Raw genomic sequence first — 144,179 nt, forward strand, 5'->3', positions numbered from 1 at the left:
ACTCCTGGGGGTCACTTCTCCAGTGAAAGTCCGGTCCTTCAGGTCCTGGGGGCTGCGGGTGCAGGGTCTCTCCCAGGCGTCGGGACTTAGGATTCAAAGAGTCGCGGTCAGGGGAAGCCTCGGGATTCCCTCTGCAGGCGGCGCTGTGGGGGCTCAGGGGGGACAGGTTTTGGTACTCACAGTATCAGAGTAGTCCTGGGGTCCCTCCTGAGGTGTTGGATCTCCACCAGCCGAGTCGGGGTCGCCGGGTGCAGTGTTGCAAGTCTCACGCTTCTTGCGGGGAGCTTGCAGGGTTCTTTCAAGGCTGCTGGAAACAAAGTTGCAGCCTTTCTTGGAGCAGGTCCGCTGTCCTCGGGAGTTTCTTGTCTTTTCGAAGCAGGGGCAGTCCTCAGAGGATGTCGAGGTCGCTGGTCCCTTTGGAAGGCGTCGCTGGAGCAGGATCTTTGGAAGGCAGGAGACAGGCCGGTGAGTTTCTGGAGCCAAGGCAGTTGTCGTCTTCTGGTCTTCCTCTGCAGGGGTTTTCAGCTAGGCAGTCCTTCTTCTTGTAGTTGCAGGAATCTAATTTTCTAGGGTTCAGGGTAGCCCTTAAATACTAAATTTAAGGGCGTGTTTAGGTCTGGGGGGTTAGTAGCCAATGGCTACTAGCCCTGAGGGTGGGTACACCCTCTTTGTGCCTCCTCCCAAGGGGAGGGGGTCACAATCCTAACCCTATTGGGGGAATCCTCCATCTGCAAGATGGAGGATTTCTAAAAGTTAGAGTCACCTCAGCTCAGGACACCTTAGGGACTGTCCTGACTGGCCAGTGACTCCTCCTTGTTATTCTCATTATTTTCTCCGGCCTTGCCGCCAAAAGTGGGGGCCGGGCCGGAGGGGGCGGGCAACTCCACTAGCTGGAGTGTCCTGCGGTGCTGTGACAAAGGGGTGAGCCTTTGAGGCTCACCGCCAGGTGTTACAGCTCCTGCCTGGGGGAGGTGTTAGCATCTCCACCCAGTGCAGGCTTTGTTACTGGCCTCAGAGTGACAAAGGCACTCTCCCCATGGGGCCAGCAACATGTCTCTAGTGTGGCAGGCTGCTGGAACTAGTCAGCCTACACAGATAGTCGGTTAAGTTTCAGGGGGCACCTCTAAGGTGCCCTCTGGGGTGTATTTTGCAATAAAATGTACACTGGCATCAGTGTGCATTTATTGTGCTGAGAAGTTTGATACCAAACTTTCCAGTTTTCAGTGTAGCCCTTATGGTGCTGTGGAGTTCGTGTTTGACAAACTCCCAGACCATATACTCTTATGGCTACCCTGCACTTACAATGTCTAAGGTTTTGTTTAGACACTGTAGGGGTACCATGCTCATGCACTGGTACCCTCACCTATGGTATAGTGCACCCTGCCTTAGGGCTGTAAGGCCTGCTAGAGGGGTGTCTTACCTATACTGCATAGGCAGTGAGAGACTGGCATGGCACCCTGAGGGGAGTGCCATGTCGACTTACTCGTTTTGTCCTCACTAGCACACACAAGCTGGCAAGCAGTGTGTCTGTGCTGAGTGAGAGGTCTCCAGGGTGGCATAAGACATGCTGCAGCCCTTAGAGACCTTCCTTGGCATCAGGGCCCTTGGTACTAGAAGTACCAGTTATAAGGGACTTATCTGGATGCCAGGGTCTGCCAATTGTGGATACAAAAGTACAGGTTTAGGGAAAGAACACTGGTGCTGGGGCCTGGTTAGCAGGCCTCAGCACACTTTCAATTGTAAACATAGCATCAGCAAAGGCAAAAAGTCAGGGGGCAACCATGCCAAGGAGGCATTTCCTTACACAACCCCCCCCCAAACGAAAGAGGATGAGACTAACCTTTCCCAAGAGAGTCTTCATTTTCTAAGTGGAAGAACCTGGAAAGGCCATCTGCATTGGCATGGGCAGTCCCAGGTCTGTGTTCCACTATAAAGTCCATTCCCTGTAGGGAGATGGACCACCTCAACAGTTTAGGATTTTCACCTTTCATTTGCATCAGCCATTTGAGAGGTCTGTGGTTAGTTTGAACTAGGAAGTGAGTCCCAAAGAGGTATGGTCTCAGCTTCTTCAGGGACCAAACCACAGCAAAGGCCTCCCTCTCAATGGCACTCCAACGCTGCTCCCTGGGGAGTAACCTCCTGCTAATGAAAGCAACAGGCTGGTCAAGGCCATCATCATTTGTTTGGGACAAAACTGCCCCTATCCCATGTTCAGAGGCATCAGTCTGCACAATGAACTGCTTAGAATAATCTGGAGCTTTTAGAACTGGTGCTGAGCACATTGCTTGTTTCAGGGTGTCAAAGGCCTGTTGGCATTCCACAGTCCAGTTCACTTTCTTGGGCATTTTCTTGGAGGTGAGTTCAGTGAGGGCTGTCACCATGGATCCATATCCCTTCACAAACCTCCTGTAATACCCAGTCAAGCCAAGGAATGCCCTGACTTGAGTCTGGGTTTTTGGAGCTACCCAGTCCAGAATAGTCTGGATCTTGGGTTGGAGTGGCTGAACTTGGCCTCCACCTACAAGGTGGCCCAAGTAAACCACAGTTCCCTGCCCTATCTGGCATTTGGATGCCTTGATAGAGAGGCCTGCAGATTGCAGAGCCTTCAAAACCTTCTTCAGGTGGACCAGGTGATCCTGCCAGGTGGAGCTAAAGACAGCAATATCATCAAGATAAGCTGTGCTAAAGGACTCCAAGCCAGCAAGGACTTGATTCACCAACCTTTGGAAGGTGGCAGGGGCATTCTTTAAACCAAAGGGCATAACAGTAAACTGATAATGCCCATCAGGTGTGGAGAATGCTGTTTTCTCTTTTGCTCCAGGTGCCATTTTTATTTGCCAGTACCCTGCTGTCAAGTCAAAGGTACTTAAGAATTTGGCAGCACCTAATTTATCTATGAGCTCATCAGCTCTAGGAATTGGATGAGCATCTGTCTTGGTGACAGAATTGAGCCCCCTGTAGTCCACACAAAACCTCATCTCTTTCTTTCCATCTTTGGTGTGAGGTTTGGGGACTAAGACCACTGGGCTAGCCCAGGGGCTGTCAGAGCGCTCAATTACTCCCAATTCCAGCATCTTGTGGACTTCCACCTTGATGCTTTCCTTAACATGGTCAGATTGTCTAAAGATTTTGTTCTTGACAGGCATGCTGTCTCCTGTGTCCACATCATGGGTACACAGGTGTGTCTGACCAGGGGTTAAGGAGAAGAGTTCAGGAAACTGTTGTAGGACTCTCCTACAATCAGCTTGCTGTTGGCCAGAGAGGGTGTCTGAGTAGATCACTCCATCTACTGAGCCATCTGTTGGGTCTGATGACAGAAGATCAGGGAGAGGTTCACTCTCTGCCTCCTGATCCTCATCTGTTACCATCAACAGATTTACATCAGCCCTGTCATGGAAGAGCTTAAGGCGGTTCACATGGATCACCCTCTTGGGGCTCCTGCTTGTGCCCAGGTCCACCAGGTAGGTGACCTGACTCTTCCTTTCTAGCACTGGGTAAGGGCCACTCCATTTGTCCTGGAGTGCCCTGGGAGCCACAGACTCCAGAACCCAAACTTTCTGCCCTGGTTGGAACTCAACCAGTGCAGCCTTTTGGTCATACCAAAACTTCTGGAGTTGTTGGCTGGCCTCAAGGTTTTTGGTTGCCTTTTCCATGTACTCTGCCATTCTAGAGCGAAGGCCAAGTACATAGTCCACTATGTCTTGTTTAGGCTCATGAAGAGGTCTCTCCCAGCCTTCTTTAACAAGAGCAAGTGGTCCCCTTACAGGATGACCAAACAGAAGTTCAAAGGGAGAGAATCCTACTCCCTTCTGTGGCACCTCTCTGTAAGCGAAAAGCAGACATGGCAAGAGGACATCCCATCTCCTTTTGAGCTTTTCTGGGAGCCCCATGATCATGCCTTTTAATGTCTTGTTGAATCTCTCAACTAAGCCATTAGTTTGTGGATGGTATGGTGTAGTGAATTTGTAAGTCACTCCACACTCATTCCACATGTGTTTTAGGTATGCTGACATGAAGTTGGTACCTCTGTCAGACACCACCTCCTTAGGGAAACCCACTCTGGTAAAGATACCAATGAGGGCCTTGGCTACTGCAGGGGCAGTAGTCGACCTAAGGGGAATAGCTTCAGGATACCTGGTAGCATGATCCACTACTACCAGGATATACATATTTCCTGAGGCTGTGGGAGGTTCCAGTGGACCAACTATGTCCACACCCACTCTTTCAAAGGGGACCCCCACCACTGGAAGTGGAATGAGGGGGGCCGTTGGGTGCCCACCTGTCTTACCACTGGCTTGACAGGTGGGGCAGGAGAGGCAAAACTCCTTAACCATGTTGGACATATTGGGCCAGTAGAAGTGGTTGACTAGCCTCTCCCACGTCTTGGTTTGTCCCAAATGTCCAGCAAGGGGAATGTCATGGGCCAATGTTAGGATGAACTCTCTGAACAGCTGAGGCACTACCACTCTCCTAGTGGCACCAGGTTTGGGGTCTCTGGCCTCAGTGTACAGGAGTCCATCTTCCCAATAGACCCTATGTGTTCCATTTTTCTTGCCCTTGGACTCTTCAGCAGCTTGCTGCCTAAGGCCTTCAAGAGAGGGACAGGTTTCTTGTCCCTTACACAGCTCCTCCCTTGAGGGTCCCCCTGGGCCTAAGAGCTCAACCTGATAAGGTTCAAGCTCCAAAGGCTCAGTTCCCTCAGAGGGCAGAACTTCTTCCTGAGAAGAGAGGTTCCCTTTCTTTTGCTGTGTTGCAGTTGGTTTCCCAACTGACTTTCCTTTCCTCTTGGTAGGCTGGGCCATTCTTCCAGACTCCAGCTCTACTTGTTCACCCTGTGCCTTGCACTGTGCTCTTGTTTTCACACACACCAGTTCAGGGATACCCAGCATTGCTGCATGGGTTTTTAGTTCTACCTCAGCCCATGCTGAGGACTCCAGGTCATTTCCAAGCAGACAGTCCACTGGGATATTTGAGGAGACCACCACCTGTTTCAGGCCATTGACCCCTCCCCATTCTAAAGTAACCATTGCCATGGGATGTATTTTTCTCTGATTGTCAGCGTTGGTGACTGTGTAAGTTTTTCCAGTCAGGTATTGGCCAGGGGAAACCAGTTTCTCTGTCACCATGGTGACACTGGCACCTGTATCCCTCAGGCCCTCTATTCTAGTCCCATTAATTAAGAGTTGCTGTCTGTATTTTTGCATGTTAGGCGGCCAGACAGCTAGTGTGGCTAAATCCACCCCACCCTCAGAAACTAGAGTAGCTTCAGTGTGGACCCTGATTTGCTCTGGGCACACTGTTGATCCCACTTGGAGACTAGCCATACCAGTGTTACCTGGATGGGGGTTTGGAGTGGAACCTTTCTTGGGACAGGCCTTGTCTCCAGTTTGGTGTCCATGCTGTTTACAGCTATGACACCAGGCCTTTTTGGGATCAAAGTTTTTACCCTTGTACCCATTGTTTTGTGAAGAGGCTCTGGGCCCACCCTCCTGTGCAGGTTTTTGGGGGCCTGTAGAAGACTCTTTACTATTTTTAGTTTTGGTTGTCTCATCACCCTTCCCCTGGGGAGTCTTTGTGACCCCTTTCTTTTGGTCACCCCCTGTTGAAGTCTTGGACACCCTTGTCTTGACCCAATGGTCCGCCTTCTTTCCCAATTCTTGGGGAGAAATTGGTCCTAGGTCTACCAGATGCTGATGCAGTTTATCATTGAAACAATTACTCAATAGGTGTTCTTTCACAAATAAATTGTACAGCCCATCATAATTACTTACACCACTGCCTTGAATCCAACCATCTAGTGTTTTTACTGAGTAGTCTACAAAGTCAACCCAGGTCTGGCTCGAGGATTTTTGAGCCCCCCTGAATCTAATCCTATACTCCTCAGTGGAGAATCCAAAGCCCTCAATCAGGGTACCCTTCATGAGGTCATAAGATTCTGCATCTTGTCCAGAGAGTGTGAGGAGTCTATCCCTACACTTTCCTGTGAACATTTCCCAAAGGAGAGCACCCCAGTGAGATCTGTTCACTTTTCTGGTTACACAAGCCCTCTCAAAAGCTGTGAACCATTTGGTGATGTCATCACCATCTTCATATTTAGTTACAATCCCTTTAGGGATTTTCAACATGTCAGGAGAATCTCTGACCCTATTTATGTTGCTGCCACCATTGATGGGTCCTAGGCCCATCTCTTGTCTTTCCCTCTCTATGGCTAGGATCTGTCTTTCCAAAGCCAATCTTTTGGCCATCCTGGCTAACTGGATGTCCTCTTCACTGGGGTTATCCTCAGTGATTTCAGAGGTGTTGGTCTCTCCTGTGAGGGAACCAGCATCTCTGACTATTATTTTTGGAGTCAGGGTTTGAGGGACCCTGTTCTCCCTAGATAGGACTGGTAGGGGGGAATTTTCCTCCAAGTCACTATCTTCTTCCTCTGAGTTGCCACCCTCAGAGGGGTTGGCCTTTTCAAACTCTGCCAAAAGCTCCTGGAGCTGTATTTTGGTAGGTTTGGGGCCCATTGTTATTTTCTTTATTTTACAGAGTGACCTTAGCTCCCTCATCTTAAGATGGAGGTAAGGTGTGGTGTCGAGTTCCACCACAGTCACATCTGTGCTAGACATTTTGCTTCTAAAAGTTGGAATACTTTTTAAGAATCTACAACTGGTTCTAGAATCTAATTCAAACTTTTACAAACTTTTAAACTCTAAAAGAAATGCTAAACAGGATCTAACACAAGGCCCTAGCAGGTCTTTTAAGAATTTAGAAAACTTTTCAAATTGCAAAAATCAATTTCTAATGACAATTTTGGAATTTGTCGTGTGATCAGGTATTGGCTGAGTAGTCCAGCAAATGCAAAGTCTTGTACCCCACCGCTGATCCACCAATGTAGGAAGTTGGCTCTGTATGTGCTATTTCAAAGTAAGGAATAGCATGCACAGAGTCCAAGGGTTCCCCTTAGAGGTAAAATAGTGGTAAAAAGAGATAATACTAATGCTCTATTTTGTGGTAGTGTGGTCGAGCAGTAGGCTTATCCAAGGAGTAGTGTTAAGCATTTGTTGTACATACACATAGACAATAAATGAGGTACACACACTCAGAGACAAATCCAGCCAATAGGTTTTGTTATAGAAAAATATATTTTCTTAGTTTATTTTAAGAACCACAAGTTCCAATTCTACATGTAATATCTCATTTGAAAGGTATTGCAGGTAAGTACTTTAGGAACTTTAAATCATAAAAATTGCATGTATACTTTAGGAACTTTAAATCATAAAAATTGCATGTATACTTTACAAGTTATTGACAAATAGCTGTTTTAAAAGTGGACACTTAGTGCAATTTTCACAGTTCCTGGGGGAGGTAAGTTTTTGTTAGTTTTACCAGGTAAGTAAGACACTTACAGGGTTCAGTTCTTGGTCCAAGGTAGCCCACCGTTGGAGGTTCAGAGCAACCCCAAAGTCACCACACCAGCAGCTCAGGGCCGGTCAGGTGCAGAGTTCAAAGTGGTGCCCAAAACATATAGGCTAGAATGGAGAGAAGGGGGTGCCCCGGTTCCGGTCTGCTTGCAGGTAAGTACCCGCGTCTTCGGAGGGCAGACCAGGGGGGTTTTGTAGGGCACCGGGGGGGACACAAGCCCACACAGAAATTTCACCCTCAGCGGCGCGGGGCGGCCGGGTGCAGTGTAGAAACAAGCGTCGGGTTCGCAATGTTAGTCTATGAGAGATCTCGGGATCTCTTCAGCGCTGCAGGCAGGCAAGGGGGGGGTTCCTCGGGGAAACCTCCACTTGGGCAAGGGAGAGGGACTCCTGGGGGTCACTTCTCCAGTGAAAGTCCGGTCCTTCAGGTCCTGGGGGCTGCGGGTGCAGGGTCTCTCCCAGGCGTCGGGACTTAGGATTCAAAGAGTCGCGGTCAGGGGAAGCCTCGGGATTCCCTCTGCAGGCGGCGCTGTGGGGGCTCAGGGGGGACAGGTTTTGGTACTCACAGTATCAGAGTAGTCCTGGGGTCCCTCCTGAGGTGTTGGATCTCCACCAGCCGAGTCGGGGTCGCCGGGTGCAGTGTTGCAAGTCTCACGCTTCTTGCGGGGAGCTTGCAGGGTTCTTTCAAGGCTGCTGGAAACAAAGTTGCAGCCTTTCTTGGAGCAGGTCCGCTGTCCTCGGGAGTTTCTTGTCTTTTCGAAGCAGGGGCAGTCCTCAGAGGATGTCGAGGTCGCTGGTCCCTTTGGAAGGCGTCGCTGGAGCAGGATCTTTGGAAGGCAGGAGACAGGCCGGTGAGTTTCTGGAGCCAAGGCAGTTGTCGTCTTCTGGTCTTCCTCTGCAGGGGTTTTCAGCTAGGCAGTCCTTCTTCTTGTAGTTGCAGGAATCTAATTTTCTAGGGTTCAGGGTAGCCCTTAAATACTAAATTTAAGGGCGTGTTTAGGTCTGGGGGGTTAGTAGCCAATGGCTACTAGCCCTGAGGGTGGGTACACCCTCTTTGTGCCTCCTCCCAAGGGGAGGGGGTCACAATCCTAACCCTATTGGGGGAATCCTCCATCTGCAAGATGGAGGATTTCTAAAAGTTAGAGTCACCTCAGCTCAGGACACCTTAGGGGCTGTCCTGACTGGCCAGTGACTCCTCCTTGTTATTCTCATTATTTTCTCCGGCCTTGCCGCCAAAAGTGGGGGCCGGGCCGGAGGGGGCGGGCAACTCCACTAGCTGGAGTGTCCTGCGGTGCTGTGACAAAGGGGTGAGCCTTTGAGGCTCACCGCCAGGTGTTACAGCTCCTGCCTGGGGGAGGTGTTAGCATCTCCACCCAGTGCAGGCTTTGTTACTGGCCTCAGAGTGACAAAGGCACTCTCCCCATGGGGCCAGCAACATGTCTCTAGTGTGGCAGGCTGCTGGAACTAGTCAGCCTACACAGATAGTCGGTTAAGTTTCAGGGGGCACCTCTAAGGTGCCCTCTGGGGTGTATTTTGCAATAAAATGTACACTGGCATCAGTGTGCATTTATTGTGCTGAGAAGTTTGATACCAAACTTTCCAGTTTTCAGTGTAGCCCTTATGGTGCTGTGGAGTTCGTGTTTGACAAACTCCCAGACCATATACTCTTATGGCTACCCTGCACTTACAATGTCTAAGGTTTTGTTTAGACACTGTAGGGGTACCATGCTCATGCACTGGTACCCTCACCTATGGTATAGTGCACCCTGCCTTAGGGCTGTAAGGCCTGCTAGAGGGGTGTCTTTTCTATACTGCATAGGCAGTGAGAGACTGGCATGGCACCCTGAGGGGAGTGCCATGTCGACTTACTCGTTTTGTCCTCACTAGCACACACAAGCTGGCAAGCAGTGTGTCTGTGCTGAGTGAGAGGTCTCCAGGGTGGCATAAGACATGCTGCAGCCCTTAGAGACCTTCCTTGGCATCAGGGCCCTTGGTACTAGAAGTACCAGTTATAAGGGACTTATCTGGATGCCAGGGTCTGCCAATTGTGGATACAAAAGTACAGGTTTAGGGAAAGAACACTGGTGCTGGGGCCTGGTTAGCAGGCCTCAGCACACTTTCAATTGTAAACATAGCATCAGCAAAGGCAAAAAGTCAGGGGGCAACCATGCCAAGGAGGCATTTCCTTACAGTACTGTTATCCTTAAACCAGCAATCTTGCTCAGAGCAAGAGTCCAAACTACGACAAGGCGCCGCTAACGATGGTGTTTAGGCACTAATTTACGGATACCCTGACTATCACTGTCTCACAGACAACAGGTACCCTAAGTACCATTATACGGAGACGTCCGTGGTCTTTGGGAAGAATCCTCCTCAGCTGAAGAGGTAACACCTAATTAAGCTGTAGGTTGTTCGAGCTCGAACTCATAAAAAGGAAAATACTTCCCCCATCTGGTGTTCTGTTTCTCTAAACAACTATGGCTAATACCATAGATATTCCTGCAAATGCTAGACATGCACTTACACAACATTTATTAGCGCATTGCCTTACAGACGAGGGCGGGGATGTTACTCTGATAATAGAAGCAACTGAAGCATACCAAACAGAAACGTTTTACTGTTGGGTCAACTTTCCTGAGGTTGACCAAAGAACGCACACATTTCACACATATGAAGTTGCGAATGTACCTGTACGGTACGAAGCATACCAGTATCATGAAATATCGCTCACATATCAAGAGCATCAGAACTGGTTTTAAGGCGCCCTACCACATGTACTACGAAGAGTGAGGTTAGGTCCCTTAAGTAATGAGGGACCTACCTGTCCTATGTTCGCCACATATACACCTCACCCGGGCATACAGAATATGCCGATAGCAGATTTACGAGTTTTATATAATGAATTAGTGGCATTATATATACAATTGGTTCAGTTCCTAATGCGTACATTGAACACAACAGCAGCGCGTCCAGCACCGCCAGTAGCTGGTGGTTATCAATTGGCTACTGGGATTAATCCAGAAACAGTACATACTATTATGGGTAAAGTGCCCACGGAACGGGAAAAAATACCGTTCTGGATAGCCCAGAAAACTAATCAGCTGGAAGCTGTGTTTCTCCATACGGGACCACAGGAAAAACATAGATTGTTCACAATGTGCTTGCCGTTTGGGATGGTTCCCTCGGTGGATGACTTTGCCACATGGGGTACGGTCTTCGCTGCCGTTTATACCACCACACATGGTACCCCGACACTTGCCAATTTACCGGAAGTGTTCAAACAAATAAAAAAATTAGCATGGGGCTGCACCAGCCCTGGATCTGGGGATGAAATTAATGCGTAACTTTGACGCCGTCTCCTCAATAATACTGAGTAATATTAAAGGGGAAGCGGTGGCACTGGCAATACCCCAGCATCTCCGGGAAACTCCAAATTTGGAACAAGAGAGACAGCTACCGAAAATAATTTCCGATACCTATACTAGTATAGGACGGGATAGTTTGGGAGCCAAACCTAAAAAATTGGAGTTACAATGTACCACCCATAAGGAGGGTACGAAGCAGGCACAAGAGGGCTCTGAAAAGCGCTGGGACAAACAAAAAGATTTCAAAGAAAGAAGAAATAAGAGAGCTGATTCTCCACACCCGGAGAACTCCGAAAGGAGGTATAATCTCAGAAATAGGGAGAACATTAGAACTCCGGACAGATATACTGATTCACGTCCCTCTCGTTCCTTTCAGGACGCACCGGATAGACCTAGCGAGAGAGGGGGCAGTCAAGATCGACGTCCGGAATACGTGAAAGAAAAGAAAGACTCACCACAGTCTACCATTACAAAAGAAGAAAAGACTCCTCAGCAAAAGCCACAGTTTAAAAAGAAGAAGGTGGAAGCACTGACAGTTAAAAATGCCAGTAATATTGAGAACGCTGTTGAGGAACAAGAGGTGGGCAATGACTCTGTTAGACAACGCGGCAGAGGTCACGATATGTCGCCAGAGTCTGAAAGATCATCTGGATGCGACAGCAACTAGCAATTACATTGCGGTTGAAACAGCGGATGGCCGCGTTCTTCCCCCGATAGGGTTTATGATTTAACAATTCAGATAGAGGGAGACGTGAAACGCACTATTAGTGTGATATTTTGGGATGAACTTACTAGTGATATCCTATTGGCCGAAAGAGACTGGCCACCTGAACACGTCCGCGAGCTCCCGCATGGGGAAAATGTAATTTTGCCTTCTTTCTCCGATCTTGTTCCGGAAGCAGCAAAAGAAGCCTATGCTGCTGAATGGGCTTTAGCGCAGGCACCTGCACTATACCTTAATCATGTAGGTTGGGACAAGGAGTCTCCGTGTCATATTATTCCCGTTAGGTCTACACCCCAACCGCAGCCACAATACCCTGTTAAACACGAAGCAAAAGCTCCGGTGAAGGAGATACTATAACAACTTGAGTACCAGGGAGTAATTGAGCCCTGAACGTCTGCGATGAATAACCCATTATTCCCCGTTGCAAAGCCAGATCATTCATATAGAATAGTGGTTGATTATAGACACTTAAATAGTCATACGTGCACATATGCTATACAAAACTCACACAGCACAGCACTGATAAACAATATAGTGTGTAAAAAATATAAAACTACATTGGATATATCTAATGGATTTTTCTGCCAGAATTTAGCCCATGAAAGTAGGGACCTAAGTGCATTTTCATTTGGCTCCCAGAAACGCTTTTGTCGTTTACCTCAAGGCTATAAAAATAGCCCAGGCCTGTTTTCAGCCCGTGTAACATCAATTTTGCACGAGATTGATTCCGATGCATTGTCCTATGTGGATGATATCTATCTCACTGACGACGCCCTCGACATTCATCTTGCGAGGGTCGATCGGATCATTTTAGGGTTTGCAGACCTAGGTTATAAATTTAATTTTAAGAAAAGCAAGATAGCCTTTCTTAGTGTGTTGTTCCTGGGATATGAGCTATCAAACGAAGGGAAGAGCCTGGCCCCACACTTTCTAGAAAAGTGTGCTCAACTACAGCCTCCCAACACACTTAAGAAATTACAGTCATTACTGGGTTTCTTCAATTTTGGCAGAACATACATTCCAGATTATGCAGAACGCATCAAGCCACTTTATGACTTAATTCAGCCCAATTATTCTAGCAGACGATGGACGATTGAACACACACACATCCTTAGAGACATGCAACGGGACATGCTAGAAGCGAAACACTTACACACATGTGACAATAAAACAAATTTGGTCATCAGAATAATTGCTGGTGCCCTTGGATTTACTTATGTCACCTTTAATGAGGATGACACAGTGCTGATAGCATATAAATCACATTTATATTCAAATGCTGAAAAATGTTTTGCACCTACAGAAAAGATTCTGACAACAGTTCAGATGGCCGTCATAAAGGAGAGGCCACTTGCACAGGGGAAACGCATTATTGTTGTCTCCCTGGTGCCGGCCTTAGAGGCTGTCACTAAAGCTAGCGTTCCGAACGCTAAGGCATTACATCCACGCTGGATTCAATGGGCAACGTCTCTGACCGCCACTGATATTGATTATGTATTCGATCCAAGACTTCAGACACAAGAATTTCTCCAGTATGAACAGGAGTACCCCGCTCCTCTAAATATTTTGCCACTGGACAGTTATAATACTATCATTTATACTGACGGATCGGCACAACCGGCTGTAGGTACTAAACATCAATACTCTGCAGCTTGCGCAGCCGTGTGTGGAGTGATGGAAGATAGTTTTCCACCTTCACAATACCTACTCGCAGACCTTAGGGGACTGCACAGCCCAGTTGGCTGAGCTTAAAGCTCTTGTTCTAGCGCTCGAACATACAGAGGCAGGAAGCCAGACTTTGATAGTCTGTGATCATATTACTGCGTCCAGTCATACAATGAATACCTCAATCATTGGAAACTGAACGGGTTTAGGGATTCTAAAGGGAACACCATTAAACACAAAATATTGTGGGGAAGGGTGGCTGATCTTAAGGATAAGCTACCATGTGTCCATGTAGTTCATACATTAGGACACCAACGTGTAGGAAAACACGTTGCCGGTAATGCGTTGGCTGATGAAGCAGCCAAAGCATCAGTAGCTACGGCTTCTGTGGCTGCAGTGACTCTTTCTCGGACGAGATTGGATAATGAAATACTGATTGCCGTTAAAGCTTTGGCTGCAGGCAAGACCCTTCCGAAAGGATACCCTACAAACTATACTTACCATATCAGTGCACAGAATGTTGCTTATACAACGATTCCTGGGGTTGGAGATCGAGTGATCCCCAATGAAGACCAGAGATTAGAGCTGATTACAGCCGCACATGAGGGTGTCGCTTCTGCACATGCTGGTATACAGGCCACAATAACAATTCTACAGCAACAATACTGGTGGCCTGGTCTATGCAGACGAACTAAGCAGTATGTCCTTTGCTGTGACATTTGCCAGCAGATTAAGGGCTCTAATATCAAACGCCCTCCGCAGACATCCCTCTTAGTGTCAGACAAGCCACTTCATTGTGTGTACCTAGACCATTGTGGTCCCTTACATCCTGATGGTGCATACAAATACATTTTAGTGGCTGTGGATTCCTGTTCTAGTTTCCTGTGGGTATGGACATCCATCTACATAGTAGGATGAACGTCACTACTGACTATGCAACTATGTCGACTGCTGTTCCAGACACTTCCTCGACCATGGGGAGGGCGGAAAATGAACTTTTGTTGGTTCCGGTCACATCTTCAGTGACCACCTCGCTTCATGATTTGGCTGTATTTTACACAAACACTTCCACGACTAATGATGTTGTCTATCAAGAGCCTCCACGTGCGGTGGATCAGAATGTTCCCGCTCCTGTGTTTGCAGAGACTACCTCTGGCTATTTCGTTGACGTTGATGATTTTTCTTCGGATTCATCCTCTACAGTGATTGACAACATTTCAAAAAGTAGTAAGCTGTATCGATGGCTTAAGAAGAACTATTTGATCTACCCATGGAACTATTTATGGTTCTGTTTGACATTTATTGCATTATTTTTATGGATTGGTTTAGTGACTGTTTTCTTTTTGCTTATAAATGGTCACCATATTCCTGATCGCTCCTCAGTGGAGCCTGTTGATGAAATTTTAACGCAATATCATTCTTCACATAAGGTCCGGAGAGATTTGTCCCCTGTAAATATTACAGCAATAACAATTACTGATGGGATTGTGTGGGACAAAGTTCCATTCGATATATACGGGCCTACAGAGATTATTCAAATACCATACGTGTTCAAAATTTCAATGTCTGATGTTATTACACCTAATGTTGTCTCTGATGATTGGGATGTCCAAACAGTTGATTCCATGCTAACTGAAATGAAGGACTATTCCGCTTTTGAAAGTGATGATGTATACGATTATACAATGAATTATGGGGAAATGTTCTGCTATAACAATTGGGGACATCACTACCTACACTGTGCCACTAGATATAGGCCTCTCTTGAACTACAAACAGTGGGAACACTGTTCGACACCAGAGGTGGGGAGTCCAAAGTATTATAGAGATAAATGTACATACTTTTCTGGGCATGATCCAAAAAAAACAGAGTCGTATTATTTTAAAATACCTCCGGCAAAAATTAGGAAAATGTTGCTAACAGATACAAAACTGATTTATTCAGATCCCTTTGTTTCCCAGCTCTCGATTGAGGGTTACAAATATTGGAAGAACACTATTGACTTGAAAAGTGTATGGGGAACACAAGATTGGCAGATACAGGGTAGGGAGGCTTTGTTTCGAGCAAGCCTGATTCCTGTGCAAATGATTTTCTTAAATGATACTATTGAGCAGACATCCTGTCTGGGGTTAGCAAAAATTAAAGATCTAAACACGCCCAGTATCCCTACTCCGACAAAATTTTGAGATTGGCAACACTTCCTTAATATCACAGAGGACAGGCTAGATGCAATGGTTAAGGCTGGTACCTATAATTCTTCACTTTCCAGTCCCGGCGGGTGGTTGGTATGGCCCACCGATACAAATGAGTGTCAAAGGCGTTTCTTGAACTTTTCAGTTTTTTTTTTCAATATATAGGCCTGACCCTCGCTTTCTATCAGGTCAACATACAGGTATAGTTACAACATACAGTGTGGGTAAGCTGTGCCAGCAATGGGTGCAAACAAACACGTTAACAGCGGTTAAGAAACACCTGAATACTCTTTCCGACAGTATAGACTTACAGGATTTTCTGCTAGGTCCTAGAAAACAGCGCTCAAAACGATTTTTATATGCTATGTACAATGAAATTTGGAAACTTTCCCAGATTGAGGCTGCTGCGCGTTTAAGGCAACTAGATAAGGAAAATTTGGAAAAAACATTAGCTGTTGTCGACAATGGCATGAACACACTGTCCAACAGGATTTATTCACCATCAAATATAGTGTCGTCTGCTATTGATATCACTCAGACTGACTTATCCCGGTTATATCATGGGCAAACACAGCTACGTTCCATCATGCAGCTGGGTTGGACATTGCAGACACTGAAAAGTGGCCACATTCCATGGAGGTATATTAATGGGAGTGAATTCTTCACTGCTTTTATTTTTTCCAGGGAACAAGAGACAATGGCTAAAAGGGAGGCTACTTTCACCCTGCTTCAAGTAGAGAAGTTCACAGTAGCAGAGAGTCCTTCAACTATCTGGCTCCTACACGGCATTATTAATTTACTGATTTCGACCTTTCGTTTCTCTAGCTGCCTGAAACATCTTGCAGTGGGACGATATGAGCAGCTAGGAGATAGCTTTATTAAGGAAGAGTGGGAGTTGCCCTTTGATTATAGATGTCTGAACGGTGAAAGGGAGGTCTTTCTTAGCAGAAGTGAATGTGAGACTGCCGTTCGTCATTCTATGATATGCAAACAGGTGTCTCTTCACGGTCTTTGCAATGCGGGGGTCGATAATTTGGCCTGTTTTCTGAAGGGTGCTCCCGTTCCCTTGATTCGTCCATTGTTTCATGTACTTTCCAATGGAAGTTATGTGGTACTGAACGATCAAAGCAGTTGCGGCATGCAACCTGGAATTGCCTATGCAATCTCGGTCACGAAGGTCGTTACGTGTTGTGGACATGTTTTGTTTCCCCCCACACGAGAGATAAAAGTATCGGACATGTGGCCCCACATAGATACTATTAATGTGAACTATGACAAGCTGATTAGGCTATTGTTTCAGAAACAGGTCACCTTGACATCCGCAAAAGAGACGTATGCTCTCCAGACTGCGAGATCATCAGCCGAGATACAATCCCTTTTAAATACCAATTTCCCCAAACACTTTGGAGAGCTGGTATCCAGAATATTCAATGCTTCAAGCACCACTGGGATTGTTCATTTCTTTAAGGCTGTCGGGTCTGGTTTTGTGTCCATCTTCCAGACTGTCTTCGGAGTCATCCCGTCAGCCATCCATTCTCTCTTTTCAAATGTGTTTGGTGGCTTTCCAATTATTTTGGCTTTAGTTGGCAGACTACTACTGCTATTTCTTCTGATTCGCAGTGGTTGTTTCTTTCCAGCAACACAGAGCAATGGAGCCGCTCTCGCCAACTCCACTGTGCCGTGAGCGCATGGTTTGGATCTTCGGTGCACCTTTGTTGGTGGAACTGGAGCTTGACTGGTCGTTGTCATTTCGGCCACTTCTCTGGTGTGTACAACCAGTCTTCCGCTGCATATGGTGTCTCTTTGAACATCTGCCTATGGTCTGTCTTGCTGTTGCACCGACATCTCCTGTGGATCACGAACTGCTGATGTCCCCGATGAGGGTTCATACACGGTCATGCCCCTTGAGAATGCTGTTGCACGCTGTACTTGTCATAGTTGACATTAACATCTCTGTATGTATTTTTAAAGAGATTTGTTTTAACATATTTTTTAACACATATAAATGCTTTTTTGGCTTATTTTAGCATTTAGCTTTTAGTTCAGGAGCAATTTTTTAGCATTTGGGTTCCTGTACCTTCACCATACCTGTTACGGCAATGGGGAGGGTGTAGTGAATCCTAGTTCGTTTTAATGGGATAGCAGGAGTTAGCTTAGCCTCTGGCTTGTAGACTCGTGCCCCCGTCACCTAATGACTTTTAACCTACTTAGCTTGCTCTGTCTTAGCCCATTTAATTATTTATTTCTTCTAAGATGGCTGCCTTGTTCATAGTTAGGCCACTTGTTATGAGTTACATTATCAGTGTCACCGCGCCAAGGCGTCAAGATCAAGCACCAAAGACAAACAAACAGTAGGTGTTCACACTTAGGGATTTTCCCTCTCTATACTTTCGAGGGATTGTTGATATTAATTGCCGACCCAAGCATGCCTGTTATCTATTGTTTAGGAATACACTTACGTCAGGGGACCTTGTAGATCTGTATAAATACATCACTCTTTAGACAGATAATCAGAGGGATTCCGACCAGAGGGCATCGCCACCATCGCTGATACCGAAGCAGCAATCGTCTTGACGCTGACCCAGTCTTCGTGTCCCTACGGAGTCTGAGATAGAGACCTCATTCCAAGGTAACGAGGGTTGGGGGCTCCTCTCATGGACACGGCTTTGGCAGATTAGGTTTAGCAAACCCAGCTCTCCTTTAGGTAGGAGGTTAGGCCTATTCACATGAGGGTAATAGGGAATATTCCATTTTATATATCTTTTTCATGTATTGCAAAATGGTGGGGTTCTTCATAACAATGACTCTCTTCTTCACAATACTGTTACTTGCTATATTCAATATCCTAATCATTGCAGTCCATGCAACTTATCGCAAATTGCAGTTGTGTTAAATAAAAAGCTATTATAACTTTACTGCATCTGTGTCATTGCCTGTGTTTGTATGAGACATAATATATCTGTGAGAAAAGGGTAATCTCCGTTTAACCACGACATACCCTGAGATATCTTATTTTGAGTCCATGCGTAAACGACTGCCATAAATCACCTTTTACTATTGTGTTTCTGGTGAGGTACTGCTAGTGAGACGGTAAAGTTGGGACAACAGTTGCGACTTGTTGTAGGAAAGACTCAGTCGCCTACAAACAAAAGTACTGTTATCCTTAAACCAGCAGTCTTGCTCAGAGCAAGAGTCCAAACTACGACAGTTCTATCGTCTGCTTGATGTGGAATTGTGAAACTACTTTTGGAAGGAATTTTGTATTTGTACTTAACACAATTTTTTATTGATGAATCTGAAGTTTGGTTCTTCCAAAGTTAAAGTTTGAAGCTCACTGACACGTCTAAGGGAAGTGATAACAACTAAAAAATATACTTTCCATGAGAGGAAGTATAGAGAACTGGAGTGCAGTGGCCCAAAGGTGGAGCCATAAGCCTTGTGAGTACAATGTTAAGATTCCAAGATGGAGCGGAGGAATTCTTGGTGGAATGATTCTTTTGAGTCCTTCTATCAATGCTTTGCTAACTGGAATTCTAAACAAAGAAATACGCTGTCTATTTTGAAGATATGCAACTATAGCTACTAAATGTAAACAAATGGATGTGTAAGCTAGATTTGCTTTTTGTAAACGGAGCAAATAACATACAATGTCTTGTACTGTTGGCTTGACAGGGTCAATGTTTTGTGTTTGACAATAGCAAACAAAACGTTTCTATGTTGCCGCATAACATTGTCTAGTTGTGGGTTTACATGCTTGTTTAAGAATATCCATACATACCTGTGGTAATTGTCAATAAACAAATTCTATGACCTCAGGAGCCATATCGCTAGGTTGAGGGACCTGGGATTCGGATGTCTTATTTGACACTGTCTTTGTGTCAGAAGGTCTGGTCTGTTGGGAAGCTTTTAATGTGGAACGACAGAGAGATCTTAACATGTTGTGAACCATAGTTGACGTGCCCATGTAGGGGCCACCAGGATCATGTTCAGGAAAGACTGTTGTAGCTTCCGGACCAGAAAAGACATGAGTGGGAGTGGGGGAAAAGCTTAAGCTAATATCCCTGACCAACTCATCCATAGAGCATTGCCTTTGGATTGAGGGTGTGGGTACCTGGAGGCAAAGTTTTGGCATTTTTTTGTTTTGATATGTGGCAAATAGGTCTATTTGAGGTGATCTTCACGTTTGGAAGTGCTGGTAAAGGACTTGTAGGTGCAGTTCCCACTCGTGGATTTGTTGCTGCATCCCGCTGAGCAGGTCTGCAAAGTGATTGTCTGTCCCTAGGAGATACTGTGCCACTATGTGAATGTGGTGACGAATTTCCAATTTCCATATTGTTTGTGCAAGATGGGACAGTTGATGAAATTGTGTCCTCCCGTTTTGAAGGTAGTACATGGCAATCATGTTGTCTGTATGTACCAACAATATCTTGTGTTGCAACTGTGGAAGAAACGCTTTCATTGCTAGGAATACTGCTTGCAGTTCCAGGTAATTGATGTGGAAAGACAGTTGAGTGCTGTCCCATATCCCCTGAACTGTGAGGTTGAGAATGAGCTGCCCAACCGGTGTTTGAGGCGTCTGTTGTGAGAGTGATCTGAGGCACAGGGTCTAAAAAGGGCCACCCTTTCATAAGGTTTGTGGTGTTCCACCTATGCAGAGAACGATAAGTATTGCGGTCCAACGACACTAGATCTTCCATCTGACCCTGTGCCTGAGACCATTGAGATGAGAGAGACATTGTTGAAGAGGACACTAATGAAGTCTGGCATGAGGTATGATGGCAATACACAATGCCATCATCCCTAACAGTTTCATAACAGTTCTTATTGTGTATGCTTAGTTCTCTGTTAATGTAGCATTCATTGTTTGAAAAGCCTGAACTCGGGCTGAGCTGGGAAACGCTAGTCCTAATTGTGTGTTGAGGGTAGCTCCTAGATAGGGCTGCATCTGGAGAGGGTGCAGATGAGATTTGAGGTAATTTATGGTGAACCCCAGAGAGTGTAGGAAACAAATTGTGATTTGAGTGTGGCTTTCACACTTTGAGAATGATTTCGCTTTGATGAGCCAAACGTCCAAATAAGGGAACACATCGATTTGTTGTCTTCTGAGATGTGCTGCAACTACTGCAAGGCATTTTGTTAATACTTTGGGAGTGGTTGTGACTCCGAATGGTAATACCTTGAATCGGTAATGTTTTCCTGCAACTATCAATCTTAGGTATTTGCAGTGTGCTGGATGAATGGGAATGTGAAAGTAATCATCCTTTAGGTCTAACGCTGTCATGAAGTCACCTTGTTGTAGAAGGAGAATAACATCCTGAAGAGTGACCATTCGGAAGTGTTCTGATAGGATGTAGTGGTTTAAGGGTCTGAGCTCCAATATTTGTCTAAGAGACCCCTCTTTTTTGGGTATTACGAAACACAGGGAGTAAACTCCTGCTCCCTGGTATTGTAAAGGTATTGGTTTTATAGCCCCTTTGTTAAGAAGAGAATGTACTTCCTCTATGAGAAGAGTGAGATGGTCTTGTGAGAGTTTGTGAGTCCGAGGGGGTGGAGTGGAAGTGAGCTTCAGACAGTAACCAGTTTGGATAATTTGAAGTACTCATTGATCTGTGGTAGTTTGAGACCATTGAGGGTAAAAGTGTTATAACCCTCCCCCCTACAGAAGTGGTGTGAGTTGGTAGGTTTTGGTGGGAGTCATTGCTTAGTGGTGGATGAGGAGCCTCTAGATGTAGATGGCTTTTCTATTCCCTTGTTACTGTTGCCTCTATAGGAACCTCTAAAATAACTTCTGGTGTATTGAGAGGTGGGCTTTCTTTGAGTGGAAGACTGTTCCTGAAATGATGACCGAAAGCCCCTTGTGTGTGCTGGCTTGGAGTGCTCCCATAGCTTTGGCAGTTTGATTGTCTTTATTTAATTTTCAAGTGTGTTCAAGTGTGGTATCCACTTGTGAACAAAAGAAATGCTTTTTATCAAAGGGCATGTTCAAAACTGCCTGTTATATCTCTTGTTTAAAGTCTGAGCATCTTAGTTAGGCATGCGCCTAATGATGATGGTGTTAACACTGCGTGCTGCTGTATCAGCAGCACTGAGCGCACATCTAATGGAATTGTTCGAAATTGTTTGTCCCTCAGATACAATTTCTATCCCCCATTTACAATGTTCCACAGGGAGGTACTGTTAAAGCTCCTCCATGGCATCCCAGGGAGCTCTGTCATACCGGGATAACAATGCTTATGCATCAGCAATCAGCCAGTGGTTGGCTGCTTGAACTGCCACTCTTTTGCCTGCAACATCTAGTTGTTTTTTGCTTTCTTTATCAGGCGGTAGTGTGTTTCCTGTTGATTGGCTATTAGCCCTTTTGCGAGCAGTAGAGGCAACAATAGAGTCTGGAGGGATTTGTGCTTTTATAAAATAAAAGGTCAGTAGATGCAGTCTTGTATTTTTTATCCACCCTGGGAGTGATAACCCTTGATCTGACAGGCTCACTCATTAAATATTTTGTCCGTGTACCTGAGCATGTCTGGAAGCATTGGAAGGAATTATGTGTTGCGCCAAGGGTGTCAAATAAAAAATCCTCTTCTATTGGATCTGTGTATGTAAGTACACTGTGATATGCTGCTGCCCTAGCTATAACCTTTTGATATGAGGTGGAATCCTCAGACGGTGAAGGTCTAGCTGAGTACAGATCGGGATCATTAGGTGTAATAGGATCTGGATCATATGCATCCTATGGGTCTTGATCATCTAATATATCCCCTAAATAATGAACCCCACCAGGTGTTGAATTAGGTGGTGCGAACCCCAAAGGATGGAGAGATGTTGGTGGAGGAGTATGTTGTGGAGAAGTAGGCGGAGGTGGACAGGGTTGAGTAATAAAAGGAGTCTTTTCTTTCATAGTCTTTTTTGGAGGCGGAGAGGAATCAAGAGCCTCTTGGAAAGTCAGTTTCTTCTTTGAAGGGGGAGGAAGTGACGTTATAATATGCCCTGTTCCCTCTTGAATTTGAAGTTGGCGCTGACAAGCGTCAATAGCTTCAAAAATTGGTTCCACCGGTGAAGGGGTGGTGGTTAGACTGTCCAGGATTGCTGATTGTCTTTTTTGAGATTTTCGGTTTCAAAGTCTTCCATGCCTGGGATATTTTCGGTGCCGAAACTGTGGATGGGAGTTTTTTCTTTTTTGGTGCTGAAGTCGTTGGTACCAATGTAGTCGGCAGCAAAGCACCATGCATCTTCGGTCGTGTCGGAGCCAAAGTACAGGTGCTGGAAGTTGATGCTCTAGATTTCTCTTTGACTTTTTTCGGTACCGAGCCAGAAGGCGCGGCATCCACGGCTGGAAGGCAGTGGCGGACCAGTGACCTCTTCTGAGGGGTCTTTTTACTCACGGTTTGCGCCAACTGCAACGGTTGACTCTCTATGTTCGATTCTACATTAGAGTCTGAGTCTTGAATGGAGAAGGCCTCTTCCTGCTCCAACTCTTCTTGTGCATGCTTATCGCCAAAGATGTCAGGTGTGTCATTTGGAGTTCGAGACACTGGTCCCATCCGACGAGCTCTTTGATCTCTAAGTGTCTTTTTGATTGAAAGGACCAGCACGCTTCGCAGGTCTGCTCGTTGTGGTCGAGGAAAGACACAAAGTACACACCTGGTGGTGGTTGCTGTGTGGAAATTTTGAGTGGCATCAAGGGCAAAACCAAAATGGAGTCTATTCCATTAGTGCCGCATAATTAGATGTCACGTGGAAGATGTAGGCCTGAAGAGGGCCGAGAGGCCCATGTCTGCCCTGAAGGGCTGAAATTCGATTCCGGTTGCAAAATGGAACCAAAAGATAAAGTATGAAAGAATAGGCGATCGAAACAATGTCGACAATGATAGAAAGACAGAAAGAATACCGTTGTGGACTGTATCGAGCTGAGAACTCGAAGCGAGAGGAACACACATTCAAACCTGATGGCAGAGAGAAACAATCTAACAAATGACTCGATGCCCATGCGCAGTATTACTAAGAGGAGGAGTCACTCGATCCCGTGACTCGAAAAGCTTCTTCGAAGAAAAACAAGTTGTACTAACACTAGATGGCAAGCTTATGTACAGCATGTGTATCTAGGGCTACACATGCCATCAAACATATATTTCCTACTTAATAATATACAGCTCCCTGCCATAGTGCTCTTTATGTCCTTTCTTAGTGGAGACTTCCATATATTGTTTAGCGCAATTGTGGCTTTGCCATTAGTTTGAATGCCAAACTCAAACTAGCAGTGTAAACACTGTTCTTCTAGTCTGCATTGGCAGAATGGAAGCCATTTTGTACTTTGTCACACACAGGATGGCACAAACAGTGCTGCAGCCCTGGGTGGACACTCTGCCTTCCATGCCCTTGGTACCCTGGATCTATATACTAGGCACTTATAAGTAAGTCAGACTTGCCAAATGTGTATAGCCAATTTAACATACACTTTGTAAAGGCTTAGAACACTGGCACTGAAGTCTGGTTAGAGCACCTCAGTGCACTCTGAGTCGAAAGCATCTAGTAGTCCAAATTGGGGAAAAAGGTGGAGGTGGGGGGGAAGAGCTGCAAAAAGCCTGTTTCCTAACAATTCTAAAGTATAGTTTACCACCATTTCATCCCACTGGAGTTAACAATATACATTTTACACCTCATGGCACAATGTTTGTAAGGTTTTAAGACAAGCTATTTCTATTTGATGATATTTTAGTAAAGATATTATGACATGCTACTTGGAGCAACGTAACAGGCAAGTGACCTTCCACAATTCTGCTGTTAGAGCAGGTTTTGGGGAGTCTGGCCTGTGAGGGAGAAGTGTCAGGTTGGAAATATTCTGTCTTTCCAAAGGCGCATCACCAACCAATGCACACAGGGTCGAAATGGAACAACAATGTACTCTTTTATGCCTAAATGACATACACATCAACACACAACCTTTACATATGCCCACACGGGATGAAGGAAAGCAAACCAATTTATGGGTCTACTATGAAGTCACTAACATCACTTCCACTTACAACATAGTTTAGGTTAAAGAGGCAGTAGCAACTGGATGAGGAATACTCATACTCCCACTGAAGCACTGCATGGACTGTAAACAGCAAGACAAAAGATGGCGCTCTTCTAATGGATTTGCATGATTGCTAGGTTCACTAGAGGAAAATGAAGGGCTAGCTAGAGAAAAAATGGACAAGGCAGGAATACACAGCTTTTCTAAACTGTGCAACAGATTTTCATCCAAGTGTCTTTATTCTTTATATTGACACAGTATTGTGACAAGTGGGAAGAGATGCAGAATGCCAAGTATATAGGTCTTTAGGGATGGTTTGTCAGCAGCAAGATGCCTGGAATAGCCTTTTGGGAGGGAGTAGCCCTACTGAGCTATCCCCGAAAGAATGAAAAGATGAAAACAGTTGCATTTTAATCCCTGTATTTGTCACAAAAAAAGCCGCAATAAATGCAATTAATTGTGTGCCCACAATTTCCATGTTATTGCTTATATTTTTAAATCAAATCTGCAATATCCGGGGAGGGGGCTACCTTAATTGTCAACTCTAAATATTAAGATAACCCAAACACAATTTTGGCAGCAATTCTTTCCCCACCCCAGCCCGAGCGCTGCAATGATGAAATCGTTAATAAAGAACAAAATAGGTTTACAATCGTCGTTGGAATTTCTTTATTATCGCTTAAAAAGGGTCACATTTTTTAATTGTTTTCTCTCCATGATGAGTTTATCCATAATGTTTTCTAGACCTTCATAAAATGTTGGCCTCAGAAGTTGTCCGCCTATCATGCTATCAAACCTCCTTGCTTCTCATGGTGTTTCCTAGCTAGCTAGACATCACAGGTCAGCTGCCTAAAAACCATGATTAGTTTATCAGATGAGACTCTATTGCTTAGGGAATGACGCTTCCATTCACGACGCTCATTTGTCACTCTTTCACTTGTTCTCCCCTTTCACTCCCTTGGTCCACACTTCCTGTTGCTTTGTCCATAATTTGGGCCTGAATTACAAACTGCACAAAGCACTATTCACAAAACTTTTTCGGTATTCACAAACTGCACTTTTGTAGTAACTTACACATTCATAGTAAGTCCCTACCTCCAATATTTTCTATTGGAGCTTGTTGCAGTACAGCCAGTGATTGGCCATCTGTCGTGCTGAATTTACTACAAAAGTGAGAATTAACTGCAAAAGTGAAAATTGCCACACAAGTGCAGTTTGTAAACAGCAACCAATAAGTAGTAAACATACTCAAATGTGTAAACTTACTCTAAAGTGTGAGTTACCGTTATGAATTAGGCCCAGCATGTTTTCAGATTGTTATAATACATGACAAAGCGCTAGACAAAAATCCAACACAGTCTCGCACATGACATGAAGACCAGCCTACGGATGCATGACAGTAACCACCAAGCCTAAAACATTGGTTGCCACCATGTCACACTGCAAAATATTTGGCAAAGATTGACATAGATGCAATGTTTGACCTCCTAAGAGTCTGAATCAACGACTAACAGCTCAGTCTGAATTAAATTTGCGCCAGTAACAGCTGTCTTGTGCAGCTTTTTAAATTTGCATGCTTCATTCTGATTTGGCCATACATATTTTTAATGTGAATACAAAAACTACTACTTTGTGTACCCTTTCTTCATTCCTTCATTTATGATAGTTAAAGTTAGTTTTCTTGTATGTACACCTGAAAGCCTTTATTATGGAGCGATGGAAGTATTTTAAACTTTGAACTAAAATCCACCTCTAAACTTCACCTCTTATTGTAATTTTTTCTAGACCCTCTGGCCTACATATCAGCAAATACTTGTGCAAACTCCGACGCCGATGAGTTAACAATTACTCTTAATTATGTTATTGCTTTGCTTCTCATCACTGATTGTGTTCTTGAACCCAGAACCAATTTCTTGTTAATATTCAGTTTTTCCAGTGGAGGCGCCAGCAGTGAAACATTGTTCCAGTTTTGCAGGACCTGCTTGAACCCAAACATAAGGATTTGATATACCGACACCCCAGAACCTCTGGGAGACCTGCAGGGAGGGTGATTTAGATACAAAGGGGGTCATTCCGACCCTGGCGGTCCGAGGAAGCACCGCCAACAGGCTGGCGGTGCTTCAGGGGCAATTCTGACCGCGGCGGTAAAGCCGCGGTCAGAAAAGGGGAACCGGCGGTTTCCCGCCGGTTTTCCCCTGCCCCAGAGAATCCTCCACGGCGGCGCTGCAAGCAGCGCCGCCATGGGTATTCCGACCCCCTTCCCGCCATCCTGGTCCTGGCGGGAATGGGTGTCGTGGGGCCCCTGCACTGCCCATGCCACAGGCATGGGCAGTGCAGGGGCCCCCTAACAGGGCCCCATAATGATTTTCAGTGTCTGCCTAGCAGACACTGAAAATCGCGACGGGTGCCACTGCACCCGTCGCACACCAGCAACTCCGCCGGCTCCATTCGGAGCCGGCTTCATCGTTGCTGGGGCTTTCCCGCTGGGCGGGCGGGCGGCCTTTTGGCGGTCGCCCGCCCGCCCAGCGGGAAAGTCAGAATGACCGCCGCGGTCATTTGACCGCGGTGCGGTCTTCCGGCGGTCTCCGCCCGCCGGGCGCCGCCCGCCGGGGTCGGAATGACCCCCAAAGTTTTGTAGGGCTGCTAATACCCAGTCGGTGCGGGGGAATCCCAGTCATGCTTGTCTTCCCTAAACTCATCTTACTGGCAACACTCCTCACAGGGTCATCTCCACCAATTCAAGCCTGGACCTCCAGGCGCTAAGCCACATGACGCGGTGGAGCATGTGACTGAACTAGTTCTAGGAAATAAACAATACGGCACAAGGTAAGCCCTGAGCACGCTAGATAGCTCAGTAAAAGTGTGAATAAAGCTCTGGAGAACACAATCACACCAGGTAACATTTTGCTTCCCCTGTCCATTCTCCTGTTGTTCATACCCATTCCCATGAATCCCAGTATTCGGCCTCAGGCTAACAATGGGCATTATGAGATTCCACTTGGAGTGGCTCACAGGTTATACCAGAAATCCATGCCAGACACTGAAATGTTAAAGACTGTGGTGCATTACCTAGCTCATGGATAAACACACAGAAACAAAGCTAATGGTGAAGCATATCATGAAAGTTGAAAGATGATGTATTAACGAAGTGCACTAATGGATGTAACACCAAAACCTGTGGGTTTTTTTTTAAAAAGGGAGCACTCTGGGGATATGAGATATTTAGATAATTTTATTTACACTGTTTGTCATGTCAGGAAATATACAAATGTAACTCTAAAGAGCATTCCCACACATTGGGTATGCGTCTGTGAACGTGCAAGCATGTGTCTGCACACACCAGTTGCATTCCAAGTTTATCAGCCCATCTCCAGTTTCTGGGCAGGCTTGTCCTAACTTCCCTTCTATGTTTTATGAGTGATTTTGCCATACATTAGGTCCTTCTCGGAAGGCGCTATGCAGAGATAATTTGTGGATTCCTGTGGTTAGAAGCCCATCCTCCTTCAAGGAGGCTGTTCCTGGAACGCCGTATCAAAGTCCATACTCAGGAACCCAGAGTTCACTCTTACAACCTGTACCTCAGGGGGCAGTCACATGTCCCCCTTCAAGGGTCAATACGGAAGGCCAACAGTTTCTCAGAGTGCTGGTTGTTGAGGGTACGCAGGTCAGGAAGCCGAAGTAAGAGTTTTGGGAAGAGTGTGGAATCATTGGGATGTTTCTTGTTCACTAGCATTCTCAAGGCCCTTATGAGGGTCTCTTGTAGAGTCTCCACTGCATCCACATCCGAGATCCCTGAGCGATCTGCAAAGAAAGAAAAAGAGAGAGAACATATGTTCAAATCCAAGCTCATTACAACCTAATCAAACCCCAGCAAAGAGCTGGAGAAGACAGAGTGAGCATCGTTCACTGGTTTGGAACCCAATAACGGTGCACAACAGTGCCTCGCTACCCTAAAGATGATGTTAAGCTAGATTTAAATGAAGAGAGCAAGACTTTAAATGCAATTTGAGCAGGCAGGTTTAACTCTCAACACACTGCGCCATCCATCACTCACACTGGACATCAGTACTCTCAAAGGACAACTCCCTGGGTTTGAAAATGCATCAAATATATTTACGATGAAAGAGGTGGAACGAGTCCACTAACAGGCACAAACCTTGCTCTGTACCCACCTGCGGACACGAGGACCACAGCCATAAAGAGTGCCATCTCTTGGGCATCCAAACCCAGAGAACTCATCTTTTCACTGAACTCAGACATGGAATCAAGTAGCGAGCCCATCCCAACAGAGCGCAAGCTGCCCACTGCGTATGACTGCCCACTCATAAAGGTAACCGCCTTGTCCTTGAAAAGCGTAGAGAAGCGGACCATCAGCACCTGCAAGAGGAAAGTGTGCACAACTCATTAGTTGTCAGCTGTCCCACCCACAGAACTTGAATACTGCCAATGCTGCAGGCATGATGCACAAAGACTGTTTTTACACTCTATAAATAGCCAAGTTTGTCCATATTTTATTTCCTGTGGTTAGCATCTACACTTCTGAATTTTAACTTTAAGCCATTGTTTTCTCCTGTGCTTATATGTGGGATAACCTCTTACAGAGACAGCTATGGGAGCAAGAAAAACCTTGACAGACAGAACACAAAAAGCAGGATAACTTGTCAAGCCCACTCCCCTCACACAACAAGACCCTCTCCAAGCATAAGAGAAAATGAATGTGTTCACTTATACAGCCCTTTTAAACCTATCTCAAACCACTCCATCGATATATTAACACAAGACACGAAGAGACAGGAAAGTTCTGAAAAGACAAACATAAAAAAAATGGCACAAACAGCACCAAGGACAGACTCCCGGTCAACCAGAGAGATACACGACTACCAGGGAGACAGAACCTGGTAGATATAGAGAACAAACCTACCAACGTACAGCACACAGTCACAGAAAAATAAAAATGGAACTGTGAAAAAGATAGAAAATAATCATCAGAAGTTAAGAGGCAAAAAGAGAAAAGGAGAATTCGAAAAAGCACAGGGTACCAGTGACTGAAAAGGGGTGGGGAGAAAGCCATAAAGAACTGATAGAGGATGAAGGAGGAAAGTATGAAAAGGTATGAGAGTTGAGAAGGAATAGAGAACGATGCAGAAAGGTGCGCGGTAGGCAGTTTTTGAAGAAAAACGCCTGCAAGATACACAAATAAACAAAAATAGTGACTTAAAGAGACAATAATATATCGTGTCTGAGAGTGCAGTAACAGACATACACGCTAGGGCAGCATTGAGAAAAAGAGGCTGGCAGACACACAGAAACCAAGACTTACATAGATGTCAGCAATAAAGGTCAGTCTGCGAAATATACACATGGCACAGAGAGAAACACTAACAAACAAAATACCAAAAAAGAGGCAGAGTGAACTAAGCAAGGAAATGAAGCAAGTGGTACATTAAGAAAAACATTTGCATGGGGGGGATCAATTATGTGGATCAATTATGTTCTAACTGGAAAAAATACTTCACTCCAATTTAATAGAAAAATAATGCCAACCATTAAATTCTATCAAGATTACGGATTTCACCCATGAAGGGGAAGAAAACGCAGCATGATGGAATCACACAAGTAAGTGGCAAGGGATGGGCTCCTTCCTTCCTGCATTTTCTGCAGAATCCTTGACTAAGGATAGGGGTCAGTAATGAGCATCACAGCAAGCCCCACCTTAAGCTCTCAAAGTTTCCAGCTCCATTTGATGAGTGTTAGGCCTGGCATCTCTTGGTGTGTTTTCCCTGTCGTTTTGCCTTCTGACCTCCTGTTTTGATGGTATGCTGGACTTTGTTTTTGCTGATTTACTGTCTCTGCGCAATTTACCACTGCAGATAAGTGCTAAAGTGCAATTGTTGCCTTTGTAAATTGTATTGGTGATTGGTTTATCTCTGACGGGCATATTTCATTTACTAACAAGTCACTAGTAAAGTGCTATATGTGTACCCAGGGCCTTTAAATCAATTGCCACTAGTGGGCCTGCAGCATTGATTGTGCACCCACATGAGTTGTTGTGTAAACATGCCTCAGACCTGCCACTCCACTGTCTGTGTGTGCAGTCTTGCACTGCCAATTCCACCTGGCAAGTGTATTCATTTGCCCGGCCTTTTACCACACTTAAGGTACCTCTAAGGTAGGCCCTAGGTAGCCCCATGGGCAGGGTGCAGTGTATTTAAAAGGTAGGACATGTACTGGTGTGTTTTACATGTCCTAATAGTGAAATACTGCCAAATTCGGCTTTCTCTATTGTAAGGTCTATCTCTCCCATAGGCTAACATGGGGACTGTCTTTAAATGTTTTTTAGATTGTCTGTTTGAAAATGACACTTTTAGAAAGAGGGCATTTTATTGCTTAACCATTCTGTGCCTCTGCCTGCCTGGGGAATCCACGTCTGGGTCAGACCAACAGCTGGGCTGTTTGTAAATTCCCTCTAGACAGTGGCCCAAACCTGGGGTTTAGCCTGGTTATCCTAATGTGTCCCCAGGGCTAGAGTGGAGAGGGAGGAGTTGACACCTGCACCTCAAAGGGCTGTGCCTGTCCTCACACAATGCATTCTCCGGACCCCTGAAGTGTGTCTGGGCCCAGGACTGGGCGAGGCAGGATCTTGTGAACAACAGAGGCCTTCCTCTGAAGTTTGCATACTTCAAAGGCTGGAACTGGTATACGTAGTGGACCCAAAACCCCAGAATTTTAGAACACTTCTGGATCAAGAGGAACCTCTGCAAAGGAGAAGAGCTGAGGAGATGGAGGAGGAGTACTTCCTGCAGCTGGCCTGAACTGCTGGATTCGTTCTTCATGACGCCATGATAGCTCCACTGGTGTGGTGTCCTTCTGTAGTGTTTTTACTGTATTACTGTGTGTTACGTGCAAGTGCTTTAAACATTCCTTCTGAGATAAGCCTGACTACTCGTGCCAATCTACCAAAGGGGTGAGCAGGGGTTATCTGAGCTGGGTATCTCCCTCATCCTGACTAGAGTGAGGGTCCCTACTTGGACAGGATGCAAACCAACTGCCAACTAGAAACCTATTTCTAAAACTAGTTGTCAGCTGTGAGGTTAGGACTTGGATTTGCATTTGACCTACAGTGACTGGTGTACACTGCTACCATACCACAGACCAGTATGTACCACATATAGGTTTCGGTTTTGGATTTTTCCTTTGATCTATTTTTGGTCTTGAGTTCGAGTTGAACTTCCTACTACATCATGTCTCAGTCAAAAGCATCATCAGTTACATCCCTGTATTTGTTTTTTGAGGAGGATAGGTTGGAAACCTACACCGTGAATGAACTGAAGTCAGTTTGCAAAAGCCTCAAAGTCTAAGTCAGAGGCCTCACCAGGAAAGAGGAGCTACAAGAGGCTATGAGGGTCTGGGTAGCAGCCAGGAATGCCAGTGAGCATTCTGAGGATACAACTGGTAGACTAAGAAGCCAAATCCAAGGGAAGATGTGCTGGGGGTGTAGGAGCTGCTAGGGGTTGAAGGTACCCTCCGGGCCAGGCAGCAGTGGTGGTTCAAAGGGCCTGACTCCAGAGGACCTGGAAGACAGGAGAGAAACCAAAAGATATCAGTTAGATTTGGAGAGGCTAAAAATGGAGAAGAAGAGGATGCTCTTAGATCATGATCTCAGAGTAAAGGAGCTGGACCACAGGATTAGATTCAGCTGCGATGGTGGCAGCAATACCTCAGTGCACTCAGATAGGATAGTTCACATTCCCAAGAATGTAGGAAGGGTGTACAAGAAGGGGGATGAAATCCAGAGGTTGTTTCAGGGATATGAGGCATCTATCTCCATGAATGGGGTCCCTGAGAAGAACTGGGAGCAGGATTGTGGATTCACTTCACAGAGGATGTAAGGAACACTTTGTTAGCTTTGGGTAAAGAGTATAACCTTACCTATTATGACATGAAGGAGGCCCTTCTCACCAGGTATGGTCTCACTCACTAACAAGCACAGGGATCAGTTTAGAGGGAGTGAAAAAAACATGATTCACAAACCTAAATATAGAATGTGTGGCTTCTTTTTGCAAGGCACTGGATGGTTGGGTGAAGGGCAGTAATGTCACAGATTTTCATGGGCTGTACAACTTAATTGCATGGAAGCACTTGTCTAGTCTGTGTTTTGAAGAGCTGTGCCAGCACTTGACTGATAGTAAGCTGACTTACCCAAGGAAGCTTGCTATGGAGGCGGACTTCTGAGTAAGTACCAGGGCCCACATGAAGGTGTATGGGGGAGACTCCACCAAAGGTGGGGAGGGTGCCCAGCAACAGAGTGGGGGGGACAAGGGTAAACAAAAGGTGTTCTCCAATGCACCCAAAGTTAGTGCTTTTCTTGTGACCAGGTGGGTCACATGAAGGGGAATCCCAAATGTCCCAAGTGGACACACCCACTGGTGGGCAGACTAAGGGGTTGGCTAGTGTAGCAATTGGGGAGGAGCAGGTCCCAGGTGGTTGTGGGGAGCCAACTGAGATGACCTTTGCCTCAATAGGGGAAAGTGAGATGGTCCAGAGAAACTTAATGCCTGATAACACTAAAAAACACAGGGAGTGAGTGACCATCAATGGGCGGAGAGTAGAGGTTCTTAGAGATATTGGTGCCAGTGTGATCACGATCCGGCGTCACCTGGTGTCTGGAGAGCAGATAGTCCTGGTGTATTCCACCAAGTAATTTCAGTCGACAACTCAGAGCGCCAGGGTAAGGTGGTGCAGGTTCCCTTTGAGTGGGAGCGGTCTCAGGTTCCTTGAGGGTAGCTTTGAGTCTCACCATGCCTGTTGACTGTGCTGAGCAACGACCTGGAGACTTCCGCTTGGAAGGAGGTGGTGCTCTGTTGGGGTTGCCAGAGTGGGTATGTGTGACGACTCAGTCAATGGCAACCAGTCAGGGTGACCAGAAGGATCTGGAGCCTGAAACAATGGCCCAGGTGCCTGCCAAAAGAAAGGGAAAGGGGCACGGGAAACCTGCCCCTGAAGTTCCAACAGTGCGGGAGAAGGCTGACGTCAAGGGGGACACCTCTGCACCTACAGGGGAACAAGTGGACGAACTGAGAGACCTACCTGAGCTGACCCATTGGCAGCAACAAGGGGGTCCTACCAGGGAGGAGTTCTGTGCACAATAGAAGGTGTGCTCTACTCTCGTGGGTCTTAGGCAGCAGGCCGAGGATTGGGCTGCTGGCACTGAGCCAAAGAATTACCTGATCTATTGGGAGAATGGTCTCCTGTATAGCGAGCCTAAGCTGCTGAGCCTGGAGCAGCCCATGCGCTGGTAGTACCCCAACGCTTCAGAGCCTTCCTACTGGGTTTGGCTCACAATGTGCCTATGGCAGGGCATTTGGGGCAGGGCAAGACCTTTGACAGGATTATCTCCCACTTTTACTGGCCCCAAATGAGAAGAATACAGATGCTTTCTGTAGGACCTGCCAGACTTGCCAAGCGAGTGTCAAAAGTGGAAGAAAATGTAAAGCTTCCCTCCAACCCTTTCCTGTCGTGAGCAACTCTTTCAAGCGGGTGGGCTCTGACATAGTAGGGCCACTGGACCACAAGACAGCCCTGGGCAACAGGTTCATCCCCGTCTTGGTGGACTATGTCACTCTGTACCCTGAACCTATCTCTCCGAGGACAGTGCTGGCGCTCGTTGTGGCCCAGACACAGATGTCGATCTTTACCCGTGTTGGTATACCTAAAGAGGTGGTATCTGTCCTGGGTACCAAGTTTATGTCCATGTACACAAATGCCATGTGAAAGGAATGTGGAGTCAACTACAAGTTCACCATTCCTCACCACCCACAAAGTAACGGGTTGGTTGAGAGATTTAACCCAACCCTGAAAGGCATGATTGGGGGTCTGTCAGACTCCATGAGATGTAAGTGGGACGCCCTCTTGCCATGCCTTCTCTTTGTCTATCGGGAAGTACCTTCTGTGGCCTTAGCCCCTTTGAGCTGTTGTATGGGCATCTGGTCAGAAGACCTTTAAGTCTGGTGAAAGAAGGCTGGGAGCAAGCTCCTAGGAAGTTACTCCAGAATGTAGTAAGGTACATGCTGACCTCCAGAAACCAAACTGGCTGCTTCAGAAAGCACGCTCAAGAGAACCTAGAGGCAAGCCAGGAGGACGTGAAACGCTGGTACGACCAGAATACCATTCTGGTTGAGTTTCAGCCTGGTCAGAAAGTGTGGGATATGGCCTCAGTGGAGCCTTGTGCTCTAATGGACAATTGGACAGGGCAATTTGAGGTAAAGGAGCACAAGAGTGATGTCACCTACTGGGTGGACTTGAGGACTCCAAGGAACCCCTTGAAGGTCCTCCAAGTGAACCGCCTCAAACCCCACTTTGAGAGGTCTGAGTTAACCATGTTCCTGGCTAAAGATGATGGCGTGGAGGAGGAGAGTGAACCTCTCCCTGACCATCTGTCTGCCGGGGAGCAGCATGGGTCAGTAGGAGGTGTGGTCCTCTCCCCTTCACTGACTCTAGAGCAGCAGACTGACTGTCGCCAGGTACTGGGACAATTTTCAACTCTGTTCTCACTCGCTCCAGGTGTCACCCATTTATGCACGCATAATGTGGACACTGGGAACAGCCTGCCTGTGAAACACAAAGTTTACAGGTTGGCTGGCAGAGTGAAGGCCAGCATCAAGGATCAGGTATCCAAGATGTTGGCTTAGGGGTGATTGAGCACTCCAGCAGCCCTTGGTCCAGCTCAGTGGTTTTGGTACCTAAGGCTGCTGCACCTGGTGCCACACCAGAACTTCAAATCTGTGAAGACTACTGTGGACTCAATGTTGTCACCAAGACTGACGCCCACTCCATCCCCAGAGCTGATGAGCTTATTGATCGGATGGGGGCTGCCAAGTTCCTTAGCTTGTTTGAATTAACATCTTGGTACTGGCAGATTGCCTTAACCGATGGGGCCAAGGAGAGGTCAGCGTTCTCCACCCCAGAGGGGCACTTCCAGTTCTGAATCATGCCCATTGGGTTGAAGAACGGCCCAGCCACCTTCCAGAGGCTGGTCAATCAGGTCATGGCTGGGCTTGAAAACTTCAGTGCCGCCTACTTTGACGACATTGCTGTTTACAGCTCCAGTTGGAAGGACCACTTGCAACACCTCTGGGAAGTGTTGAAGGCGCTGCAAGCCGCAGGCCTCACTATCAAGACCAGTAAGTGCCACATACGGTAGGGGTCAGTGGTGTACTTGGGACACCAGGTAGGAAGAGGCCGGGTGGCGCCCCTACAACCCAAGATTAATGCCATTCGGGCTTCGGCGCCCGCTAGGACCCAGACAGAGGTGAGAGCCTTCTTAGGCCTCACAGGATACTACAGGAGATTTGTCAAGGGGTGTGGCACCATTGTTCCCCCTTGACAGAGCTGACTTCCAAGAAGCAGCCTAGACAGGAGATCTGGACTGAGGCACGCCAAACTGCGTTTGACACCCTGAGGGAGACCATGTGCACAGCGCCCGTGCTGCTGGCCCCTGACTTCTCCAAGGAGTTTGTGGTACAGACAGATGCTTCATAGCATGGTTTGGGAGCGAGCTGTAGTTTCACAGCTGAAAGAAGAGGGTCTAGGCCAGCCAGTGGCCTTCCTTAGCAGTACGCTACTCCCCCGGGAACAGAAGTTGAGTGCAACTGAAAGGGAAGCTTTTGCTGTGGTCTGGGCACTGAAGAAGCTAAGACCACACTTGTTTGGGTCTCACTTCCAGATTCAGACTGACCACAGGCCCCTCAGATGGTTAACGCAGATGAGGGGTGAGAACCCAGAACTGTTGAGGTGGTCCATTTCCCTACAGGGGATGAACTTTACGGTGGAACACTGCCTCGGCACAGAGCATGCCAATGCTGATGGGTCTGTCCAGGTTTTTCACCTTAGTGAGGAAAACTCTCAAGGGGTTGGATAGTCCCCCCCTACACTCAGCTGAAGGGGAAACATGTTAGACCGGGCATGTTTTGGCGTGTTTCCCTGGTTTTTATGTCTTCTGACCTCCTGTTTTGATGGTATGCTGGACTTTATTTTTGCTCATTTATTGTCTCTGCTCACTTTACCACTGTGGATCAGTGCTAAAGGGCAAGTGCTGCCTGTGTAAATTGTATTTGTGATTGGTTTATCCCTGATTGGCATATCTGATTTACTAATAAGTCCCTAGTAAAGTGCACTATGTGTGCCCAGGGCCTGTAAATCAAATGATACTAGTGGCCTGCATCATTGATTGTGCCACCCACATGAGTAGCCCTGTAAACATGCCTCGGACCTCCCACTGGAGTGTCTGTGTGCACACTCTTGCACTGCCAATTCGACCTGGCAAGTGTACCCACTTGCCATGCCCAAACCTTCCCTTTTACTACATGTAAGGCACCACTAAGGTAGGCCCTAGGTAGCCTATGGGCAGAGTGCAGTGTATTTTGCAGGTGTACTGGTGTGTTTTACATATCCTGATAGTGAAATACTGCCAAATTTGGTTTTCACTATTGTAAGGCCTATCTCTCCTATAGGTTAACATGGGGACTGCCTTTAAATGCATTTAAGTGCAGTTTCTCATTCATTCTTGCTTAATTATTCTGTGCCTCTGCCTACATGTGGAATCCACGTCTGGGTCAGACTGACAGTTGGGCTGTTTGTGAATTCCCCTTTAGACAGTAACACAAAGGTAGCTGGGGTGTAGGCTGCATATCCTGATTAGTCTCCTGGGCTAGAGTGGGGAGGAGGGAGTTGACTCCTGCATCTGAAAGGGCTGTTCCTGTCTTCACACAATGCAGTTTCCGGGCCCCTGGAGTGTGTCCGAGACCAGGCCTAGGGCAAGGCAGGATCTTGTGAATAACAGAGATCTTCCTTTGAAGTTTGCCTACTTCAAAGGCCAGAACTGGTATAAGTAGTGGACCCAAAACAGCAGACATTTAGAACACTTTTGGATCTAGAGGAACCCCTGTCAAGGAGAAGAGCTGAGGGAGGAGTAGTCGCCCTTTGTTGTGAGTGCTTTGTTGGGTTGGCCTGCAGTCTCTTCAGCCTTAAAGAGGGCAAAGACTTGAATTTGCTGTGTATCCTGCTTGTGAAGTTTCTCCAAGGGATTGGAGTAGAGCTCGTCTCCTGTTGGAAGTCTGAGGTAAATCAAAGACTTTAGCTTCATCTGCCTACAGCACTGGGAACTGTGTATTTTGTTTTGCAACAGAACAACTGTGATACTGTCAACGATGCCACTGTCTGCCCCGTGACCTGACGACGTCACAAGGAGCCATGCCCCACGTCGCACCACCTTCCTGGTTTCACCGCCACCTGACGCCATCACCAAGCCACTACTTGCACCGTGACCTGTAGGCCCTGCACTCCTAATCGCCTTGCTCACACTGCAGCCTTGGCAACCCAGACAATGACACTTCACGATGACACCGACACCACTGCCTACATCGTGGCCTGAGGACACCGCTCAGGAGGTAAACGATGCACCATACCGTCCCACACCGCAGCCCTGGTCCACCCACGCCAGCGACTCCACCGTCATCAACAGATATTGCTGCCTGCACCGTGACCTGGAGACACCGCATGTCGCACTGCCCTGCTTCACACCGCAGCCCAGGTGTCACGGTCGGCTGTCACCGAGCCACTGACTGCACAGTGATCTGTGGGCACCGCATGTTGCATCGTCCTGCTTCGCACCGCAGCCCCGACACCATCAATGCCAGCGCCCCTCACTTTGTCATCAGCCCTGGGTTCGAACTGCAACATGTGTGACTCCAAGGGCCCGACAATCCCCACACTGACCTCTGGAACCGTCACCCGCGACGACGCCCTCTGGACCTCATCGTGAGGATCACAATACCCTTCACTTCCAAGGTATTGTTTGTAGGTCTTACCGAAACCGTAGCTGGCCTGCGGCGCCGCGGCCAGCCTGAACTATTAGCTTTGATGTCACAATGCCATGATAGCCCCAGACAGAGTTCGCGACTTCAATGAACTGTATTTTTAAGTTAATTCTTGCAAAATTCATATCTTTATAATTGTATGCTGGATTTTTTTTGTTTTGGTCTTGTTTTGCAAAGATAAATATTGGCTATTTTTCGAAAACTGGTGTTGTGTCCTTTTGTAGTGTTTTAATTGTATTACTGTGTGTTATGTGCAAATGCTTTGCACATTACTTCTGGGATAAGCCTGACTGCTTGTACCAAGCTACCAAGGGGGTGAGCAGCGGTTATCTGAATTGGGTATCTCCCTTATTTTGACTAGAGTGATGGTCCCTACTTGGACAGGGTGCAAACTGACTGCTAACTAGAGACTCCATTTCTAACAATGAGCCAGGAAAAAGATCTAAGGAGTGAGGGAGAGGTGACCAAAAAGATATCCTTGTCTTCTCCTACATACAGTATCAAATGGCCCCAGATTCAGGCACTTAGTAATGCAGATCACTGGTCCCCCCTCTCAAGCGCACAAAGGAAGATAATGCACACCTGCAACGCACATAATTCCTATGCCTATTGGTTGTTCTCTACCACGCATTGGTGGACTTCTCAGTCACAAGGCGTGGCTGGTACACCAACATCTTATGCTTGCGCGTCATATCTCTCACACTGTGACCCCACCAAATCGCTCTTAGGCACAGCAGCAAAAAATGTTAAGAGAAGAACCGTAGTCCTTATGCATTAAAGCAAAACACTAACTATACAGGTCCGAGGACAAGCTCTTCAGTTCATAGTACTCCTAGAGGTAGCATGTTCCCCATCCACAAATGAGCTTGGCCACATATAAGTAAAGCTAGAACCCGGTGCAATACACAGGCACGGAGAGAGGTAGGTATGTGTAGCTAAGAAAGGTCATGCAGAGAGACAATAAAATTCAGTGCGCTAATGGCATAACTAGATATCTAAATTTTGCAAAAGCTTAGCTGTTTACAAAACGTCTTTGAATGTTTTCGAGACAGAAAGATAAAGGGAAAGAAAAAATGAAGACGCAAAAACGGCACTGGTTCTCTGCTGTATAGAGTCTAAAAGCTCGGTCGGCTTTCTGGTCTGGGCAGTGTCAAGGTTTACTGTATATCTCTTGACAGCCTTCGTTGTCACACTGCTAGACACTTAGCAGCTTTTTCTGCCATCTCAGTAGTCACCTAGCCTGATGCATAGTTTTTGACCATCACTTTTAAAGGTGTGCGTGTTTCATGTCAAAATCTCTGGATCCCTGTCTTCTTGCTGCTGCTTATTCGGCACAGTGGATAAGAAAATTAGTTTGATTCATGCTGCACTGCTTTAGAATCATTCCTCCCCCACAACCAAGAGGTTGCATGCCTGCCCCTTCTTCTACAGTCTGGTAACAGTCGCAGATGACATACTGAAGCACACATATACACAGAGCGACGACACAGGACAGCACTCACAAAGGACAGACACACCAAGACATCAATATGAATATTTATAATGCAGTGCTGACCTGGAAGGTGCCTGCCTTCAGCAGCATGACCTGGTCCTGCTGGCACAGCGCCTGGAAGCCCGGGATACTCTTGGCAAACTCCACCACCTCCTTGACGGCTGGGGTGAAGCACTGTGAAAATTCCTCCCAGATCTCCTGGCTGGTCTTCGAGCTGCTGCAATAGGGACTAGAGTTCAGCGGGCACGCCTAGGACACAAACACAGAGGAGCATTAGGATCCACAGGAACTCCTGCAAGGCTCACCTCTACAATCAGCCAATATCTCTTCTGGACTTAGGAACATGCAGCCCAACCTGAGACCTTCCGTAGCAGAGCAATCATTGTGAGCAGTGCTTCACACCGAGAAGGCAGCTCTCTTGCTGAATCTTCCCCTACAGGGAGTGCAGAATTATTAGGCAAATGAGTATTTTGACCACATCATCCTCTTTATGCATGTTGTCGTACTCCAAGCTGTATAGGCTCGAAAGCCTACTACCAATTAAGCATATTAGGTGAAGTGCATCTCTGTAATGAGAAGGGGTGTGGTCTAATGACATCAACACCCTATATCAGGTGTGCATAATTATTAGGAAACTTCCTTTCCTTTGGCAAAATGGGTCAAAAGAAGGACTTGACAGGCTCAGAAAAGTCAAAAATAGTGAGATATCTTGCAGAGGGATGCAGCACTCTTAAAATTGCAAAGCTTCTGAAGCGTGATCATCGAACAATCAAGCGTTTCATTCAAAATAGTCAACAGGGTCGCAAGAAGCGTGTGGAAAAACCAAGGCGCAAAATAACTGCCCATGAACTGAGAAAAGTCAAGCGTGCAGCTGCCACGATGCCACTTGCCACCAGTTTGGCCATATTTCAGAGCTGCAACATCACTGGAGTGCCCAAAAGCACAAGGTGTGCAATACTCAGAGACATGGCCAAGGTAAGAAAGGCTGAAAGACGACCACCACTGAACAAGACACACAAGCTGAAACGTCAAGACTGGGCCAAGAAATATCTCAAGACTGATTTTTCTAAGGTTTTATGGACTGATGAAATGAGAGTGAGTCTTGATGGGCCAGATGGATGGGCCCGTGGCTGGATTGGTAAAGGGCAGAGAGCTCCAGTCCGACTCAGACGCCAGCAAGGTGGAGGTGGAGTACTGGTTTGGGCTGGTATCATCAAAGATGAGCTTGTGGGGCCTTTTCGGGTTGAGGATGGAGTCATGCTCAACTCCCAGTCCTACTGCCAGTTCCTGGAAGACACCTTCTTCAAGCAGTGGTACAGGAAGAAGTCTGCATCCTTCAAGAAAAACATGGTTTTCATGCAGGACAATGCTCCATCACACGCGTCCAAGTACTCCACAGCGTGGCTGGCAAGAAAGGGTATAAAAGAAGGAAATCTAATGACATGGCCTCCTTGTTCACCTGATCTGAACCCCATTGAGAACCTGTGGTCCATCATCAAATGTGAGATTTACAAGGAGGGAAAACAGTACACCTCTCTGAACAGTGTCTGGGAGGCTGTGGTTGCTGCTGCACGCAATGTTGATGGTGAACAGATCAAAACACTGACAGAATCCATGGATGGCAGGCTTTTGAGTGTCCTTGCAAAGAAAGGTGGCTGTATTGGTCACTGATTTGTTTTTGTTTTTGAATGTCAGAAATGTATATTTGTGAATGTTGAGATGTTATATTGGTTTCACTGGTAATGAAAAATAATTGAAATGGGTATATATTTTTTTTGTTAAGTTGCCTAATAATTATGCACAGTGATAGTCACCTGCACACACAGATATCCCCCTAACATAGCTAAAACTAAAAACAAACTAAAAACTACTTCCAAAAATATTCAGTTTTGATATTAATGAGTTTTTTGGGTTCATTGAGAACATGGTTGTTGTTCAATAATAAAATTAATCCTCAAAAATACAACTTGCCTAATAATTCTGCACTCCCTGTATAGGGATCAGAGGGTGCTGATTCGGGGACTGTGGCCTTGCACCACTAGGGGTTAGGATGTTACATTTCTCGGAGGGAATGCATGCAGGTCACCAACAGTACAATTTGACATCCAGGGCTGTAGTGGGATACATCTGCTGTACGGAGAGGGAAAGTTAGGACCGGCACTGTATGGAGATGGTGGGGCTTTCACAAGAGCATAAGTGGCACTAATAACTAGTGGCAAGGCTGGGCCACAGCCCTCAAAGCGGCGGCTTTCTATGCAGATGTATCCCTGAACACAGCAGAAGGGCAAAAAAAAGAGATATAAGATAATATGCAAATATTTCAGACAAAAGAAGCACATCAAAATCCTGAAATAGTGGCACGGTTCACTCTGAAATTGACTAAGGAACAGGTTTTGAAGGTTTTATTTCTTGAACCGGCCAATTGCATGTGGTCAAAAGGATCTGCTTCCTTCATGAATCTGATTATGGAAGCTTGTTTATACTCGATATAGTTCCATATCCTGATATGGTTTGCTGGCCTTTTTCAAAGATTGAGAACTTCAGAGTCAAAAATATCATAACTTCAAGATTACCACAAGACAGTAAACAAAAAACACGTAATACCTCAAAGCACCAACTAGGGCAGATACAACAGGTATCGTTGCACCTACATTGCACCCAAATATGAACACACATGTCTTTAAGGACTTCTCCTGCACCCACAGATAAACAAAGCCGGTCTAAGGTCACACGCATCTCCAATAGATAAACACAGTAAGTCTCAGAGCACGTCCTCTATTTCATACTTACGATGCCTTTGTTGGTGATGGGTCTCCAGGGACAAGACCTCTGACTTGATGATTCTGCAACACTACTCTTGAATGGTGGATAGCAGCCAGAATTTTGGTGGAAGCCCCCATGGTGTGTTTGGTAGACATCTGTGCCAAAAACCTGTTGGCCATTATTTACAAAACCTGGCGAGTCCTGTGGGCAAACATAGCCAGAGAGACGGAGTGCAGCCTGGTTGTATGTCTCAAAGCCTGGCCAGTTGCTAAGCTGGTGATCCGCAGGCTGTGGTGAGGAGTAGCTGTCAGCCTTGCAGCATTTGGCCATGTGGTCCTGGTTGGTCACAAAGATGTCCCGGTAGGCACGAGAGACCGCCCCAATGGCTTCCTCTGCCTGAGAGTCAGGACTTGGGGGGGTGTCAGGTCCCAGGTCTATGTCGATGGGTGACTCTTTGAGGCTGGTCATGTAGCTTTGCATCTCATCCAGAAGCCTCTGTTTTTCACGCTTGGGTATGCGCCCAAATCGCACAGCTGCAGAGAGCAGAGAAAGAATGAGTTAAAAGGTACTGCATGGAGAAAAACTGTGCTAAGACCACAGCAATGCACAACATATCCCTGTAGCCCACTGCTGAGTACAATACCAGTTGTTGAAGGCCCTGCACCCATGTTAACAGCCCGAGCCCAAGCTGCAGGTGAAGGCCTATAACAAGGAAGAGCCTGAGGCAGAAGGGCTGTAAGTCTATTAGAATATTTCACCTACTGGGGGAAAAATGTTCTAAATTAAAAAGGGACAAACATTGGAATGCTGGACCAGAAGGCTTAACCCTGCCATTGCTAGCCCAAGCCACTTCACGGTCTTCAAAGGAGCTCCCAACATTTTAATCTTGACACTGCAGTACCTATTCACCATAAAAAGACAAGTATATTTGTGTGGTTTAATATTTCTACACAAAAGTGTATAAAATGGATTTTAGGACGACATTGCCAGAGTGATGAGTTGTTAACTTCTAGGCATGAATCATTCAATTCCAAGAAAAACTCTAATTTCAGTATTTTCACTTTAATGTGGCTACATTTTCAACATTTCGTGAATATTATTGTAATGTGTGTAACAAATATATAATCTATTTCTATCGACTTCCCGAGATCTATGTTTACAATTTGCACTAAGGAGATAAATAGCCTATTTTAGGGCTTGCTTAAGAATACTGGGGGGCCCACCTTTAAAGTCCAGTTATTAAATGCACAAACTTTTGTGGTACTGAATGTGTGTGACGCGCCACCCAAGACCCAATATTCTCTGGGACAGCACCTTTCACTTTGCTTGATTTCATAAAGATTCATTAATAATGTCATACTGCTTTCGAAGCAATTCACTAGGTGTATTTTGGATGGATTTCCTGGCTATGTTTACTTTTGCACATGGACCCAAATGTGCTTAAGGATACATAGTCTTTCCTTTCCACAAGACTTCTGTTGAGAGTCCACTTCCCCTGCAATACCAGCTGTCTACAACAATACTTTTAGACTAGTGAACTAGGTGAGATGTGCCACTAAACCTCTCTATTTTGTCATAAATACGTTGAGAGATGATATCCTCCAATTCTCCTGCAAGACTGGGTGTCTGAGCTATCAAGCGACCTCATGTCACGTTCTCATGTCACATAGGACACATTCACATGGTTTTGTAGCCAACAGCACTTAGCATTTCAGTGCATTCAGCTTTGCATTTCCCGTTACAGATATGGCCTAAACTTTCCTGCATGAAAAGTGCTGTGGAAACCATCTGAGCTACGGCAATGTCTTGAAAATCAGTCATTTTAGGGCAGGGTACTTTGTAAAATGTGATTTTATAAATCTTGCATTGATTGTTGTTTGCTATAAAATAGATGAGAGGATGGTATTTTTAAGCTTCCAATCACTTTTAGACATTGCTTGAGGTCTTTGCTACCTCGTACGGTGGTACAGGAAACCTGTATAAAATCTTGACCCCACACTGCCTCCTGTTTCTTGTGGAAAGCACTCTACACCCACAATGGGAGCACCAGATGGCCTCAGTATAATATATCTCTATAAACAAGACACACTTCTGCAGTTTGTATTTCATTCACATGACATACCACATTGTTTCCCTCTTTGAAGAGGCTAGTACAAAGATTTAGGCAGACCCAGGAAGGGAAACTGATTCCAAGAAGATAATGGAATTTGGGGGCAAGACCATACATACTTCAACTTTCCCTTTTTAGGTTTATTGTGTAATGGGCACTGTGCCATGAATAGTGAACATATTGTATTCAACACAAGCTCTAAGGCGCACTGGTTTACCATTCAGCCACTGGCATCTTTATCTCAAAAACACGTAGCCCCTTGAAACAGTGTCAATCACATTTTGTAACAGCCTACAGGAAGATTTTAGAGCCAATTCTTTCCTTTGGCAGTTTGGGTGTGCCATTCCACTCTACTGGAATGTTCTAAGGACTATATTACTTTAAAAGTACACTTTAATCATACAATTGATTATTTAACTCATCCATACATTGTATACACCAAGCAATCAGTTTTTAATTGTTTTGCTATGCAGCTGGTATTTTTGCTGCGTGTATCAGCACTCTAATGCTGTTGGTTTTGCCTAGGCTTGTTCCATTACTGTGAGTGCATATAGGCCAAGAGGCACCTGGGGTCTAGCAAACATGTCGAGAAAGTAGCGAGTGGAATGGGTAACCTCCAAGCGAATCACAAACTGACATAGGTTGAGGCACTGTAACACGGGGGAATATGAAGACTACAAGATCACTGGTTGCGCAGACTCACTTCACAAGCAGCATTAACAAAACCGCAAACTGTGATATACAGTATGTATGAGCTACTGATCCACGGTGAAGTTATCTGAATGTATTTCTGTAATATTTTGTCAAAACTGAAAATCAAGTTTTAAAAAGAGTGTTATAACTAGTAAAAGATTAATTAAGCTTCACCCAGTCGACCCCAATGTGGTGCTGGCCAGAGCGTCAGTGCACAGTTTCAGAGATGAAATCCTTTTCCAGAAAGCTAAATACGTCTCTACTGAACACACTGGAAATAAATATGTCTGCTCGCAAAAAATGAGTCAATAATTATTTGAAGGGTCAAGCGGAATCCTCCTTCTTTGCGTTTATTAAGTGTGAGAAAAAATGAAGGCACAGCATACCATAAGAGTCCAAGCTTCGGTTGAATGTGAAAACATTGAGAGAAAAAACAGCCTTTCTTAAGATCTGACTTGATTTTAACGACCTCCCCTAGTTTATGAAGCAATTTTTCATGGGTTTACTCTGGTCACAACTAGAATATGCTGATACCCATTGCTCTTCCGCCCTTTAGGAGGCCCCCACAAACCGTGAGTCCTGCTGGCCCGACATCTGCTCTGCCTGGCGATGCAGGAAGGAAGAGGTTCTAGAGTTTGACATACGCGGCCGCAAGCCAGCAAGTGTTACTGAAAGTTACTCCATCTGGCGCCCTGGAGCTGATAACCCACAAACCGCCCCTACCCGTCTGGGACAGGAAGCCCCAGATGACAGTGAAGCTAGGTGAATAAAGTGTAAGGACCATGTACGGGGCTTAAAGGAGCAGACGAGGGCTGTATATCGCACAGTGGCTGCTGTAAAATAGGCTATTTACTTCTTTAAAAAGCAACTGATGGTGACAGTGAGAACAGATGGGGTTACTACATGTGAGCGTTTCTGTGCACATATTTCTGACTCAAGTCTGTATGCCCTTGGCAGGCTCGGTCTGTGGGCTTTAAGCTCATTGCTAGTGTGGATCGACCCTACATGAGTGATATGGTTGTGTTTCAAGGCCAGACACGCTTGAGGTCAGATATCTTCTATGCGAGCGCTCAATAGGCAGGACTTTAAGCGGGCCAGGTTACTGAGTGTCTCAGACACAATAGTAATTTAAAATGGACACTGAAACGAGAGCCTTTCGGGCCCTGTATCCATGTCTTATCTTTTCATGCAAAACCACTGATTGATATCTAAACAATGGGTTTAAACATGTTTAAGGTAACCCAGTTGTTCCTGCTCATATTTCACAAGCTTCGCTCAATCTTGCATTCCATGAGTGTTTTTTTTTTCCAGGATGTTGTGTTACATTTTGCTTTTCAGGCAGCATATTCCTCTTGTATAGTGCATAATTTGAATTGAGTCGCATCCAGGTGTTTATAAATGGCACAAATGACTTGTGGCAGAGGGCAGTGCGAGTTTATCTCAGTGCCTGTCAGGTGCACAAAGGGGTTCAGAATATGTGGTCATCAAATCCTTGGCCTCTCTCCAAAGCGCAAAGACCAATGGTCACGGGTGCCAGCTGATTTGTAGCTGTAACTCTATATAAATGCGTGGGTAGAATGGCACACTACGCAAATTTTAGTGTATATGTTTAATCCACGCCCTTAATTACATAGGTACTGCTACTTTCAGAAACCCTGACAATAGGTATTAGCTGCTGGTGGGAGGGTGTCAGGTGTTTGGTATGAGCACATGCAAAGTTCAGTGTAATGTTTTCAACGATGGTCGATTCATCTAGAGTGTAGTGAAAGTATACACAGATATGAGTGCTATAGGTAGGGACTAGGCAAATAATTATAGAGCACATTCTACCTGCTGTGATACCAAGCCCTGCTGCTGTTGCTACTGCTTTGTCTACGTACTGAACTACTTCGCCAACGGCAGACCTATCTTCAGCTGCTGCACCACCTTCCACTGTGGACCACCTTTCCCTCTGCACTGCCTTTCACTGTGGATCACTTTCCACTGTAGACCACCTTCCACTCTGCACCATCTTCCACTGTGGACCACCTTCCACTCTGCATCACTTTCCACTCTGCACCACTTTCCACTCTGCACCACCTTCCACTCTGCACCGCATTCTGGTATTAATACTTACCGTCGCGGGACATTCCAACAGCCAGGCATTTCTTGAAGCGGCAGTGCTGGCAGCGGTTGCGGTTCATGCGCATGATCATGCAGTTCTCATTTTTTACACATGTCTTGTAATGAATGTTTTGTTGGATGCTGCGCCGAAAGAAGCCCTACAGAGTGGATGAGGCAGAAGGAAGTTTGCACTGGTTACTATGAACAAAGTGATCATCATCCCCACAGTCCAGCAACCACGGCACTGCCAGCACAAAGCCACTAGAGGTGGGAGCACACAAGAGATTAACTGCAACCATCAAGCACTGTCCAAGCAGAGCCACTGGAGGAAAGGAATCCTGAGATAATTGTAACCCAAAATCTATTGCCCACCGACCTCCAGATCACGGGGTTGCATCCCTATGGGATGGCATCCAACATGCACTGTCGACGTGGCATTAGAGGTTGGGGCTTGGCGGCCTAGTCCAACTGTGCACAAAAGCCATAAAAGAGGGATCAGAACCTCACCACTGGAGACCAACAGGCATTGCCAACACAGCCAGAGGAGGGACATGGCAACCACAGGATAACTGCGTTCCAACGACAGCTCGTACAGATCAGTACAACAGAACAACTGCAGCCCTAGATCACTGCCCACACACTCACAGGAGGAGCATCAAAATCCTAGGATAACTTCAGCCTAATAACTGCAAGCATTGGCTGCACGCTACTGGGGCAGCATTGGAACCCCAGAAAAACTCTGGTCAAAGAAGCATTTCTCGCAGACACAGAAATGGAATCAGAACCACAGAACAACTGCAGCTCAACAAGCATTGCCCGCATGACCATAGGAGTGATATGAGTATTCCAGAACAATTTCAGCCCTGCAAAGGGATGGGGATCTCACCCCAACTGGGGCCCAGATCATGGGATGCGCAGAGGTGAAGTTACTGGCATGGAAACCTAGAGTCCTGGGTCCTAATCTCGACTTTTGACTTTACAGAAAATTTGTGTTATTCTAAGCAAATCACGCCATCTGAGATTGCCTCAAACTAAAAATGTGTATAAAGCAAATAAGCATTAACACCACTGTACAGTACACTGTCTAGTACGGTACGCAATACATTTAAAACCACCCACCTACGCCTCCTCATATCCTGTTTTCGGTAATTTGGTCCCTGTTAACATTGCATATGTTGCCCATTGGGTGGAGGGCCTCTGCAGGTCGTACTGTGCCTTCAGTGCATGTGGCTGATATTCACACATTCATCCTCTAAACCGGCGGTTCTTAACCTTTTGACTTCTATGGACCCCCAGTGACTCATTACCGGAATCTGGCGACCCCCCTCCCCCACTGAGTCATTATTGGAAACCAAGGACTGCTAGCCGAAGCAATTTCGATGATTTTAACCTTAAAACAATGCACAAAGATATAGAAACAAGAATCTACTAAACAAATGCCCAAATATTTTTAGTTCACAATCACACATAGAAAAGATTTCAATTTTTCCATTTTGCTTTTTTTAATTTGTATATAACATGAGTACTTGCAAACATTATCCCAAGGGTTAAAAAGCTTGGTCTGTGATATGACCAAGGGGCGCATTGATGCCAGCAGTATGGGGGGGGGGTGGGGTTTCTATGGGGCTGTTCGCATGTAGGAAAAGCGAAAAATCAACATCTATTGGCTGAATGGCACTATGTGAAACCAGAAAACCTGGGATTAGGCCCAGCTTCCCCGCTTAACCAAATTGTGTGATCCTAGCCAATTATTTTATTTCAGTTTCCTTTTTTTTCATTATCACACATGAGAGGACCTTGAAATACAGTACTTAAGGATGTGTGCTGTAAAACTTTCTCTTGTGTTTGATTTCATAAACTATGTTTTTCATCTATAATAGGAACCCAAAGAGTGCACATAACCACCAACGTGTCTTTTAGTTCAGTATTGGCATTTTTGTCAGTGTGTGGCGGGATAGAAAGGGGGTTGGGAAGAATGAATGTTTCTAAATCCTTGTTTGAAAATTGTCAGTTTAAAAAAATAATTATCAGTGCACTGATAATCTTATGTACTAAAGTGAAATGGATCTGCCTGTAAATGAAATACACTTTTGAATTCTGAAGATTCTTCATCATTTTTACACTTTTGCTGAAAGGTGTGTTTAAAAATTAGGTTGTTCCTAAAGTTATGCAGTGCAAAACACCCTAGTTACTTTCCTTCGTTAATTTCAATTAAGGTTTAAACAAATGCTTGCACGTTTATCTAACTTTTTTGATGTTAGTACTAAGCTGAGTAAACAGCAGGCCAGTGCAGCTGCGTACCAGAGGGCTGCATCTAAAGGTCAGGAGCATTCACGGCGCACGGCACGGGAAAGGGGCAGGGCGACGTGTTGCGGAGAGGGACAAAACAAAGGAAAACATTCAATAAAAAAAAAAAAAAAAATTACCTGACTCCCCGCTGCCGCGCCGGTCTTCTGGCTCCACTTGCAGGCACAGGTTCCCAGCGTGCCCTGCGGCAATCCTAACATTGCTCTCATGCTGCTGGCAGCATGAAAGCAGTCTTAGGATTGGCCGGAGCGCCCTGACATTGTGCACCCAGGCACAGCGGTAGCCTGGGCCTGCTGTCTCCAATCCGGTTGGAGAGCTCAGTGCGTATGTGTGTTTGGCCGGCCACACGCACACTGAGGGGAGCGTCCCTGTCATCCCCCATGGCCCGCCCCTGTAAAAATAAAACAATAATAAACATTGTTTATTATCGTTTTATTTTTAAAGGTTTGCAGCTGCTGGCGGGATGGGGGAGTGACGGTCCTCCAACTTAGTGGAGGAGCCGCTGCTGGTAAAACAGTTGCCACCCCCTGAGTAGGCCTCATGAACTCCCAGGGGTCCTTGGACCACAGGTTAAGAACCTCTGCTCCTAACTGAAAGCCCTATGTGCTTAATCCCACCACTCCCAATTCTATCTGTTTAATGGAGAGCACCCCTTCATTAGTCTCCATACCCCTGCCATCCACATAGCCACCGCATTTGGAGAAACCCTTACTCACTGAGTATGACTACTCAAGAATATCACTCACCTTGCAGCCTTCACAGGCATGCACCCCGTAATGGAAGCCCGATGCAATATCACCACAGACCTTGCACAGTAAGACCATCCCACCGGCCTCTGGAAAGAAAGATAGAACATCATTATTCCAAGAACCTGGCAGCGTAACAGCACCTCATCCAGCTTCACAAACTAGAAGCCACTCTTACTCAGTTAACCTTTTTTTAAAACCACGGTAGGATCAACACAAAATATTTAGAGCCACAATCTAGTGTTCCGGAGATCATTAGTCCACTCTACTACCCAAAGCCAACCCCAACCCAAAGTCTCACGGTTCTCCTTTCACTCAGTGGATTTCAATACTTTGTGGTGTTCCCTAAACCCTGTACCTCCCTCTGCCACAATAAATTCCACTTTCTTAGGCCAGCATTGACCTTTCGCTCTGGTGACTTTCCCTGCCTCTCGCTGTCTGCCAGGTTCTCTGCCAGACACCGTTGGGTTCCCGCCTTAGGCTTAAACCTTCCAAATCATTTTATTCAAGACGGTATATCAGTAACAAAGAAATTCATATGGTTATTGATCAGCCCTCTTTTTCATAATCTCAAAATATGCACACAACAGGATTTCAAATCGTCATCGTGCCGGAGTGTGCCACCTTCAAATCTGTTACAAGTCCAATTACCACCAGGCCCCTCTAGTCCTTGTCCCATTCATCACTATGTGGAGATAACTATCTCCACGACAGAAAAAAAGAACATGAGGAATGCTGGGGCATCCCCTCACCATCCCCTCCCTCTGGTAGCACATAATTTGTACTTAACCAGCATTCTGCCTGTTCTTTTTTCTGTCTTCCGTAATGACGAGGACGTGAGGAGGTTGTCCATGCTGGGCTTGAATGACTGGTTGTTCCAGATAAGCTGCCTTCCAGTCTGCTGGGCTTGCGCTGCTGTTTGCCTAGCTGTGGCCACTGGGCGGGCCTTGTTTCTGATGTGCGTTCTGGTGTTTTGCACATCTCCCGGTCAGCTAGGAGCCGTGCGGAGGAAGCAATAAGCCAGGGGCTTGCCTGACTTCCTCCGTGAATACAGTTGTTGCTGAGCATGAGCGGGAGGTGCACTTTTTGACTCACCTACTGGCGTTTTGCTGCTACTCCGGAGCGGTGACCCTGGGGTGAGTACCGCAAGGCGGCCTGTGTTTTTTCTTACTCTGTGGATACAGTTGTGGTGGCAGTCGCAGCCTGGTTACCTGTGCCCAGCGGCCGGCAATGGTCAAGTCGGTGGCTCGGCCTTTTTACACGTTAAGTCTACTGGCTGACTTGTCCGTGGCGGGGCAGTTATGGTCACAGACCCTCAGGATGAGAGGTGCAGGTTCTGTTTATGGTGTGACAGTAGTGGTGCCTCACCTTTACTATCTCTACAAGACTTAATCATGACGTAGAGGTTCCTCACACTGTGAAGCAAAGGTTCTTTTCCAGGTGTCTCTGTAGAAGTGCCCCACCTTTACCTCCAATTGATAAGAATATTCATATATTGGCATCACGCTTGCTTCTACTGAGGTTACTGGCTTCTCATTCATGATACTCTGTTGACTAATGGTGGTGTGGCACGGTTTCGCTTTATCTGACTTTTGGTAGTGACCCATGGCCTTGTGGTCACGTTCTCAGGCCCTCACATGGACGGTTGTGGGTTCTGTTCCACGTATGTCGGTAGATGTTCCCCTCTTCTGCCTCGCAGGCTGCTGTCTTTCACTCTCAGACAAGTGTAGCGCTGCCATTTTCTCCGATCACCAGTATTGTTTCGTTCTGTGTTTTGCAGTGTTTACTGCAATGCAAATCCAGTCATGGCCTGTTCCAGTTCTCTGTCCCTCACAGTGCGGGGTGGGGGTTCTGTTCAGCCCATGTTTGCTCTTATTTACCTCCTTTTTTTCCCTCAGGCATCGGAAGTTGCCCCCTGGTGTAGTAGAACAATGCCACTGTTACTAGCAAGGTGGGGTGTGGGTTCTTTTCCAGGTAGGTCCATAGTCATTTCTCTCCTTTTGCGAATTGGCCTTCTCTGTGGCTACTGGGCGTGGTCCCGGACTCTCCCTCTGCGATGGAAGCATTCTATTTCAGATCAGTCTTTAGTAGTTCCCCACTTTTCTGATTATGGCTAGGTCCTGGGGCTCTTCTGGACCATTTGTTCTTGTGGAGCCTTCAGCTTTGCCTCCGGAGCAGCACCTGATGTAGTCTGCTCTTGTCAGTTTAGGGGGGTCAGTCCTGGTTAGTGCAGGCATGCACTGTGATTGCCATGGGCTGTTGGTTTCCCACTGCTTCTTTAGGAGTCCCCTGCAGCCTCATGGCCAAGGTCCCAGACTCTTCTGCTGTGAGTTGGGGTTTCTACCCCAGGTGTGTTTTGGACAATTGGCTCTTTTGAAGCATTACTCCATCCCTTTCCTATACCCGTCCTTTCTCCTGGAGGGATGTGCTCTGTGGGAATTTATGGCCAGCTCTGTTGTGGCCAGTCTGGTGGGGCGTACTTCTGGGTCTTCAATATGGGTATGACCATTGTCATTTGTGTCTCTCCTCCCAGTCTGCTTCCCAGGCTGCGCTTGGTCTATGTTCTGGATCAGTGTCCTGTTCACAGGGGTAGCGTGCTGTCGCCTGAGTGCCCGCCCCAGGTACGGGTTTCCTGCCTATTTGTTGGGACACATACGGGGGAAGGTTGTCCTGGGTTGCTCCCCAGCCTGGATATAGTCTCTTTCAGGCGTGGTGATCTTGTTCCCTTCCTCCACATCTGGGATGCATCCTGCTCCCTGCCCGTCCTTCCTGGGTCGTTTGATGGCCCTTCCGCATGGTGTTCTTCCATTCTGTAGAACTCCTACTGTTCGGGTGTTGCCCGCTTTGGTATGGAATCTGATATTCTACCCCATTCTTTCTGGGGTCTCGGATGTCATGGGTTTTTTGCCTGGTGGGCAGTTTTGACGGCTCTGCTTGTTTGCCTGCCATGGCTCTTTCGGGATGAGAGTCTTACATGTTTTCTTCCCCGGGTGCTGCAAGGCTCTTCCATGTGGGGCTGGTTTGCAGGGTGCATGCTACTGGGTATCCCTGTATTAGTCTCCGCTCGCCGCAACATGTATTCCCAGGGGTGGTGACTCCGATGGTGTTTCTCCTTCTTCAGGAGTGTTTCTTGTCTCCTTCTTTGGCCGACTGGCTCCTTTGTGACCTGACTCATGTGGTCCTTTGGCAGCCTCTTCAGTTTGTGTGTAGGTCTTAGGCCTGGTGCCTGTTGGTACCTTTTTCCAGATCTGCCTTTTGTTTGGTCCGGCTTTTCCATGGTTCCCCACACGGGGTTTGGGCCTCCTTTTTCATGCTCTGGCTCTGGGGATTCTTGGCCAGAGTACTGTTGCGGACGCTGTTTTTTCGGCTGTTGGCACGCTTCATCTTCGTCTTCGCCCCTTGCGGCTTCTTCTGTTATCTTCATGAGATCCTCGCTCAGGGCATTTCATCTTGGTGTTCCTGGTGTCTCGGAAGACCTTGAGGGTCTTGTTGTGCCAATGAAGGCTTTTCTGTTGCAGGGAGTCCCTTGCTTCCAGACCTACCCTGGCTTCCTGCTACAGTTGTCTGTTCCTTGGACTGGGGAGCCACCTTCAGGGCCTCAGCCTTTTGGGCCCGCTGATCCTTTCAGCTGGGCCATCTCTTGGGTGCCGTTTGGAGGTGAGGGTTGTGCTTTCTGACGGGTTTTGTCCCTCTATGGTGGTTTACCGTCTGGTGGTACGCTGTGCCTACTGGGTGATGGTGGTTTTTTTTGGACATTCGTTTTTTTTTTATTTCCTGGTCCCTCTCTCTTGTTCTTTTCCTCTGTTCATCAATGTGGGAGGGGGCGGTTGGTGTTGTCTCTCTCTCTCTCGGCAGTGCAGTTGCCAGGAGTTGACAGGGGGATGCCCCTGCCGGGTGTTTCCTTCTTCCAGGTACTGTTTTTTTCTCAGTGACCATGCTCCTGATGGTGTACGGGTGTTGTGGTATTCCCTTACTCACTCTACTTGCTTCATGTCTCCAGGGTCTGCTTCCCCTCCTTGTGCCTCGTATCCATAGGAGGGTTTGTTGGGGGCTCTATGGGTGCCCTGGCCCTGGGTTCTGTTGTTCTACTTACTTCTGGTGGCGTTGTTGCCCATTTTCTGCCTCACTTCCGGTTTGAGCCCCGGGTGGTACTTCGCAGTTCCTTTGGCTCCAGAGACTGTGGTGTCACATTCCCAAGGGTTTGATTGTTGATACGTCTTAGTTGTTTCCCTTTCTTGTCTGTTTCCTTTCCGCTGTGGTTCTGCGGAGGCTATCGGTTTGGTCATGATAAGCCAGGGTCTACAGAGCTGGGGCTTCCCCGGTTTCTGGCAGTAGCTGTGCAGTGCTTTGGTCACTGGGTGTTTGTTTCCATTCCAAACACCACAGGAGTGTCTGTGTGGGTCCTGGTGGGTGCCTTTGGCGGGTGTTCTCCCTTGGCTTGCTCTCTGTGCAGTGTCCTTCAATGTTAGTAGACAGATTTTGTGTGATGTTGGCCATATACATTTTGCTTTCACAGTGGGCTGCAAGTCGGCTTTCCTGTCTCTTTTGGGGGTTTTACAGGTTGGGTTGTTTCTCCGTAGTTTTCTCATTTTCATCCGGTGTCCATGCTTGTTTTTTCCCCTTTTATGGGACTTGCGGTTGTCTCTGTATGCCTTTGGTTTCGGCTCCTTCTTTTCTCTTGCGAAGGCTGTTCCACTTTTCTCCTTTTCGTTGATCTTTTTGTTGGCTCTCTCCTAGGTTAGGCATCTGGAGGTCGTGGGAGTTCAAAGGGCCAGGGTGCCCTTCTTGTCTTTTTCAGACTATGGGTGATTTTGTGTTTCGGCTCTTCCTATATTCCGGTGGTTCCCTTCCCGGTTTCGTTGCTTGCGAAGCATTCTTTCTCTGCCTTGGGTTCTCAGGGCTTGGATGTCTCTGGGTCGGCCTCTTCTTTCCTGGGTTTGCCTAGGTCTTGAGGTTGTAGGGTTGGCTCATGCCCATAGGGTTTTCGGTGGTCAGAGTTCCTCTTGGTGACCGTCTCTCAGGCAGTTTGTTGTACTGGCAGTTTTTGTGTCGGGTTTTTCTCCTCCGGCCAGAGTCTTGGGCAGGTCTCCGCGAGTGGTTGCAGCCTTCTGGGATAAGTTTTGCTGTGCTCCTGTTCTTATTCTCAGCCGCGCTGCTGGCTGGGCTTCCGTTGTTTATTTGGTCTGGCGCTGTTGCATCCTTCCTGGTTTATGCTCTGCCTAGGCCTGGGGATCCTGCATAGGGTCTGTTTTTGTTTTTTTCTCTCTCACTACTTGTTTTGGGTTACTGTCTTGATTGCCTGGTATCCCTTCTTGTGGTTCTGTGTTGATTCTGTCCAGTTCTCAGAAGGCCGGTTTTGCCTGCTTGGGTATTCTCCACATAGTGATGAATGAGATGAGGACTAGAGGGACCTGGCGGTAATGTTCTATTACTTACTGGTAATCTTCATTATGACTACCAGAGGGAGGGGATGGGGAGGGGATGTCCCAGCATTCCTCATGTTCTTTTTTTCTGTCATGGAGATAGTTATCTCCACATAGTGATGTATGGGACGAGGACAACAGGACCGAGGCTAATGAAGATTACCGGTAAGTAATAGAACATCACATCACACAAAAGCCAGTAGCTATTTGTTAGCGTGTGCTTCCCAGAGACAGAAACCAGCAGGTCGTCATTCTTACTTCAGCGTTTTTGTATTTTTTATTACCCCTGATCTTTAGATGAGCGGAATAAAACCTCCATTGTAGATATTTCATTATGCGAAGTAATTTCAACAATAAATCCATCCACTTCAGCGTTCCAAGCGCATACAAATGAAATAAATGTTTGTAAATGGGCACATATTAGCATTTTGGGGCCAGGTGATATTATGCAACCCTCTTTGAGAATTGTTACAAACGGAATGTGATGCAGACGCTTGCATTCTCCTTTCAGCGCAGATTCACAATACCTCATCTGTATTATGTGCAGTAGAAATGTAAAGAATTCCACCGGCTCAGACTTATTTTATGTACCCAGATGGTGCTTAGTTTTGCAAAAAAGTTTCTTCCAAACGTCTCGGCCAAATCCTGATTGAAAGAATCAAATATTCTTATTTACAGAAGGAATTCTGCAGACACAATTTTAGGGTTAGACACTGACTCTATACAGTTATTAGGATGTTCTCCCAAAGTAAGTTAAAGTCAACAACACTATAAGTAACTATTTGCTGGTAGGTCCCCACCCTGCAAGACTGAGCACATTTCATTTTCTCCCAAGGACACAAACTGGAGTTTTCCTACTGTGGGGAAGAGAAGGCAACAGGGTACTCAGGGGTTTGTTTTTCCGTGGAGAAAATGATTCTCCCACTGAGGAAAAAGGTGTGTTTACTATCAGCATTTGTGCATCATTTACAGCTACAGAAATTTCGTCCCACTTGCATATCTTTTGGTCATCAAAGTATTCCTGGAAATAATGGCTGCATTTCTATAAGTACGTCATAGATGACACCCTCTTGATCACAAAAGAAGAGAACCCCTGTCTGCCGATATTGCTCAACCTCTCAGCTGCCTTTAACTCCATCAACCATCCCACGCTCTGCCAGTCTCAAATGGGATTCACTGACAATATCCTTCAATGGCTCTGCTGCTACCTTTCCAAGTGACACTAGTTCATTCTTTCATTCTTATGGGCAGAACAGGGTCCAACAAAATCAGCTGCTGAGTCCACTGGGGTTCCATACTGTCCCTATCGTCTTTCATTTCTACACGGAGCCCCTTTGACCACTACTCTCTAACAACAGCACCAAAATTCACCAATATATGCAATTCTATTTGATAAAGTCTCCTATGTTCCAGGCATATTATGCTTTAAACACTGTCTGCACCTCATCCAGACCTGGATGTCCAGGTCCAGCACCTGAAGCTCACACCCACCAAAACAGAATTCATGTTATTTTCCAAGAACACAAACAGGAAATAGTACAAATCTGACTCAATGGCAAGAACCTTCACAGCTTCAAACCCCAACTTTCAAACCAGTATCAAGCCGCTTGAATTCACCCTGGATACAAACCTCTTGCTCAAGGATCGCATTGCCAAGAAAACAAAGACAGCCTGATATCAACAATCTCTCTACTCTCTCTACTGAGGAAAGCTAAACTGATCCTCCCTAAAAGCAATGTCAGTACTCTTCTGTAATTTGGCATAAAGGTGGTGGAAACACCCTGCTCCCAGGCCTCCCAGACACCGTTACAGCCCCCCTTAAAGGCATCTTACATGCCTCAACACCTCTCATATAGGGCCTTAAGAAATATGATCACTTCCCTCAAATCCTGATGGGACTCCATTGGCTCCCCTTGCTGGCCCACACCCTCTTCAAAACCAACTGCATCACTAACAAAGTCACCATGACCTGCACCCCACATATTTGGATGACAAGCTCACAATCTCTCAGGAGGCTCTTGGCACACTTGCAACAAGGACACCATCAGTTTGAAGATAAGTGTAAAAAAGAAAAAAAGGTAAACAGGCCTTTTCCTGCTCTAATTCAGGGAAAAGTTGAAGACGCACATCTTTACAGCACACTAAATCATGCTGTAGTAACATTCGACAAACCAGCTACCTCTCAACTTACTTGTTGACTGCAGAGCACTCTACTGCAATGGCTAGGTTTGAGTAAAACAACTACCACATGCATACAATTACTCCTAGATTGATTTATGATCCATTAAAAAGTCACAAATGTTATTCACACGTGGGACTAACCCTAGAGGAGCAGATTTCCAACTATTCTCCAGTGGGTTTGTTGTTCAGTATTTTTCGTTTGCAGGGTATTAATATATATTGATTGTGCATCAAGAATATTGTGCATTTGGGTTTTAATGCATAGTTACAGGATTGTAGACTATTACAATTGCGTAGAGTATCCCAATTCAGACCACCCCAGCAATGCCACCACAGCATTTCATTACTTGAGCCCTGCTAATAAAGAATTAAAAAGTAGCGTCAAATGACCCACGTCGGAGATTTAAATGGCCCGCCAGTAATCTGGCACTCTTACAGACAACAGTACAGGAATGCCCACTTACTAGTGAAGCTGCCAGTGATTGCATTGTTTTTGGTGCCTGTCAGCCGACCAGGGGCAGAGGATGCCTGCCCCTTGATTGAGTACTGCGCCACGCCATCTGGAAACTGGAATCCAGCTTTAGGCGAAGGTGGGGTAGCAGCCTCCTGTGGCTTCACTGCACCGATCTCCATCAGCGTCATCTCTTCAGGCGAGGAGGGCAGCGAGCCAGGCGAGGGAACAAGATACCCACTGGTTGGACTGTCCGGGGAGGGCGAGGAACAGGCTGTTGAACCCACATATAAGATGACGCCTCCTAAAAAAATGAAAACAAAAACAGGCAGATGACCCCCACTTACTGATCTGTCGGATTTATTAATCTTATTGTCTTTCTTAGCTTCAATTAATGTAGAAGCCCTCAATAACAAGGCATATCCATAATTTGGAATAAGGAACATTATTTGTGTAACTCACAGCATGTGCTAAGCCTACCCGCTAAAAGAAAATGAAGCATAAACATTGCTGCCATCAGAAAGCGCTGCCTTCCAGTACCTGGCACCCATACACATTTCTGTATTTATTGGGATATATAATTTTGCCCTACCAGCCTCACAGCTGAGTCTCTCTGGTGTGCATCTTACTTTCTAAATGCTTAATTTAGTAGTAGATCAACCGTTGATAGATAAGGTCAAGCTTTTTTAATCTAGAGCCTATGGTTTGTACAGAATACTGGTGAGTAACAAGATTTACACTGCCTGCTCTCCTCAGTGGCCCAAGACAGTTGATAGTACCACTTGATAAGGTTAGCCAAGATTGCTTTCATCTTCTTGGCCATGAAATGACTGAGATAGCTGTGGCAAAGGAGCTGAGACTCTCTACTGGATTTGGCATAAACACCAGTTCTCCAGCATTGCAAATTAATCCTCAACATGTAATTTTCTAAGACCTAAAATAGGGGATTGCACTACTGCCTGTGCTTGAAAATCGTCCGACCCAGATTCCTTGTTTTGTGTGCCATGTTTCTGATTCTTTCACAGAAATCGTTCTATTTGGCATTTCTACACAGATGAAAAGAGGTTTCAGCAGTCCAAACCACACGATTGGTGAGGTGAGCTTGTGTACATTCCTGCACTGTAGCCTGGTAGATTTTTGAGCCTAGCAAAGAATGTGTGTTGCTAGTGTTGCAAGAGGAGCACATCTGAAAACGACCTTCGTCGTCAGCGTATCTATTGCCTCTTTCCTGGTTTCCTAAATGTGACATAGTTCAAAGGATCTTGAACAAAGAAAGGGGAATGGAGGAATATTTGAAATAGGAGCAATAATCTGAAGAAAGGTTTACTTTCACGCAGGCTATGAGATTGTCATTGGACCTTGCAGACATGGCATCCACCATATGTGCTATTACAAAGGCCTGGCGAAGTGTTCCTGGTTTGCGCAGATGTCTAGGCTTGACTATTTTACAGGACATTCAATGGTGAAAGCCTCTTCAGAAAGTACGGAGGCCAAGCATTCAAAAGCACAAAAAGATAAAGCAAGAGGGCTTTTAGTAAGAACGCTGGGGCCCTTAACATAATTGCAGACATTTTCACCTGCACCATTACTCTAACCTCCTATTCAGTTCGCTTCTTACTAGTACCCTGAAAATTATGTCTAGATAGGACAGCAAAGCATCACATCCTCATCTCATTTCAGGTGAGGAGGTCGCCAGCCAGGAGGCTATCAGCAGAAGCGAGTTAAGAGGTCACAACTCCGCAGAGCAAGGGGCATTTACCATTGTGCCACAAAGTGCGAAGAAATCTTATCAGACATTTGGATGCTTTCCGTCCTGATCTGAAGAGCATAGACTGGAATTGAAAATAAATCTTACCTCCTTAACCCACGGCACTGTGAAAAGTTCAGAAGATTCACCTCAGGGTGTTGGAAGAGGATGTTCAGCCACTACAATCATGAAGGAGTGACTCGGGCCAGCCTACTACACAATAGGAACTGAGGCAATCACTCAAGGTGCTTCCTCGTACAGAAAATGCTCAAGGTCATCTAGTCATGGGCAAGAGGAACTGTCAACAAGCTTACAAGAAGCAGTTCATGAAGGAGGTTACTCTTAAAGACCATGCCTTGACTGTAGGAAGGTGTTTATTTAAGATTAGGTAGTAAACTCTAAAAAATGCCAGAACTCAACATTCCTTCAAGGAGCTGTACATCCCAGAGTAAATGTATAAAAAATACAACAGGAAAATAAATAAAACAGAAATACATATCAACCATCATCTACAAAGGTTGAAAAATAATGGTTCGGTCCATTTTGTAAAACTGCTACACTCATTAATAAGATTACTGTATGTGGGCTGTTGATTCTATGGTGTGGCTCCTGCCACCACCAGGTATTTATCTACTAACTTTCAGAGTGCAAATTCGAGAAACATCGTTTAAGGTCCAGGACTGAGAACAATACCCACTTGTTTGGTAACAGAAAAATGCCTTAGGAAGTAACCTTCTATCTTATAACATGCACATGTATCTCTACTCTCAGCCACCCTAGTTTCTTCAGGTTTTTTTTTTTATCAAAGCTGATATGGTCAAATTTGTGCAGGTCGAAAAGCACCCTCATGGCTCTGTTCGGTACTGATTCTAACATACCTAGAGGGCATTGTGGAATATTCAGAAAAGAAGCTGAACCATGCAGCAATGAAAACAACAGAATAGCTTGAACGTATATTTTCTATGACGTACAATGAGAAGCGGCATATATAAAAAGATGATATAAGTGAAAATGAGCAGCACTGGTGATGGCGAAAACTGGTAGGTTGAAGGAAAGATCAGCATTAAAAACTCCCCCAGACTCCACTGAGACAACTGGTTGTGGCACAAGCCCCAAAGCAGGATCGAATCCAGAGCAGGTCATTCATTTGATACATGGCCTACCAGCAAGAATTTAAATTCAAACACAAACCGTTACATACGTTCAGATTAGGAACACTGACAAATCATTAGCATCATTGGAGGCTTCATGAAGGTTCATTAAGATTTGGGTTTCATCCACACACAGCTGCCACCACTACAATACTCACCGTGGGCACATATTTAATAGAAGTGATGATACGGTTGTTCCCTGATGAATGCCACAGTCTAGGGCCTTGTGTGTGCTAGACTTCATGATGCGCACTTTACTATCCACGGTCACATAAAAATACTAGTCTCTAATGTTCAGCATGAGGCAACCCACCGGCAAATCAAAATCTCTCCCCTAGTCCTCCATTCCTCCTCCGGTTTTTATAAAGTGTTTCCCACCGTCCAGTGAGGCGATACACATTTAGTTATGTTGAGACAACTGGTTCGTAAATACATTCTTTTACCTGGAAACCCAGAATACACTGCAGGTTAGTGTACAGCCCTGATGTTGGAGATGTACTTTTGAAAATGCCATATAAAGCAATAAATCGTTTTAAAGGAGCCCCGCCTTGAAGCGTAGTATTGCAAATTATACATTTATACACACATATACATAAAAAGTTCTATCCAGCAGCCTCGTTTAGTCTGCACATCTCAAACATGTTTCAAAGCTAATCTTCAATTCTGGTTCACACTGTGTACTTCCTTCGCTCCACGTTGCAGCAGACACTCTTCACACTGCAGTTCTCCTCCATCCAGAATCCAGCAGCACCCCCCTATGGTCACAAGAGGGCCCTGCAGTAGTACTCCTCCACCAACACTTTCACTACTGTAGTACAGCCTCCAGGACCTGTCACCTTTCACTCTCTTCCTGCTCCCATTGCACTCACTTCCTCCATGTCCCGTCAGTACTCCCACTTTTCTTTAAGTCTGCTGGCCATTTAACTTCTTTAAGGTAGGTGCAGCATTTACTCCTTTTGGGTAATTGCAGCATTCCGTGTACCAATAGTCGAAAACAATCTGGGCTCCAGCAGTTGTGCGGTTTTCTTACTTAATATTATAATGCATGTTAGTTACATTTATATAGTGCTTTCTACTCCTCACAAGGCGTTGAAGCACTTTACGCCACATTGAAGTAAACAGCAGAAACGTTGTTTCAATACTGCGATTGAAAATCATGACAGGATCGATGTGTTTCACTTGTTCCAGTCTCTCTCGTGTTGTATTCTTACACGCAGCTTTCAAACACACAGGCCACAAAGATTTGCTGCTTTGTCTACCCAACGAGTAGCTTGTTAGCCACATAAGAAAAGAAAGCATAAATTACTAATGCACTAACTATTTAACTTTAACTCTAATCTTGGGTTTTGGCGTAGTGTGCTCTTCGCCAAAAAGCGCTTCAACGCTATATATATAAAATATATACTAGTTAATGCACCACCCAATGATTTTTGTTGGGCTGTACAAAAGAATTCGTGTGACTTCTGATAACGCACCTTCACCAAAGGAAGAGGTGAATACCTGCCCCATTCCTCAGAGTCTCAAATGGGAAATGAAGGTATTAGGGGAAGCCCGAGTTGCAGCTTCATAAATGCATACATTACTTACGAGTAATGTTATTACTCAGAGACCAGACTTCCCTGTTCCGATCATTACATACCTACTTCCCACCTCATATACTTAATTAAAATGATTATAAAGCTTTGTATATTACAGGCTGTTTCCAGGTGGGCCAAAGCTATGTGTACCAGGAGGGAGAGGTGGGGTTTGTGTTAAGTGTATTTCTTACAGGGATTTGGGCTTTGTGTCTGTGGAGGCATGAATGCCTCATTTCGTAATGAGAGGAACAGGGAAGGGGATGAAGAGGTAATGCCCCTCAATGAAGCATCCTCGGAAGCTAGCCAAGTTGAGGCAATGCTCCTGGTGGAACTGCCTTGAACCAAAAAAAGGTAAAGGAACACTTACATTAGAACAGGTAAGGGAGCTAGTGGTTTTCCTCCACCAACTACATGAAAAAGACCCAAAAAGGCGAACCTGCGTCACGTTCGTATCTGACGGCAGAGGATACTACTCTGCTGCACGCTTAAGAATGTTGTAAATTTCATATACGATATGGAGTATATTTGAATATAGGTAAGAGTGCATTCTTCTGAGCCCATAAAACAGTGTCAAAACCAAACTTCAAGCACCACAATGCCGCAAGCTAGGAGTGGAAACACTAGCATACGTCATAACATCACTAGGCTGACTTGTGAAATGCAAAATAAAAACAACTTCCTGACATTCTGCCTTTCAGTAGGCAATCGAGGGTTAAACAGCTGGGTTAGTGAGAGTGGTGTGGGAGCCTTCCAAATGCAAATGCGAGCCTCACTGTTACTGTGTTAACACTAACACTTTGGAAAACCGGCAAGCTAAGATATTTACCACAACACTGGGAACAGCAGCAGCCGAACGTGTATGAAGAGTCACTGAAAACTGATGAACAATGTGCAGGCGCCTCTACTGCCGCAGCCCAGCCCAGCCCAGCCCATCCTAGGCGTGGCCGCTGATGCGAGTTAGGTAGAGCGACTGCAACACCACTATGATGCGTTCTGCCCTAAAGAGGTGCTGCTCCACAGGGCCACCAGCGCTGGCATACATGAAGTAATGCTATCCTACTGCCTCTGAACCAATCTGTAATGGCAGCATCAGTTTCGCCACGACCTGTTTACCCTGGTATTCCACTTCCTCCCCCTGCTCCTGGCACAAGTGACAGGTGGCCCAGATTCTGCTAGTACTAGGGCATCACACCGTTTACCCCAGCATTCTCCCTGCCTCTCCCCCTCCCCTGGGCCCCTTTGCAACAACCTTCTGCAGTCCCTGGCCCACAATCCATCACACTGCTCCACTTCTGACACCAGAGAAGTCGAGCTCAGCAAGAACATGGAATGTAGGGCAGCAGTGAGCGCACTGTGCTGAGCAGAGCATCTCTGTGCCAGGCCACTAACCCCTTCCTGCCCGCCCGCCCCCCTCGTGCCAGGCGCATGCGCAGAGCAGGCCAGCAGCAGAGTTAGGCGCGTGCCGGAGGATAGCTGAGTCTTCAAGGTGCTGTTACGGACTGGGTAGGGTTGAGGAATAGCTCAACGTGACGTGAGAATTAAAGCATCCCCGACAGTGGGGTATCTGAAACTATGAAACAGTTGGTGCAGTAGGCCACCCCTATTGAGTTAGTGAGACAGTCACAACTGAGGTGGACTGTCGTAGGGGGTGTGGTGGGAATCCGCTCATTATTCTGAAGGCACAGAAAAGAATCAGTCACAGGTCTCAGTGCGGCCGGTACTTCTGTCACACCAGCCGTCCCGGAGTAGTTGTCACACAGATAACTCGCCACGACCCAAGGGCCCTGTTCAGAATGTATGTGTGAAAGGATGGATGGATAGATGTTTCGATGGAAGAGAGCAGGCTCTTCTGAAGAGGGTCGAAATGACTTGCTTTATGTGCTTGCTGTGCTGTAAGACCTTTGCTTCAAAGTGAAGGGTATTTTAATTTTCTGGCTGCTCCCTTGCTCTGTTTGGTGTTGTTCACACAACTTTATCCCACATGGTGTGTATTGTGGGAAATATATCAGGCCTGTCTGTGTGTCCTACCCGCAATTTGACACGTTAGTTGGCCGTAGCGTTATCATTTAGAATCAATACTAGTTTTAGCACAAGTCAAATCAACATGATTTCCAATTCCATATTCATTTTGACCTAACAAGTTTGTTAATTTAATGCATAAACGTACAATTGTTCTTCCCCAGTAGTCCTATATCCATCCTTAACACTGAGGGCCTTAATAGCTCCTCATCACTCATTTGAATTTTGTGCGCTTTATAAATATTCCTGGCTTCGGAAACATTATGAGATTGCTACTCCTGGTGGGAATCCAGTGTAGAGTGATACATGGTCGATCGAAATTCTCTTATGGTTTCTGCATGTAATATATAGATCCTGGTTCTTTATAAACTAGTCTTATTCCGCCCTAAGAGAGGACAACAATTTAGGTCCTGCCAGGCAGCATAAGCTATCTAGTTATAAAAGATCTATTGTGAGCTTGCAGAGGGCTTAAAGCCTGCCCATTGCTTACCACTGGCTGGCTTCACTGTCACCCTTATTTAATTGCTTCTTATTCAATCACTTGTCTTCCTCTTATGTTTGCCCCTCTACTGCATCATAGCCTCTTTACAATCCTTTTGATTGACTGACTTGATCAGCCTTCCACTGATCAATTGTAGGGAGCTACTGTTTAGATCTGGCATTAGTTAACAATTCTTATAGGATCGTTCAGCCAGCTCTCTACACCCATTGGTCTGTCACTGTGTCATTCACATCTTTGTTCCGCCCATCACAGCATGTGGCAGAGGGTCAGCTCACTTCAGCAGCTGGCTTACCTCTCGGTGAGTGATGGCATTCTGCAAAGCCAATCACTGGAGGCCCACACCAGACCAATGGCTTTGGCCGCCTGCTTCTTTTTGCTTAAGCACTCCAAGAGAGTCCAGCTGACTCCACTGTACACTTATTCCCACACCCCACAATCCGTATTGCTTTGTCTCTCATATGCTTCTCCCACCCCTCCTGTGTTGCCCTCCACCATATGATATGCTCTCCAGGTAACTGTGTTGCTCTCTCTTTCGTGTGCTGCTCCTAGCTTTATTCATGTTTTATTCCTTAGCGCTCCTCCGTTGCCCCTCTTCCCCCGCCATGTGGTCTTTTTTTTTAAATATTTTATGTTTTTTGGGAGGTCCAGGCAGCAAATTGCTGCCAGTCTCCATCTAAAAAAAGAGGTTTCACCTACTTTTGCTTATTTTATTTTTACTCACTGATCCATATCCGATCTATACATTTTTTTTAAATGACTCCTGTCTCATTTTGTAGACATAAGTGCGCTTGTATGTCATCACAAAAGAAAATGCCTGCAATATGATGCGACCACCTCTAGCTGTTGGGTCATTGTGCCTTTTGTTATACTTTTTTTTGTCTTTTGGGTATGCGGCATTTAATCTTCTGCCGATGCTGTACAGCTCCGCTAAAATGCATTGGTAAAGCCAGTAGGTCCCAAGGGCGAGACCTAATGGCTTTGCCAATGTCTGTTAGGTCAAAGTGTTAAGCTATTTGTATCCATTAACTATCTCAGCTTCATTTGCCAAAAAGTCCTTTGTTTTTTGTTTTTTCAGATGACTGCTGATAAATTCTGCTATGTCTCCGAAAGGCAGTTATTTCATAGTGATACAGATTATTATCAAGTTCCTTTATGCCAATATTAAATTGTGGTATTTGATTTCATGTATTACTCTCACCAAAATAAACAGAGAATAGCTTGGTCATAAACTACTATTTTTTTAAGTCAATTTCAATATCGCTCACCCCCAAAAATGTTTTTTCGCCATTCCATACACACACACATATCAACTTTACAGTTTCAGCACAATGACACACGAGGGAGAAATATGGACCACATAAACATCTGCAGCTGTACTTTCATAAATAATTCTTAGATGCTAGGAAGGCGAAATCCACTGTTTTAGCTCTAGGGTCTTCGGAGGCATTTTGGGACAGCTGTATACATTCCCTATTCTCACATTTCTGAAAGGCTTGCCATAAACCATCAGTTATGGAAAGTCAAACTCCTGCTCACAAATTCAGATCATTATGAATGCTTGTGTCCACTCAGCATTATAATGACGGGACTGCACTCAAATGGTCTGCTTTAGAGTTCTTTGATGTCTTTGAAATCAGATTTGAGCTTCATAGTCTTGCTGATGGTGGTGGCTGTACAAAGCTCCTAGCACCACTTCTCATGGTACACGGACCCTCTGCTTAGATGTTTGTGTCAATTCTGCCTCCATCTCTTCTGGCTGGTTCACCATACCCTCTGCTGCTGGAGAGGGTGGGGGAGCTGGGTGGGTGATGTATGTGTGTGGTAGCCTTCGGTTGCGCTTCCACCTCCTCTGGGTGGATACCACAGACTGTTTACTGATGTGCCTGTGATAATTCTCCTTTGCATCTGGAGGGACTATCTAGGAGCACTACTGTGGCACCTACGATAGTCCTTGGGCTTTGTCATCATCACTGGTTGAAGAAATGCACCCCCCCCCCCCCACACACACAGGGGAGAACGTTATTTGTACGAGCTGGGCATGAGGTCTTAGCCTTCTTGAGCTGTGACTTGCCACATTTGTTTGTCTCAGTTGTCCAGACAGTTTATGGACCTGCATACTTCACTAGGACCCTGGCTAGCTATAACCAGTGCATTCCTGTGTACTGCCATACTGCCTCTCCTATGCGGCTTCTAAAGAATGCAGTATTGTGAGTCTAGGTATAATAGGACCCTTGCAGTTCTGGACGGACTTGGTAGACAGACTGCAAAACCTGCAGGGAGATGTTAAGGTGTGGTTATTAACGGTAATGACGTAATCTGTGATTCAGTGTGTGATTGTATGCAGAGGAATAAAGATATATGATCAAGTGCTCTGTGTATTGTGAGATCTTTCCATGCTCTTGGGCTGGGAAGGATGCTACAACTGCCGATAAGTAAGGGGATATGTGCCCTGAAGAAACAAGGCTGCACTCCCTGAGGGTTTGCAACGACCCAGCAGACTACTCGTGTGAGCCACGTGCACTCAGTTAGATAAGAAGCAGGTCAGGGCTGGTGCATGTGGAATCGAAGCACCTCTCTGACCCTTATATGGCAGTCGAGGAAGTGGAGGCACTGTGGAGGACAGCGTTCAAAAGGCCCATCAGAATCCAGTGGCGAGGCCGAAAAAAGAAAGAGTGTGGTGCGCCATAACACAGAGCCATCATTCATACAAGCGAAATACTGAAGGCACTGACAACCAGGTACGATGCAAAAAGCTAAATGAGACAGTGAGCAGGTGGAAGAGACAGAATCATTACTTACCGTCAAGAAAGAGGGTGACGATTTAAAACCTCTGTTCAGCCGGGACAACCCAAGCACAAGCAGCCTGTGCTTGCAGAAACTGCTGTTGCCACCAGTGAGCCACTGCTGCCACCTGAACAGCATATACTGTTAGTGGCGGTAGAAAAGGGCATGGAGTACAATGCAGCTACATGTCTGAAACCACCACCACCATTTGACGCCACCAAGAAACAGAATACTGGTGCCAGGTGGATGGCATGGATTGAGACATTCGATGGCTTCATAGAAGCCCTAGACAAAGCAGCCGATAAAAAATTCATTAAGTATTTAAAGAACCTTGCCGGTGATGGAGTAAAAGAAGTTTAAAGAAAATCTTGCAGACTGTACTGTTAGATCAAAGAAGCATTGAATATAAAATTCAATCCCATGCCGAATGTCGACGAGGAAAGATACATTTTCAGTCAAGCAAGATAGTGAAACAATGGATGAGTTTGTTCAAAGGCTTGATGCACTCATCAATCACTGTAAGTTCAGTGAATTTAACAATGAAGAAGTCATATTCCTGAGAGTCGTCAATGACTGTTTGTCTGACTTTTTCAGAAGACACATGTTGAGAGAGATGCCCATCTTAGACAAAATACTATGACTGCAACAGCAGATGGAAGACCAGAACGACCAGTTGCTGATATGGAAGCTGGAACAGCGAAAAATGAATCCGTTCTGGTCATGAACAAGTACAAGCGCCAAGCAGATGCATACAAGTCGACATCTTTAAAGAAGAAAAGATGTGATTCTGATGTGGGTTTTCATATCCCTACGAAGATAAGTGTCCAGACATCAGACAAATGTGCAAAGGTTGTGGAAAAGGAAAAACACCCCATAATGATTTGCAAGGCGAAACAGGAAGTAAATGTGTCACAATGCAAAGGGTAAATGGTCACCAGGAAGCTCCAGACGCATTGTCGCCAGACCAAAAAGCAACATCAGTTACGACAGGTAGAAACCTGACAAATTCGCTCATCGCTCAGCCTGTCCAGCAAAGGCTCATTGACATCATCATCAAGCGCCAGTGAGGAAGATGGCTGTGCAATGATGATGTCAACCAAAGGATCCCAGACACATGTTGGGCTGGCTGCATGCAAGGAAGAACAAATGAAAAGATAAATCATCAATGGGAACGACTACGTTTCTTTAGACACTGCCCAAACATCACAATGAAAGTTAACAGTTGCCCCGTAACCTTTATCATAGATAGTGTGCATCACTTCAAATCATGCCAGTAAAGAAGTTTAATAACCTGTCTCCTGTGCCACGACTAAACTAATCAAATATGAAGGTATACACATGGACTTCTTCTAAACAGTTGCAGAGTCAAGAATCATTCACAGCTACCATAAAATGTAAAGCAGTGTTCGTGCAAGAGCCAATTCACGTACTTCGAGGAACTTTGTCCAGTGCATGCCTGCTCAGCTTTGCCACAGCTGTTGCCATACGACTGATATCTCTCAATTACAATTTTCACACTCAGTTTGAAATTGTAAATCTGTTTCCGTTGTAATTCCCTGGACATGGAAGACTCAAAACAATGAAAGTGTGACTTAACATTAACCAGGACATTCACCCTGTTGCTCAGTGGCACAACAGAATTGCCTTTCATTTGCAAGAAGCTGTTGAGATACAACTGAAAATGCTGTTGAAGTATGACATCATCGAGCACTCCACTGGTCCTACGCCATGGGTTTTGCCCATAGTGGTGGTGCCCAAAAAGGACAGTGTAAGTGCCATGCGCATCTATGTTGCTATGCGCCAGGCCAACCAAGCAATCGAGAGAGAAAGCCATCTTGGTCCACACATAGAAGACATGATCATGCAGTTGAATGGTGTCAGTCTTCTCTCACCTTGACCGGAACAAGGGATATCAACAACTCGAGCTGAAAGAGAACTGCATGTACATTACCACTTTTTAAACTCCTGCTGGTTTGTTCAGATATAAAAGATTGAGCTTTGGAGTGTCATCAGCTGCAGAAATATTTCAGGATGGTATACTTCACATAATTCAACCAGTCAAGCACGATTTCAAGTACAGTGATGACAAACTGATGTTTGGAGCAACAAGGGGGGAGCATTACAAAGCTCTTACACAGATGTGTAAATTACTCAATGATTCCAGTCTCATTCTGAACGCAGCAAGTGTGAGTTTCATAAGACCAAACTTAAATTCTTTGGATACATGTTCTCTGATGGAGGACTGACTATCGACCCACATAAAGTGCAAACGCAGTCAACTACTTGCCCCTCACAAGATGCCAGCATGCTGCAATCCTTCTTGGTCATGGCTAGTTATTGCTCTAGGTATATTCATGATTTTGCTACAGTGAGTGCCCCATTGTGAGAGTTGATGAAACAAGACGTTCCTTTTCAGTGGTCTGTTGAATGCGAACAGAGTTTAAAGAAAAAACATGCAATTGAGAATGCGACTGAGATGGCCTATTTCCACCCCAAGCTACATACTGAGTTCACTATACAGGGAGTGCAGAATTATTAGGCAAGTTGTATTTTTGAGGATTAATTTTATTATTGAACAACAACCATGTTCTCAATGAACCCAAAAAACTCATTAATATCAAAACTGAATATTTTTGGAAGTAGTTTTTAGTTTGTTTTTAGTTTTAGCTATGTTAGGGGGATATCTGTGTGTGCAGGTGACTATCACTGTGCATAATTATTAGGCAACTTAATAAAAAAAAATATATACCCATTTCAATTATTTATCATTACCAGTGAAACCAATATAACATCTCAACATTCACAAATATACATTTCTGACATTCAAAAACAAAACAAAAACAAATCAGTGACCAATATAGCCACCTTTCTTTGCAAGGACACTCAAAAGCCTGCCATCCATGGATTCTGTCAGTGTTTTGATCTGTTCACCATCAACATTGCGTGCAGCAGCAACCACAGCCTCCCAGACACTGTTCAGAGAGGTGTACTGTTTTCCCTCCTTGTAAATCTCACATTTGATGATGGACCACAGGTTCTCAATGGGGTTCATATCAGGTGAACAAGGAGGCCATGTCATTAGATTTCCTTCTTTTATACCCTTTCTTGCCAGCCACGCTGTGGAGTACTTGGACGCGTGTGATGGAGCATTGTCCTGCATGAAAATCATGTTTTTCTTGAAGGATGCAGACTTCTTCATGTACCACTGCTTGAAGAAGGTGTCTTCCAGGAACTGGCAGTAGGACTGGGAGTTGAGCTTGACTCCATCCTCAACCCGAAAAGGCCCCACAAGCTCATCTTTGATGATACCAGCCCAAACCAGTACTCCACCTTCACCTTGCTGGCGTCTGAGTCGGACTGGAGCTCTCTGCCCTTTACCAATCCAGCCACGGGCCCATCCATCTGGCCCATCAAGACTCACTCTCATTTCATCAGTCCATAAAACCTTAGAAAAATCAGTCTTGAGATATTTCTTGGCCCAGTCTTGACGTTTCAGCTTGTGTGTCTTGTTCAGTGGTGGTCGTCTTTCAGCCTTTCTTACCTTGGCCATGTCTCTGAGCATTGCACACCTTGTGCTTTTGGGCACTCCAGTGATGTTGCAGCTCTGAAATATGGCCAAACTGGTGGCAAGTGGCATCGTGGCAGCTGCACGCTTGACTTTTCTCAGTTCATGGGCAGTTATTTTGCGCCTTGGTTTTTCCACACGCTTCTTACGACCCTGTTGACTATTTTGAATGAAACGCTTGATTGTTCGATGATCACGCTTCAGAAGCTTTGCAATTTTAAGAGTGCTGCATCCCTCTGCAAGATATCTCACTATTTTTGACTTTTCTGAGCCTGTCAAGTCCTTCTTTTGACCCATTTTGCCAAAGGAAAGGAAGTTGCCTAATAATTATGCACACCTGATATAGGGTGTTGATGTCATTAGACCACACCCCTTCTCATTACAGAGATGCACATCACCTAATATGCTTAATTGGTAGTAGGCTTTCGAGCCTATACAGCTTGGAGTAAGACAACATGCATAAAGAGGATGATGTGGTCAAAATACTCATTTGCCTAATAATTCTGCACTCCCTGTAGATGCGAGCTCGGCCTGGATGGGGGCAATCGTTGCTCAACAAAAAGATTATCTAAATGATCAGAGACACATTGTGCCCTATGCCAGCCAAAGCCTGTCTAACATAGAACAAGAGTCTGGCTGTTGTCTGAGCCATTTTCACGTGTTTCGATATGGAAAACGTTTTACTATCATTACAGACCACCAAGTGCTACTCACTGTTTTATGGGTACTCGAAAGCCAAGATGTACTCTCACTTGAGATGTGGGGTTGCGACTGCAAGAGTAAAACTAGGCACAAGCTGGTAAAGATCAAAGCCCTGCAGATTACTTATCACAAGTGCCTCTACACAAACACAGTTCGACATCTAAACAGATGACGAACACATCAAAAGTTCAACACACTAGCAGCCTTATCCATTGAACAGACCTTTGCTGCTACTAATGCCGAGAAGAACATGCTCATTCTTAGATACATCATTACAACTTAGTCGTAGAAAAAAAGTGTTCGACCTCTAAAGACACTGAATTTTAAAAGTTTAAAAATGTACAGGATAAACTCTCTGTAACCAAGGAAGGCATTGTGCTGAGATGCTTGAGAATTGTCATATCTAAGACCCTACAACAGCAAGTCACTGAACTGACTCATGAAGGAAATCCTAGCATCGTATCCACCAAAAAAGACTAAAGAGAACAAGTGTGGTTCCTGCACCTAGACAAAGAAAGTTGAGAGGGAACTGAAGAAGTGGCATCTTGGCAATTGTCTTTCCCCTAAAGTGACTCAACATCCATTGACAATGTCTGGCCTTCCTACACAGTCTTGGGAAAGAGGTGCTGTTGATTTATTTGGGCTTTTAGAGAACGGACATCATCTCATGGTAGTCACTGATGAGTTTTCAGGCTTTCCACTAGTGAAGGAATGTCATTGATCACCCATAACAAGGTCATTGAGCAGCTATATTACATCTTCACAGCTTGGGGTATACCTGCGATCCTCACATCTGCCAATGGTCTGCCGTTAAATAGTCAAGAGTTCAAAGAGTTTCTAGCCAAACTGAATGTCAAGCATCATAAGAGTACACCTCTGTGCCCTCAAGCCAATGGCATTGTTGAAGAATTCATGGACATCCTGAAGAAAGTAATTCAGTGAGCGGCGATGGAGGGAATCAAACTGAAACAAGCCCTGTGACAAGCCTTCTGTGTTAAGGAACGACCTTTGCAGACCAATGAGGTTCAGACTCTGGACACTTCTTGAAAGTACAAAATGAAGATGTACACGATCAGCGTCAATGAGCTCAGGAAACAGTCTTTTATGAAAATAACAGAGTCCTGATTAAACAGAAACAAACGCAGAAAACAAACGCTCCACTTGATGTCAAACTTCTGAGGGTGATGACATGCACAGGACACGTGGTAACAGCCTAGCGTCCCAGAAAAGCCATCACCCGGGACTCATCACATTTCAAGCACCTACCTCGACATTTGGTGGGTCCTCCAATCTTCGATGAGGAGACTCTGCCTGAAAGTCCAGATCAAGCATCAGAATCTACACCTTTGGTGCTCAATCAAAATGCATCTCCACCACCTCATACCACTCAATCTGGCTGAATAGTGCAAGCGCCTCGACGACTCATCGAAGAGATCTGATATAACTATTGTTTGCACTTTTTATTTAACAAAGGGGAGACGTAGTGTTGTGAGATTAGGTGGGCTAGGACACTCGCTGTTCTGGGCGGACTTGAAAGAGAGAGAGTGCGTAACCTGCTGGGAGGTGTTGAGGTGTGGTTATTAATGGATATAACATAATCAGTGATTAAGTGAGTGATTGTATGCAGAGGAATAAAGATGTCTAATCAAGAGTTCTGTGTATGGCATTGTCTTTGCATGCTCCTGGGCTAGGGAGGACTCTACAAAGAGCATCACTGTGGCTCCCTACCTCTACATTATTCTTTAAGACTCTTGGACAGTCTCTATATGTAATTTACAATGGTTTCCTGTATCCAGTGCAGGCATTTAACTGAATCTACTGTGGCTGCCTCTAACCAGGTCAACCCTGTGGACCTCCCCTCTGTTGTGCTTTGAAGTCTCCTATAGGGTACTTATCCTGGATGCCTTTAAAAATTGCACTTGTGAGAGAAAATCCCCTGTCCTTTGTGAGTAGCCCATACAGTGCATTAGTACAGCTGTGCTTCTTCTGTATATGTCTGTGGCTCAAATCTTTTAACGTGGCTGACTGTATATAGTGATTGCCTGCTGGCTGCTCGTCCGTTGGTCCAGTGGGAACGTAGATCATCTGCATGACTTCATGTACTTACGCATGCTACACCTATTGAGGTACAGGCCATCAACCAGGACTCTCCAATCATCCCTCTCCTGGGCTTTTCTTTTAATCTGACATAAGGTGTAGCCCATCTCCTTGCAATCACCCTCAAGCTCTTGACGCCAGGTGTTTCTTGGTATTTCTCTTTTCTTTTTCCATTGAGGGGTCTAGGTGAAGGCTTGCCTGGTGGTGTTTGATGCAGGCTTGCAGAGGGTGTGATCTATCCAGCCCCAGCATATGTTCATGTATTCTTCATGAGCAGGGAGTTGGAAAGTCTGGTTTCCCTAGGTCGTTGTTGTTGATGGTGTCTGGCCAGCTGATTTGGAGGATTTTCCTCTGACAAGTGTTGATGATGGTCTGGACTTTGTTGATGGTGATAACTGTTGCCCTCCAAGTTTCTGTTCCACATGCAAGGACCGATTTTACGTTGGTGTGAAAAAGTAAGATCTTGGTTTACAGCATTATGTCCTTGGTGCTCCTAATCTTCTTTAGCTGAATGTAGGCAGACCTTTTTTGCCAATTCTTGCCTTGACATTGGCATCTGTGCAGCCCTGCTTGTCTGTGACACTGCCCAGGTATGTGAAGGCCTTACCTTGTTCCAGGGCATCATCTGCAAGAGTGGCTGCAATTGTGTTAGTCTGATGACTTCCTGTATCCAGTGCATAAAGCAGGCTGCTCCTTTGTCACTCCATAGAGACCAACTTAACCAGAACAAAAGTAAAGTAATGTAAATTTCCTAAATACTGTCTGTCGCTCCTTTTCCAGCCATCACACTCATATGAGCTGTGGCCTAAGACAAGATAGGAGCACAACTCTTGTACCTCATGCACAACATCGAAGTTCTTCCCACATAGGGCCACTTCAGTTCAATGTTTCCAACCAAGCACACCACCACAGTGTAGGATACTCTGTGGCCCTAATGAGATGAATTACCTGCCATGATTCTGGAACAATATAACAAATGCAGTACTGTACAATGATGATCTTCCTCTTGCTGCATTGCTTCTCAATGGGCCTGAGGATTCTGTTCACGCCTGGACATAATTTTGAAAGACACTGTCAGTTTCAGCTTCCAAATGTTTGCCCTCCGGAGAACATCAACCCCACTCACCATTGTGGGGTGGGCTCTTTTCGTAACAGTTGCATGGATTTTGCTCAAATGTATTTACAGAAAATGCTTGAGATGTCCGGTAACACTGCATTTTAGAAAACACTGGTTTGCTAATTTAACTGTGTATGTTTGCCTTTCAATGGTGACTTGTTTCACAAGATAAAAAGTGTATTTTCAAATATCCTGAATGTGTGTTACGCAGCTCCAGTCCCATAATTTATCTCAGTTCTTACCTTATGACCTAAGCATTTTGTACCTATCTACAGACATTGTCTACCTACCCAGGCCCAAAAATATACAAAGGCCATCCTTCCAGTATTTTAGTCTGATTTATTGTTATTGATTACATAGCTTCATAATTGTAATTTTGTAAACTGTCTTGACTCACTACAGTATTATCGGATTTCCATAATAGGTAATAAATAAAATAACATGTTTATTTCTGTCGAAGTAGGAACTGGGGTGTTTTGCTGAACCACTGCCTGATAAGAAATTGTCACTCCTTTTATTTCCTTAAACCATTGGTGTCCCTGGAGATTGAGTTGAGGAAATATAATTCTGATCTCCGTTACAACACTAGTACCCCTGCATGGGATGGCTTTTCATTACTATAGGGTTATTTCTATTTTTCAGCCACATCCGTGTTCTCAGGTAAAACAATCTCTCTCGATAAAATTCAATGTATTGTTTCGAACGCTTGTTTATAAGACAGTCAGTGTTTCTTTTATCATTTTTACAATACTGTTTCACGTCTAATCTGCCTTTAGTGAATAGCTGTTTTTCTGCACTCTTAGATGGTTTGACAGTTTACAAATTAACCTTCATTTAATAGGATGAAGTGCCTTTCAATTCTGTGAACGTCAATGCTTGAAAAATGACGTTTAGGCAAAATGTAAAGCAGGTGATTTATGAAATTACCTCTTTCTTCACTGCATGAACATGCGTTCGATTCATAAAAAAAACATTTACGAAGCACAAAGATTTTACTTTCTTTAAGCTTATCCAGAAATTCAGTGCACTTCGAATAGGCCCCTGATCTGATATGGTGAAGTGCAGCGGTTTTGATTTAGAATGATGATTACCTTTACAGTTTCTTAACACCTCAAATACTTTACTTCAGAGAGAAACTGCTCGTTGTCAGACATAGTTAATGGGAAGTACTTACAAAAATAGAAATAATTTAAGATCCTGCTACCTACCCTGGTTTTCACTTAATGTATTGTTTGCTTTCACTTTGTACACAAAATAATTCATTTTAAATGGCCTAAATAAGGGGAGGCAGCTAGTGCTGTTGCATCATGCCCTTTGGTGTCCTATAGGGCTGCAGAAAATCAATTGAATCTACCCCTAGCTCTCTGGTGAACGTAATCTTACAATTTAGCAAAGATCAGAAACCAAGCACATTGACAAGAAGCAAACGATTGAGGCTCATTTACTGTAGCAACAGGAATGACACTTGCACACAATGATCACTTTTACTCCTTTTCGAATGTTGAGTGATTGATGCCCACTTGATCTGAGTCCAAAAGCTCGATATTTTTCACCAAGATGCAGAGAGATAATCTCTCTGAAACAGACTTGTATGCTTGAGCAGCCTTGGTATATTATGGCTTCACTGTGGAAATAATTTGCCACTTGGGCACCCAGCCTAGAGAATTGCTTATTTTGTTACAATAGTTCACGCTGTTCCAAATCTCTCAAAATCCTCCTCTATTTCATTCTTTGTCTCCTGGATTCTGCCAAATTACTGGCCGTTGTAGTCAGTCTAGTCTAGGTTTCTTCTTTCTACAATTGTGTATATGTTGAAGAAAAAACAGCTGACAATAATCTAGGGTTGTATTCACAAGCCGTTGGGTGGCTGTCTTTCTGGTTGGCAACTCCTTGTGTATAGACCTGAGTTTGTTGTTGATTAGGAATCAATTTAATCTCGAGTAGGAAAAACCTGTGAATAGCGCCTTAATCCCTTTCCTGGTACTAGGAAATTGCCTGACTTTAATATTAAGGCCTTTTCACTTCATGTTTTAGTGCTTCGAGATTTGCTTCAGTTTATGTAACATATTAGTTTAGGCATTTGAAGGGCAACGTCAAGTCCAATATACATACCTCTAACCACTTTTTACCTTCTTTCTCTTCAGATTCCAGTATGGTCCATGCGGTGCCAGTCAAATGAAAGCGGTATGGCTCTATGCTTTGATCTTGCTGTATTTCAGGTGGGTGTTTGGAAACACATTTCCAAATGTTCTTCTTTTCGGGGCCTGGCCTCAGAGCAACAGTTATGGATTTATGTTCAGAGAATGTCTTGGTTTCTTCGTATTACCTTGCTGCATTTTTCAGTAAATGGAAACATATTAAAATGTGACCTGTTCTAGCAACACACGAGCAAGGGGGAAAAAAGAGCACAATAGTGCGATGTAGAGATCTCCAAGCACCAATCCGTGCCACATCTTGCAAACCCTTCTCTACAAAACGTGCCACTATTGGCGAAGTATCAGTAATTTTGTGCACTTTTTACCTTAGACGCCAGTGTGATTGTCAGTTCCTCTTCCAAGAGTCGCTCCTCTTTCAAAAGTCAAAAACCCTTTTCCTGATCCTTAGTAAAAACACGAGCAGTACACACTTCTCTACTGTATCTGACGTATGCACCTCTCGCTTTATCGTTCTTGCTCTCTGTGTATGTGTGGGGGACAAACCTGATCGTTTACCCCAATATTAGAAATTGTGAAGCAGAACAACGTGGATCCAGAAGAGAGTCAAAAATGCACTAGTGAGAATTGGTATGAAAAGCCACTGGAGGCTTTTCAGAACATACCACTCCTGCAAACTATGCTTTAATCTCAGTTCCTGCTAGAGGGTGCCTTGTATAATAAAGACAGGGTTACACTTCTGTATGGGTCTCTGCACATTGATTATGGGGCACATGCTTCCGTAACGTGCATGTTATGGCCTGCTTCATTTCACACACCCATGTCCCAAGCCCAGCCCTGCACGGGACAGGAAATAGGTGAGGTCACCCCAACTTGTGCTTCTGCCTTGCACGTGAGTTGGCATAGCTGTGTCATGTGTACACATTGTTGTTCACCTTCCCTGGACTTTCTCTTTTTAAAAATGTGTCTGCTGCTTGAAACCAGTGTGAAAGAAACTTAATGGAACCATAAAGCATTGGTAGCCGAAGTTCTCAATTGTACTGCAAAAGCAGATGCTCACTGCAAGCAGAGGGCAAAGTCAAAGTAACAAGAAATCAGCCACCAACAAACAAATCATGAGTTTTCAAAACCATAGTTTTCTGACAGAGATGCGTTTGTTCAAATCTATAGGTGGTCAAAGATGTAGAGTAGTAATACATGTTTTCTTCTAAACTCATGAGTATTCAAAGGCAGTTCTTACAAGCTCAAGGTTACCTTGAGCAAAGTTCTTACAAACACACTAGTACAAAAAGACATAGGTAATTCTGACATTAAACGTACAATGGGTTTCCCAAAGGTAAGGTAAAAACGCATGGATTCTCCATACCAAAAACTACTCCAAGAAATGGGTTAAAGGCCCCCAATACTGAAAGCTTGCACAAGAAAAACATAATTACAAGGGCAATGGCACTGTAAGAGCTGGCTGCTTCCAAATTCGCATGCACAATTGTAAGAAAAAGATTCCTACAAGAGCAAAGTAAATATAAAATACAGGCATGTCATAACTTGTTGGTATGCCAGATTTGAGTTCCACTAAATTCAGGAATACCGTAAGGCATAGTCACCCCAAAACTTGTTGGTGAGATAAGATATGGATTCTTCCTAACTCCAGGTGCTTTAAGACTTTAGGCTACTGCCAAATGCATAAGTACCCTAAAAACAGAAACTCGTGTATGCCTTAATTCAAGAGTTCACTGAAACATCTGCATGCCATTAGAGATGGTTCCCCACAAACTCAATACTACAATAGGACACAGGTTCCTATACACTTGAGTCTATCCTGTGACAAGCATTCTCACTAGCAAAATGGCACTCTAAGACACTGGTTACATAAATGTTTCCAATGTTAACTGTGAGGTGCGGGCCCCTCAAAACTTAAAGTATAGTAAAACTGGTGCAATTACGGATTAATTGCAGTCACAAGACACTGCTTCTTCCAAACGCAAGGATACAATTATAAGACATAGATTTACACAATCCCAAAGTTACCATAAAACATGGATTCTTTCAAACTCAAACATATCGTAAGACACAAATCCCCACGATGGGAAGAGCAGCACAAGATTTGGATCCCCAAAAATAAAGACTAATACAGGGCAATCACAGTGCTTTATAACATTGGTTCCTCCAATCTCACGAGTGACCAAATACATGGGTTCCTTTATTTCCAAGGGCTCCAAACAACACGCTTCCCCAAACAAAAGGGTGCATTAAGACATGGGTTCCCCCTATCTTTACACATAGGTTATTGAAAACTCAGAGGTACATTAAGATACGGGTTACTTCCGAATCAAATTATTTTAACACATAGATTCTTTCAAATCCTAAAGTACCAGCAAACTCTTCTTAGATCATAAATTATTCCGAAAAATACAAGCTCCCAGAGCATCAAGGTACAGTAACCCATGAATTTCTCCAACTCACAGGTATCCTAAAACTTGCTATCATCCTATATAAAGGGTACCATCAGATATGAATTCTCCAAACTGAACTATACTGTATGAGAAGTTCCCTAAACTTAAAGGCACACTAATACATTTTGTTTTTCCAAATTTAAAGACAGAGTAAAACAGGATTACCACAAACCAGGGGGCTCCCGGAAAATCAAACTGTACACACAATCCCAGTACACACAATCCCAGTGTCTGCATCCTTGAGGGCTCCTAACGTCGCAAATAACTATGATAGCATCTCAGACCAAGAGACACTGACCCATGGGGTACATTAAGCATTGAGGTAAATTTAAACGCTGTGGGATATATCACTAGCATGTCCATCTTACATCTTCACGGAAGATAATGAATTTGCAAACTACAATTTAATTCTAACTGGTGATTGGTAAAAAGCAAAATAACCTTGGAGAGCTTACTTAGAACAGACTCCTCAAATATATTTTGTAAACTGGCAGATGCTCCACTTCCACAATGAAGATCACTCATTCTGTTGAGAGACTATTCGTTTATTCTCAGGCCATAGTTTTCTAAAATGTAACCTTTTTTTCCCAACTTCAAAAGTCTGTTGGGAGAGGAGTTCGTGATTTCAGTAGGTGCTTCCATCCGCTCCGTAGTGACTTATTTATTGCTAGAGATAGATATTACGTCCCTGTCCAGGAGATGTATTCTTCACTAGAACACGAATCATGGACTTCTGGGAATAGGAACACGTCACGTCCTATATTCTTGAGGCCTCCGCGGACTTAGTGTGCACCAGTGTGATCCAGGAGAGCCCTTCGAGACATTACAGCATCTTATTATAGCGCACTGTTGTTCTGTAACATTTTCTTAGCGCATCATAACCACCTGAAGTTTGTCCTTCGAAAAGCAGAATAATACTGAGTCGAAAATGGCGTCAATGGCATTATGTCCCTAGGAGGGGCCCTAATGCACTGGCAGCAGGGCATGACAATGTCTGTGCCAGAAGTTACTGCATGTGCGAGGGTAGCAGGGCCTACTGCAATGCCGCATCAGAGGAATATGTGCGGCTGAAGCTGGGCGTGAAGCATGGGCGATTCTGCAGGAACCAGTGTGTCGCATAGCACACTGCATGGACAGCACTTCAAGATCCTGCATATCTACGGCAGGACAGTTTATAGATACCACAGAGGCGTCAGTGTACATGTAGCAAGGCAACAGCACATGCAACACTGCAGGATTCAGTGTGTGTACAAAACAGACCCTATTGTATGTGCAGCAGTGCAGGAATCAGTGTGCGTCCATAACAGAACCTACTGCATGTGCAGCACTGCAGGAATCAGTGTACGTCCATAACAGAGCCTACTGCATGTGCAGCACTGCAGGAATCAGTGTACGTCTATAACGGAGCCTACTGCATGTGCAGCACTACAGGAATCAGTGTGTGTCCATAACGGAGCCTACTGCATGTGCAGCACTGCAGGAATCAGTGTGCGTCCATAACAGCCCTCTGCATGTGCAACACTGCAGGAATCACTGTGGCTGTGGAGAAGCCTGGGTATCTCTGTAGGAAGCTGTGCTTGCTGTGCATGCCCTACTGCATCAACAACACTGCCGGAATGAATGTGTCTGCTGCATGATAAAATTGCAGAAATCAGTTTGTCTGACAGTGCAGAAATGGGCATGTCTGCCTCAGGGCGTCTAGCAGCACACGAGGAATAGTTGTTTTTTATCAGCAGTGGGGTTTACTGCATTGGCACGAACTAAAGAATTGCTGAATCCACGGCCGGCCGACTTCATGGGGAACACCGCAGATCTTACTGGCAGCACTGCAAAGAGTTGGTGCAGCAGCGTAATAAAGGCACTTCAGAACGTGTAGGCAATGCAAACAGCACGGACATCAATGGAGAAAGCATGCACTGCAGTCCATATATGACAGGAGGCACTACGCAGCAATGCTTATGGGCTGCAGAGATATCCTGGCAGCACTGCATAAGTCACAGGAAGCACTGCAGGTAGTATATAGGCAGCACTGGAGACATCATGGGCACCATTGCAGACTCTATGTGCAGCAGCACTATAGCACTATAGAAATCATGGCAGCACTGTACACTGCACAAGCAGCACTGCACGAGTATTATAGGCCGCAGTGCACATTTCACATGAAGCGCTGTGAGACAGTGTAGACAGGCTTGCCTATATGAAGGGAGCACTATGGATCTCATGGATAGCTCTACAGATATCATGGGCAGCACTTCATGCATCACAGGAGTGATGCAGGTTTCATGGCCAGCACTACATGCATCATAGCAGCGCGGCAGACTTCATGGCCAGCATGGCAGACTAGGACAGCCTTGCAGAGGTCACTGTAGCCTTCTAGATGATATGGGCAGTGCTGCTGATATTGTTGAGGGTGCTCCTACTCAGCGTCTGTTGCCCTCCCCAGTTCCTCCTGCTGCTGCCTCTGCCTTGGGAACGAACTGAGAGCCTGCGTGACTCAGCTCGAGGCCCTCCTCCACTCGCAGGCTCCTGCCTGCGCCTCATCCCTGGTGGCCTAGAGGCCATCTACAAATATGTATCTTCTGACTCTCCTTATTCTTGCTTTTATACATATGCCTTGTTACCTGTTTTCACTTATTTTCTATTTTTTCTCTCTACTCTTGCTTTTATGTCTCTTCTTTTACCCTCTCCCTCCCACTGCTGCCCCAGCAGCCCTCCTCCCTTCTCCCCATGAAGCGACTTTCCCACCCTCCCGCCTCCCAGCTGACCAGTCCCCCCCCTACCCTTCTTAATGGTGGCCGCACTGTGAGAGGGCGACTCCACTACCCGCCTGATTAGCATCTGTTGCCCTCCCAAGCTTCTCCTGCTGCAGCTGCCTGTCTGCCTGACTCAGTTCAAGGCCCTCCTCTGCCCACAGGCTCCTGCCTGCGCCTCATCCCTGGTGGCCTAGTGGCCATCTACAAGTATCTTATGTCTCTCTCTCTCTCTCTCTCTCTCTCTCTCTCTCTCTCTCTCTCTCTCTCCTTACTAATGCTTTTATACTTCTGCCTTTTTACCTCTGTTTTCACTTCATTTTCTATTTTTTTTTTCTGTCTCTTCTCTTACTTTTCTGTCTCTTCTGTTACCCTCTCCCTCCCACGCCGCTGCTGCCCATGCGGCCCAACCCCTCCGCCCCACAAAGTGCTTTTCCGCCCTCCTGCCTCCCAGCTGATCGGACCCCCGCCTCGGTCCCCTTCTTAATGGCGACCGCAGCACGGCCACACAGTTGGCGCGCCAAAGGCCCACAAAAGGCAAACCCGTCTGCGCCCATCTGGACCGCGTACAGCGCCAGGAACCCTGAATCTCTGATAAGCCATCCCCGCTCCACCCTCCATTAAGACGCCAAGAGCCTCCACTGCCTTAACACTGGACGTCTCAGCGTCTGCTGCAAAGCATCTCCTAAGGACACCCACTCACCTTTTTCCTGCTGGAACTGCAACCTCAGTTTTAGCCGCAACAAACCGGAACACCTGAAACCACCGACGCCTGCCACAACCTCATCAACTGCTTCCTTCTGAACATACGCTCCCTCCATAACTATACCACAGAACTTTGGGACCTGATCGACTCCGCCCGTCCAGACATCGCATTCCTAACCAAGACTGGACCAACCCTACCTCCGGACCAGACATCGCCATCGCAATCGCAGACCCCTACCACATCCTAAGGAAGGACCGGCCATCACGTCCGGGCAGAGACTGCCCGGCCCCACCCAGCCTTCATCGATGCCATTGTAGACATTGCCATGCCCCACACCCTGGCATCCGCTGACTACCTCCTCCTGGGCGACTTGAATTTCCAACTTAAGGACCGCAACGACCGAAACACCACTTTCCTGCTCAATAATCTCACCACCCTCTGCCTCAGACAACTGATCACTGCACCCACACACACCGCAGGACACACACTGTACCCCATTTTCACCTCAAGCAACCGGATTACCATCAAGAATACCTCCACCCTGGACTGGACCGACCATCACTGCCTACACTTCGTCATCACTGCACCCAACAGCCGCCTCTGCATCCCCAGGGCCACCCAGAGGAAATGAAACAAAATCACTGATGAGCAACTCACCACGACCCTTGCCAAATCACCCCGTCTCCACTGATGACACCAAAGCATGCAACCTCAACTCCTGGATCACTGAATGTGCCAACTCCTAAACCCCCCTCCGATCAACTTCAGTCAAGCGCATTCCAAAAAAGACTGCTGGTTCACCGCCGAACTCCAAAAATCCAAATGCACCCGTAGGCACCTAGAGAAGAAATGGAGAAACAGCAAAACCTGCGAAGACCTTGCATCCTTGAGAGCCACCACTGCCACGCATCACCAACGCATCGAGAACGCAAAAAAAGCATAGTCCGTGAACGCATCAACACCTCCCCGCACAACACGAGAGAACTCTTTACAGTAACCAACGAATTCACCACTCCACCCTCTGAAGCCACCAACTTCCCCATTTCGCAAGATTTCTGCGACATATTGGACACTTGCTTCCACCGCAAGGTTAAGGACATCTATGACAACTTTTTCGTACAGAACCCACCCAGCATCACAACCTACGAGCATCCCAGCCAAACCATCCACAGTTGGTCCACTCTCACCACAGAAGAGACTGAAATCATCATGAACAGCATTCACTCCAAAGCTCCCACAGACCCCAGTACTCACCACATCTACAACAGAGCCAGTGCATTCACCGCCTCGGAACTCTGCAAGACGCTGAACTGCTCTATCAAAACAGTCACCTTCCCCGAAGACTAGAAACACGCCAAAGTCCAACCCCTTCTGATGAAATCCACAGCCGACCCATCAGAGCTCAAGAATTTCCGGTCCAATCTCACTGCTACCATATCCAGCTAAAGTCCTTCAAAAAGCCATAAACTCACAGCTGTGACAATTCCTCAAGAACATCTCTTTGGATACCTCTCAGTCTGGCTTCCGCAGCAACCACAGCACGAGATAGCTCTTCTTACAGCCACAGATGACATCCGTACACTCCTCGACTGCAGCTTTCACACCAGCAGGAAAGCCGTCGCCGCCTGGATGAGGGAGAGCTGCCTCAAGCTCAAATCAGACAAGACGGAGCTCATCATCTTCGGAAACTCCACTTCAGCCTGGGACGACTCCAGGTGGCCCACATTGCTCAGTGCACCGCCTACACTGACTGGCCACGCCTGCAACCTAGGAATCATCCTCCACTCTGCCCTATCAATGACCCAACAGGTAAACGCAGTCACCTCTTCCTGCTGGCACACCCTCTGCCAACTCTGCAAAATCTTCATATGGATTCAGGTCGACTGCCGCAAGATAATCACCCACGCCCTAGTCACAAGCAAGCTCGACCTCGGCAACGCATTCTACGCCAGCACTACAACAAAGAACATCAGGAAACTACAACTCATCCAAAACGCCACCGCCAGACTCATCCTGAACTTCCCCCGCTAGGAACACATCCTCCAAAACCTGAGGATCCTCCATTGGCTCCCAGTGGAGAAGCGAATCAACTTCAAACTACTTACCCACACCTACAAGGTCCTTCACAACATCAGACCGGCCTACCTGAACCATTGCATCACGTTCCATAACCCCGCCAGACCCCTCTGTTCCACCCAGCAGGCGCTAGCCACCATCCCATGCATCTGGAAAACCACCACCAGAGAAAGATCTTTCGCCTACCTTGTAGCTAACAGCTGGAACAACCTGCCTATGCACCTCAGACAAAGCCCATCACTCACCATCTTCAGTAAGAACCTCAAGACACTGCTCTTTGAATGAGGCCCAGACCCACCACCAGCGCCTTGAGACCCTTACAGGTAAGTGGTTGCGCTTTATAAAAACGGATTGATTGATTGACATGCTGCACTGCAGACTTCTCACGAAGCACAAACATTCGAATAGACAGCACTGCAGAGATCACTGACACCAATGTAAATTTCACATGAAGCACTGCAGATGTTATTGGCAGTACCGTAGGTAGTATGGACACAAGCATTACTGCAAACAATATAGGAAGTGCTGGAGATATCATAGCAGCACTCGGATTATATGGCCAGGACAGTATCTAGCACTGCATGTGATATGGGCAGTAAGGCAGATATCATGGGCAATATTTCAGAATACAAATGAAGCCCTGCAGATTGGACAGCAGAATAATTGCAATGGCACTCAGCACTGCAAGTTTCACATGAAGCATTGTAGAGAGTATGGGAAGCAGTGCACATACTTGTGGCAGCAGTGAAGATAGCAATGACATCACATCAGATTATATAGGCAGCCCCAAAAACATCCTAGCACCGTGCAGATACTGTAAGCAGCACTGCAGATATCAAGGAAGCACCTCACCTACCAGGGAAGCACTGCAGATATTATATGTTGTTCCATAGGCAGTAGGGGCAGCATGCCACATTTCACACGCAGCATGCAGATATCAGAGGCGGCACTGCAGATTTCACATGAGGTATTGTAGATATCAGGGGCAGTACTGCAAATATCAGAAGTGGCACTGCAGGTCTCACATGAAGCCCTGTAGACATCAGGGCAGCACTGGAGATATCAGAGGTGGCACTGCAGATCTCACATGATGCACTGCAGATATCAGGGGAAGCGCTGCAGATATATGAGGCGGCACTGCACATTTTACATGAAGCACTGCAGTTCTACCGGGCAATACAGATGGCAGCGGTGCAGGTAGTATACAAAGCTACACGACGTTTAGGTAGTTAGGAAATTAAGGAACCAGCAAAGCCAGTGCACTCCAAATACACCAGTTCGTTCCACAGCATCTAGTATTTAAAGGCTTCTCAAAGCAGTCCAAAAATCAACTCCATTCTAACTTCAAATTAGATGCAATACTAATTGTGAATTAAATTAAATCAGAATCTTAAATACATGTTTTTACTGAAAATAATCATTACTCGAAAAATCATAAGGCATCCAGTCAATATCTTCACTATTTTTCAATAATGGCCAAGACAAAGCGCTGCTGATACATGCTAAAACCCGGTCACTGCAGCAGTGCACATAAGATGGGCAACATCGGCGATAGGAATGGCAGTGGTAGCGCAGCATACAATAAGGGTAACACTGCACGTTTCAAGTAAGCCCTGCAGGTAGTACGGACAGCACTGAAAACATAAAATGCAGTACTGCAAACAGTGGTGGAGACCCAGAAAAACTAGGCAGCACCACAGACATCCCTGGAGATGGCATATGGCCAGCAGTGCAGAGTTCTCGGGAAGCACTGGAGATACTGAGGGGCAGCACCACGCCTACCAATGTAGACGTTTCTTATGTACTGCTAAGTATAACAGCACTGCAGATAACATGGCAACGCTGCGGGTTGTATAAGCAGCTTCCGAGACGGTATGCATAGCGCTGCCGATCTAGCATGAATGTAGTACGGACATCACTGCACATATCACGGGCAGCACTGCTGAAATGAAGCCACGCGGTTAGTATGACCTGCACAATAGGTATCATGGCAGCTCTGCAGATAACATGAGCACTTCTGCATGGACATTCCACGTGGAGTTCTACAAGCACTATGGGCAGCATTGTCGGTTCCAAATGCAGCACTGCAAGTATCAAAGCAGCATTAAAGATTACACATGCAGCAGTGCAGATGGTGTGTGCAGCACTTTAGATTGTTGAGGGAGCACAACAATTGCGTACAGTATTGTATGTACCAGTGGTGACTTTGCATATTCCACGGGCAGCTTCAGATGATACAAGCAACACTGCAGACAGCATGAGCAGTAGGGCAGATCCTACATGCACCACTGCAGGTCATATAGGCAGCACTGCATACGCCATGAGCAGCGCAGCAGATCCCACATGCAGCACTGCACACAGGGATTTCACGTACTGCACTACGGGTGGACCATACAGCACAGCACAATACATGGGCAGTGCGGCATATCCCACCTGCAGCACTCCATGTCAGGCAGTTCTGCACAAAGCATAGGCAGCGGGATAGAGCCCACACGCAACACTGCACGTCGGATGGGCAGCACTGTCCACAGCATGAGCACAGCAGGGGCAGCGCAGCAGATCCGCCATGCAGCACTGGAGGCCGGACAGTCAGCACTGCACACTGCATGGAAACGCGACAGATCCCACGTGCCGCAATGCACGTGGCATGGGAAGCGCGACAGATCCCCCTTGTAGCACTGCACATCCCGCATGCAACACTGGAGGTCGGGCAGCCATCACTGCTCACTGCACGAGAACCGCGCTAGCTCCCACTGCAGCACTGCAGGTTGGATGGACAGCACTGCAGATGCCGGCGTCTGTGCGTCAGAGCCTCCCGCTTGGTTGCAGGTCAGGTCGGGTGCTTTCGCTCCCACCCACGCGCCGAGTAGTGCGTGGGCTGCAGCCTCACGTGTCGCTAGCCGCAGCCCTGCAGCAGGAGAGGCGGCAGCCTGGCGGCCTGTCAGCCGCCCCGGGCCTACCTCCCCAGCCACCTGTTCCACTCCTCACAGAAGCTCCAGTGACACACTTCCACAGATCTGAGGCCCCTATCCCCTCCTCTCACATACGCACACGCGTCTCCCTCCGCACCCTCTGCCTCCTGGTGCTGGGGAACACACTGGAGCACAAAGGAAGCTCACTCAGAGGATCTCATGGAGGCCGACCATTGCCCCTGGTCTTTGTGATCCAGGTCTGAGTGAGGTTCCCTACAGTCACCGCTGCTCTAAACATCATGGGGCAGGCGAGTGGATATTGTGAAGAGAGGGGAATGGGCAGTGCTACGGTTGTCAGTGGGCAGAAAAAACATAATTTGAAAAGTAAGCAACATTCTTGAAGACCTTCAGGTGTCTTTCAATATCTCTTTTGTTCCTTCCTTCCCTTCCTTCTCTTTTTTGCTTTATTACGTGTCTTTCCATCTGCCTCTTTTCTTTCTCTTTTCCTTTGCATCTATTTCATCTTTCTTTGCTTTTCTCCATACTTCTTTCTGTTGTTTTCAATCATTCCTCCCTTCTCTTCATATTTGTTTCCATCCATGCATTAATCCACCTTCCCATACGGCCTTTCTTCTCTCATCCTTCTTTCTCTTTTTTTCTTCCTTCCTTATATCCAACCACTCACCCACCCATCCTGCTCTCTAACACGTCTTCCCTTCTCTCCCTCCTCCTCTCCCTCCCTCCAAGCAAAGTAGCCATAAGCAACACCTTTAGTGTTTTATATTAGAGAAAACTGCCCAGTGGTACCCACTACAAGCTACAAGAGAGGGTGGGGGGCGAGGGAGGGGGTTCATGACGCCCCGGTTCACGCAGCAACACAAACTCAGTACTAGTAACAGATACTTTAGAAGTGACCTTCACAGAGGAGGTCCCACATAATTAGCAGCAATACGACACTGGTCTAGATGAGATCTCCAGAACTAGGTGGAATGTTCCAGGGGGCAGCTCAGAATGGAGAGTAATAACAGAGCATGCCCCCAGAACCGGGCACTTCACTACAAATTAAGCCTCCAGAACTAGACCACCCATTGCTGTAGCTGAGGATCCCGGAATGAAACACCATATCCCAAATGAGGCTCCCAGAAGTGGAGCGAACATTCTGGGACCTCCAGAGATCAATACAGATGTCCGGGGGCGGGGAGTGGCCTTCAGAACTTCAGAGGTGGAAGTCAGTGTACTTGGAAAAAGAAGCATTTCACAGAACACAGCCTGAAAAGACAACATATTGAACGAAGAAACATGATTTTTTTTTTCATGTGAATAAATTATTTTACCATTGTGTTGTATTTGAAAGGCAAGCTCTCCTGCGTTGTCCCTGTAGTTTATAGTAATGAGGTAATGATCAAACAACTCTAGGCGATGTTCTTGTCTTATAAATCTTAGAGCTAATGGGTAGAGTTCTGCACTCTGTATTTCATGCATACAGGGAGTGCAGAATTATTAGGCAAATGAGTATTTTGACCACATCATCCTCTTCATGCATGTTGTCTTACTCCAAGCTGTATAGGCTCGAAAGCCTACTACCAATTAAGCATATTAGGTGATGTGCATCTCTGTAATGAGAAGGGGTGTGGTCTAATGACATCAACACCCTATATCAGGTGTGCATAATTATTAGGCAACTTCCTTTCCTTTGGCAAAATGGGTCAAAAGAAGGACTTGACAGGCTCCGAAAAGTCAAAAATAGAGAGATATCTTGCAGAGGGATGCAGTACTCTTAAAATTGCAAAGCTTCTGAAGCGTGATCATCGAACAATCAAGCGTTTCATTCAAAATAGTCAACAGGGTGGCAAGAAGCGTGTGGAAAAACCAAGGCGCAAAATAACTGCCCATGAACTAAGAAAAGTCAAGCGTGCAGCTGCCACGATGCCACTTGCCACCAGTTTGGCCATATTTCAGAGCTGCAACATCACTGGAGTGCCCAAAAGCACAAGGTGTGCAATACTCAGAGACATGGCCAAGGTAAGAAAGGCTGAAAGACGACCACCACTGAACAAGACACACAAGCTGAAACGTCAAGACTGGGCCAAGAAATATCTCAAGACTGATTTTTCTAAGGTTTTATGGACTGTTGAAATGAGAGTGAGTCTTGATGGGCCAGATGGATGGGCCCGTGGCTGGATTGGTAAAGGGCAGAGAGCTCCAGTCCGACTCAGACGCCAGCAAGGTGGAGGTGGAGTACTGGTTTGGGCTGGTATCATCAAAGATGAGCTTGTGGGGCCTTTTCGGGTTGAGGATGGAGTCAAGCTCAACTCCCAGTCCTACTGCCAGTTCCTGGAAGACACCTTCTTCAAGCAGTGGTACAGGAAGAAGTCTGCATCCTTCAAGAAAAACATGATTTTCATGCTGGACAATGCTCCATCACACGCGTCCAAGTACTCCACAGCGTGGCTGGCAAGAAAGGGTATAAAAGAAGGAAATCTAATGACATGGCCTCCTTGTTCACCTGATCTGAACCCCATTGAGAACCTGTGGTCCATCATCAAATGTGAGATTTACAAGGAGGGAAAACAGTACACCTCTCTGAACAGTGTCTGGGAGGCTGTGGTTGCTGCTGCACGCAATGTTGATGGTGAACAGATCAAAACACTGACAGAATCCATGGATGGCAGGCTTTTGAGTGTCCTTGCAAAGAAAGGTGGCTATATTGGTCACTGATTTCTTTTTGTTTTGTTTTTGAATGTCAGAAATGTATATTTGTGAATGTTGAGATGTTATATTGGTTTCACTGGTAATAATAAATAATTGAAATGGGTATATATTTGTTTTTTGTTAAGTTGCCTAATAATTATGCACAGTAATAGTCACCTGCACACACAGATATCCCCCTAACATAGCTAAAACTAAAAACAAACTAAAAACTACTTCCAAAAATATTCAGCTTTGATATTTATGAGTTTTTTGGGTTCATTGAGAACATGGTTGTTGTTCAATAATAAAATTAATCCTCAAAAATACAACTTGCCTAATAATTCTGCACTCCCTGTATGTCTGGCATGTCCCAGATATGGCACCATGCTTTAATGGGCACATCAGAAGGTCTTTGCCAGAGCAGCAAGCAAAGCACTCCAGTTCAAACTAGAATAGGCCACAAGAGTACTAACGCTTTCAGTGTCCGAGGACTACTTTCCCAGGCATCCTGAAGACTTTATCCACAAGGAAGCTCGTGCTCCCAAGGCTATTAAAGATATGAGGATCTCAAAGACTGCCATCCTTTCCCCAACTCCATCTTCTGCCATGGGTCACACATAAAGTTATGACTTCGGGAAGGCTACAATGCAGGCTGAAGTGTAGATACTATGGGAGTGGAATCACCTTTCTCAAAGAGTGTACCTTATTTCCAAGCTTGCTGTCACGCTCTGTGTTTCCAAAGTCATCACTCACAACATTAACTCCCACCTCCTTTCCTCTCCTCTTGCCTCATGTCCTCCACCCCTCTCTCTCCCTTTAATTCTCCTGCTCTGTCGCTCACTGCAGACAGACTCCCAAGGCTGGCTACCCAGTCAGATACTAGCATTTTGCCAAGACCATTCCATCTGCAAGGCTTTTTCTTCAGTCCTTCTCTCTTGTACTCTCCTTTCATCTCCCCAGTCCTCCCTCAGCGCTCTCTCGCAAACCTGGCTTGGCAACAAGCAATATGCACATGACTAAGGAAGCATACCATAACATGGGCTGGCAGCGCCGTATAAATCTCTCCACTGCACTGTATCGCCACCTGTGTCTCCTATGTCCCAGCATTATTTTCTCACAGAAGAAAAAGTATGTACCTAAAGTTTCTCCATTCCCCATAGGTCTGGATGTATCTGACTTTGCCCGAGCCATATGAACCTCATGTCCTGAAATCTTTACATTGCTCCCGCACAAATAGTTCTGTCAGACTCCATGCCCGCTCCCCTGTCTATTCAGAGGTCCCCGCATGCCCCCAGCAAGACCATCTATCTGTTCTGATGCAATAGGCAAAGCACCAGTTTCTTTCCACCATATCTAAACATGTGCCTCTCTGGCTTACAACACACCCTCTAATGCTAGATAAAGATGTAGGAAAGATTTGGGAGCCAAAGCACTCTATCATCTTTGGAAAAAAGTACTCGCCTCTGGGTTGCAGACCTTTACTTCTTTCCATCTCCCATCCGATGCATGCCTCTGCCCTGCTCTCCCCCGTCCATTCATCTTTTGCTGCCGGTGATAATCCACACCTACACTGTCCGAGTCGCCCTAAGCCCTCATTACCAACTGATTAGTGACCTGGATAAAGGATCCCCTTGTGGCGAGCCGACTTTTCAACCCACCAACGTAATCTTGTGAAGTTGCAATGGCTGATTCCAAAAATAATCCGCGAAGGGGCGCTGCTGTCTGCCCTGACCTGATCTCATTATCACAGGGTACCTTTCAGCAAGCCGCAGTCAGCAAAACCCACTCCAGGGCGCTGGCCTGAAGCCTGCATGCAGTGTACAACAGAGGCATGGGTGAGCACCTGCTAAAGGGGGCCTGGGTCAGCACCTTCTAGAGGGGGCATGGGTCAGCACCTGCTAAAGGGGGCATGGGTCAGCACCTGCTAAGGGGGCATGGGTCAGCACCTGCTAAATGGGGCATGGGTCAGCACCTGCTAAATGGGGCATGGGTCAACACCTACTAGAGGGTGCACGGATCAGCACCTGCTAAAGGCGGTATATGGGTCAGAACCTGCTAAAGGGGGCATCGGTGAGCGCCTACTAGAGGGGGAACGGACCAGCACCTGCTAAGGAGGCATGAGTCGGTCAGCACCTGGTAAAGGGGGTATGGACCAGCACCTGCTAAAGAGCACATGGGACAGCACCTGCTAAAGGGAGGTCTACGTTTCTGTTAGAGAATCCGCCGGCTCCTGCTAAAAGCTTGTCACTAATCTCTTGCTGGAGAGCATTACGTGTACCAGGCAGCTCCTGAAAACAGGATACCAGTCAGCTAACGGGTCAACACAGCGCATGGTAATATTAGCGTGGGCAGCAGGCTAAATCATTGTGTTTATTTATTTCAAAAGTTTCCAAAGCACCCATCACTAGATAAGTGATGCACAACTGAACAAAATAAATCAGCACAGCTTGTCCCTGCTGTCGCCATTCTACCCTCTGGTATGTTCTGCAGCTTCGTAACTCCCATCCCGCTTGCCATGGCCGCCTTTAGGAGCTGTTCACCAAATGCTGCCATGTGTCCAACAGATAGGATGATTATGCTGGCGCACACAGGCAGTAAGTATCAAACAAAGTTCCATAAGTAAGGTACGATGGTGCTTCAAGAGGGAAGGAGCGGCTCCTAAACACTCCACAAAGGTCAAAGAGGTCCCAAGTTAAGCAGATGCCCTTGAGCACACAACACACACACAACAGTCCGAGGATAGACCTTTTAATCATTGGCTTTCAGATTCCTCTTTATCCACTCTGGCCGTTCAATTGTTTTGCTCAGCCACCAGTGTTTCGTCAACAGGCTTCATCAGGGCTATCCAATTCTAAGCGCAAGTTATGCAATCTCTTAGTCTGCTTATCAACCTCCAATATGAGCACTCATCATCAAATTCTTGTTCCAAACACAATGGTGTTCTCTAACATGTCTAGTTGAAAATGCAGCTACACCCATAATCGGACCTGGTCATTTACAACAATTGTACAACAATTATAACATTTGTGCATTTCAGCTTCGATTGTGTGTGTAGTTGAATTTGATCACACTCTTGCACCAAGTCATTTTAGAGAACGACTATTCTACACTACAACTACACCAGGCCCGAAATGCACAACTGTTGTAATTGTTGTATTTATTAATTTCAGGTATGATTTGGGGTGAAGCTAAATTTGAGCACACTCTTCCAACAAGACATTTTAGAGGATGACTGTTGCAATTAGAACATGGATTTGATTATATGTTTTGATACTGGGAAATGATGAACAGTCTGGGAGATTGGTTAGCTTGGGCTTCGAATTAGATAGCCCTGATGGAGTCTGTTGACAAAACACGTTGGCTAAACCGAAACAACTGAATGGTTGAGTTGAATAACTGATTAAGAATAATTAGAATACCAACAACGATTGGAACTTCTATCTTGGTCTGAAGTGTCTGTTGTTTCCTCCAGGGAATCTGTTTAACGATTCACCAAAAATAACACCCGAGGTTCCTTCTGGACCCTAAAACTGTGTTCATGGTGAGGAAAATAATAATAATGATATCTTGTTTCATACCACAGTTTGTGCTACCTTTAAGCGACACAGATAGCTGGTTACCCAATGTAATGGTATGAAAGCTATTTATATTGTGCCACATGCCACTGAAGTAACTCTAGGGCAGAGAATAAAATGAGCCTTAAATTGTACTGCTGCGATGACCACCCTGGGATTCAGCGGGAAGAGCAAAGTCAGAAGCTTTGTTGTTCCGAAAGATCAAATGATCCTCTGCTGCTCCCAGGTGTGCCTGAGATCTGGAACTAATGTTGGGGAAGCTTCCACTCGCTTACTGTTTTATTAATGTTGTTGTTCTCCAGTAGTCGCAGTGAAGCTGGCCGCATGGCACACGTCTAGCTGAAATTGGAAAATGTGCTCACTACAAACTCGAGGCTAATCCCATGCAAACCTTCGGGTGTGAAGAAGCACGTTCTGAACTGGACTCGTGTGTTCCAGAATCCAGCACAAGCTGGCTACATGTGCTCTCAAGTCGGCCATCATGGTATCCGGAGCAAGAGGAGTTACGACCTTAGAACTGCTGATGCCCAAAGAGCTTGTGCAATAAGAGATTGGCCTACATTCCTCTCCTGTGTCCCCACAACTAAGTATATACAGAAATAAAACCTTTCCTTGGCGAGTTGCGTAACCCTGCTACCAAGAACACCTGGATAATCGGAAGTGAAAACATTTGCGGACTGGCAAAAGAAGATGTTCAAACATCTATTGACAACTGCTGTGATCAAACAAGATGTAAATCCCATAAGGTCGAAACCCCGAAGGGAGACATATGAGTTCAAGATCCCATAATGTCCTAGGAGGACATTTTTCTTAGTGGGAATATTCAAAGTCTGAAGAATCCAGTCACTTCTAATTTCAACTGAGCACACACATACCGTAAAGTCACATTAGCTTAAACTTTACTATAATGCCGTACAAGGCCAAATACAGAATCAGGTCCCAGGAGTTCATGCCCCACAAAATTTGACTTGACTTCCAAAACCAAACTCACAAAATGTGATGAAAGGAATGCTTGCAGGTAATATAAAACACAGGCAGTCGCTCTGAGTATCCTGCCATTTTGTGCTCTCTATTCCACTCTAGGCAGCTAACCGCTTTATGCCAGTCAATATAGTCTCCTCTTCATGGGAAGAGTCCACCCGAACTGCTAGATGAGTCCCCTGACATATCTCCCAAACATCCAGGAGTCGAACCTAGGACTCCAAGTATTGCAATCAGTAGCTGCAGTCCAAATACCCATGTAAGTGCCATGAGACTACATTCTTATGTCCCAGAGTCACTACCACTCTGTCAAATATCACAAGCGCTGTCTGCTCTGTGGTCACTAACGCAGCCCTAAGACATGTAGTGCCAAGAAGAGTAATAGGTTCATCCAGCCCTCCAAATCTCATGGATGTCTCCAGCATTTACTATCTCCCTTCTGTGCCTCTGATAGTTTCTGTCTCCCTGCAGTCCCTCTGGTAATTATTACTGCCCTGCAGAGTCTCTAGTAGTCAATACTGCCTTGAAGTGCCCTGGTAATTACTAGCTCCTCGCAGTCTCTTGCAGTTACTCTCTCCCAGCAGTTGCTCTCGAAGGTACAAACCCCATGCAGTGTCTCTAGTAGTTACTCTCTCCCTGCAGTGCCCTGGTAGTTACTCTCTTCCTGCAGTGCACTCCCTGGTAGTTACTCTCTCTCAATGCATTGTCTCTGGAAGTCACTGCTGTCATGCAGTGCCCTGGTAGTCACTCTCTCCCCGTAGTGCCCTGGTAGTTACTCTCTCCCTGCAGTGTATCTTGCAGTTACCATCTCTATGCAGTGCCTCTGGTAGTTACTGTATCCCTGCAGATCTTTTGCAGTCACTGTCTGCATGCAGTCTATCTGGTAGTTGCTCTCTCCCAGAAGAGTCTCTGGAAGTCACTTCTGCTATGCAGTGCCCTGGTAGTTACTGTCTCCCTGCAGTACCTGGTAGGTACTCTCTCCCTGCAGTGCCCTGGTAGTTACCCTCTCTCTCTCGGCCCAGTCCTCCTTGGTAGTCACTGTCTCCGTGTGGAGTCTCTCGCAGTTACTCTCTGCCGGCAGTGCCTCCGGTAGTCGCTGTAGCCCTGCAGTCTCTGGCAGTCACTGTTGCCTTGCAGTGCTTGTGCCAGTGGCTCTCGTTGTGCAGTGCCCTCCCCTGCGCGCGCTCTCCAGGAAATGCGAGGACAGGACGCTTTCTCGCAACACCTCACACTGAAGGTGTGAATCACGCGCACAGCTGCGGTCTCTGAGCCGCGCGGCACAGGACCCCGGCGGCGGGTCACGGCTTACCCCTGCCCACACCTCGTCTGCCTCCTCCCGTAGCGCGTGTACCCCGTGCCGTCGCATCCTGCCACAGCTGCAGTAAGACCCTGTGCCCTTGTTGCCTACCGATATGCACTACCTGCCAATAGCAATGCCCTACGCTTTACCCCACCGTACGTGATGCCCTTTACAAATACTTCCCTGCCCTCTGCGCGCACGCCACTCCCATCTCCCCTCAGACTCTGGCTAAAACCACTTGAAAGCACTTTTATCCACCCAGCCGTTCTACCAGAGGCCATAACTAACTACATATGACTCTCATGCCCTCTTGCCAGCCGTCAGTGCCGCCATGCAGCCTAAGCAGTGGGCGTCGGTGGGCAGCTAGATGGAGCCCATGTCTCCATTAAAGGAAGGAGTCGTACCTGTGCCCTGGGGCACAAAGATTGCCGTGTATATATACAGCCCCCCTGGAGAGTGGCCAGATCCTTTCCCCCCGTTAAATATGTCAAAAAGCAGCTCCCTCTGATGCCTCCCCCCCCCCAACCCCCGAGTCAGGCACTGGGTTTCAAGGCTACCTGTCCGTACCTGCCACGTGCACAGGGCACCGCAGAGGAGGCCGTCTTCCGACGCATCTGTTAGACCCTCGTACCAGAAGCGCCCGCCGCGAGACTCCCAGTTTCGGGGCAGCATGCACGGCTTGCTGCCATCCCTGTTGTCTTGGAGGGCACCGAGAATTCCCCTACCATCATTACTCCTGAGTACTACTCTTCAACCTCTGTGTTCAATAAAGGAGACGCTTCAACTCACACACGGTAGTAATTCGATGCAGACCGACTACTCTATATTCGTATTTCTTTCTTCAAGTGTTTTAAAAAAGCGCCCAGGGGCTGCTGTAAGATTCCTTTGAGCGCTCCGATATGGTATTACACACAATATACAGATTCATAAACTGCCGTCAAAAACAGCACTACACATGCAAATGACATGACACAATGATGCACATCGTGTAGCGAGTGCAAAGAAGCCTGTTACAGCCCTCTCTCGCTCCAAATCCAACCTGCATAAAAATGCAGACGCTCCTACCTGGGCTGCAGTCCATCGCCTCCTTGCTGTCACCGAAGCTGGCAGGATTGTCGTTACCGGAGGGCTGATGGCGCAGGGAACTCCCGGAAGCACCGGCACGCCAAGGATGACCCGCCACGGCTCTGGATGCCCGCGGGGGCACGAGTAGATGATGCTGGCGGGCAGGGTGGTCAGACGTTGGAGATTGGGTGTCAGGGGCTCTTCTGCCCCGATGCGACAGGCAGGAGGTGCCGCGCTTCACCCAGGTGCCAGTAATTAGGCACCGAGACTAATGTAACAACAAATTATTTTTACGGGTCGATGCCGGATGCCAAGCAGAAAGGCTTGAAACTGAAGCAGAGTACAATCTCTCTTGAACACGCAAGGGCCTGGAGGTACTTCGATATGTGCCGGGTTTTTCTTGCAGGTGCGCTGCCCTCTGTGCCAGGTGGCGAACGTGTTGCCCTAGCTCGAGGATGCCAGTGTGTGGGCGGCAGCGAGGTTCGGTGCATGCACTACATGTGGCCAGGCTGTCTGGATATGCAACGATGGTAATATGTTCACTTTTACGTGGGCAGTCTGGGCGGATGCTGCCAGGGTCTGTGCGCGCACAATACGTGCGTGGTCAGGCTGGCTGGCGTGGAAGCGCAGGTTGCAGTGAGGGTCGGTGCACCGCACGCACAGTACGCGTCCAGGCGCTGCGGAAGCGCAGGATGCGGCGCGGGGCTGCGTCTGACGGCGGCGTCGGGCGGCGCTGTGTATATATGCGGCGCTCGGCTCTCCTTCCTCCCTGTGTGCCCGTAGGCAACGAGCGGCGGCGGCTCTGGCGGCAGCTGCAGTATCAGCTCGCTCGTGTCGGCGGCATGTGACCGCCTGGCCCACTGACACACATTTCACACGGGAGCGATGAGCTCAGCTTGCACAGGCACATGTGCCGGGGGAGGGGCGGCAGCGAGTAAATACAGCGCTCCCTCCCGCTCGTGCTGAGGAAATGCAAAGATCAGCCTCGGCAGCAGGAAGGGCGTAGAACCGAAGCAGTCTCTGATATGCGGGATTTGTGATGCGCCAAAGATGCCCACAGGGTGCGGCACGGCTGGATCCTGGTGGGTGTGAGGGCAGGCATAGATGGTGGGGCTCAAATACCCCTGTCCTCCAACCTCTTAATGTATGCCACTCTAGATTTAGCTCCCGTCATGTTATTTAAAATAAGGACTGTCGAGTGATGTTACGCCGCGGGGATCAGGAAGGGCTGACCTGCCACCTCATGCGGCTTTTCAGTTATGTGAAGTTACTGAGAGCTTAGCATGGCCCATTTTCACACGAGGCTAACTACAAGGCAGATTTAGGGTTGCACGAGGCAGAGGACCAAGTGATTTTTCACAACTTGTCCAATCACACAGCTCTTGGGAGAGAGGGTGCAACACAAACAACTTACCATTTGTTTTGTGTAAAAAAAAGACCGCTTTATTGAAAAGGTGCTCATTACAACTTATTGTTGGAAGGTGGCTCATTAGTTGTGTGGCCTGCACAAGTAATGAGTCCGCACACAACCGCCACTGGGAACCAAACACCCCATTGTAGCGCTTGACTCTCATAGGGTAGCGTTGCAGAGCAGTCCAAGGCTTACTCAACGGAGGTGGTGTGGGCTAGTAATCCCCATTCACGAGCACACAAGCATGACTCTCAATAAATGATTGTCCAGTCTGTGCTTTTTCTTTTGATAAAATAAAAGTACATTTATTACTCACACACACTACTCAATACTATGCAACAATCTACAAATATACACAAAGTGATGGAATCACTCTGGGAAAACGTGTAATCTCTTTATGTCTCCTCAAGGGAGAATATAATCCAACAACTCACATGGCAAAACAATCCCCATCTACATTTGAAATTAAATACCTCTATCTTGCCAAAAGGTGGCTGTCAGTGTCATTTTTCAAATTAGCATAATCAGGCAACATATAAGACCATATTTAAACAAGCCACTAGATTTACTTTTAGATTACTTTTTAATTACTCCTAATTGACCATCAAATAATAGTTCAATACATTGGATAATACCAGCATACACCTCTAGTGATCACAGTCCCACAAACTGGAACAAAGGTTCTCATAAGTTTGGGCTCTAACATGTAGCGCACTTGGTGGGTTATCATTCATTTGTCCTGCCCTACCTAGGGTGGGGACACAAACTGCGTTGGGGGGACGCTGCGCTGCTCCTGCAGCTTCCCCTGTCCATGGGCATGTATTTGGTGGTGGCCCCATCTCCCTGGGACCACCACACGCTGGTTTAGGGGACCAAACCCCTGCTCCTGCCCCGCAAAGCATGCTGGGGCAGCCGCATATGAGATGAGCGGCTCTCCCGCTGTGCTGGGGAGAGCCGCCGTGCAGGCAAAACAGGCTTTTTCCAGGGGGGGTTGCCCGGTCCCACCCGGACACCCCCACACAAGGTAAGTGCTCCCTCGTTGGAGGGCGGCCCAGGGAGCCCACCCCTGTCCGCCCCGCCAGTTCCCCCCACGGGCAGCACCTCCGTGTGCTGCTGCGGGAGCCGGCCTTCTCTGTGACGGGCAGACACGTGCAGGCTGGCGGCCAGACGCACCGCTTGGGGAGTGCAACAGCTCTCCCCCCTTCCTCCTGGCAGCTTCGGGGCCCTGAGATGGGGTCCGGGGCCCCTCCTCGTCTCTACGGGGAACGCAATGGTGCTCCCCGATGTCAGCATCTTCTTGGGGCCCTGGGATGGGTTCCGGGGCCCCTCCTGGGAATCTTCACGGGGGCGCGATGGCTCCCCCCAACTTCACTTCTGCTTGGGGCCCCAGGATGGGATCTGGGGCCTCCCGGGCCCACCTTCACGAGGAGTGCGACGGCTCCTCCACAGCCGGCGGCCCTCTGGCTGGGATGCGCACCCCTCAGTCTTCACGGGGCCCCGGGATGGGGTCCAGGGCCCCAACCTCACATATTCACAGGGAGCGCGACGGTGCTCCCCGGCTTTGCTTCGGCCGCAGGGAGCCCCAGGATGGGTTCCGGGGTCCCTACCCACCGCGGCAGGGGGAGTGCCTGACGGCGCCCCCCCCCCATCGACTCACTTCAGGCCAGGCTTCACGGGGCCCCGGGATGGGGTCCGAGGCCCCTTCCTCTTCCAGAGGAGGAGTGCAACAGCTCTCCCCTCGCTCCTCTTCCTCCTGGGGCAGCCCCTGGGCCCTGGCCCACCCCGGGGGCACAGTCTCGAGCAGCTGCAGAGCCCCACGCGCTTCATAGCTGCTTCTCCAAAGGTCAAGGGTCACCATCCTTTTTCCTGGGACATCTCGGACCCCCAAGGGCCAATTTTCATCATTCTTGTGTCGTTTCGCTCCTGGTGACAAGCCCTTGCCACCAGGAACACTCTCCTCGGGCCTCCTGGCCTCGAAGGGTCCCAGATCATAGGGAGCCAGTCCCACTGACTCCCTGCGCCAACCTTTTCTCTGGGTTCTCTCTTTTCCTTCTGGGCAGCGTGCTCTCCTTGCGCTAGGCCAGTCCTTCCCCTAACTAGTCCTCTGGGGGGGGGGGCAAGGGGGCCAGCTTGCCTGGCCTTGGCATTCGCCTCGCTGGCCTGGAATCCTTCAGGGGCAGAGTCCCTTCAGGAGGGTCTTCCTTCCAGTTATCCATGGCACCCGTCTGCAGTCCCAGTGTCCAGCAGTGAAGCACAGCCAAGAGAGAGAGCTCTCCCCTGTGCTGGACCTTTTAAGTGGGGGCAGAAGTGTCCAGCAAGTCTGCACCTCTGGCCTATCCAGATGTGCCACATCACTTCCTTGCCCCCGTCCACTCCTTCTTGCACAGTCTTCTGGGATAGCTCAAAATGGCATCCTCCAGGAGTTAGTTGCCACATGTGCTCTGAAAGTCTCAGCCCCTCCTCACTGACATTCCTCGCAGGGCCTCTCCAGCCTGCTCCTGGCACAGAATGATAGCTGGCTGATTGATGCAAGGCCCTGCTCAAGCAACTGGACAGAGCAGTAATTGGCCCTAATCCTGAGCTGAGTCAGAGAAAGATGACATCCAAGGATGACCCATAAATTGTACAACTATATTCTTGTAACCTACTGCATCATACTTTTCTTACAGGTTACAGTGTACTTTGGTGTGACTCTGGTCTCAGTGGACCCCAGAGAACTGGAGTTGCATCCTAGGCCCTCCTTTCACATTGACATTTAATGGAGTATCCCTACAATGCAAATACTTTAAGCACACTGACATTGGCATTGAACTGAGTGTCCCTACAGTGAAAAGACAGTAAGCACACTGACTCTCCCTCACATGTGTACACCCCTCTCATGAGACCTCCTCCAGGTCACCACCCACTCTGCATAGTTCCTCCTGCACCGGGATTACCTAAGCGCAGTTCTTGGGCTGCGCACACCAGGAATCCTCCTCCCACAGCCCTCACATGGGTTCACATCCATGCCCACACATGAACACATGTAACCTGCCCGGGGCCTCCAGCCCTTGCTGTGCCACAGCAGCCTTTCCTTAGCATGGCAGCACCAGCGGATAAACATGCGCAGTCCATTTTACCATGTGTTTACTGTGCGTGAGTCCCCCCATAGGAGGCTTCCTCACAGTAAAAAGTAAAAAACCAGGTGGTCAAAAAGTGAAAAATCAGGGCAGACCCGATGGCCAGAAACGTCTTCTAACACTTATGTTTCATCCTTAACTTTCCCCTACAACCTATGGCTGCTTGTATTTCTCTAAGCAACTAAACGTCTTATACTTAACTTGAACTTCCTGCCTTTTCATGTGCTTCATCAGTGGCAAGGCCAATCAAACTGTCTCAAGCGACAACTGTACAATGATGCCCTCCTTGCGCACGTGGCCCAACAGCGGGGCCAAAAATATGGGAACCACATGAGAAACAGAAAGATTTTAAAAACTGCCAACAAATTGGGTATGGGCGGGGGGGGGGAGTTCACCTACACACTCTCTGCTACCAGGTCACCTACACCAAAAATGGTGGTAGGAAGTCCAAAATGGGCCCCTACATAGCCTTTTTGGCTATGATGGGCTCTCTAGAAACCCAAAACGAAAAGGCAGGCGCCGGAATGCACCACCATGGGACTGTAAGTCTTCTGCATCTCGCTGGAGAGCATGCTTCCCTTGCCTCATGGTGATCCACAGGCAAGTCACTTAAAAGTTACTATATGGTTTCTGGATCCCTACCTAGGTGAATATAACAAACGTATATCCACTGAGGATCTCCACCTTTACATGGACTGACACCCTAGAGCTTTGCTCTGGTTTGAGGGAGGCATTCATAGTGCACCAGTACTTCACTGCCCTCTCTTCCAAGGAGGTGGTAGACTGACAGTGGTTGCAGCAATAAATCTGTAGTCAGGGAGACCTGTATCCATGTACCCTTGGTCAGGAGGGGGCTACTGGGACACCTTCCTAATCAGATCTGTGCAGTCTTCTTTGCCTGTGGTTCTGTTGCCTTTATCTACCTGGATTGTGTGTTTGAGAGCCAGTAGTTATCCTAAGGCAGAATGGTGAGGTGAGCCATTGTGTTTAATGTGAGCTGAGCTGTTCTTCTTGACATTCCAGCTCCCCTCTGCCCCCCTCATTCCTTAGAGAAGCTTGGTGAGTTAGGGTAGATACTGTCTCTCATCTGTGTTTTGCTGCAATAACTGCTAGGAGGGACCCTCCCCTGATTTTCTTTTCGGTGATGGTCAGCACCTCCTGGTCTGGAGTTAATTAAAATTCCTCTCTGGGGAATAGCCCAGGCTGATACTAAGAGCCTGTCCTGAAGCACAGTAACTCATCCTATATACGCCTCGTACACAGAGTGAGCATGACACAGGTAGGCCTCATGATTGGAGGGGCTCCAAGTATTCAAATATAGCAGACCCTCTGACTGGATCAGCCTATCAATCAGAGATGATAAAAGTCTGACCAGAGTGGTTAGTGGTTGTTCAAGGCTGGTCTTCAGTTCTAAGAAGTAGCTACAGAAGCTAGGTGTGGGCCCGCGGTGTAACAGCAAGGATGCTTGCTCACCACGTCTGAACTTGAGAGTTTTTTCTGTGATGGATGAATTCTACTGTGAAGAAATTATCCAGCTGTCAAAGAGCAAAACGATCAATCAGCAACCTGAATGCAGAAGCAGAGGTCCCTGTCAGAGTCACCAGATCCTCGGGGTCTGTGCACGTTCCCAACACGTCCACCACTGAACAGCTCCAAGACTCTGATAGATAAATCACCGAGACTGAGAGAGTTCAAGAGGGGAAGAGGGGATTAGGAAGGGAACGGCTGGGAAGGAGACCTGTAGTAAGAAAAAGGTTAGAACACACAACATGAAAATTATATATCCTGAAATCAATACTAAACAATGATTCTGAGTCTAGTCACTCTGAAAAGGTGAACAATCTAAGAGTTAAGTTTAAAATGACTAAGTTTCAAGATGGCTGGATACCTGTAGGGGAATCAAGATGAATTAAACGAAAACTTTCTTATTCAAGTACTTTCCTTTACATGAGAATCAGAGAAAACATTCTGACTTAATTTTAAACTAGTCATCTAAAAAACCTGTTTTGAAAATGTATACTAGGACCATACAATATTGCATCTAGAAACTTTGGCCTTCTGTGTACTCTTAAAATGTTTCAACACAAATTGCAAATATTACAGATATATATATATAGTAAACACCATTAAAAGGATTGTGCACCATGAATAACGCTGTATGGATTGTATGGATTCAGGAAACAAATCACATAACTTGTAGACTCAAACATTATATAATAAATATCTTAAAATAGTAGCATATAATAAAACAACATGAATTAAACTCGAGGAAAAAATCGTGCGTCTTGCCAATTCGAGTGTTACCCTGTAAAATACCAAGAAATGGTAACAAGTAATAAATATCAAAGTCAAATCCTCATTAATCGACTTGCGCGTCTTGCCGATTCATAAAACACAATATAAATGTCAAGGATTAACAGCTCACAAATAATAACAATATTAAAGTACAATGAAACACATCGCGCTCTTTTGCCGATTTTTTAAGCCACCATGTAATTGTCAAGAAATGGGAGCGCGTAATGAACAACAACATCAAATGTTCATGAAACGAGTTGCACGTCTTGCCAACTCGTAAAACATCATGTAAATGTCAAGAACTATCAGCGCGCAATGGAGAACAATGTCCAAACACCATTAAACGAATCGCGCGTCTTGTCGATTCTAAATCATCACGTAATTGTCAAAAAATTGCAGTGCGTAAATGAATAGCAAAGTCAAAGACTTTATGAAATAACTTGCGTGTCCTGCCTATTTGCAAACCATCATCTGAACGTAAAAAAATGGCAGCGCACAAGCAATCTGTCATTCTTTTTAGAATTAAAATCAGGAACATTAAAATTCTCAATTACGGTATTGGGAAATGGCCAACCACCGTCTTACCGCCTGAAACAATGATCACCAAGGAAGGATGAGGGCAGAAGACTGGAAGATCCAAATAGGCCGCCGGGACAGGAGCTCAGGAAGAAGCTGCTGCTCTGCACCGGGACCTCTGAATAGTGAGCACTCGGAGTTGGGCTGACTCTCTTTTATAGAGTCTTGGCCCAGTCTAGAACCACGCCCAGGCATGTTGCAGGGAAAGTCTCTGGAAGGCCCGGGAAAGGGGCCACACCCTGCCACACCCTAACACACTCTGAAAACCTGCAGCAATACATTGCAAAGGAACAGTATTTGTAAACATATTAAAAATACGTTTTCAGGATTGAACTCTGCAATGCAAAAGGTTAAAACACAACATATCAGCACAATGCATAAATTACGTTGTTTTGAGAGTGCTGGGTTTTTGCGTTTTTGTCGCCAATAGAGCGCTTACTGCTCTGGTGTTGACAGAGCCCTGTTTGTGAGGCTTGTCAAGCAGCATCGGCTTGGAAGACAAGGAAATTGCAAACAGCTGCTCAAGATAGGGAAGATTCCAGTACCTCAACAGAGGCTGTGATACTTACAGTTACCATCTTTAGCTGGGGAAGTGTCCTGTGGTACAGGCCCCTACCTTTCTCTTTGTGATACATGGGGGTACCAAGGTGTACTGGCACTCTGGCTAGCTAATACCTTCCTATAGCTAGCCAATGGCTACTGGTCTAGTGGGATTCCCTCTGGCCCAGAGGGTTGTAGAAATGTCTGATTTTTGCTGTTTATCCTAGTTTTGTGTGTAGTATATTTCTCTTATGTGTATTAAAGTACTTTTCTTAAAAAAAAAAAAGTAAAACACTGACTGGACATTGATCTTATTAGCTGGTAGTACAGTGTACCCTGTATTCTGAATGTTTAAACCCACCTCACCTCCCTGAGTAAGCAACGGACTGCTTTGTTTCACTACCCTGAGAAGAGTCAAGGGCTGGAGAAGAATACTTGGTTAGCCAGTTTTGGGTTCACTAGTACTGAGGCCCCAGGACCCCAGTGGGGAACACTCCAGTTGATTTGATTGGAGCGGGGTACCCCCTAAGTGACCTGGTGCCAAGGAAACCAGGTTTAGCACACCACCCTCCCAATATCCCTGGGTGAGGCAGACCTCTCTGTGGTCAGCTGCACCAAATCTGAATTGGGAGTGAGGGCTCAGCATAGACTACTCACCACTTGTTTTGTGTGAAAAAGGCTGCTTTATTGAAATAGGTGTACATTACAACTTATTCCTGTGCATTCTGCCTTACAAAACTAAAAATCTCACTATACATCAAATGAACTATCCTATATTCTACCCCCACCCCTATCATATCACCCACTTACTCCACCCATAAGTATCTCAATCCTGTTGTATTGCATTTCAACATTTTCAACATTAACCTATCCCTTCAGCCTTTTACTGCATGTATTAACCTCTAAGCCACTAAAAGTGCTATGCTTAACTTGAACTTCCTGCATACCCTCCCTTTGCGCATGGTTCACCAATGGCAACGCCAATCAAACTTCTGTAAAGTTCATGCAAAACTTTCAAGGCCACTGCCACCCAGAAAAGGCTGCCTGCTGACTTTTTCCGCCCCACCCCTAACAGTGTTCCCTTGCCCGGTTCCCTACCTGCAGATGTTCAGAGTCTATGCCAACCCCTCCTTTAGCTCCAATAGGTACAATTCAATTCCTATCCTTGAAAGATGCATACAGTCACTCTGGAAAACTCTATATTGTCATACTTGATATGCGTGTAACTAATGCGGCCAAAACCAATTTCCCTACAAAATCAACTTATCTCCCTATTTACCTTCCTTTGTGCCCTGTCTACTGCTAACAGCTGTTTGCCCCCCTCCATTGCCTACATGGCTTAAACTCTGTTTAAAGAACAAAGCAACCTGACCACCATGGCCCCCATTATGAACTCGGCGGTCAATGAAAGACTGCCAGTGTTGGCGTCCGGCATCCTGACAAATAATTATGCATGGAGCCTCACCGCCATTAATGGCGGTGAGGGCCGCCATGCTGGCGGTCGGTGGTGGGGTGGATGCTGCTCCACCCTCACCTCCACGTCAGACCATACACTGCCACGCCTATAATGAAGCAGTTATAGGCGTGGCGGTGTATGGAGAGGCGGCGATGGTGGCGAAGCAGCATCCAGGGAGCCCGTTCCCTCCAGGAGCAACGCGATGGAAGAGGTAAGTGCTGCCCAAGAGGGGAGGAAGGTGTGCGTGAGTATATGTGTGGGGGGGATGTGTGTCTGTGTGCATGTAAGTGAATGGGTGCATGTGGATGTGGGGGGTTGGGGTTTGGGGGGACCTGTATGTAGTGGTTGAGGGTGGGGAATGGTGAGGGTCAGATTGGAGGGACATACATGGGGTTTTGGGGGTCAGGGCTCGGGGGTGGGGGCGGTTCTTTGGCTTGGGTAGGTGTAGTGGAAAGGGGCGTGTCACATGCAAGTGACAAGACTGATTATTCCTGTCCCCCGTATGCTTTCTGCCAAGGATTACCTGGCTGGGGAACTCGCCAGGGAATGCCTGGTGGAAATGGGATCAGAATCCCACCGCCTGTCCAGGCTCCACTGCCGGGTCAAATGTGCCCACAGTCGGCCCGGTGGTTGAATCTGGCCTGGCGGTGGGTGGAAGTGAACTGGCTGCTTTGCAGCCAGTTGACTACTATGTTCAGAATATTGCGGTCTGGACTGCCATGCTGTTGGCGGTAATGACCGCCACCACCGGCGCGGCGGTCCAGACCGCCATGTTCATAATGACCACATATGTCTTGATGTGCAACATATCTTGCTTAATTGCCCTTATCAAAACCATGCCTTTCTCAGTCACAAGACCATCTCCTCCAAATGGAGAATCAAAACGTCCAGCAATCTGCCTCCCTCCAACATGCCATTCAAACAGTGAGTCAGCTAACACCATTGCATCCCCCCTTCAGCCCACCATGTAACAGGAAACAATCACCGTTCAAAACCCAAGTTCACCCCATAACCCCTCTGAGCCACTTGCCCTTCCACCCATTTGATGAACGAATGACCCACTAGCTAAATGGTCGTGTCATCCACCGGTGGGCAAGCAACTGAACCGGAAACAAAAACAGCAGTAAATATTCATAAGGCATGCCCTGACGCACTATCCTCTTCCATTGCAGCATGCACTTATCCCTGAAATCAATCAGATGACCAGCACCCCAACAGCATGATGTCCTCCTGTGCCCAGCCACAATTGCCAGTCTCAGTGCTAATGCAGAAAGAATGGGTTCCATAGTCAGCTGGAGGGTCCACTAGTGCTGTAAGCCCTTTGCCCAAGACCAAGAGGAGATGAAATGCCGTAACCTTAGCCCCAGACTGGTGCTTGAACACTTCACCACTGTCCCCCCAGCAGTGTGCTGCCCACATGTCAACCCATGCTGCTGGGCATTACCCGGCACCTTTAAAGCTTGTGGCACCACATTCCTCCCCTGCACTCTCTGGGCAGACTTAGAGCTGTGCAGCCACACCTCCAACCTTGCCTCCCTTCTCATGACATCTTTACACAGCACTCCATCCAGTCCCCTACAGCCCAGCAAAAGAGTTCCAAGAATGCAATGCTTCTGTCGCATCCTTCCACTGTGCTGGCCAGTCAACTGTGCACCAACATCCTTGCCAGTACAAATCAAACCCCAATTCTCCTGCAGCATCTGAGAATATCTGCAAGTCCCAATCCAGGTCCTCCTGCTGGGCCACTGAAATCCCATTGAAAGAATTCAAGAAAAAAACAAATCCTGATATCTTCTTTGACCCTGCCGATATGCATGTGTGAAAGTGCCAGTCCTAGCGTCCTACAAAACGTCCTCTCTGCCCTGACCACCCTGCATTCGAAGCTTAAGTGACCCAGCAACACCTCAATCTCCCTTACCTTCTCTCTGGCCACTGCATCGCTACCTTTTTATTGTGTGGTAATCTCGCCTCCATTTTTTCTGAATCAGTTTTGTTCCCCAAAAGGACAACACCGTATTAGGGTACAGTTTTCTCAAGAGCCAATGAAACACCCAAGTCCCCCATGAGCTTCTGGAATCTTACCAGCACTCACTGGCAGTCCACTGAGCCGGGTGCCCCACAAAAAATAAATCATCCAAGTAATGTGTCACCAGTGTACGGCCTCTATGCCAAATAAAAACCACTGCAGGAAGGAACTGAAACACTCGGAATGTACATGATATTGAACATCCCAACAGCAGCGCCTTGTCCACGTACCACCTCCCTTCAATTTGCATGCCCAGTTGTTGGAAATCGTCCAGATGTACCTGAAACAGCCGAAAAGCTGAGTTTACATCACAATTTGCCATCTGTGCTCCTTGCCCCACAAACACCACCACCCACAAGGGCACATCAACTGAGGAATATGACACCAATGCCAGGTCTTTCAAAATGAAATCATTCACTGACCCACCTTTGGGCAATGACAAATGCTGAATTAACGGAAACTGCCCTTGTTCCTTGTTGGGCATCACACCAATAGGTGACACAATAACATTTTGCATTGACCATTCCTCAAAGGGGCCCGCCATCCTGCCTTGTCTAGCTTGTCTGCACTGCCTGCCTGTTTTACCTCGCAGACCGCAATTGGTCGGCCCTTCTTTGAACCCGTGAGCCCTCATAACGCAATCGAAAATCCCATCTGAAACCCTCCTGCAAGACCCTCACCTCCTCTGGCCAATCCTAAAAATCCAGCCAGTACTCCAACCTTTCCTCTTTAACCGGAGTAAAAGCCTTTTGCACCAGATCCCTGTGCCCCCTCCTCACATTGTTGCTGTAGGAATGTTGTTGCTGGTGTGACCCCTACCCACTCGTATATGGCTGCCATTGCCCTATGTTCTGTCCCTAGTACACTCTTGGGACACAAAACAATGGATAAGTGCGTGCCTGTCTGCGCGCTTGAAGCACTCATGCCCAAACCTGCAGTACTTCTTTGTACACAAGCCCATCACTGAACCCACACTGCCACCCTGGCCCTTACCTGTCTCCAAGGTCGGTGACCGTACAGATGCTTGGCGCCGTCTCACGAGTGGCTTTCAGGTCCCCTATGCCAGGCCCCACTTGTCTGTAACACACTAGACATGAACACATTAGCTGGACTCCCTACTCATGCTCCAACCTGTGCCTCCATAGGCTCTTCCCCATCTCACACCTCGCCTTCCTCAAGGCTGTCCTTCTCATAATCTATCATCAACATGCCCATGGTGCCCTCCTTCCTGACCCAACTCGGGCCTGCACTCACACCCTTTGTTATTACCGTTGCTCTCGCCTGAGTGGTGGGCTGGCAAACGGCATCCAGAGGGGCTAGTAAGAATCCCACCATACCGCTCTGCTGATGCTACCTGTCTGTCTATTGTGCTGAAGGAGCCTGGGGCCACCCGTATCCTTCCTGCTGGTGGAGCCGTCGAGGCTGTTCTGGGCCTATGTCTTCCAGCTGCAGAGGGGTGCCCCAAAGACGTTCGGCGAACCGCCCTGGGTCCTGCCATCACTTCACCTCAGTGCATGTGAGCCACACCAAGCTCTCCCGAGTCTGGAAACCTGCTGCGCTCCTCAACCTGTAAAAAAGATGACAGGAATAGTGTACTGGAACCCCTCTCCTGCCGGAACTGCTCTGGCTCCGCATCAGGGTCCCAGGACCAGCTACCCTGCTCTGTATTGCCTCCAGTGCTCCCCCCAAAAAAAACACCCCATACCTCCATCCTCTGGCTGTTGCTCTTGTTCGAGTTGTTGGCTGACACACGTGCCGTTCTGCTGCACCACCCATCTGTCTGTTGGTCTGAAGGCGCTGGAGGCAGTGGTGTCCTTCCAGCTGGCAGAACCAATGAAGCCGTTCCAGGCGTATGTCTGCCGACTGCGGAGGGGTCCCCGAAGATGTCTGGCATACACGCCACAGGCCCTGCCATGACTTCACCTCAGTGCATGTGAGCCACACCAAGCTCTCCTGAGTCTGGAAACCTGCTACTCTCCTCGACCTGTGAAAAAAATGACATGACTGGTGTACTAACACTCCTGCCAGACCCGCTTCGCATCCACATCAGGGACCCAGGACCATCTACTTTGCACCTACCCTCAAGGACCTCCACATCCCCAACATGCTTGGAGCCCCTGCGGGCCCGCTCTGTCCAACCCACCGCCCCAGGCCAGATCCCAAGTCTGAGGAAGCAAGGGCACCTGCCCTTTCCATAATTTCTGTTTCCTCAGGGGAAGCAAGGACACCTGACCTTTCCAAAATTCCTTTCCCTTTAGGGGGCCAAACATCTTCAGGTCCCCCAAATACCCGACTGAGGCCCCTTTCCTGCCCCCAGCGCTCACCCCACCTGTCATCTCCCCTCTGGGATGGGCTTCACCGGCTTCCACTTAGATTTCCTGCACCTTGCAGTGGCACCATAGACACCCAGCTCACGCGGTCAGGTTGCTGCCAATTCTACTTCCATCAGGGCCGCAGCTGCATATAAGAACCCCTTGCTGCCTGCCTCCGAATCCTCCCTGGCTCCCTTTGGGCTCCTTGGCCCTACCGCCTAAGCCAGGGCCATGAGGGCCTACACAGCTGTTGCACCGGGGCTCTTTAGATGACGAGGCCCCGCCCCTACCGGCACTACACGGTGCAGCTCACCTCGTGGCAGAGTGGCCCTTTCCAATTACCTTATTTCCTGCCTCGGATAACGCCGGCAGTTTCTGAAGCGGCGAACTGGCTGACACCAGCCACGGGCAGTGATGCCTGGCAGTGGTGCCTGCAGCATACTCCTCACCAACAGTCAGGTCCATGCGCTCTGCCTCACGCAAAAGCTGCATCGCTTCTCCCTCTTTAGACTCCACGGCTGCCATCTCTCCAGCCCTTAAAAAGTCACCAATGCCTCAGTTCTAGCCAGAAAAGGCGGAAAAGGTTTGCCTACCAACCCCCTACCAACCCCCTGATCACCTGTACCTAAAATGATAGAAGGAAGCCCAAAAGGGGCCCTATATAGCCTGTTGAGAAAATAGGCTATATAGCAGCCCAGAACAAAAAGGCAGTCGCTGGACTGCACCACCCTCTCAATATCCCTGGGGAAACAGACCTACCTGTGGTCGGCTGCACCCCAACCCACACTGGTGCAACACGCAGCTATCACTGATGGGAAAGGCCCACTGTAGGTTCAGAATACAAGGGATGGTACTGGAGGGATCAGGTCCGGTGACCATACGTGTTTAAAACCTGTTTTAGAATGGGGCCTTGGGGGGGGAAGAGGAGGAACGAGGAGTTCCCCCCCTGGGGTTTTTGGGACGGGTGGCACGACCCGGGACGCGTTTGGACGTCCGGGGTGCCAATTACAGGGGGGCGGGTTGATTATTTATGCGGCCATTTCGTGGCCACAGGCACCATTTTGGGAAGGTGACCTGGTGTCGGGTCCGCGCCGGGAGCGGCTGGGCGGAGCCGGGACTTCTGAATTGAAGCCGGCTGACGCGGCTGCTCCTGCTGCATCCGGGGAATTCCCTGGGCCGGCGTTTCTCCACGCGGGTGGGAGGGGCGAAGGGGCGGCATTTGGGTCGGGGGATTTGGTCCTTTCCTCAGGGGTGGGGCAGCATGGGGTTTTTGCGAAGCAGGAGGCGGAAGGGGATCCGAAGATACCCCTGTCTAAAAAATGGCCTACAATGCTCCAGTGGAGCAGTGATGAGGAGGGCAATGACGCAGGGAGCGACAGGTGCGGGACAAGTGAAGGTTACCCAGCGGTTGGTTCTGGGGGGGTACAGGGTTTGGCGCTGGGTGCTGGTGGCTGGGAGGGGGAGGTTGGGGGCTTGAATACTAGCGCGTATGAGGAGGGGAGTGTGGGGGAGGAGGAATTGGGGTTAGACTATGAATGGGACATTATTTCTTCCCCTGGCACACCAGACCTTTCTTGGCAGGGGCAGTGGGATGTCGGCGAGGAAGACCCAGGCGAGCAGGACGCGGCTCGCGGGCGCTGGGGAGAAGAGAAGGCGGGCCCTTGGGCGGCCAGCCGGATAGCGTCAACAGGAGTGAGCAGGCGGCGTAGTGGGGCTGCGGACGCATCTACTGGGCGGTATGGAGGAGAGGGCGTTGCGCCCCCCCGTCGCCGCGGCCCAGAGGGAGCAACATCCGGGCCCGTCCAGACGGCGGTCAAACCAGAGAGGGGAGTATTCCAGCTGTGTGAGATGTGGTGGATCGGGTGCGAGTGTGGTTGAGTGGGAGGGAATGTCTGAGGAGAGTTTGGAGGAAGGTGAGTTGCGAAACAGCGGGAGTGAGTATGAGTGGTGGGAAAGCGGGGGGCGGGGTACATCTAACCCTGTCCGTAAGTCATTGCAGGTGCAGCGAGTAGTTACACGGCATGGTGAGCGTCGGGGTCAGAGGAAGGGAGGAGAGGCGCGGACGGTTCAGGAGCGGCCCCCGTTGCTATCTCCAGGTAAGAATTCATCATGCTCAAGGATATCGGTGGCCTCAGAGGCGAGGGAAGAATCGGTGCGTTTAGTCAAGGGAGTATATGTGCAAGACACGGGGGTATCAACAGAGAGCGACGTGAAGCCAGGAAAGGAGGCGAAGGGCGTAGGTTCGGAAAAAGGGGATGGGACAGCAGTTGCCGGGGAAGAAAAGGGAGCGAAGGACGACAAGGAGGGGGAGCCTGCGTCTAAAAAGGCGAAACTGCCTTATATGGGTACGGCTAAGCCACTGGGGGCTCATTTGATGCCGGCGACAAAGGAAAAAATTTGGAAAGGAGAGTATGTGGACATCTTAAAATTGCTACACAGGGAGATCAGGGCCAAGGAGGGCTCCAAGGAGGAGGAGTGGGAGCTTTCTAGACAGCCGAAAGTACCGGTCACGATAGAGAATTGGACGGCGGCCTTTTTGATTTTCGCGAGCGTTTATTGCGAGCGATTCCCGGAGAGGTCGGTATCCTTATTTAAATACATGGATATCATAAGGAAAGCTCAGCTGAATTATGGGGGATACGCGTGGCGCCAATATGATGAAGAATTTAGGGCGCGTATGGCGGCGGATCCCGAGGTGCAATGGGGGGAGATTGACACAGATTTGTGGCAGCACACCATGGGGCCAGCAAAGTTTGGAAAAAACGTCTTTACGGCTAGTGGGTTGCCCATAATATATCAGCCCTTTCGGGAGCGCCCCACCCAAGGGGTGGGGTCCCGAGCCTCCAGCCCCAGTAGAGCCAGCGGCACAGGGACAGGAAAGTCGGGAGCCTGTTGGGACTTCAATAAAGGTTTATGTACCAGAGAGTATTGTAAGTTCCGACACAAGTGTACAAAATGCGCGGGTCGTCATCCGGTCACGGCGTGTAATGGACAGCAGGCAGGGGCCAGTGCAGGGGGAGCGGCAAGTGGGGGTCAAGGGGCCAGTACTGGAGGAAAGGATGGCCAGCGCCAGCGGCCTGGCGTGACTGAAAAAGGCTACTACGCCGGTTAGGTTGGATAGGTTGCAGTTACGGTTGCAGGGTTATGACAGGCAGGAGGACGCTGAGGTACTGATTCGCGGTTTCCGGGAGGGGTTTAGGTTGGGATATCGGGGTCCGCGGGAGCGTCGGTGGGTGGAGAATTTGCGATCCGTGCGTGGGAAGGAGGAACTGGTCCAAGGGAAGCTGATGAAGGAAGTAAAGGAGGGGCGCATGGCGGGCCCGTTCTCCTACTGGCCCTTGGAAAATCTTATAGTATCTCCCATTGGCATAGTGCCCAAAAAAGAGGAAGGCCAATTCCGGCTGATTCATCACTTATCTTGGCCAGAGGGGGCATCAGTGAACGAATTCATCCCGGAGGAATACACAAAGGTGTCGTATGCGTCGGTGGACGTTGCGGTTCAGATGGTGGATCGGTTGGGGCCGGGGGCCTTGATGGCAAAGACGGACATCAAGTCAGCGTTTCGGCTGCTGCCGGTGCACCCGGAGGATTTTGAATTGTTGGGCATCCAGTTCATGGGGAGCTGGTACGTGGACAAGGCACTGCCCATGGGTTGCTCCAGCTCGTGCGCGCTGTTTGAGCGATTTAGCACGGCGCTACAATGGATTTTTGTGCAAAGTACGGGTCACCAAGAGGTAACGCACTACCTGGATGACTTCTTTTTTGCGGTGCCAGCGGACAGCCCGTGCTGTGCGGCGGTGCTGAGCTGGCTTATGGGCATTATGGGAGATCTGGGTGTACCCCTGGCTCCCGAAAAGACAGTGGGGCCAGCTATGGCGCTGTCGTTTTTGGGGATTGAACTGGACACGGTGGCAGGCATTGCGCGGTTGCCTGTAGAAAAACAGACTGACATGATCAAGCGGATTGATGAGATGTTGCGGAGGCGCAAGGTTACGGTGAAGGAGTGGCAGGTGTTACTAGGACATCTGAATTTTGCGTGCAGGGTGGTGCGTGCGGGCAGGACGTTTTGCAGACGACTTTCGCTAGCGCTGGCGGGACAAGCGCTACCCCACCATCACGTGCGTTTAAAGGTGGGAGTTCGAGAGGACTTGCGCATGTGGTCAAAGTTCCTGGAGTCATTTAATGGTATCCCTCTGAAGGTCTGGAGGGAGTGGGAGTGGGATGCTCAGATGTTCTCGGATGCTGGGGGTTCGGCGGGCTTTGGGTTGTACTGGGAGGGGCGTTGGTGCGCAGAGGAATGGCCAGTGGGGTGGAAGCTTGGCGGTCGTAGCATTGTGTTTTTGGAGTTTTTCCCGCTGATCGTAGCGGTGTGCTTATGGGGCACGGAGCTGAGGCATTCGCGGGTGCTGTTTCGGGTCGATAACTTAGCAGTGGTTCAGATGGTGAACCGGCAGTCGGCGCGGGAGGCAGGGTTGTTGCAGCTGCTTCGCGTTTTTGTTCTGCAATGTTTGCGTAATGACATTCATTTCAGTGCGCGACACGTTCCGGGGTGAATAATGACATAGCAGATGCCTTGTCTCGTTCGCAGTGGCAGCGCTTCCATGGATTGACCACGGGCGTGGCGTTGAGAAGAATCCGCATGCCGGAGGTTCTATGGAGAGTAGGCGATCACGGATGCTTCGACTTGTTATGAACTCCTTGGCACCGTCCACGAGGCGGGCCTATGCGAAAGCATGGGAGGAGTTCCTGGGATCTGGGGCGCGAAGGCGGGCGCGGCAGGATGAAATGGTGGAAGATGTGATTCAGTTCATTATGGACTTGATTGGTAAGGGTCAGTCGAGAGTCACGATATCGGGTAAGTTGTCGGCCATCGGTTTTGTGGGTAAACTTTTATGGGGATACCCTCCGTCGGCGGGGGATTTAGGAACGAGAATACTGCAAGGTTGGGATAAATCATTTGCAAAACGGGGCCTGGACCGGCAACCGATATCTTTGGCTATGCTCAAAGGTTTAATAGCGTTGATGGGCAGTTTGTGCTATGACGAGCGCGTGGCCATTCTTTTCGGGACACTCATGTCGTGGATGTTTTTTGGAGCGTTTCGGGTTTCGGAGTTATTGGGCCGGTCGGGAAATACGGGTATTTTGTGGAGTGAGGTTCGGGTGGTGAGGAAAGGTTTGGCTCTCTGGGTTCGTCAATCGAAAACTGATCAAAAAGGCAACGGGGCTACGGTAGTTCTTCGTCGTTACCCCTGCAAGGACATTTGCCCGGTGAGGCTGGGGGTCATTTTGCGAGCGGGAGCAGATGTTTCGGCGAGTCCGGTTTTTTGTCACGCGGGGGGTCGCAAAGTGACGGCGGCGCAGCTCCTGGCAGGAATGAGGAAAGGAATAGCGGGTATGGGCTTGGAGGCGGGGAGGTTTGGGACACATTCTTTTCGCATTGGGATGGCTACTGAGGCAGGGGAGAAAGGTTGGGACAGAGAAGAAATGATGGCGTTGGGTAGATGGAGGTCGGATTGTTTTCGGAGATATGTGCGGGGCAGTGATTGTTAGAAGGGATGTAAGGAAGAGGGAATGCATTCTTTCATCTCTTTTTTCTTTTTCAGGTGTGGTCCTGGGGCCAGAAGCGGCCTACTTGGAGATATGGGTGATTGGGCATTCTTTCGTAAAGTGGGCACACCGACAGGCTCGAAGGACTGCGTCAGGGGCGAATCTGGGCTTTGATATGGATCGGTATTGGGTGACTTGGATTGGGAAAGGGGGTATGCTATGGGGCGAGTTAGTTCCGCGGCTTCAGGCAACGCGAGGGAGGGGACATTGCCCGGATTTGCTGTGCGTTCATCTCTGGGAAAATGATTTAGTTAGATCTACAGGATTGAACTTGCTCAAGGTAATGAAAAGAGACCTACAGTTAGTAAGTGAGCAGTGGAAAGGATGTCATATCGTTTTTACGGCGTTTATGCCACGTCGGGTGTGGAGAGGGGCCAGGAAGCCAGGGGCCATAGAGAGGGCCAGACGAAAAATTAATAAAGAAATGAGGGGTTTTTGTGTGGGGCGAGGTATATCAATTCTAGAGCATGCGGACATACGTTTTTGAGGACGTGGAATTTTTTAGGGATGATGGGGTACACCTATCGTTCATGGGGATGGAGCTATACCTATTACAGCTGAGAGAGCAGCTTAAGGCCTTACTGCGCGAGAGCTAAGTGGGGGGGCAGAAAAAGTCAGGGCCTTTTTCTGGTGGCGGGGACAGCTGCAGGGCAGCTATTAAAAGCTCGGGGGTAGGACGGAGATGGCAGGGAAAGACAGGTATTAGGACGGGGGGGAACATTAATTAGACAAGGACAGGCAGGAGACTGCTCAGGAGCGGACAGGTTCAGAGAAGTAGGTAGGGCGGGAGAAAGTAAAGGAGACGAGAGGAAGGAAAAGACAGGTCCAGAAGAAGGGGGGAGGGATCGGGGGAGGGGAGGGGGAGGGGCGGGGCCAGGTGACTCGATGTATAGTGAGGTTTTAGTTTTGTAAGGCAAAGGCCAAGGGGGGTAGGCTTAGGGGCACCTGTTCCAATAAAGCGGCCTTTTACACACATAAACGAGTCTCGGTGGTCACTCTGTCCCAAAATCGTGCAGAAACTGAAGTGAAGGATTTATGTGGGTCCTAACAACTTCTGAGGACAAGAGACATTTTTTTTCTCTTCTGATAAGTCAGTAGCCATTTCCTGCTTACGTGTAGTTCAGTGCTTAACTGGGCAAATAGGAGTTCCCAGTTAGGTGATATCATGAAATGTTTAACACCCTTGTTCCGAAGGCAACCGCCCCCCCATGCCTGACAAGCTGTAGATGCTCTTAAGGTCTCTCAGACATGACGGTAGCATCTGAGTGTTGGCGTGGCTCTGAGCCTTGAACCCTAGGTGCCCAGTCTTACAATACACCTCATCCGTCGCTGAGATATTTGCCTCAGAGGTGGGACTTTAGATGGTGGACAAAGTATTTCAAGGGAAATGGGTGCCCGATGTACAAATCCCTGTTCCGAATTCAGGATGTGCAAATAGTACACCAACTGATTTGCGAATGGAGATGCAATTTGCTGTGCAGTCTGTGTACAAAGAGAGCACATCACAAATTATAAACTTGCAGGTGATTGCAAAATGGCCCGCCTAATATTAATTAGGCAGATCTCTGTTTGGAATGATTTCCAATTGGCCACAAATGCCGGGATGGTGGTCCTCAACTGAGGCAGATCTTTATAACTGCGCTCACATTACCAAGTGAAAAATGTTTTTAGGTTGAGCGCGCAAGCACTCTGGCCTGTTGTAATCTATCTGTGGGCTTTTAACTGCCCACCGCACTCCCATCACTATCACTCGCTCATGGGCTTGCTTTTCATAAATCCTTTGTTATTATTGGGAAATGCTTCACGTTTGTCCCTCCTTGGGGCAGTTTTGTTACCGCCTTGGCCATCAACCCTGTTACGTGAATAATTGAACGTTTGCCGATACTTTTGACTGCAAGCAAACTTCTTTTTCCTTTTGTGTCTCTCCTTTGCGCTTACGCTTATAGCATCAGTGGCACTTTGAATCGCCTCGCTAATGTGAACTGTTTTACCTTTCATTTTCAATTTATATGCAAAAGAAAAGTCCAGTTAGGAATTTACAACACTAATAGCTCTAACTCGAGCAAACGCGAGACCCATTGCATTGCAAATGCGTGTTTTTTAAAGCAGCCTGTGTCTCTTAAAGGGGTAGGTGCTGCTTAAAAACTTTTACCTTTGGAAAGACTGGCCTGGTGAGGAGGAGGACAGCATGTATGGATCCTCTAGACTACTGTATGGTGCCAACGTAATTCCCAAAGGGGACATCTGCCCCCTTTGAAAATCATACACCACCCAACTTGGGTGTTGGAATCTGATCAATAATTTGCAACCACAGCCGTAGACCCAGATTAATGCACATTATTATAACTTGTAATTAGAAGTGAATGCACCTTTTACACCCCATCAATGGCAATGTGTAATGTAGAAGAAAAGAAACACCCTGTGAAGTTCCCTGAAGACTAATGCAAACACATAACAAGCAGCAAGAATACTATGGATGCAAATTCTCAATTTTTAACGGACCAGCGATTCGCAATGTGCTGTTGGATTACACAGTGCATTTCTTTTATATATTTTGTATAATCCGCCAACCAGAAGAAGGAACACATAGGCCCTCATTACAACCCTGGTGGTAAATCCCATTTTCCGCCATGCAGAAGACCGCCAACATACCGTTGCGGCAGCGGAATTCTGCTACAGGTATTACGACCCACAGCTCGGAATCGGCCACAATACAGACACCCACACAAGTCTGCCACACCAAAGGTCAGTGATAAACTGGCGATAACAAAACCGACACCATCACGCCAACAGGAATACGCCCACACTATCACGACCCTCGACTCAACGCGGCGGTCTTTCAACCGCAGTAAACCACTGGCGGTACACACCGCTGCGCTCATAATACACACACATATACAAAACACAACCACATTGGACAATTTGAAATACACACACCTGATACACATACACACACCACACCCACACACACCACTATAAAATACACACGCACATCACCTACAAACCCTTACTACCAGAATTTTTAAACCACGCCAGAGAGAGACAACATCAAAAACAACACCAGCATCCACAGAGAAACAACACCATCACTTACACAACATCCAAGCACCTCAAACAACACACACCAAAACATCCCCTCACACATCACAACAGACACCACCTCACACATCACCCACACCACATCATGGCACCTCAACAACACCCCAGGTTCTCTGAGGAGGAGCTCAGGGTCATGGTGGAGGAAATCATCCGGGTAGAGCAACAGCTATTCGGATCACAGGTGCAGCAGACATCCATTGTAAGGAAGATGGAGCTATGGCGCAGAATCGTCGACAGGGTAAACGCAGTGGGACAGCATCCAAGAACACGGGATGACATCAGGAAGAGGTGGAACTACCTACGGGGGAAGGTGCGTTCCATGGTCTCCAGACACCAGATTGCTGTACAGAGGATTGGCGGTGGACCCCCACCTCCTCCCCCACAACTAACAACATGGGAGGAGAAAGTCTTGGCTATACTGCATCCTGAGGGCCTCGCAGGAGTAGCAGGAGGACTGGACTCTGGTAAGGCAAATCTTTACTACTATATCACCCCCACCCTCCCTGCATGCCATCACATACTCCCACCCTTACCCTCACACCCTCACACCCACCACCCCAACAACCCACAGATACCCCACCAACACAACCCACACATCCCAAAACCAAGCCATGCATGTAACACAAATGCATGGACACCCATCACCCAAGCATGTCCAGTAGAGAGACTCACTCATGCCCCCAAATCACCAATCACACAAGGACCAAGCCAATAATGCAAGCACTGGAGTACAGGGTCACTCACCCATTGCACACGATGGCACACACAGATACAATAACTATGCATTTACACCCCAACAGGACCCCTACCCAACGTCACCGGACAGGAGGTGCCAGACATATCCAGTCCCCCAACAGAAGAGGCCCACAGTGATGACAGCAGCTCTGCACAACTGGATCAAGATGGCCAGCCCAGCCCATCAGGGACCCTGGGACAGTCGGTTCCCCTGACACTGGCACAAGCCACCACAGAGCCTCCCCCCTCAGGAAACACCAGCACAGCACCCACCCAGAGGGCCCATCCCTCTGTCCCCAGGACACGTCAATCAGCAGTGTGTCCACCACTACAGGGAACCCAGGCAAACCCACCAACCCAAGAAAATCAGGGACCTGGGGGCAGTGGCAGTGGCCACAAGGCACTCTCCAACATCATGGGAGCTTACCATCATTCCCAGGAGACAATGGCAACGGTACTGGCCAAGTTTCAGGAGACCCAGCGGCTGCAGGAGGAACACTACCTTGGGATCAGGGAGGACTTGAAGTCCATTAACACCACCCTGGTCACCATTGCAGGGGTGCTGGCAGACCACGCCAACACCAGGAGGGACACAGTGGCACAACAAGGGACCCCTGACACTAGCCTGGATGATGAACTGCCCTCCACCTCCGCCGGCGCTAGTGGGCAAGAGGCACCGCCACAGGAACAACAGGACATCAGCACCCCACCCCCTGAACATGGAGAACCACCCCGCAAATGGTCCCTGAGATCCAGGAACAAGACAGAGAACAATGCCAAGACCCCCGCCAGGAAATGAGACCCCCCTGAATGTCACCCTTCTGTCCCACTATGTCACCCTGTCCATCCTTAAACTGCCATTGCTCCACTTCCTATGCCCTTTTTGACAATGCACCTGTGAAACAAATAGACTGGACTCTGCCATGGACATTCCTCCACCATCCCCCCAGCCCAGTTTACAACCCCCTCTACTTATTTACACAGGAATAAACACACTTCAATCACAAAACAATCTGGAGTCTGTCTGTGCTTTCACAAATGTGTAGTTGCAACAACTATGGAATTTAGCAATGTCAATGTACTTGTTCACATACCAATGTAACACAGCTGTAGGCCAGCAGTAAACATAGCAGAGGGCACAAAATGGGTCTCAAATCTGTGAAATGGAAAGTCAAAGTGACAAGTCAGGGTCCATATACTAAATGAAAATGACACACTTATGCTAGTTCCAACAATAGAATGAGATGTGGGAAGCAGTGGCATCTTCTTACCTGTGTCTCACTGGAAGTATTGCCTGATTATGTTGTTTCGGTTGTCGATATCCTCTTCTTCTCCCTCCTTTTCTTCACTGTCCACAGGCTCCACACCTGCCACAAGACCACCATCTGGCCCATCCTCCTGCAGAAAAGGCACCTGGCGTCGCAAAGCCAGGTTGTACAGCATACAGCAGGCCACGATTATCTGGCACATCTTCGGTGAGTACTAGAGGGTCTACCTGTCAGATGGAGGCACCGGAATCGGGCCTTCAGGAGGCCCAAGGTGCGCTCGATCACCCTCCTACTTCGCCCATGTGCCTCATTGTAGCATTCCTCTGCCCTTGTCCTGTCATTCCTCACTGGGGTCAGTAGCCATGACAGGTTGGGGTAACCAGAGTCACCTGCAAATGTCGAGGGACAACTGTTAGACACACACTAACCCTTAGGGACAGCCCCATACCCAGACACCTATTTCAACTGTATTGGGACCTTGACCTCACCTATTAGCCACACACAGTGCCTCTGGAGTTGCCCCATCACAAAAGGGATGCTGCTATTCCTCAAAATGTAAGCGTCATGCACTGAGCCAGGATACTTGGCATTGACATGGCAGATGTTCTGGTCTGCCAAACACACCATCTGCACATTTATCAAATGGTAGCTCGTCCGGTTTCTGTACACCTGTTCATTCTGCGGGGGGGGCAAAGGCCACATGTGTCCCATCAATGGCACCAAAGATGTTGGGGATATGTCCCAAGGCATAGAACTCACCTTTCACTGTGGGCAAATCCTCCACTTGAGGGAAAACGATGTAGCTGCGCATGTGTTTCAGCAGGGCAGATAACACTCAGGACAACACGTTTGAGAACATTGGCTGGGACATCCCTGATTTCATGGCCACTGTGGTTTGAAAAGACCCACTGGCCAGGAAATGGAGTACAGACAGGACCTGCACTAGAGGGGGGATTTCTTTGGGATGGCGGATAGCTGACATCAGGTCCGGCTCCAAATGGGCACACAGTTCCTGGATTGTTGCACAATCAAGTCTGTATGTGACCAGGATGTGTCTCTCTTCCATTGTCAACAGGCCCACCAGGGGTCCGTACATCGGAGGATGCCGCCATCTCATCACCTGCCCCAGCGGACGTGCCCTATGGAGGAGAATAGCGAGCAGAGAGTCATCCAACACTGAGGTATCACAATGTTTAATTTTCAGAAACGTAATAAATCCGCACTGTGCCGGTATCACTCTATATACCCGGCCTAGATAGGTGTGACGCAGTTAACATCCATCCCATGTGGCCTCTTGAAATTGCGGCTGCCTGACCTGTAAGGTGGGACAAGGGGATATGAGGTAACTGCGCTGGCGTTGTACACCGTTGCGGTGGGCGGTCGAAGACCGTGGCGCAATTCAGCATTGGTTAACATTGGGCCCTATGGGTCCCAGGAGCCAATGACGATGTACACCGGCGATGACGGTACGCACTGCCGCGGACGTGACCGCCATTTTCTGTCTGTTCACTCACTTGATACCTGACCTTCAACAGGAGAGGACCTACACTGCAAGTGCTGCTGAGACCTCAGTCTGGAAGCGACGATGGCTCATGTGTCTGAGGAACGGGCCCCTGCCTTCACTTCGGAGGAGTTGGAGAAACTAGTGGATGGGGTCCTCCCCCAGTACACGCAACTGTACGGTCCTCCAGACAAAGAGGTGAGTACACTGTGAGCATGTTGCATGGGCAATGCCTGTTTTGAGTGGTGTGGATGGAAGATACATGGGGTGGGGGGCTGAGGCCTGCATGTGCGGATGGGGAGTGTATGTGCGTCAGGGCAAGGGTGGGAACTGGGGGGCAATGAGTATGACGGTCCGGACGGGTAATTAATTTCCATTTCCCCCTGTGCCATTCCTCTAGGTCAGCGCCTACCAGAAGAAGGGTATTTGGCATTCCATCGCCAAAGACGTCCGGACCCTGGGGGTCTACCACAGCTGGAGCACCCACTGCTGTAAAAGATGGAAGGACCTGCGCTGCTGGAGCAAGAAGACGGCGGAGGCCCAGCTGGGGATGGCCTCCCAACATGGGAGGGGTGCCTGTCGCACCATGATCCCCCTGATGTTCCGGATCCTGGAGGTGGCGTATCCGGAGTTGGATGGGCGCTTGAGAGCATCACAGCAGCCACAAGGGGATGGGTACACTCTCATTCAGCTGACTCTGCGTGCATTACGAAGTGTCTGGGTGGGGGAGGTGGGCAGTGGGTTCCCCTAGGCCAGGGCGAAGTTTGTAGGCAAGGTCCCTTGTGAGGCAGGCTATGTGGAACCCCAACCCCAACAGTGGTAGGAGCCATCTACATCTAGTCAGGCTCCTGTGACTTCCAGGTGTGCAGCAATTGGTGTTAGGCCTCGTACCCCATGGTCAGGTGAAATGTCTAGGAACTGTTAGTGCATGGCGTAGTGCAGAGGGCTGCTCCATGTGTGTTGTGTCTGCCAACGGTAGTGGTGTTGCATGCACTGGACATGTCTTTCTTCTGTCTTCCCCCCCCTTTTTGTGGTCTCCCCGTTCTTGTGTGCAATCGCATCATCAGGCGGAGGAGCATTGGCACCGGAGCAGGAGGGAGCTGCAACCCACTTGGCCCTAGAGGGCGAAACAATGGAGTCTGAAGCCACCAGTGGGATGAAGGGCGAGGGGAGCTCCACGGCGGGGAAAGGAGCAGACAGCAGTGACAGTGACTCCTCCTCTGATGGGAGCTCCATTGCGGTGGCGGGCACCTCTGTGCCCACCGCATCAACAGGTACAGCCGCCACCCCCCACCAGCACCGCCCTCCCAGCAGCCCCTCAGCGTGTGTCCCGTGACCTCTCACCCAGGAGGGTGGGCATCTCCTTCGCCCCAGGAACCTCAGGCCCTGCCCCAGTCAGCCCTGCTGCCCTCAGTTAGGAGGCTATTGACCTCCTGAGATCCCTCACTGTTGGGCAACTACCATTGTGAATGCCTTCCAGGGTGTCGAGTGGCATTTGCAACAAACAAATGCATACCTCAAAGGCATTCATTCTGGGCAGGCAGCCCAACAGAGAGCATTTCAGGCTCTGGCCTCAGCACTGTTGGCAGGCATTGTCCCTGTGTCCAGCCTCCCCCCTCCAACTTCCTCCACCCAGACCCAATCCCCTGTACCTCAGCCTATCCCAAGCACACCATCAGACCAACATGCACACTCATCAACACACAAGAGTGGCTCAGGCAAACATAAGCACTACACATCCCACAGGCACTCACACAAGCACCATCCCCATGCAGACACAGCAACATCCACAGCCTCCACTGTGTCCCCCTCCTCCACGTCCTCCTCCTCCTCCCTCCCTGTCTTGTCTCCACTCACACCTGCATGCATTATATCCTCAGCCACTGCCTCCATCACCAGAACGCCCATCACCACACACCGCTCACATGCACTCACCACCCCCACTACCATGCACACATCCCCAGTGTACTCTACCAGTGTGTCTGTGCGCCCTCCTCCCAAAGTACACGAACACAGGCACACACCCACCCAACAGCCATCCACCTCACAACAGCCTCCGGCCCATGCACCTTCACCCAAATTCAGCAGACGTACACCTCCTACAACCACTATCTCTGCCTCCACTCCCAAACCCCCTCCATCTTCCCGTCCCAGTGTGTCTAAGAAACTCTTCCTGGCTAACAGTGACCTCTTCCGTACACCTCCCCCCCTGTCCTTCCCCTAGGGCCAGGCTTTCCAGGTCCCAGCCCAGCACCTTAGCCACCAAATCCCCAGCCACAGTGGTGCCAGCAACTGCGGGGTCATGGAGTGCGCCAACCATCAGGGCTGCCAGTGTGACACGTAGCGAGGGCAAGGACATTCCGCCACCTGCCAAGGTGAAAAAGGTGCCCACATCCCAGAGGGAGAAGCCTAAAGTACAAGCCACCAAGGGCTCAGCAAAAACCAAAGGGGATAGTGGCAAGACAACTGCTGCACCATCAAAGCTGGGGAAGGGCCAAAAGCTGAAGAACAGGTCAGGAGAGGGCATGGTGGCACCGACTGAGGGACCAGTGTCACACTTTCTGTCCATGAACACACCAACCTCTGGGCGGCGAACACCGCTAGCTGCCCCGCCACCAAAACTGCCACCACAACCGCCACCACAACCGCCACCACAACTACCACCTGCACCGTCACCTGCACTGCCCCCGGCATGTCTACAGCCTCAGCAACAGTCCCCAGCCTCTTCCCTAGTGGGCAGCTGTCCGAGGCTGCAGGAAACCTCCTGCTGTGTCCCTATGCAGGTGATGACCCAAGCACCGCCGCAAGCACTGCCGCAAGCACCACCCCAACAGACACCGCCGCAAGCACCGCCATGACAGACACCGCCACAAGCACTGCCACCTGCACCGCCCCCGGCACGTCCACAGCCTCAGCAACAGTCCCCAGCCTTTTCCCCAGTGGGCAGCCGTCCGAGGCTGCAGGAAACAGCCTGCTGTGTCCCTCTGCAGGTGCAGACCCATGCACCGCTGCCAGCACCGCCACAAGCACCGCCGCAACAGACCCCGCTGCAAGCACTGCCACCGGCACCGCAGCGTCCTCAGACACAGGCACCACCGCTGACATGGCTACCATCCACAGTGGTCAGTAGTCTGAGGCTGGAGGAGAGTTCCTGGACCCTGGGAAGCTTTCATGAGGCATTTCTTCCATCACTGTTTACACCTGCAGGTAGAAAGCGCAGCCGCAGCAGTGTGGGGTATGTCGCTGCCTCCATGACGTATCATGCTACCTGAACCTCGCCAATCTCGTGGCACGCACACCTCGGTGAGAGAATTGTACCGGCCACACTGCACATGGGCACATGCACATGCACTCTGGGCACCAAGCCTCCTCCAGAACCAGTGGAGAGATACATCTACTACCTCTGTCCTTGGCAGGATGAAGCACTCTGGGCACCAGGCCCCCTCCAGAACCAGTGGAGAGATACATCTACTACCTCTGTCCTTGGCAGGATGAAGCACTCTGGGCACCAGGCCCCCTCCAGAACCAGTGGAGAAAGAGATCTACTACCTCACTCCTTGGCAGGATGAAGCACCCTGGGCACACAGTCCCCTCCAGAACCAGTGGAGACTGTTAGCCACTTGTGAGACTGTGGCCTTGCACTCCCCAGGATAAAGCAGTGGGCAAACCACCCACTGGAGAGACTTTAGAGACTGTGGTTTTGCACTCCCCAGGATAAAGCAGTGGGCAAACCACCCACTAGAGAGACTTGAGAGACTGTGGCTTTGCACTCCCCAGGATAAAGCAGTGGGCAAACCACCCACTGGAAAGACTTGAGAGACTGTGGCTTTGCACTCCCCTGGATAAAGCAGTGGGCAAACCACCCACTGGAGAGACTTTAGAGACTGTGGTTTTGCACTCCCCAGGATAAAGCAGTGGGCAAACCACCCACTAGAGAGACTTGAGAGACTGTGGCTTTGCACTCCCCAGGATAAAGCAGTGGGCAAACCACCCACTGGAAAGACTTGAGAGACTGTGGCTTTGCACTCCCCTGGATAAAGCAGTGGGCAAACCACCCACTGGAAAGACTTGAGAGACTGTGGCTTTGCACTCCCCAGGATACATCGATGGGCATGGAGCCCCTTTGTACAGCAGTGGCGTTGTGCGTTCATCCAGCTGAGGTGTCCGCCACCTCCCCCTCCCCCTGAGGTGCCTGTATATTTTCGATCTGATGCCCCAGCAATGTTCTCTCCGTTTCGAGTCAGGTATCATGTGTGGGCCTCGCCCATGCATTTTGGGCCCAGTGGTCCACGGACAATGATTAGTACACTATCCAGACTTGTGTAGTTGCTGTACATATTTGTATATACTGATTTTTGAAATTGCACTATCTGATTTTTATTGATTACAATCATTAGAATAATTTCCTTTTGTCCTTGCATTCTTCCAGGGGGTGAGGAGGTGTATATGTAATGTTGCTATATGTATTTGTGTGTATGGTGTTGTGGGTGAGGGTGGGGGTGGGGGTATTGCGTGTTGCGTGTGTGTGTCACTCTCTTTTCCCTCCCACCCTCCCCTGTGTTGTAGGTGCAGTACTCACTGTGGTCGTCGACGGCGTCTTTGCTGCTCCTGATATAGGAGGAGGAAGACCAGCATTGGTAACACCTGTAGTTCGGGCTCCATGGCGTCCTGGTTCCTCGTTGGGTGTCGAGAGGTGAGTGTTTTCCCTTCTGTGTACTGTTTCCGCCGTGCTTTTGATAGCGTTGGTTCCGCCCCGGAAAAGGTGGCAGATAGGCCTCTTGTAATAGGGTGGGCGGTACTTTGTCTCCCGTCTGTCTGTTGGTGGTGACCGCCGCGCAGTTTGTTTCTTCCGCCGTGGCGGTCAGAGTGTTAAAGTGGCTGTCTATATTGGCGGTTTCCGCCACGGTTGTAATCCCATTTTCTTTTCCACCAGCCTGCTTGCGGTATTACCACCGCTTTAACACCGACCGGCAGGGTTGTAATGAGGGCCATAGTCTAATATGAAAATTAGGAAAGCAACTAATGAGGAGATGTCTAGCTCTTATCATGGGAAGAACGGTGAAAGACCTTGGGATAGAGGTCTAATAGGATTTGCTAGAAAGATGAACAATTCTGCAGTTTCTCGCTTGTCCATGCCAACTTCAAAATGTTACATTTACTTGAGCAGTCAGGCTAAATGTCCATCTACAGCACCGAAATACAACAAGGCAGCACATAAAAAAATGATTGTAAATGGCACATTGCGTATTCATTTGTAAGAAAGCATAGACTTTGACACTACTTTAACCTGGATTAAAAACAATTTCACATTCCTTCCCTTTTCGCTGTGAGATCAAAACGTACAACAGATCAATAGCATTTAATCTAATTATTTCAACATGAAATTCACCATCATTACATTTTTCTTTTTGTACATAACTGTAAGCATCCTCAGGAATATCAAGTGGATAAGCGGGGGCAGTGCCTTTATTTCTGCAAATGAGTTGCATCAGCATAATCTTAGTTGAATCAAAACGTATATGGTTAGCATGGTAAGAAGCATTGTTAGTATTATTTAAAATAACTTCTGCACTTCCCAAATAACGCAGATTCCCAAGACCAGATGGCACTTCTGTTAATCAGTAAGGCACTTTTAATTTCGTGTAGTTCCCTAAGGCTACTCTTGACTCTATAGGTTCACGAATATCCAGAAAGGTGTTAGACATGGGTGCACCCCAGCAAGTAAAAAGTAATAGGCCATACTGTTTTGCATTAGCATGGTCTCCTTGGCATCTAGCTGATCATTTTTCAGGCATAAAGAAATGTCTGTGGTGTTGGTAATTCCCTCTAGTATTTTAGCATTCTGTCTAATTTTGTTGATAGCCTGCAATACACCATAATTAGGAAACAAAATGTGAAAAAATCTGCTTCACAGCGTCTTCGCAATCACGGTAGGAGATGCTCAGCAAAGTGTCTGATAGCTGGGACATATATATCAAGCGTAACAAACCCCAGTCAAATCTGCAAGTAACAAGGGATAAGTGTAATTTCCGCAAATGAAATGAGCATACTTCTCCCGGAAATGGAGCTTACGAAATATCCTACTAGTGGGAAAGCAGTTTTCATTTGGGATAACGTAGTGATGAATAGTTTCCAGAACACTGTCACACTCATTTTGACCCACAAAGATGCTCCCATTACTTGTAGCTTACTGTGCAGAAAGTGCCCACACACAGAGTAAACAAAATGAAAAGTGTCGACAAGAAGTAACTTTTGGGTTTGTGCCTTCACCCACAGGCAGACTGTTCCTATGGTAGAACCGATTAAGGTAAGTTTACTTTTTTTTAGCTGCACTCCAATCCAAGGCACACCCACTTCCAAAATGTCGGCCGGCAAGTAAGTGCAAGCCCAGTAGGAAGAAAGATTTATGGTTTGACAATATTTTCCAAGCAGCACTTTGTAGGAGTTGTTCTAGTTCACAGGTTAGAAACTCAGTTCATGGACAAGCAGACTGCAGTTTCACGTTCCACCCCATTCAGTTTCTATGAGATGTATCTCAAGGATCCGGAGAATGAGAGTAACAGCAAAGAGAGCAGGCCAGGTCCACTGTGGGATACAATGTTGGAAGGATGGTTTTTCACTTCGGGAGGAGATGGTAATGATGAAACTTAGTGGGTGCAGTACTGCACGGCTGCAGGAGAGCAGGTAGGACGGGCTGATTCCCACCAGGAGCAGGCAGGACAGGCTTGCCTTTGATTTCTGGTCAGCTGCAGAATAAGAGGAAGAAGCAAGAACAGTTCCAGCAGGTGGCTTTTTAAAGAGGGCTGGTGGAGTTTTGGGGGTGGGCACTCGTGGGCTGACATCTAGTGGGAGAACTGCATGCTTACACTAGAAGTGGATCAACATTGACAATTCACAACACTTCACACAATGTTTGTTATTGTTAGACCTGACAGCCTTAGGGTGGTCATCCCTAACTTTCTGCCTCCCTCCCTCCACTTTTCTGACACTGTTTTTGCTAGTTTTCGGACTGCGCACTTTACCACGGCTAACCAGTGCTAAAGTGCATATGCTCTCTCCTTTAAACATGGTAATACCTAATTGGCATATTTAATTTACTTGCAAGTCCCCAGGAAAGTGCACAACATGTGCACAGGGGCTATAAATTAAATGCTACTAGTAGGCCTGCAGCACCGATTGTGCAGCCCACATAAGTAGCCCCTTAACCATGTCTCAGGCCTGCCATTGCAAAGCCTGTGTGTGCAGTTTCACTGCAACTTCGACTTGGCATTTAAAAGTACTTGCCAAGCCTTAAACTCCCCCTTTGTATGTATAAGTGACCCCCTAAGGTAGGCCCTATGTAACCCATAGGGCAGGGTGCTATGTAGGTAAAAGGCAGGATTTGTAGATGTGTGTTTTATATGTCCTGGTAGGGGAAAACTCCTAAATTCATTTTCCACTACTGTGAAGCCTGCTTCTTCCATAGGCTAGCATTAGGTCTACCCGCATATATTTTTTAAATGGTAGATTCTGATCTGAAAGGGGTAACCAGGTCATATTTAGTATGGCCGGAATGGTAATAGAAAATCCTGCTTATTGGTGAGGTTGAATTTTATATTACTATTTTAGAAAGTGAGCATTTCTCTGCACTTAAAATCTGTCTGTGCCTTTAAGCCTGTCTCCAGTCAACGTCTGGGCTGGGCTGGTTGACAGCTACCTTGTACATTCCACCCTGACAACCACATCACAGGACACTCAGTCACCCCTGCACTCATCTCCATACTGAATGGGTCTTCCTGGGCTGGAAGGGTGGAGGGCTTGAGACTTACATTTCAACTCTCACACAATGGACTACCAAACCCCCTACTGGGACCCTGTCAGACAGACCTGTACTGAAAGGAGAATTTGTGCACTTCAAATCACTCTTTGAAGTCTTCCCCACTTCAAAGGCATTTTTGGTTACATAAACTGGGTCTCTGACCCCACCAAATCAGACACTTCTGGACCTGAACATGCAGCCTGTCAACAGGAACTGCCTGGCTGCCCAAAGGACTCATCTGACTGCTTTGCTGAAAAGGACTGCTGCCATGTTGTTGCCCTGCTGTCCTGCTGGCCTCTGACTTTGCTGAGAAGTGATCTCCACAGGCTTGTATTGAGCTTGCCTCCTGTTTTCTGAAGTCTCAGGGCCAAAAGACTTAGGCCCTCATTACAACCCTGGCGGTCGGTGATAAAGTGGCGGTAATACTGCCAACAGGCTGGTGGTAATTGCTGCCAAATTATGACCATGGCGGTGAGAACTCAGATAGACAGCCTCTTCACCACACCGACTGTCAGGGCGGAAACAACAGCCACCACAGCGGTAGCCTCCTACAGCCAGGCGGAGGCGAATGTTCCGCCCACCGTATTAAGACAACCCAATCCGACACCTTTTCTGGGACGGTACCAGCAACATCAAAAGCCTGGCGAAAACACTGCATAGAAGGGAAAGGACTCACCAGGGAACAACCACGTCGCCATGGAGCCCGAGCTGCAGATCTTTCCAATGATCTCTACGTCCTGCTCCACCACGAACACCAATGATGGCGAAGACGACCATGGTGAGTACAGCCGCCTAGCACACAGGTGAGGGGGGGACGAAAAAGAGAGTGACACACACACACGCAACACACCCCCCCCCACCCCCAACACCATACACACAATCAGATGCAGTACTAAAACATATTTACCCCGTACCCCTCAGGAATAATGCAAGGACTACAGGAACAGATGAAAGTGAGTGTAATAATATAAATATAGTAGAAAAAAGAAAATACAATCTAATGGTATATACATATGCACAGTTCAAGGGACACAGCCCAGTCCTCAATGCGCGTGGGCCACAGGGCCACATGACAAAGTCCAAGGCCCCACTTGTCTCCTGCAGCAACACAGAGAGAACACTGCAGGGGCATCTGTTGAAAAGTAGGCAGGCATTTAAGGGGGACTGGGATACGGGGCACCTCAGCCGGCAGATGGAACAACAACACCGGTCCTGGAGGGGGCAACATTCCCTGTGCTTGGTCCTGGGGAGTGCAAGGCCACACTCTCTCAAGTGGGTGCTATACCCCTTGGTTCTGGAGGGGGCACTGTGCCCTGTGCTTTAGATCCTGGTGTGGATGGGATGTGTGGGTGCCATACCCACTGGTTCTGGAGGGGGCATAGTGCCCTGTGCTTTAGATCCTGGTGAGGTTGGGGTTAGTGGGTGCCGTACCCACTGGTTCTGGAGGGGACATCATGCCCTGTGCTTCAGATCCTGGTGAGGATGGGGTGAGTGGGTGCCATACCCACTGGTTCTGGAGGGGGCATCGTGCCCTGTGCTTTAGATCCTGGGGAGTGCAAGGTCACATTCTCTCAGCTGTGTGGATTTGCAGGGGGCAGGCTGTACAACAGCCCATCGAGGCAGGACTACAGACCGTCCGCCGGCGGTGACGGCTGATCAGTGGTGGTGCTGCTGATGCTGCAGCAGCTGGTGAAGGGAGGCTCCAGCCCATCCCCTGCAGCCTCAGACAGCTGCCCACTGCTGGTGGTGGTGTTGCTGCTGCTGCTGGTAGTGGTGGGGGGAGGCTCCAGCCCATCCCCTGCAGCCTCGGACGGCTGCACAACCATGGTTGGTGGTGTGGGCTCCGACTGAGTCCCTAAGCTTAGGGACACTGGGGCGGGAAAAAGGAGAACATTTGGGAGTGGAGGAAGAGGGAGTGGTTGTAGGAGGTGTCTGTCTGCTGTGTTTGGGTGCAGGTGCATGGGCTGGTTGCTGTTGTGAGGTGTATGGCTGTTGGGTGTCTATGTGCTTGCGTTTGTGTACCTTGGGATGTGGGGGACAAACACAGTTGGAGAGGACACAGGGGACGTGTGCATGGCTGTTGTAGTGGTGTCTGCAAGTGAGGTGTGTGTTCTGCTAGATGTGGTGGTGATGCTGGTAGTGGATGATGGTGAGGTGTGAGTATAGATGGAACTGGGAGGGAAGTGGAGGAGGAGGGGGACACAGTGGAGGCAGTGGATGTTGGTATGTCTGCATCTGGATGGTGTTTGTGTGAGTGCCTGTGGGATGATGTGTGGTGCTTGTGTTTGCCTGTGCCACTCTTGTGTGTTGTCTTGTGTGCACGCACATCTGCCTGTGTGCTTGGGATAGGTTGGGGTGGAGGAGAATGGGACTGGGAAGAGGAAGTTGGAGGGGGGAGGGTGGAGACTGAGACAATGGCTGCCATCAGAGAGGAGGCCAGAGCATGAATTGATCTCTGTTGGGCCGCCAAGTCAGTGTGAATGCCCTTCAGAAAGGCATTTGTCTGTTGCATGTGGGCTGCCAGCTCCTGGATGGCATTCACAATGGTTGACTGCCCTACAGAGATGGATCGCAGAAGGTCAATAGCCTCCTCACTCAGGGCAGCAGGGCTCACTGAGGCAGGGCCTGAGGTGCCTGGGGCGAAGAAGATACCCACCCTCCTGAGTGAGCAGGCACGGGCAACACAATGAGGGGCTGCTGGGAGGGCGGTGCTGGTACAGGGGGTGGCTGTACCTGTAGCTGGGGTGGTTACAGAACTGTCGGCTCCCACCAGGGAGCTCCCATCGGAGGAGGTATCTGTGTCCGAACTGTCTCCTCCAATCTCTGCCGTGGTGCTCCCCTCACCCTCCGTCCCACTGGTGCCCTAGGCGTCGATGGACTCTGCCTCCTGGGTCCTGTGGGATGCAGCTCCCTCCATTCCCGGTGCCTCTGCTCCTCTGCCAGATGATGCTAATGCACACAAGAACAGGGTGACAAAACAAAAAGGGGGGGGGAAAGAGACAAAAGATACACTTTGTCAATGGCTGCACAAACACCACCATTGGCATACACAGCACACTCACACACAGGGTACAGGCCTGCGCACTATGCAATGCACTGCCAGTGATAATGCTAGCCACCAGGGCATGGACATGGACACATACCGCCAACTGCAGCACACCTGGGACCCACCCAGCCCTGACCAGTAGTGGATGCCTACAAGCTAGTGTAGGAGGCTGGCCTGACTTATAGTGGGTACCTGATGGTACGTACACCTTGTGCCAGGTCCAGTTATCCCGTATTAGTAGATTAGTAGTGTTCTAGCAGCTTAGGCTGATAGAGGTAGCTATAGCAGAGCAGCTTAGGCTGAACTAGGAGACATGTAAAGCTCCTACTATACCACTTATATCATATAGCACTATATCATAAGAAATACAATACTCTGAGTTACTAAAAATAAAGGTATTTTATTTTAGTGACAATGTGCCAAAAATATCTCAGAGGATATACTCTCTTAGGAGGTAAGTAAAATACACAAAACATACACATAAACCAAAATCAGGTAAGTTAACAGTTAGAAAAGTAGTGCAAACACTGTAGAATACAATAGGATGCATTAGGCCTAGGGGCAACACAAACCATATACTCCAAAAGTGGAATGCGAACCACGAATGGACCCCAGGCCTAGGGTAGTGTGTAGAGGGTCGCTGGGCGTGTAAGAAAACACTAAGGGTGTCCAAGATACCCCACCCCAAGAGAGCCCACACAGAAGCAGGCAGCACCCGCAGAAGCACTTGAACGGGCATTCAAGAAATCTGAGCACACCGGTTGTCTCAACACTACAAAGGAGGGTCCCACGAAGCCGGTGGTCAACTCAGAGAGTTGAGCAATGCAGGACGGAGTGCTGTGGACCTGGACTATGCTGTGCACGCAGGATTCTTTGCAAAAGTGCACAGAAGCTCTAGGAGCTGCAGATCACCCAGTACACAGGATTACTGTCTGGCGTGGGGAGGCAAGGGCTTACAGAAGGACCACTGGACTGTCGGGGTCACTTGGATCCAGCTCCTGTGTTCCAGGGACCACGCTCGTCAAGATGAGAGGGGACCCAGAGGACCGGTGATGCAGAAGTTTGGTGCCTGCGTTAGCAGGGGGAAGATTCCGTCGACCCACAGGAGATTTCTTTTTGGCTTCCAGTGGAGGGTGAAGGCAGACAGCCCTCAGAGCATGCACCACCAGGAAACAGTCGAGAAAGCCGGCAGGATTAGGTGCTACAATGTTGCTGGTAGTCGTTTGCTACTTTGTTGCGGTTTTGCAGGCATCCTGGAGCAGTCAGCGGTCGATCCTTGGCGGTAGTTGAAGTGAGAGATGCAGAGGAACTCTGGTGAGCTCTTGCATTCGTTATCTGAAGAGAAACCCACAGGAGAGACCCTTAATAGCCCTCAGAGGAGGTTTAGCCACCTAACCAGGTAAGCACCTATCAGGAGGGGTCTCTGACGTCACCTGCTGGCAGTGGCCACTCAGAGGCCTCCATTGTGCCCTCACACCTCTGTATTCAAGATGGCAGAGGTCTGGGACACACTGGAGGAGCTCTGGGCACCACCCCTTGGGTGTTGATGGACAGGGGAGTGGTCACTCCCCTTTCCTTTGTCCAATTTCGTGCCAGAGCAGGGGCTGGGGGATCCCTGAACCGGTGTAGACTGGCTTATGCAAGGAGGGCACCATCTGTGCCCTTCAAAGCATTTCCAGAGGCTGGGGAGGCTACTCCTCCCCAGCCCTTAACACCTATTTCCAAAGGGAGAGGGTGTAACACCCTCTCTCAGAGAAAATCCTTTGTTCTGCCTTCCGGGGACTGGGCTGCCCAGACCCCAGGAGGGCAGAAGCCTGTCTGTGGGTTGGCAGCAGCGGTAGCTGCAAAGAAACCCCCCAGAGAACTAGTTTGGGAGTACCCGGGGTCCATGCTGGAGCCCCGGGGATGCATGGGATTGGCACCCAAATACCATATTTGGCATGGGGGGACAATTCCATGATCCTAGACATGTTACATGGCCATGTTCGGAGTTACCATTGTGAAGCTACATATAGGTATTGACCTATATGTAGTGCACGCGTGTAATGGTGTCCCCGAACTCACGAAGTCTGGGGAAATTGCCCTGAACAATGTGGGGGCACTTTGGCTAGTGCCGGGGTGCCCTCACACTTAGTAACTTTGCACCTAACCTTCACTAAGCGAGGGTTAGACATATAGGTGACTTATAAGTTACTTAAGTACAGTGTAAAATGGCTGTGAAATAACGTGGAAGTTATTTCACTCAGGCTGCAGTGGCAGCCCTGTGTAAGAATTGCATGAGCTCCCTATGGGGGGCAAAAGAAATGCTGCAGCCCATTGGGATCTTCTGGAACCCCAATACCCTGGGTACCTGGGACCATATATTATAAGGGTGTTATAAGGGTGTTCCAGTGTGCCAATTAGAATTGGTAAAAATGGTCACTAACATGCAGTGACAATTTTAAAAGCAGAGAGAGCATAAACACTGAGGTTCTGGTTAGCAGAGCCTCAGTGATACAGCTAGGCACCACACAGGGAACATATGTAGGCCACAAACTATGAGCACTGGGGTCCTGGCTAGAAGGATCCCAGTGACACAGGCAAAAACAAACTGACACACAAGTAAAAATGGGGGTAACATGTCAGGCAAGATGGTACTTTCCTACACAACCCCCCCCCCCAAAACGAGGGACAATAAGGTTAACCTTGCCCAGATGAATCTTCATTGTCTAAGTGGAAATATCTGGATTGTCCATCTGCATTGGAGTGTGTACTCCCAGGTCTATGTTCCACTGTATAGTCCATTCCCTATAGGGATACGGACCACCTCAACAATTTAGGGTTTTCACCTTTCATTTGTTTTAGCCATAATAGAGATTTGTGGTCTGTCTGTACAATAAAGTGAGTACCAAACAGGTATGGTCTCAACTTTTTCAGTGCCCAGACCACAGCAAAGGCCTCCCTCTCTATGGCAGACCAACACTTTTCTCTAGGGGTCAACCTCCTGCTGATAAAAGCAACAGGTTGATCCTGGCCCTCAGTGTTAAGCTGTGTTAGCACTGCCCTAACCCCCAATTCAGAAGCATCAGTCTGGACTATGAACTTTTTTGGAGTAGCAAGGGCTTTTTAGGACAGGTGCAGAGCACATGGCCTGTTTGAGCTCATCAAAAGCTTTTTGACAGCTAGCTGTTCACAATACCTTTTTAGGCATCTTCTTACTAGTGAGTTCATTAAGAGGAGCTGCAATGGAGCCATAATTCTTAATGAACCTCCTATAGTACCCTGTGATGCCTAGAAAGGCTCTCACCTGGGTTTGAGTTGTAGGGGGAGCCCATTCCATAATGGTCTGGATTTTCCCCTGCAGTGGTGCAATCTGTTCCCCACCTACCAGGTGGCCCAGATAAACCACTTTCCCCTGCCCTATCTGGCACTTTGAAGCCTTGATAGTGAGGCCTGCCTTTTGCAGGGCCTCCAAAACATTCCACAGGTGGACCAGGTGCTCATCCCAGGTGGATCTAAAGACAGTTATATCATCTAGGTATGCTGCACTAAAAGCTTCCAAACCTTGCAGGACTGGGTTCACCAACCTCTGAAAAGTGGCAGGTGCATTTTTCAAACCAAACCTTCCTGCCTGTTACACTTATGGCCCACCATACCCCTTCCCATCTCCATTTGCACACACAGGGCCTAGCACACAACCTGTCGGCCGCCCAGGGGCCATCTACCACCCCCCTACACGAGGCCTTCACACACACCACTCCATGCATTCATGCCCCATGCATCGTGCTCACAGTGTACTCACCTGTTGGTCTGGAGGCCCATACAGCAGTCGGTACTGGGGTAGGACACCATCCACCAGTGGTTCCAACTCCGCTGAGGTGAAGGCAGGGGCCCTTTCCCCAGTCACACGAGCCATGGTAGGTTCCAGACACAGTTCACAGCAGCACATGCAGCGTAGGTCCTCTCCTGTTGAAGGTCAGGTAGCAAGTGGATGATCAGATAGAAAATGGTGGTCACGTCCACGGCGGTGCATACCATCACCGCTGGCGTACATCACCATTGGCCACTGTACCCCATAGGGGCCAATATTATCCAGTGAGGCGTTGCCCGGCGGATCACGACCGCCTCCCGCAACGGCGCACAACGTCAGCGGAATTACCTCACTTCCACCTGTCCCTCCACACAGGACAGGTGGACCCAATTTCGGGGGGGGGGGGGACAGGCCCTGGATTATAACTGCGTCACAGTACACAATTGGACATACAGGACAAATGCCACATATACATTAAAAATGGACATCATGCATTGTACTGTTGAGGATAAGATGTACAGTTTGTGACCGGCTCCTGACTCTTTTGCCCCATAGATTGCTACCGCTGCAGATGAATAGGAGATAGAGACAACCCCCCTTGTATATACACCTGGTGGACTTGGCAACAATGGAGGACAGGCACATTATCCTCACCTATAGACTTGACAGGGCCACAATCACTGAGCTGTGTGCCCAATTGGAGCCTGACCTAATATCTGCTATCCGTCACCCCACCGGGATCCCCCCTCTTGAGCAAGTGCTATCAGTGCTCCATTTCCTGGTGACAGGTTCTTTCCAAGTGACAGTGGGCTTGGCAGCAGGAATGTCACAGCCAATGTTCTCAATAGTGCTGACCAGGGTGTTGTCTGCCCTGATTAAACACATGTGCAGCTACATTGTTTTCCCCCAGGTGGAAGATTTGGCCACTGTGAAGGCTGACTTCTATGCAATAGGACATATCCCCAACATCATTGGGGCAATTGATGGAATACATACTGCATTTGTTCCCTCCCCCCGGCAACCTGAACAGGTGTTCAGAAATCGAAAGAGTTTTCACTCCATAAATGTCCAGATGGTATGCCTGGCTGGCCAGTACATCTCCCATGTCAATGCTGAGTATCCTGGGTCGGTGCATGAGGCCTTTCTCCTGAGGAATAGCAGCATTCCAAATGTGATGGGCCAACTACAGAGGCACCGGGTGTGGCTTATAGGTGAGTCCTTGTTCCCACCCAGTGGATGTTGGTGTATGGTATGGTGTGGGCCATATGGGATAGTGTGTGGTTAAATGTTGTTCCCCGATATTTGCAGGTGACTCTGGTTACCCCAACCTATCATTGCTACTGACCACTGTGAGGAATCCCAGGACAAGGGCAGAGGAACGTTATAATGAGGCACATGGGCGAACAAGAAGGATTATTGAACGTACCTTTGGCCTCCTGAAGGCCAGGTTTCGGTGCCTCCATCTAACTGGGGGATCCATGTGCTACTCACCCAAGTAGGTTTGCCAGATAATTGTGGCATGCTGCATGTTGCACAACCTTGCCTTGAGACACCATGTGCCTTTTCTGCAGGAGGAGGAGGCTGGAGACGGCCGTGTGGCAGCAGTGGACCCTGTGGACAGTGAGGTTAGAGAGGCAGAGGATGAGGATGTGGACAACAGAACTGCAGTGATTCAACAATATTTCCAATGACACACAGGTAAGGCAGTGGTACTTCACATTTCATTGTAATTTTTTGCATTATCTATGGCACTGACATGCTGTTAATTCCCACTTCTTTGCCCACTCATTGTACCCTTTGGCAACTCTTTTTGCAGATGTTGGTGCGCCACTATCGCTCGTGGTGTGATCACTGCAGCCAACTACAGGTCTATCCTATGTGAACATTACTGTACAGTTGAACTGCAATTTTTTAACCTGGTTAAAAGCATACGTCCTTAAATCATTTGACATACTCCATACTTGTATTTGTTCAAAGGGTATTTATTGAAGTGATAAGGAGGAGTGGGGCAAGTGCATTGGGATGGGGTGATGATGGAGGAAAGTCCAGGGTAGAGTTCCAGTTTGTTTGTAGCAAAGGTGTATTGTCCATGGGAACATAGGAAGGGTAGCAATGGCAGTTCAAGGTGGACAGGTGACAGAGTGGGACACAAGGGTGACAATCAGGAGAGTCTCATTTCCTGGCAGGGGTCTTGGAAATAGTCTCTGGCTTCTGCCTGGATTGCAGGGAACGTTTGAGGGGTGGTTCTCCTTCTGCAGGGTGAGGGGTGCTGGTGGCCTGTTGGTCCTGTGGCGCGGCCTCCAGTCCACTAGTGGCAGCTGAGGTGGAAGGCAGTTCCGATGTCTGGCTAGTGGCAGGGGCCCACTGTGGTAAGACTGCCTCCCTCTTAATGTTGGCCATGTCTGCCAGCACCCCTGCTATGGAGACCAGGGTGATGTTAATGGCCTGCAAGTCCTCCCTGATCCCCTGGTACTGTCCCTCCTGCAGCCGCCTGTTCTCCTGCACGTTGGCCAGGATCTGGTCCAGCGTATCCTGGGAATGTTGGTATGCTCCCAGGATCTCGGTGAATGCCTCCTGGAGAATCAGTTCCCTGGGCTTGTCCTCCCCCTGGCACACAGCACTCCTCCCAGTTTCCCTGTTGTCCTGTGCCTCTCTCCCCTGAACCGTGTGCCCACTGCCACTGACCCCAGGTCCCTGATCCCTGATAGTCTTGGGTATGGGAGTGCCCAGGGGTCCCTGTAGTGGTGGACTCACGCTGGGTGGGTGCTGTGGTGGTGTTTCCAGATGGGGGAGGCTCTGTGGTGGTGTGTGGCTGTGCCTGGGCAACCGACTGTCCGGAGGTCCCTGATGGGCCAGGTTGGTCATCCAGATCTAGGCGACCAGAGTCACTGCCATTGGATGTAAATGCAGTGTTATTGTTTCTGTGTGTGTCATATTGTTCATCGGTGGGTTGTCCTCTTTGGTTGTATTTGTCCTGGTAGCTTTCACTTGTGTGAGTTGGGATGTGGTGGGCTAGCTGATTCTCTCTAGTGTGCATGCTTTAGTGATAGGTGTCCATAAAGGGCTGTGAGTGATGTCCATGCATTGGTGATGCATGCAGGGCTTGGCATCGCGATGGGTGATATGTGATGGTGGGGTGCGTGGGAGGTGGTGGGGTGATGGGAGTACGGGTGGGGTGGGGGTATGTGATGGAATGCACGTGGGGGGTGAGAATAGTATAGAGTTGACTTACAAGAGTCCAGTCCTCCTGCTACTCCTGCCAGGCCCTCAGGATGCATGATTACCAAGACTTGCTCCTCCCATGTTGTTAGTTGTGGGGGAGGAGGTGGGTGTCCACCACCAGTCCTCTGTACAGCGAGTTGGTGTCTTGCTGCAATGGAACGTACCTTCCCCTGTAGGTCGTTCCACCTCTTCCTGATGTTATCTCTTGTTCTGGGGTGCCCTCCCACGGCATTGACCCGGTCCACGATCCTCCACCATAGCTCCATCTTCCCAGCAATGGATATCTGCTGCACCTGTGCTCCAAGTAGCTGCGGCTCTACCCGGATGATTTCCTCCACCATGACCCTTAGCTCCTCCTCTGAGAATCGGGGATGTCTTTGTGGTGCCATGGGTGTTGTATGAGTAGTGTGGGTGAGGGTGTGTAGGGTGATGTGTTGGGGTGTGTGATGCGGGGTGCGTGGGTGGTGTATAGGTGATGGTGGTGTGTGGCTCTGGTCTTGTCTGTGGTTGTGGTGTCTGTCTCATGCCAATGGTTTGTATTTATAAAGGGTTGTGGGTACTGTGGGTATGTGTTTTATAGTGGTGTGGATGTGTGGGTGTGGTGTGTGTATGGTTGTCAGGTGTGTGTTGTTTGGATTGTCCAATGTGGTGCTGTTTTGTTTGAGTGTGTGTATTTTGAGCGCAGCAGTATGTACCGCCAATGGTTTACTGCCATTGAATGTCCACCATGGTGATTCGTGGGTCATAATGTGGTGGGCGTAGTTCTGTTGGCGTAAGGGTGTGGGTTTGGATACGGCCAGTTTATCACTGACCTTTAGTGTGGCTGAATTGTGTGTGTGGCTAAATAGTGACGGATTTGTGTGTGTGTGTCTCATAATATGGTGAAAGGATATCTGCAGCTGCGGCAGTATGTTGGCGGCAGTCACCATGGCGGTAAGTGGGATTTACTACCAATGTTTTGATGAGGGCCCTAATCTCTTCGGGAAACTCCTTGTGCACTGAAAATAGACTCACAGCCTGCCAGAAACAACGCACAGCCTGCCTTGCGACCGAGAAATAGCCGCACAGCCGACTTCCTGAGTGGAAATCTGGCACAGCGCCAGACTTGTGACAGAATATTCGATGCACAGCCCTACAAGATCGACACACAGCCGAACCGGAACAACGCATCCCATTCCCTTAGTGGAAAATCGACGCAGCTTCTGCCGTGCGACACAAAATTTGACGCATCGCCCTACCGGATTGACGCAACACCTGTGACTTTTTCCTTGCATTGTCCCTAGACATCAAAAAGATCCCTGCATTGCAGTGAGGAACCAAGACTGCGTGCCAAAAAAACAACACAAGCCCCTTGCAGCATGGAAAGAAACAGCGCAACGTCTGTGCCGCTTTGGAAAATCCAACACACACCTTATTTTTCCACGCATCTCCTCCTATGCGGTCTCCGTGCGTGTTATTTTTTATGTAAACCAGGTACTTTGTGTAATCAAGAGACAACTTTTGATTTCTAAGATTTAAGACTTTTTAAACTTGCAAAAATGATATTTCAACTTGTGTTTATTGGACCTTTATTGTTTTGACCTTATTTTATTCAGATAAATATCAACTATTTTTCTAAACCTGTGTGGTGTGTTTTTGTGGTGTTTTCACTGTGTTACTGTATGATTTATTGCACAAATACTTTACACATTTCCTTCTAAGTTAAGCCTGACTGCTCCGTGCCAAGCTACCAGTGGGTGGGCACAGGATAATTTGGATTGTGTGTGACTCCCCCTGACTAGGATTATGGTCCCTACTTGGACAAAGGTGTACATATCTGCCAACTAGAGACCCCATTTCTAACATTGGGGATCAGCGGTGAGGATATGACTTCTGTTTGTGCAGTGACATGCAATAGCTATGTGTAGACTACCTACTCACAGTTTGATTTTTTCTCTTTTTGCT

General features: G+C 47.8%; 1 protein-coding gene across 1 annotated transcript; it reads right to left on the minus strand.

The window, feature by feature from the left end:
• Nucleotides 1-27,581: 27,581 nt before the first annotated feature.
• LOC138292380 (nuclear receptor subfamily 1 group D member 2-like) lies at nucleotides 27,582-99,280 on the minus strand. The gene is made up of 8 exons (XM_069230948.1): nucleotides 98,435-99,280; nucleotides 58,525-58,815; nucleotides 50,457-50,545; nucleotides 47,417-47,561; nucleotides 42,525-43,030; nucleotides 39,798-39,983; nucleotides 28,541-28,745; nucleotides 27,582-28,169 (listed from the first exon to the last, which is right to left on the minus strand). The coding sequence occupies exons 1-8, from the start codon at nucleotides 98,448-98,450 to the stop codon at nucleotides 27,973-27,975; spliced, it is 1,635 nt and encodes a 544-aa protein (XP_069087049.1). The 5' UTR covers nucleotides 98,451-99,280; the 3' UTR covers nucleotides 27,582-27,972.
• Between the last annotated feature and the right edge of the window lie 44,899 nt (nucleotides 99,281-144,179).

Source organism: Pleurodeles waltl, chromosome 4_2 (assembly GCF_031143425.1).
Source record: "Pleurodeles waltl isolate 20211129_DDA chromosome 4_2, aPleWal1.hap1.20221129, whole genome shotgun sequence".
Taxonomy (NCBI): domain Eukaryota; kingdom Metazoa; phylum Chordata; class Amphibia; order Caudata; family Salamandridae; genus Pleurodeles; species Pleurodeles waltl.

Excerpts from the sequence above, each read along its gene's own strand:
- LOC138292380 (XM_069230948.1), bottom strand. Across the intron at positions 47,562-50,456 it reads ATGCCTGTGAAGGCTGCAAG|GGCTTCTTTCGGCGCAGCAT; the intron begins GTGAGTGATATT and ends TCCACTCTGTAG. Across the intron at positions 43,031-47,416 it reads TGTTGGAATGTCCCGCGACG|CTGTGCGATTTGGGCGCATA; the intron begins GTAAGTATTAAT and ends TGCTCTCTGCAG.